General features: G+C 44.8%; 3 protein-coding genes and 3 pseudogenes across 3 annotated transcripts; all 6 read left to right on the top strand.

Annotated features, from left to right (window-relative positions):
- Nucleotides 1-20,154: 20,154 nt before the first annotated feature.
- LOC148047525 (uncharacterized) lies at nucleotides 20,155-39,570 on the top strand. Its single transcript, XM_087708361.1, has 2 exons — nucleotides 20,155-23,891; nucleotides 37,934-39,570. The coding sequence occupies exon 1, from the start codon at nucleotides 20,794-20,796 to the stop codon at nucleotides 23,335-23,337; it is 2,544 nt and encodes an 847-aa protein (XP_087564487.1). The 5' UTR covers nucleotides 20,155-20,793; the 3' UTR covers nucleotides 23,338-23,891; nucleotides 37,934-39,570.
- On the top strand, nucleotides 35,133-37,862 carry LOC148047526 (uncharacterized). The gene has a single exon (XM_087708363.1). It carries the CDS (start codon nucleotides 35,360-35,362, stop codon nucleotides 37,397-37,399), a length of 2,040 nt encoding a protein of 679 aa, XP_087564489.1. The 5' UTR covers nucleotides 35,133-35,359; the 3' UTR covers nucleotides 37,400-37,862.
- A 10,030-nt stretch (nucleotides 39,571-49,600) lies between the features above and the next one.
- Nucleotides 49,601-77,522, top strand: LOC148047524 (uncharacterized; annotated as a pseudogene).
- On the top strand, nucleotides 77,403-82,904 carry LOC148047523 (uncharacterized; annotated as a pseudogene).
- Nucleotides 82,905-88,585: 5,681 nt separating this feature from the next.
- Nucleotides 88,586-103,071, top strand: LOC148047522 (uncharacterized; annotated as a pseudogene).
- A 454-nt stretch (nucleotides 103,072-103,525) lies between these two features.
- Nucleotides 103,526-105,997, top strand: LOC148047521 (uncharacterized). The gene has a single exon (XM_087708075.1). It carries the CDS (start codon nucleotides 104,210-104,212, stop codon nucleotides 105,995-105,997), a length of 1,788 nt encoding a protein of 595 aa, XP_087564201.1. The 5' UTR covers nucleotides 103,526-104,209.
- The last annotated feature ends 19,100 nt before the right edge of the window (nucleotides 105,998-125,097 follow it).

Here is a 125,097-nt window from a genome sequence, read left to right as displayed (position 1 = left end):
CATTAAGCAGCTCACCACAGAAATAAGGCAACTCACTCATGTCCCAGGGCAGGAATGGAAAGGTTTTGATTTAACCTCCACTTCTAACTCCTGGTTCCCGAAATTGCCAGGGTTTCACCCCTCTTGATGGAGAAATGGGCCACTGCAAAGGTTCTGGCCCTGGTGGGACGCTCAGAAGAAGGACACTCGAGCAAATATGTTGGGCTCATGCTTCATGGAGAGGAACCTGCCATTTATGAAACTACACAGTAATCTTAGGATTGGGTGAAGTTTCAATAGGGGGGAATGATACAGCATGGGTTGCACAGGTAAACCCACCAGTGGCTGGCCAGGTTAGGTGGTCTTAATAGAATGGACCTTATAGATTCATTTTAGTTTGGCCTTTTACTCCAGTGCCCTGGAGTCCCAAAGTTGAGTTTTAACTTCCTCATATTACAAATAGGGCTGAACAGTGTGGCAAGACTCTGTAAAGGAGGGGCACAGGAAGCCATACGCGGGGGAGAGATAGAATAGAGAAGTTGCAGAAAACTGTTGGTATGAATATCTGCTTTTGTATTTTTCCAAGATGTACTTCCCTGTTCTGGACAGGGGTTTTTACGTTTTGTATGAATACGCCTCTTTAAACGCCCTCTGATTGACGAAGTTTGATTAAAGGTATAAAATCACTACCCTGGGCGTAGCCAGGCCAGTTCAGATGTTGGTGTGTGAACACACTGAACTCAATGCATCCAATAAACCTGTTTCTCTTCCTTCGTGGTCTCAAGTCCTGATCTTTCGTAAGTAGATTACAAACCACAATCTGCTGCAACAGGATTAGAAAAATATCAGTTGGAAAAGTTACCAGGGGATAGAAAAAGAAAAAGAATGGAGGGGGAATTTGGAAATACGCCTAACAAAATATATTTAAAATTACAACACGAGACCTAAAAAATATTGGTGCTTACTGATGTATAACTATGTAATAGTATTATGGGGATAGCTGGAAACCTGAATCCCTCTCACATTTCGGCCAAAAAAGAGGCTTGGGGGGGCGGGGAAACCAATTGAACTCGTATATAGGTAGACCTTTAAAAGGAGAAGGTATGTAAAATTAGTAATAAGAAAAATAGTTTTTTTGAATATAATTATTAATCCCATTGATATTGAATGGGGTTTGCTGAAATGCTGAAATACACCATGCAAAATAGAGACTGGAAGGGAGAAAAAGAGAGGGAAAGCGAGAGCGAGGAGACAGGAGAGAGGGAAGCAGAAGGGAGGAAGGAGAGAAGGAAGGTCTGGAAAGAGGGCAGAGGAACAGAGCAAGAGGAAGTAGAGAACAGAGAGATAGAGGCAGTTTTTGGCTGTTTTTCAGGCCCATTGGGGGCATTTTCTGGGCTGTTGTCAGGCAGTAATTTGGGCCATTTTTGGCCTGTTATGGATTGTTTTTTGGCCCAGTTCGGGTTGTTTTTAGGCGGTTTCTAGAGTGTTTTGGGGCCATTTACAGGCTGGTTTGGGGCCATTTGGGGGGCTGCTTTTGGGGAAATATTTGGACAATTTGTGGGCCATTTACCAGCCCTTTATGGGCCATTTTCAGACTGTTGTCAGATTGTATTTTGGGGGATATTTGGGGATGTTTTCAGGTGTTTTGTGGCCTTTTTTGAAGTTTTTTGTGGCCATTTTGGGGCTGTTTTTTAGGCTGTTTCCAGGGTGGTTTTTGGCCCATTTTGGGCTGTTCATAGCCATTTTGTGGGCTGTATTTTGGGACTTTTTTGGCCGTTTTCTGGACCATTTCCAGGCTGTTTTCTGGGGTGGGTTTTGGCTCTTTTTCAGCCTGTTTCTCGGAGGTTTTTTGCGCTGTTTTTGGCCATTTGTAGACATTTTCAGGGCTTTTTTTTTGGACCAATTTTTTGGCCATTTCCAGGCCATTTTTCAGGCTGTTTCTGAGAGGGTTTTGGGGGGCATTTTTAGCTGTTTTTCAGGCCCCAAAAATGTGTGGTGGTGGGACCAGCCAATGGTGGAATTAGCCGGTTCACTGAACCGCGGAGAATTTTAACAACTGGCTTGCCGAAACTGATCCGAACTGGCTGAATCCCACCTCTGCCCAGAGGCCACCCTGGAATCAATGGGATCTGATGAGCTCCCCTAGGCACTGGTCACTGCCGTGCCAGAGGTGGGCTGCCCTGCCGAGGGGGCATCCATTGTTTTCTACTATTAAAAAGTCTTGTTGCCTCACCTTGGTTTTGGCCAGAGCTTCTGCCAAACTCTGTCAAGGAGGGGCCTGGTCCCAGGTCCCCTCACCACTTGGGTCTCCTGAGATCTGCCATGGCCATCATCTAGCCGGAGTTTCAGGCTGGCCAAGCAGAACTGGGTGGGTGGACCCACCGGCTTGACTGAACTGCAACAGGGCCCTCGGTGTGGCTGCTGTCTCCCCCCCCCTTCAACTCCCCACGCTGCCAGGACCAACGTCTCAAAAATGGCCTCACCAAACCGCTCCCAAAGCAGCACCATTGTTTGACTGCCAGGCTCAGTGGAAAAACTCCACCCCTCATCATCATCACCTTCAGACAGGCAACTCTCCCGCCACCGCGTCGAATAGCTGCCAGACAGAATTGATGTCAGTAGCAGGGTCCCAAATCACCAGCTGCCAATGAACTCCACCACCATTCTCCGGTGGGTCCCATCTCTTGTCCTCTGTCCTGGACAGATGCCGCATGGACCAGCTGTACATGTCAGCGGGCCTCACACGTCTTGGGGCATATATCTTAACTGGGAAACCCCATCGTCCTGCGCTGGAAGGACTGCCCCTAGGGATAGATCCACCGCCACTCCAGCAGTGGCCTCCATCACTGTTCCCTCAGCATTTCCCATGATACTCCCCTGCCTTCTTATACCCTGCAGGGAACAGGTAGGCAACCAGCTGGAGACAAGGAGGGGAGGAGGAGGGAACACTGACTTAGTCATGTTCCAAGCCTCCCGCACCAGAAAACAGCAAGTGACACAGTTCTTGGCATGAGATGTGTTTTAATGCAGGCTTGAAAACTCAGCACAAAGTAACTGCAAAGTTATCACTAGCTGCTGCTGCTTCACATCTGGTTTTAAGAGCCCTGTATGCCCCTCTCCTCCCCAGCAGCTTCTGGGTGCTGAGAATGGTGGAGAAGCTTTGGACCAGGGGTGGGTTCCGGTAGCCACAGCTCCTCTGTGTTCTCTTCTTTTTGGAAATTGATTGGCAGCTGTGGCGGAGGCTTCCTTTCGGTCGGCCCTCCTCCTCCTCCTCTCGCAAGAGGGTGGCTGGCTGTGGGAAGGGCGGGAGGGTGCACGCACGCGCAGGGAGACGACCCCCCCCCACTTTAAGGGAGCGCCAAAGTGCAGCGAAGGCTCCAGCGGAGTAGCTGTCTGCTCACTTAAGGAGGATCCTAGCAGGACGCAAAAGAACGTGGCTTCTCTCCTGCATTAAGGCCCAGCCTTGCCGTGTCCCCCAGCTCCTCAGCCAAGCGTGAAATAATGTACGGGGCCGTTTCGCTCGTGCACTAAGGCTCCAGCGACCCTCCTCCTCCTCCTCTCGTGGGGGGGGGGGAATAACAGGGCAAGGCGATGGCGGGAGCCTTAGTGCAGGAGAGAAGCCGCGTCCTTTTTTCGTCCTGTTAAGACCCTCCTTAGGCGAGCTTTTGCTGTTTAAGACCCTCCTTAAGCGAGCCTTTGCTGTCCTTTGGCGCATGCTTGAGGGGCGTCTCCCCGCACGCACGCACCGTCCCGGCCAGAAAAAGCAGCTAGATGGGGAGGGTTTGTCTACCTACTTTGTGCGATGTGTGTGTGTGTTGGGGGGGCATAGATTGTTCGGAGCTGAGAGAGAAGCAGCTGCGGCAGCGGGAAAACGAGGCTCCTTTGCCAGCCTTCCAGCTGAGAAAACAGAAATATTCGCCCGTTCTGTGCGGGGGGGGGGGGAGGCAAATCCACCCCGTGACTGTTTCAGAAGAGGAAGTTCCTCTGGGCTTCTCGCCTGCTCCCATCCTTTCTAGCCATGCAGTTCTCGATGGTTTTATCTCCTTTAAACTCAGTCACAGAGGCCGCAATTGTACTGTTGGCTCTTCAGTCACAGATGCTGCCATCTCCTGATAGGAGGCCGAAAAACAGGGTTGAGTCTTGCGGTGTGGTGGTAACGAAGGGGCTTTGGGCAATTCCTATTATGGCTTAATGGCTTGTTTGGATCTGAATGAGGAGGGCTAATCCCATCACCCTGGAGCTGAAGATGGTTTGTGTTGCAGATGAGATGTCTTTTGTCTTTCTGGGGCTATTAAGAAAGGTGGGGGCTGTTTCTCCTTTTCTCATCCAGGGAGGTATAATATTCTGCCTTTTTAATATTTCCTTGAAAATCAAGGGGAAGGCATAAGGTACAGTGTTTCCTTCCTGTTTGGCAGCAACATATTTACCTGTTTGGTGCTAAGGGAAGTTTCAATCAGCTGTTACTTATTTTCATCTCTGTACCTGTTGGCACCTCTATTTGGTTGCTAATTGACACTGAACTGAAGCTCCCTACTGTTTGGAGTCTCACAAAGACAAGTCTTGGGAGAAGCACACAGTCCTCAGGATTTCTGTTGACACCTTGGTGGTAAAATTTTGGAAGTTTACTCCTGCAAAAGTTGGGTTTGGAAAAGCATCTTTGGGACAGCAGCTTGAGTGCTAGAATATCCAGTTTGTTCAAACTTGACTTAGATGAAGAGATTGGAAGAGAACTCATCAAATTTGCAGGTGACATCCAGTTGTGGGGAACAGCACTTTGAATCCTGCATCCAGTTTTGGTCACCAGAATACAAAAGTGTTTAGGCTGCAGAAAGAGTGCAGAGAAGAAGAACAAAGTCATGTAGGGCAGTGGTCCCCAACCTTTTTATCGCCGCGGACCAGTCAGCCTTTGATAATTTTACCGTGGCCCGCTGAGCGCGCGCAGGGATGGAGGAGCATTGTTCGCGATGACACATTGATTGTTCAGTATGGCTAGCGTAGATAGCGTAGCACAAACTGCGCCTACGCAAGGCTACGCTACTAGCGCTGTCTACGCTAGCCCTACGTAGCTGCGCAGGCGCTCTTAGGTTTTTTTCAGAAATCAGCCAGCGCTGAAGCGCTGAAAAGGAATGAGAAGGGCGGCGCTGGACACAGGGGGGCGGTGGGCCGCTGGTGACGTCAGAGTGCCACCAGCGGTCCAGTAACACCCCTTGTGCCAGTTAGCCCTAATTTGCATACAGAAAGAAACTATGGCCCCTGGCCGCTGCAGCGATCATGGCCCCCGGCCGCTGCAGCGATCATGGCCCCCGGCCGCTGCGCGGCCCGGTGCCAGGTACTCCACGGCCCGGCACCGGTCCGCGGACCGGGGGTTGGGGATCACTGATGTAGGGGACTGGAGGGTAAAACATACGATGAACAGTTGTAGGAATTGGGTAACAGAGAGAAGGAGCGGAGTGATGTGATAGCAGTTTTTCAGTACTTATTATATTTCTCTTGACTCAGGTACAAATACAGGTTGCTAGGAGTCTGAACATGACTGATAGCACATAATCAGTGAGAGGATCTGGCCAATGCCATAGTTAGATAGGACAAGCCTGTTTTTCAGCCTCCTATCAGGAGATGGCAGCATCTGTGACTGAAGAGCCAACAGTAAAATTGCGGGCCCTTCCAGTTGACCTTAAAGGAGTTAAAACCATCGAGTACTGAATTGCTAGAAAGGATGGGGGGAAAGGAGCACAGAGGAACTTCTTCCGAAACACTCACGGAAGACGAGAGGGGAGAGTAAGGTGACCAGTTTTTCAGATTGGAAAAGAGGGACACCCTTGACCGGGGGGGGGGGGGGGGGGGGCTTGATTAAAAAAACTTTTTTTGTCAAAAGGTCACCCCAGGACACTGAAACCAGAATAAATACGAATCTGTTGCCAAACAAAATTTTGATCACGTGACCATGAGGAGGCTGCAACGGTCGCTAAGTGTGAAAAATGGTCGCAACGGTCGCTAAGTGTGAAAAATGGTCATCAGTCACTTTTTTCAATGCCATTGTAACTTTGGTCACTAAATGTTTTCCCCCTCCTCGAGACTCCTCACTTCTTCCTTCATTCCTCTTGCTTATCTACCTTCACCTTATCTGTCTTCTGCTCTTTCCCTCTCTTCCTTCCTTCCTCCCTCCTTCCATCCTCTTCTTTCCTCACTCACTCCCTTCCTCCTTTTTTCTCTTCCTTCCTCCTTCCATTCTTTATACGATATAAAATTCAATGAGGGTGAAACACACCAAATCTGGCAAAGCTGCCTTGCACCAACCTGGCCTGCCCATAGAATAGCAGCCACTTTGAGACACATAAACCTGGTCTGAACATATTGCATCACAAAGATTTGCAAAGATCACATTTGCAAAAAGGAACATTTCTTGTAGTAAATACATTTTATAAACAATTTAAAAGTAAAAATCCCCCCCAAAATAATAAAAAAGGTATTCTATAAATAAAAGAAATCCTTAAAAACCATTGTTAAGTATTACACCAGCAATAATTTATACTGTCACCATTTCAAACTATCATCAGAAATACGAATCTGTTGCCAAACATCAACATTTTGATCGTGTAACCATGAGGATGCCACAACGGTCGCTAAGTGTGAAAATGGTCGCTAAGTGTGAAAAATGGTCATCAGTCACTTTTTTCAATGCCATTGTAATTTTGGTCACTAAACAGCCATGTTCCTGACTTAACAACCACCATGATTCACTTAACGTGGCAATAAAAGGTCGCAAAATGAGGCAAAAATCATTTAACAAACGTCTCCCTTAGCAACAGAAATTGGGGGATCAATCCTGGTCGTAAGTCGAGGATTACCGGTAGCCAATTGCAAAAGGCAACTTTACTTGGAACAGGTGAGATTGTGCCCGGATCCCTTTCATGCCAACATATCCATCTTCTGCTCTTTCCCTCTCTTCCTTCCTTTCTCCTTCCATCATCTCCTTTCCTCACTCACTCCCTTCTTCCTTTTTTCTCTTCCTTCCTCCTTCCATTCTTTCAGCTTCATTTCTTTTGCCTATCTACCTTCTCTGTCTTTCTGCTCTTTCCATTTCTCCCTTCCTCTTTGCTTTTGTTCCTTTCTCCTTCAATCCTTTCCTATTTCTTGCTTCTTCCTTCCTTCTGCCTATCTACCTTCACCTTCTCTGTCTTTCTGCTCTTTCCCTGTCTTCCCCTTTCCTCCCTCCTTCCCTTCTTCCCTTTCTAGTTCCATCCTTTCTTCTTTCCTCTCTCCCTCTTTTTTCCCTTCCCCCTTCCTCTTGCCTATCAACTTCATCCTCTTTGTCTTTCTGCTCTTTCCCTCTCTTCCCCTTTTCTTCCTACCTCCTTCCTTCTCCCTCCCTTCTTCTTTTTCTTCCTTTCTTCTTCCATCTTCCTCCTTCTCCTTCCATTCTTTCTCCTTCCATCCATCTTTTCTCCTTCCATCTTCTCCCCCCCTCCCTTCTTCTTTTCCTCCCCCCTCCCTCCTTCCTTCCTCTCCTTCCCTTTCTCACACACAGGAAGGGGAGGGGGGCTATCTAGTCGCTTTCACAGCATAATTTCTTTATCTAACTTTTAAAAAACAGTGTGCAAATCAAACGAGATTTTCGTAACCTGCGAAGCACCAAGTTATATTATGTTGTTACAAATTCGCAGCTACTCCATTCTTTCTGATAGGGAACTACATTTCCCAAGATGCCTCAGGTCCTCAAAGCGCTGAACGCAGTTTTGCAATTGACTCCAGCGAGGCCCGGTAGCCGCCGGCTGGGGTGGTTGTCAGGGCGATGCGGAGCGGACGCGCCGTTTGTTACTGCTTCCAGCAATCAAGACGGACAAGGGAAGCGACTGAAATGGACGCTGGCTGCAGGAGAGCGAGGCTGCTGCCAGCCGTTTCACCTTGCGCAGCGAATTTGACTGGGTCCCGGGGCTTCTGCCGGGTGGCAGAAGCCCGGGACCCAGTCAAATTCGCTGCGCAAAGTGAAACGGCCGGCAGCAGCCTCGCTCTCCTGCTACGGCTTCTGTTTCAGTAGGGAAGAAAACTTCCTTTCGCTTCCCGAATTTGACTGGGTCCCGGGGCTTCTGCCGGGCGGCAGAAGCCCGGGAAGCGAAAGGAAGTTTTCTTCCCTACTGAAACAGAAGCCGCAGCAGGAGAGCGAGGCTGCTGCCAGCCGTTTCACCTTGCGCAGCGAATTTGCACTGGGTCCCGGGGCTTCTGCCGGGCGGCGGGACCCCCGCACGACGTTCTGTGCGGGCGGCAGCCGCTGCACCCATGCTCTCGGAGGCAGCGATCCCATTCACGAAGAGGCAGCTCCTCGTGGGCGCAGCGCCTGCCGCCCGCACAGAGTGAATTTAATTGGGATCGCCTGCGGCCGCGAGGACCCCTGCACAAATGGATTCCTCACGGCCGCAGGCGATCCCAATTCACTCAGCCAGGGCGGGCAATTTCTGCACGAATGGACTACTCCTCGCGGCCGCAGGAGAGGGAGGAGGAGGGGGCAGCCGAGCCGCCCGACTCCTGCACGAACGGAATATTCCTCGTGGCCGCAGGCGATCCCAATTCACTCAGCCAGGGCGGGCAATCTCTGCACGAACGGACTACTACTCGCGGCCGCAGGAGAGGGAGGAGGAGGGGGCAGCCGAGCCGCCCGACTCCTGCACGAACGGAGTATTCCTCGCGGCCGCAGGCGATCCCAATTCACTCAGCCAGGGCGGGCAATTTCTGCACGAACGGACTACTCCTCGCGGCCGCAGGAGGACAGGGAGGAGGAGGGGGCAGCCGCCCGCACGTGGTTCAGGGGCTTCTGCCGGGCGGCGGGAGCCCCTGCACCGCATGGAACTTCTCTGCCGCAGGCGACTGCAGCTGCCCCCACCCTCTCCTCCTGCCGCGGCGAGCGGAAAATTCGATTAGAATTAGATTACTCACCAGTCAGCGCAGCTGCAACCTCTTTCGTCTTTTGTAGAAAGGAAATGGAAACTCGCGCAAGCGTGCTGAAAATTTCCCATCCCAGCCAGCTCACTGATTGGCTGGAGTCCAGGCCAATCCAATCAGTGAGCGGGAGGCTGGGCTGGCTTAAATTTGTAGGTAGTAGGTGAAAGGCTAAAAGCACGCTTTTTTTGGCGCTCGCAGCTCCCGCCCATCAGCTGCTAGCTTGCTGGGCTGGCTCATCTGGTAGGATAGAGAACAGAACGATGAGCCAGCCCAGCAAGCTAGCAGCTGATGGGCGGGAGCTGCGAGCGCCAAAAAAAGCGTGCCTTTTAAAAAGGCGGGCGGGACGCGGGAAAATGCGTTGGAAGGCGGGTGTGTCCCGCCAAAAGCGGGACGTCTGGTCACCTTAGGGGAGAGTGACGCGCAGAGAGACTCTGGCGCCTCTTCCAAGGATCGAAGCAGCAATCTGGTAAACCAACCTCCTCTTTCCTTAACGTCTTGGAATAATTTATATGTAATTCTTGGTTTTATCCCTTGTAATATAAACTCAGAGATCTCCATCTGCAATTGTTTCAATGGAGTATCACTTACAAGTATTTGTAAAGTCTAAAACAGAAAATGTATTTTTGGTAATTAGGGTGCTGGAGGTTAAAACGTACAAAGAATGGTTATAGGAATTGGGCATGCCTAGTCTAATGAGAAGGACTAGAGGAGACATGGTAACAGTGTTCCAATATTTGAGGGGCTCCTATGAAGACAAAGACGTCCATTTATTTTCCAAAGTACCAAAAGAAACGATGGATGGAAACTAACCAAAGAGAGATGCAACCTATAACTAAAAAGAAAATTCCAAGTAGAATGGTGGTCTTATTTACAGATACAACCAAGGTTTGCACAGGATAGGAAGAAGAAAGGTATTACCAAAGATTACACAATATTAGATAAACCTTTGATGCAGACAGAAAACAGGTTGATCAAAGTGTTATATGGATTTTTCTTGGAACATAAGCTAGAGGAGGAACATGTCAAAGAAACTATGGTCGCCTGGGTGAAAAAATTTGATTATAATGGGGAATCGGTTAAGTGGGAAAAACTTTGGATACGTAATCGGAAACTAACATTGGCTACGTCGTATAAAGAAAATTTTTATAAGATGTTCTACAGATGGCATCTCCCCCCAACACGGCTCTCCAAAACGTTTAAAAACTGGCCCCAAATTGTTGGAAGTGTAAAAAAACACCAGGCAGTTTTTATCATATGTTGTGGACATGCAAGTCCTAATGAGGAGGACTAGCGGAGATATGACAACAATGTTCCAATATTTGAGGGGCTCCTATGAAGACAAAGACGACTATTTATTTTCCAAAGTACCAAAAGGATGGAAACTAACCAATGAGAGATGCAACCTGTAACTATAAAGAAAATTCCAAGTGGAATGGTGGTCTTATTTACAGATACAACCAAGGTTTGCACAGGATAGAAAAAAGGAAGGTATTACCAAAGATTACACAATATTAGATAAACCTTTGATACAGACAGAAAAGAGATCGATCAAAGTGTTACATAGATTTTCGTTGGAACGTAAGCTAGAGGAGGAACATGTCACCTGGGTGAAAAAATTTGGTTATTTTTTTTTAATTAAATAAGATTTTATTGGTAAAACGAAAATACAAAATCCATAACTTGTAAAAAACAATACAACTACATTTCGAGATATTCCCATACTATCAAATCATATAAACATCAAAGGTTAGGTATCTTATTCCTTCCCTCCCTCTTCTCTTCCCTCATTTCTTCTTTTCCATACCCTTTTCTTCCCTCACCCCTCACTTCCTTCTCCCCTGCCTTCCCTCCTTTCTTTTCTCCTTTTCTCCTTTCCTTCCCCCTTCTTTCCCTCCCTCGATCCCCCCTCCTTCTCACATACCTTCCCTCCTTCCCTTCCTCTTTCCCTCCTCCTTTCTTTTCTCTTAATCTCCCTCCTTTCCTCCCTCCTTCCTTCCTTTCAACTCTCCTCTCTTTCTTTCCCTCCCTCTTTCCCTCTTTACTACCCTCTCCTCTTCCCTCCCTCCTTCCTCCCCCAGTTTCTTCTCTTTCTTCTCTCCTTCTTTCTTCCCACCTTCTTTCCCTTCTCTTCTTTCTCTTCCTCCTCTTTATCCTTCCCCCCTTCTTCTGCCTTTCCTGTTCCTCTCCTTTCTCCTCTCCATCCTGACTTCCCTACTGTCCTCCTTCCCTCCCCTCTAACCTTTGTTACATTTACATATTTTCCTCTGCTGAGGACAACCTGGTTCTCTTTTCCTTTCCTTGCTTAAAGAGGCAAGGATTATAAGTCCTCTTGCCTCATCTAAAATGAAGTTTAATCGCTAATTCCATGCAGGTAGTTATAGCGGATTTCCTATCAGCTTTTTTAAGTTTTCCCAACTTTGTAGTCTAACAAAATTGCTCGACGGTGGGTTCTCACCCCTAATACATTTCTCCTTTCGCTTATCTCTCAGTTGTTGTATATTGTTCATTTGAGTTATTGGTTTAATCATATTAGGCTAGTCAGCTATCTCTTTTTGTGTCTAAGTCTTCACTGACTCATCCAGCCATTTGTACAGCTTCTCCCAGACTGTATAAAAGTCTGTATCTTCTTTGTCGTTAATTCGCATCGTCAATCTGTTCATTTCTGCCAGTTCTAAAATTTTATTCATCACCATAGTGTTGGTGGGGGCATTTTCACTCTTCCAGCACTGTGCGTAAACAATCCTTGACGCTGTCAGAATATGGACTAGGAGGTATTGGTTAGATTTGCATATTTTTTGATCTATTATCCCTAATAAGAAAGTTTCCAGCTTAAGACATAGTTTAATTGACAAGATTCCATTCAGCCATCCTAGTATTTGCTTCCAATATGCTTTGGCATCCGGACACGTCCACCACATATGGTAGTACGTGCCCAGCACTGTTTTACATTTCCAGCATATGGCCGAAACTTTTGAAGACATTTTCGCCAGTCTTGTCGGTGGAAGATGCCAGCGGTAGAACATTTTATATATATTTTCTTTATAGGCCGTCGATTTTGTCAATTTTAGGTTCCATTCCCAGACTCTTTCCCAGTTGTCTAGGTCTATTGTGTGGCCGATGTTTTGGGCCCAGGTTACCATGACTTCTTTTACTCTTTCTGCTTCCGAATCAGTAAGCAGTTGTATATTTTTGAAATTAGTTTCTCATCTGGTCCAATTAAAATTTTATCTAATTCCTGGTTCTTGTTCTGGAAGCCGGGTTGTGCTAGATCGAATTTGTGTTTGTTTTGAATTTGAAGATATGGCCACCAATCGATGTTTATTCCCTTATCAGCCAAATTTTCCCTGGGGTTTAGTTTGTTTTGGTCGTCTAGCAACTGTTGGTAGGTAACAATTTTATCCAGATTTATCAAATTTGGGTATATCAGGGCTTCCGTCGGAGATATCCATTTAGGTAGTTGCATGTAGTATTTCCTTCTAATTTCCAGCCAGTCCTTAATTAATACCCCCCCCCCCTTAAATGGTGTCTACTAAAATAATTGTGGATTTTATTTCCCTCGCACCATAAGTAGTTGTGCCACCCGTATTGCAGGTCGTGGCCCTCTATTGTTAAGATTCTTTTATTAGCTAACATTACCCATTCTTTTATCCACATAGTTGTTGCTGCTTGATGATATGTTTTCCATTCCGGTAAGCCCATTCCCCCTTGAGTTCTTTTATCCTGCAGATGCATATATTTTATTCTGGGCTTTTTACCATTCCATATAAAGTTTCGAATCATTTTGTCCAAATCATTATAAAATTTTTCCCCTAACTTGACCGGTGCCGTTTGAAATAGGTAGAGGATTTTTGGCAAAACATTCATTTTAATTACTGCGACTCTTCCCATCAGTGATAGTTGTAGTTTTGACCAGGTTTTTAAGTCCTTTTGAGTATTCTGTAACAACTTATCATAGTTGTCTTCTTTTATGGAAGAGCATTTCGCAGACAGCCAGATCTCTAAATACTTAATTTTCTTAGTTACCTTTAATTCCATTGTTTTCTCTAGTTCTCCAATCTGGTTTTTGGGAAAAAATTTTATAATCATTTTTGTTTTTTCCTTGTTTATTTTTAAACCGGCCACACACCCAAAGTTCTCAATGTCCTTCATCAAATTGGGTCCTGAAAGTAAGGGGTCTTCCACTATAAAGACCATGTCATCCGCGAAGGCCTGTACTTTATATTGTTCTTTTTTTATGGTCAAGCCCCTAATTTCCTGATTTGATCTTATCCGATTTAAAAGAACCTCTAGTGACATAATAAATAGTAGTGGGGAGAGCGGACACCCTTGTCTAACACCCTTTCCAATTTGTATCCTCTCCGTTAGTTCCCCGTTGACTATGATATTTGCAGATTGCCGTGAATATATAGATTCTATAATCTTAGTGAATTTGTCGCCAAATTTCATCATTTTTAGTTGAGTGATTAGAAAGTTCCAATCAAGGTTATCAAAGGCTTTCTGGGCGTTGACAAAAATTAATGCGAGTTGTTTCTCGGATCTTGTTTGATAGAATTCCAGGGTATCAATTATTATTCTTGTATTGTTTCTAATATGTCTTTTTGGGAGAAAGCCGTTTTGATCCGAATGGATACTTTGATTTAATATTATTTTTAGTCTTTCCGCCAATATTGATACAAAAATTTTGTAATCTGCATTTAACAGGGATATGGGTCTATAATTTTGGACCTTGCTACTGTCCGCCTCTTCCTTTGGTATTAGGGTGATGTAAGCTTCCCCCCATGATTTTGGGACCCTACCATTTTGTAGTGCCTCATTACATAGTTCTAATAATTTGTCTTCCATGGTATTTTGAAGTTTTTTATATATTTCCGACGGAAGCCCATCCGGCCCAGGTGTTTTATTGTTTTTTTGTTTTTGAATGTTTTTGTTTTTTCAGTTCTTCTTGTGTAATTTCTTTATCGAGCATCTCTCTCATCTCCTCCGACAAGACTGGAAGTTTCTGCTTTATAAGGTATTTTCTAATGTCTTGTTCATTAATTTCGTCTTGTTTATATAGTTTCCTATAATAGTTCTGTACTATCTTTTTCTTTTCTCCTATTTCTTGTTTCAAATTCCCCTCCTCGTCACACAATTGTTTAATAATTCTTTTGACCTTCTCCTTTCTTATTTTGTGGGCCAACCATCTCCCAGTTTTATTTGCATGTTCAAAATAATTCTGCTTCATTCTCTTAATGTTTTGTGCTATTTCCTCTTGAGAGATCAAATTTATTTGGTGTTTAATTAACTCTCCTTTTTCCCTGTGTCTACTGTTTTCTGGGTCTTTCTGGGTCAGCAGTTCCGTCTCTCTTAATTCTTTGTTCAGTGTATTAAGTTTTCCTCTGTATACTTTGTTTCTTCTTATTATATAGGCTATTGATGTTCCCCTCACAACTGCCTTCATCGTGTCCCAAACATTTTGTATTGAGGTCTGCTCTTTACAGTTTTCTTTAAAGAAGTAGCCCAATTCCTTTTCTATTTGTTGTACAAATTGTTTCTCTTGTAGTATGTTCTGGTTTAATGTCCACCTAGCTTTTATCCTTGCCTTCCCTTTCCATTGCCATAAGACTGGGTGATGGTCAGCCCACTTGTTCGTTGTTATTTCAATATTTACAGTATCCATGAGTAGTTCCGGGTTTGACCAAACCATGTAGATACGGGACCATGAATTATGTGGATGGGAGTAAAACGTGTACTGTTGCATCTTGTCATTCATTGTTCGCCAGACATCATAAGGATCTAATTCCTTCACCATATTTACATAGGCAGACGGTAGTTTCCTTCTTGTACTTTTCTTGTGTGTACCCTTATAGTCCATCTTACCGTCTGCTATAGCGTTGAAATCCCCTAGAATACATATATTTTGCCACTCTATTTCATTTATCCTCTTATATAGATTAACATAAAATCTCTCTTGTTTTTGGTTTGGGGCATAGATTCCAACTAGTAAAAAATTTTTCCCACCATTCATTATCTCCACCATTAATATCCTACCGTCTTTGTCTGCGTGTATTAATTTGGGGTTCAACCATTCTTTTATATACATCACAATTCCTCTTTTTCTGGTTTGTGCTGACGAGCAGAATGTTTTACCTAGTTTTGGACAGACCAACAGGTTATTGTACTTTTCTTTAATGTGGGTTTCCTGAAGACAGATTACATCTAACTTTTGTTTCACTAGATCCAACAGTACACGGTTTTTTTTGGAAGTTATGTTAAGACCATTTACATTTGCTGATAGTACATTCGTTTCCCATTCTTCAATTCCATTACACATTATTCGCTTTGAGGGCGCCTTTAGATCTTGTCTCGATGGGTGACCTTGCTTTCGAATCTTCTCTGCCATATCTCTCTCGCTCTCTGGCCTCTCCCACCCCCCGCCCCTCTGGTTGAGTTTCAATTATAGTGTCCTCCTGTCTTAAAAGTCCTTATTTATTAAACCTCTCATCGTCTGCTAGTAAAAGTTCCTGGAATTCTTGAGCTTTCGCCAAGGTATCTATCCGATATTTCTTTTCCCTCCATGTTATTAACATTCCTTCTGGAAGGAGCCATCTGAACTGGATTCTATCTCCGTTTAAACGTGTGGAGAGGAAGTTGTATTTCCTTCTCTTCTCTCTGACTCTCCATGGAGTCTGTTTTAAGATGAGAATTTCTTTACCCTTGTATGTTAGAGAGTCCCCTCTTATTGTACTTAGAATGTCCTCTCTCAGCTGCCTTCTCAACACCCTCACATGGATCTCCCTCGGAAGCCGGTGGCGTCTCGCGAAGCCTGTATTGACTCTATAGGCTTTGTCCAGTTCGTTAATAACCTCTTTTTTCGGCCTGCCGAGGACTAATCCCAGGATTTCTCCAATCAGCTCCCGGAGGTTTTCATCTTTTGCTTCCTCCACGTTTTGTAGTCTTAAATAATATGCTGATCGCTCTAATTCTAGCTGGAGGATGGCCTCCTCCAGGCTTGAGTTTATAGATTCCAGATTGTCCTCTACTTTGTCTATCCTTTTTTCCGCTATTTCCGTTCTCCCCTTAACATTTTGAATTTCCTGCTCATTTTTCAGCAGCGCTGTTTGTATTACTCCTATACGTTCCGCAATCTTTCCCATATTGTTTCTTACTTCATGCATTTCATTTTTTACTCCCTCCAGGCCTTTGGCGACACTTTCACCCATCTTCAATATTGCCTCTTGTAGGGAGTCCATTGTTACCACCTGGTCTTGTAGGGTTGGGGCTGCCTTATCTCCCATTTGCCTGCCCTCAGGGGACTTTTCCCTCACCGGGGTAGATAGGGGAGTTTGCTTTTTACTCCCTTTAATTAAAGTTACTGTTTTTGTTGCCATTTGCTTTGATTCAGCTCTTCCCCTATAAGCTGTAAGTCTAGTACCCTCTGAATGCTGTTTGAGTAATTATACAGAGCCCGGGGTACATACAAGGTAATTAAACTGGGGCAGGGCTGTGTAATATAGGCTCAGTTAATTCTATAGTATCTGGGAGATGTCTACTAGTCAGGAAGAGAGACGTTTCAGCGTGATACAACAGGGTGCAGGAGAGGCCAGGAAGTTTTTAGAACTCACCCATCAATCTCTTCCTGTTGTCAGTATAATGTTATCCTTCTGCTGTCTCTGGCTGTAATATGACACCGCGTACTTAGTGATTTAAAGTTGGTTCAAACCCTTGTGATTAAGCTTTTTCCCTTTTTCCCTGGAAGGCAAATCCAGTTGACTGTCTTTCTCTCCTCCGTCTCGTCCTCCGTTAATCCTCAAATTTAAATAGTCCAAAGTCTCGGTCTTCCTCTATCCACTCCGTCAATGAACTCTCTCAAAATTTTCCTGTTTGTGTTTACTAGCCGCTTCAGATAAATGCGCCCACACACGTATCTGTACTTGTTGCAGTTAAGTTGTTTATCTTTTAGATTTAGGCTTTTAAATCAGATCTTGTGATTACCGTCATTCGATCCGCTACGTTCCCTGCTGCTGTCTCTCCCTTCCTAATTAGTGGCTGGCAGTCACGTCTTCTGGTCGGCCATTAATCAGCCGACCTCTTTTGCACGAACTCTGAGGGAGCCTCTCGCTTGATGGGGGGAGATCGCCCTTCACCCTCCACTGCACAGATGCTTCCCCTCTCCACAGGTCCTCGCACCTCGAAGGGACCTTGCCTATTACGGCCACGCTCGTGCAAAAACCGCCAAAAAAAAAAAATTGGTTATTATGTGGAATTGGCTAAGTGGGAAAAACTTTGGATACTTAATCGGAAACTAACATTGGCTACAGCGTATAAAGAAAAATTTTATAAGATGTTCTACAGGTGGCATCTCCCCCCAACATGGCTCTCCAAAATGTTTAAAAATCTGGCCCCAAATTGTCAGAAGGCACTTTTTATCGTATGTGGTGGACATGCAATGAGGCCAAAAATATATAGGAAAATGATTCAATTGTGGTTAGAACAAATGGTGGGAGACAAAATTCTGTTTAAACCAGAAATTTTTCTCCTAGGTATAATACCGGAAGGGTTTAAGAAAGATACACTTTATCTAATTATATCAGTGACATGCAGTCAGGGGGAGGCAGAGCGTCACCACTGTCATCATGAAAAAAAAGGAAAAAGGCTCAGGTAGTTGCTTCCAGAGTCACAGTGGATGACTCTGCTTAGTGCTTAACTGTTTAAAAAAGCCTCTAAAAAAGTGCCCACTACAGGAGGAGGCGGGAGAACCACGTGCCTCATTTAGTCTGACTTTCTGTTCACTCGAGCAGAGTTAAGCAAGGGTTGAAAGCCGAAAAATTCCTTATGTAGATGAGGTACGTGGTTCTCTTGCCTCCTCCTGTAGAGGGCGTTTTTTTAAGAGGCTTTTTTAAACACTTAAGCAGAGTCATCCATTGGGGACTCTGGCAGCCAGTAACCCAGCCTGACCTCAGCAGCTCTTGCCTTTTTCCTTTTATATTTTTACATTTTCATGATGGCAGGCAAGAGCAGAGTTGAAATCCTCTGTGATTGTGAAACAGCTGGAAAAGGTATGTGGGTCGGAGGGAGGGGGAGGAATTCAAAATTAATGTAATTTTTAAAGTAATATATGTGTTTTTGTGTGTGTGTGTGTGCGTGTGTTTGTTTCTTCACTCAAACAAACTCTCAATTTGAGAGAGAGTTTGTTTGAGAAGAGAGGGAGGGTGGTAGAAGAGGCAGCGAGGGCAGCTGGCCAGCTTTCTTTTACCCGTCTCTGCAGCCGGGCTGGCACTTTCTTTCTTTTGCCCAGAGGCGGGCAAAACAAATTAATCCCAAATGAAGATGAAATAATACGAAAGATTATGGATTGTGGCGAAATGGATAAACTAACTAAAAGAAATCCAGGGAAAGGAAGAATCAGAATTCTACCAGATATGGGATAAATGATATAGGTGGATGGAGGAAAGAAACAAAAATCAATGGAAGAATATAACAAAACTCAAAAATAATAGTTCTGAGTAAAATAAGAGGGTTAAGCATGATGAAATCTAAATGAAATACAATACAAGGGGAAATAATATAAGGTGAGCGGTATCGATTGATGATTGCTATTATAAAAAACAGGAAGTTCCCGTTCGTACTGTATTGTATAAATGTGGTGTACGTCTAATTTTTGTGTTTGTGTATTTTACATGTTTGTTAATAAAAACCTTTTTTTTAAAAAGCGGCTTTTGCCCGACCCGCCGCTATGTCCGACATAGAGTCAGGACACTTCTATGTCGGACGTAGAAAGAAAGCGGCTTTTTCCCACCCCACCTCTATATCAGACATAGTGGTGGGGCGGGCAAAAGCCGCTTTTTTCTTTTGCCGCACTGGAAGCTTTCAAAAAGAGATTTGATGGCCACCTCTGAAATGGTAGAGCAGAGGGATGGACTAGAAGACCTTTAAGGTCCCTTCCCACTCTATTATTCTGTTATATATTGTATTCATCTTAATTACAGTGATTCTAGCCAATAATTGCTATACTAAGAATTTGTATTGACCCAAGTCATGGTTGAATGCAAATGTGAACTTGGATCTCCATAATCTTCAATATGTCAAATAAATCATAATTAATCGAAGGTTATTTTAGCATTGTGGAATATTTCCTTTTTACCTTTAATGTATACAGTGTTTTTTTTTACATATAGGAATTGGGCATGTCTAGTCTAATGAGAAGGACTAGCGGAGACATAACAACAGTGTTCCAATATTTGAGGGGCTCCTATGAAGACAAAGACGTCCATTTATTTTCCAAAGTACCAAAAGAAACGATGGATGGAAACTAACCAAAGAGAGATGCAACCTATAACTAAAAAGAAAATTCCAAGTAGAATGGTGGTCTTATTTACAGATACAACCAAGGTTTGCACAGGATAGGAAGAAGAAAGGTATTACCAAAGATTACACAATTTTAGATAAACCTTTGATGCAGACAGACAACAGGTTGATCAAAGTGTTATATAGATTTTTCTTGGAACATAAGCTAGAGGAGGAACATGTCAAAGAAATTATGGTCTCCTGGGTGAAAAAATTTGATTATAATGGGGAATTGGCTAAGTGGTAAAAACTTTGGATACTTAATCGGAAACTAACATTGGCTACGTCGTATAAAGAAAAATTTTATAAGATGTTCTACAGATGGCATCTCCCCCCCAACACGGCTATATAATGTGAATGTATGTTCACTTTGACTTTGCGGTACTGCATTGTTTTAAATGTAAAAATAATAAAAATATACTCAAAAAAAAAATCCTACCAATTACAGCAATCAACCAATGGAATAGCTTGCCTTCAGAAGTTTTGGGTCCTCCATCACTGGAAACTTTCAAAAAGAGATTTGACGGCCACTTCTGAGGGGTGGACTAGAAGACCGTTAAGGTCCCTTCCCACTCTATTATTCTGTTATATACTGTAGTCATCTTAATTACAGCGATTCTAGCCAATAATTGCTATTCTAAGAATTTGTATTGACCCAAGTCAACCAGAGAATTCCATGGTTGCATACCAATGTGAACTTGTGTCTCTGTAATCTTCAATGTGTCAAATAAATCATAATTAATCTAAGGTTATTTTAGCATTGTGGGATATTTCCTTTTTACCTTTAATGTATATGGTATTATTTTTTAATATGTATGTCTTCTGCAACCATTTTATAAGCAATTTCTTTGAATCTTACAGGCAAAGAGGATGCCAATAAGAGAACTCCGGATACCTGAGAATAACAAGCAACGTTAAAAAGGAAAGTTAATCAAGCCAGAAATCAAAACATTTCCATCTCCTACAGAAATCCACAAAATTCTCCTTCTTCCCCAGCAGGTAATCAAGAAGAGATTTCGAACTGGAAAACGTAGAGTATGCAGAACACAAGGATACATTACACGTAGTTCTCGACTTATAACAGTTCATTTAGTAACTATTCAAAGTGACAGGGCCACTGAAAAACCTGACTGATGACCATTTTTCACACTTATGACTATTGCAGAAGCCTCATGGTAACGTGATCTATATTTGAATCCTTGGCAGCTAACTCACATTTATGACAGTTGCCATGATTTACGGTCACATGATCCCCTTTTGCAGCTCCACAGATGTGGCTATTGTGGGCAAAGTTCGTATTTCAAATCACAACTGAGTGTGCATGAAATGATCCACATTGGAGAAAAGCAATATTAATGTGGCCAAAGCTTTAGTCAGAACTGCTCCTTGTGGTTGGTTCATGGAAGGGCCCACATAGGGGAGGAGCCCTACATGTGCTCCCAAGGAAGTGGGCTTGGCAACTTGGTGATACATTAGAGAACTCCCACCAGGGAGAATCCTGACTATGAGAAAAGTTTCAGTCTGAACTCCAGCCTGGTAATATATTAAAGGATGGATACAAAAAAGAAATCATATGAATGTTCTGATTGCGGGGAATGTTTCAGCAAGAATTCCAACCTGTTGAGACACCAGAGGACTCACAAAGGAGAAAAACCCTTTGAATGTCCTGAGTGTGGGAAAGGTTTCAGGTACAAGTCCATCCTGTTGAGGCACCAGAGGACTCACACAGGAGAGAAACCCTTTGAATGTCCTGTCTGTGGGAAAGGTTTCAGTTACAAGTCCATCCTGTTGGCACACCAGAGGACTCACACAGGGGAGAAACCCTTTAAATGTCCTGACTGTGGGAAAGGTTTCAGTCAGAATTCCCACCTGGTGATGCACCAGAGGACTCACACAGGGGAGAAACCTTTCGAATGTCCTGATTGTGGGAAAAGTTTCAGTAACAGGTCCGTCCTGTTGATACACCAGAGGACTCACACAGGAGAGAAACCCTTTAAATGTCCTGTTTGTGGGAAAGGTTTTAGTGCTAATTCCAGCGTGGTGACACACCAGAGGACTCACACAGGAGAGAAACCTTTCGAATGTCCTGATTGTGGGAAAAGTTTCAGTAAAAGGTCCGTCCTGTTGATACACCAGAGGACTCACACAGGAGAGAAACCCTTTGAATGTTCTGACTGTGGGAAAGGTTTCAGTCAGAATTCCCACCTGGTGATGCACCAGAGGACTCACACAGGGGAGAAACCTTTTGAATGTCCTGACTGTGGGAAAGGTTTCAATCACAATTACCAACTGGTGGTACACCAGAGTACTCACACGGGAGAGAAACCCTTTAAATGTCCTGTTTGTGGGAAAGGTTTTAGTGCTAATTCCAGCGTGGTGACACACCAGAGGACTCACACAGGAGAGAAACCTTTCGAATGTCCTGATTGTGGGAAAAGTTTCAGTAAAAGGTCCGTCCTGTTGATACACCAGAGGACTCACACAGGAGAGAAACCCTTTGAATGTTCTGACTGTGGGAAAGGTTTCAGTCAGAATTCCCACCTGGTGATGCACCAGAGGACTCACACAGGGGAGAAACCTTTTGAATGTCCTGACTGTGGGAAAGGTTTCAATCACAATTACCAACTGGTGGTACACCAGAGTACTCACACGGGAGAGAAACCCTTTGAATGTCCTGACTGTAGGAAATGTTTCAGTCACAAGTCCATTCTGTTGAGACACCAGAGGACTCACACAGGAGAGAAACCCTTTGAATGTCCTGACTGTGGGAAAGCTTTCAGTCAGAATTCCAGCCTAGTAATACACCAGAGGACTCATACAGGAGAGAAACCCTTTAAATGTCCTATTTGTGGGAAAGGTTTCAGTCAGAATTCCGACCTAGTGTCACACCAGAGGACTCACACAGGAGAGAAACCTTTCGAATGTCCTGATTGTGGGAAAAGTTTCAGTAACAGGTCCGTCCTGTTGATACACCAGAGGACTCACACAGGAGAGAAACCGTACGAGTGTCCTGACTGTGGGAAAGGTTTCAGTCAGAATTCCATCCTGATGAGACACCAGAGGACTCACACAGGAGATAAACCCTTTGAATGTCCTGACTGTGGGAAAGCTTTCAGTCAGAATTCCTTCCTAGTGATACACCAGAGGACTCACACAGGAGAGAAACCCTTTGAATGTCCTGACTGTGGGAAAGGTTTCAGTCAGAATTCCCACCTAGTGCAACACCAGAGGACTCACACAGGAGAGAAACCCTTTGAATGTCCTGTTTGTGGGAAATGTTTCAATCAGAGTTCCAGCCTAGTGCAACACCAGAGGACTCATGCAGAAGAGAAACCCTTTGAATGTCCTGTTTGTGGGAAATGTTTCAATCAGAGTTCCAACCTAGTGCACCACCAGAGCACTCACGCAGAAGAGAAACCCTTTGAATGTTCTGACTGTGGGAAAAGTTTCAGTCGGAATTCCTACCTAGTGACACACCAGAGGATTCACACAGCAGAGAAACCCTTTGAATGTCCTGATTGTGGGAAAGGTTTCAGTTGGAATTCCCAATTAGTGAGACACCAGAGGACTCACGCAGAAGAGAAACCCTTTGAATGTCCTGACTGTGGGAAAAGTTTCAGTCAGAATTCCTACCTAGTGACACACCAGAGGATTCACAAAGGAGAGAAACCCTTTGAATGTCCTGATTGTGGGAGAGGTTTCCGTTGGAATTACCAATTAGTGACACATCAGAGGACTCACACAGGAGAGAAACCCTTTGAATGTCCTGACTGTGGGAAAGATTTCAGTGACAAGTATACCCTGTTGAGTCACCAGAGGACTCACACAGGAGAGAAACCCTTTGAATGTCCTCTTTGTGGGAAAAGTTTCATTCGGAATTCCGACCTAGTGACACACCAGAGGACTCACACAGGAGAGAAACCCTTTAAATGTCCTGTTTGTGGGAAAAGTTTCAGTCGCAATTCCCAGCTGGTGGTACACCAGAGGACTCACACAGGAGAGAAACCCTTTGAATGTCCTGACTGTGGGAAAAGTTTCAGTCGGAATTCCCACCTAGTGACACACCAGTGGACTCACACAGGAGAGAAACTGTAGGAGTGTCCGATTTGTGGAACAAGTTTCAGTTCCAATTTCCACCTGGTGCAACACCAGAGGACTCGCACAGGAGAGAAATCATATCCTTGTCCATATTGTGGGGAATGTTTCATTACAAAATTGTACCTCATGAGTCACGAGAAAACCCATATAGGAGCGAAACCGTATGAGTGTACTGTTTGTGGCAAAGAATTCAGAACTCAGAATTTAGCTTAATGAAACATCAGAGGTCTCACACGGGAGAGAACCCCTTTGAATGTCTTGACTGTGGAAAAGGTTTCATTACAAAATTACAGCTCACAAATCACCAGATGATACACACAGGAGAAAATGCTTTTGAATGTGCTGACTGTGGGAAACGTTTCACCAAGAATTCCAGTCTGGTTAAACACCAGAGGACACACAGAGGAGAAACCGTATCATTGTCCTCTTTGTGGCAAAAGTTTCAGTTAGAATTCTAACATGGTGATACACTGGAGGTCACATGAAAAACATGGAATGCCCTATTTAGGAAAAAGTTTTCATTTCAATTCGAACCTAGTGAAACACCAGAGGTCTCATATGGGAGCGCCTTTCAAATGGCCAGTCTGTGGATAGTACTTTTGGCCGAAATGACTCCTTATCACAGGGTTGTCAAACTAGATTTCATTGAGGGCTGCATCATGGTTCTGTTTGACCTGGGTGGAGGGCTCTGGTGGAAGTGGACAGGGGGGCATAGCTATCTTGACGTCACTTCTGTTGGGGGTGCCTGTGGAAGCCCAAGTGCTTTGCCAACAAAAATGGGATTTCGAGCTCCATTTTCAGGTACAGTGGCCTCTTGCAATCCTCTGCCCTTGCAAATGCTGGCAGAGGCACCATGGACCAGTCCGCTGTTTTCACGACAGCCCTGCTGGCTGGATTTAACCACCCTGCGGCCCGCATCTGACCCTGGGCCTTGACTTTGAAACCCCTTCCTCAATGCATACAACTCAATATATATGAGGCAAAAGTTGATGAGTTTGGAGAAGGTTTGAATTTCAGTTCTGAACTCCCGCTGAGAGTGTAGGTGAGAACACTGAATATTGGCCTCATCTGAATACTGGCTTTTCATTTTGCTGAATTACCCTCACCGCTTGCTCTTCCTTATGAAGCCGTTACATGAATGTGCAAATTGTTAAGCTCAACAGTGGCTACTTCAGACTTTGGAGAATCCCACCCTTGGGTCCTCCTAGGCCACTCCCTTCCTCACAGGTCCCAATAGGTCCGTCGTCCCCCTTAGGCTCCCCACATGGTTACATAGCCCCACCACCACCCTCACAAACACAAACAGGATCTCCACTTCTACTGGATCCCTGCAGTCATTAGGCCTGACTCCCACCCTACCAGGCATTACAGCTACCTTAACACTTTGTAGACTGTCTTAAGGAATTGCGGGTGCAATGAAAATGGTGTCTGCCTCTGGGAGATCTCCAAAAGGGCAGGCCATGTATCCCTGGGGTGCCTGATGAGTGGACAAGTACCTCTTGGCCACCATTGTGCTGTAGTTGCCAATAACAGCCAATGTAGTCCTAGGTTGCATCAAGAGAGGAATAATGCAAGACAACAAGAAAATATAGAAATGCTTTACGCAATATCGTACTTAGAATACATAGTTGAGTGCTGGTCACCATGATATAAAAACGTTGAGACACTGGAAAATGTGCACAGAAGAGCAACCAAGGGGGACAAGATAGCTGTTTTCAAGTACTTATGCATCTGACACAAAGAAGAGCAGATTGACTTATCCTCTAGGGCACCAGATGGCAGGATAAGAAGCAATGGGCGGAAGCTAGTTAAAATGAGGCCCAAACTAGAAGATATTTTTTTTTGTCAAAGCAATTAATCAGTGGAATAGTTTGCCTCCCGGTTTTGTGGGTCACTGCAGGTTTTCAAGAGTACACTGGACGACCATTTGAGAGGGATGGTTAAGTGTCCTGTCTTGAAGAGCAGGTTGGACCAGAAGACCTCCGAGGTCTCTTCCAAGCCTATAATTCAATGTTTCCATGAATTTGGAGGCAGTTTAGAAGATAGGTAAAGAGCAGCCACATGAACTTCCTTGTGGATTTTTTTGGGGAAAAAATTATTCAGAAAATTAATATAAATAAAACTCCCAAAAACCCCACAAAGCTTTAAAAGCAAAGCAAAAATAGACACAAGGTTTAAAAAGAATGCAAAAAAATGTGCAAAAACAGATTTACATATACTATCCCCTCCCCTTGAGTATTCATACGTATGTCGGAGCAATATTACTTACCTCCCCTTGTGAAGCAGGCCCAGAATTTATAAAGTTCTACTTCTATTTACAAACAATTTGACTTTCATCAATCTACTACACAGAGAGGCAAAGTGGTTAATAGGTGAATAAACAGCAAAATTAAAATAGCATTAACAATTTAGTTTTGCATTTAATTTGTATAAAGTCCAGAATGGCTTTTTATTTACCATAATCATTGTCTGTTATCTGTCCGGGATGAAATATCTTTGTTTGATTCTTATGAATAAAACTTTTTCTTAATATTTTGGTTGAGAACAATAAAACCAGTATTGTGTTTTATTCCTCAAAATCATAAATCTATGTTGTCGATCCATTTTCACCACAGTCCAGTCCAAATAGTTTTCCAGTTGGATATGGCAACTTCCCTTCAAAGTCCGGTTCATCACACATCGAATCTGTTCACTTCAAATCTGTAGAATCCACATCTCCTTCAGCCTTCTCCAGCCAACCAGCAGTTTCCAAACCATGGCGAGGAATCTTTTAAGAAGAGGCTGTGCTCCCTATGGAAGCTTCTTGGGAAGAGCTCAGGCTCACTAAGGGATTCATTTCTGTGCGCTCATAATCCCAAACGCTTCCATCAGTTTTTCAGGCCATTTCCAGGCTCTTTTTGGAGCCATTTTTGTGCTGTTTTTGTTTATTTTGGGGTTGTTTTTAGGCAGTTCCTGGGGTGTATTTTGGCCCATTTTTCAGGCCATTTACTGGCTGGTTTGGGGCCATTTTGGGGGCTGCTTTTGGGGGAATATTTGGACAATTTCTGGGCCATTTACCAGCCCATTTTGGGCCATTTTCAGACTGTTGTCAGATTGTATTTTGGGCGATATTTGGGGCTGTTTTTCAGGGTATGTCCAGGGTGGTTTTTGGCCCATTTTTGGGCTGTTCACAGCCATTTTGTGTGCTGTATTTTGGGATGTTTGGCCATTTTCTGGGCCATTTCCAGGTTGTTTTCTAGGGTGGGTTTTGGCTCTTTTTCGGCCTGTTTCTGGGATGGTTTTGGGGCTGTTTTTGGCCATTTTTAGACATTTTCAGGGCTGTTTTTTGGACCATTTTTTTGCCATTTCCAGGCCATTTCCAAGCTGTTTCTGAGTGGGTTTTGGGGGGCATTTTTAACTGTTTTTCAGGCCCCAAAAATGTGGGGGGGGGGACCAGCCAATGGTGGGATTAGCCGGTTCACTGAACCGGGCAGAATTTTAACAACTGGCTTGCCCCAACTGATCCGAACTGGCTGAATCCCACCTCTGCCCATAGGCCACCCTGGACTCAATGGGATCTGATGATCTCACCTAGGCACTGGTCACTGCCGTGCCAGAAGTGGGCTGCCCTGCTGAGGGGGCATCCATTGGTGTCTACTATTAAAAAGTCTTGTTGCCTCACCATGGTTTTGGCCAGTGCTTCTGCCAAACTCTGTCAAGGAGGGGCCTGGTCCCAGGTCCCCTCACCACTTGGGTCTCCTGAGATCTGCCATGACCATCATCTAGCCGGAGTTTCAGGCGGGCCAAGCAGAATTGGGTGGGTGGACCCACTGGCTTGACTGAACTTCAACAGGGGCCTCGGTGTGGCTGCTGCCTCCCACCCTTCAATTCCCCATGCTGCCAGGACCAACGTTGCAAAAATAGCCTCACCAAATCACTCCAAAAGCAGTATCATTGTTTGACTGCCAGTCTCGGTGGAAAAACTCCCCCCCTCCCCCCCATCATCATCACCTTCAGACAGGCTCCTCTCCCGCCACTGCGTTAAATAGCTGCCAGACAGATTTGATGTCAGTAGCAGGGTCCCAAACCACCAGCTGCCAATGAACTCCACCACCATTCTCCGGTGGGTCCCATCTCTTGTCCTGCATCCTGGACTGATGCCATGTGGGCCAGCTATACATGCCTGAGGGCTTCACACTCCTTGGGGCATATATCTATCTGGGAAGCCCCATCGTCCTGCGCTGGATGGACTGCCAGTAGGAACAGGTCCACTGCCACTCCGGCAATGGCCTCTATCACTGTTCCCTCAGCATTTCCCATGATACTCCCCTGCCTTTTTATACCATGCAGGGAACAGGTAGGCAAACAGCTTGAGAAAAGGGGGGGGAGGAGGGAACACTGACTTACAGTCACGTTCCAAGCCTCCCGCACCAGAAAACAGCAAGTGACACAGTTCTTGGCATGAGATGTGTTTTAATGCTGGCTTGTAAACTCAACACAAAGTAACTGCAAAGTTATCGGTAGTTGCTGCTGCTTCACATCTGGTTTTAACAGCCCTGTATGCCTAAGTTGACCAGATTTTCAGATTGGTAAAGAGGGACACCATTGACCGGGGGGGGGGGCTTGATTAAAAATTTTATATTTTGTCAAACATGACCCCATCAAAATTTTGATCACGTGACCATGAGGATGCTGCAACGGTAGCTAAATGTGAAAATGGTCGCTAAGTGTGAAAATGGTCATCGGACACTTTTTTCAATGCCATTGTAACTTTGGTCACTAAATGAACTGTTTGAAAGTTAAGGCTAGCTTGCATTATAATGCCTTATTCTAGCTTACATTTTCAAGAGAGAGAAGCTAAACTCCTTGTTAGATTTGAAATAGAAATGAGTAGAGTAGAGTAAAATAGAATAGAATAGTTTATTAACCAAGTGTGATTGAACACACAAGGAATTTGTCTTTGGTGAATATGCTCTCAGTGTACATAAAGAAAAATAAAATAGTAAGATAGTGGGATCCTTGCTGCACCAAGCCTTCACTAATCCTCTCACTTTCATCAAAAACAGTAAAAATCAGTCATGCTTTTTTATTTCTATTTATTATTTTGCTATGGCCACATATGAATATATATATGCACATTCCAAACAGATTTTCTTACTAAACAGCCACCATTCTCATCCACTAAATGCCTCACCAACCTTTTCTGTATTCTTTCGTTTCCATCCATCCATTTTATTTATTTAACACAGAGTAGATTAGGCTGTCAGCCTTAGTCATTCTTCTAACATGACAACAATTCTTACCAACAAGGACGGTATTGGCACATTTTAGCTAATGCAACCTAAACATAACCAAAGCCTATTTCACTTTAAGTATGCTAACTTTATTCTATAGAAGCTGCAATCTCTAATCTAAAGACCACTTTTCATGCCAAAATGCTGTTAACTACAATTTACTAACTGAACTGCTGATAATATTTATTCCCTTTTGAAAAGGGATCCAAATGGTTACCTCTGATCTTCTACTCCCCTCCCTAATAGAGGTCCAGTTCACCTTTTTAAAATCTTCACATAAGGAGCCTTTCTAAAATTTTGCAAGTAAATTTTGCAAGAATCTTGCCAGGGAAATATGGTCCTGTTTTCTTTTTATGTTAGCTCTTGAGCCTCACACTTTCTTCACCAGCCCAACCACACATCTTGGAAATAACCTACTCCCAAATCTCATTCAATTATACCATTAAGATGAAGAACAAAATGGTTTAGTTTTTTAAGGCTCAAATGCAGGCAGTAGTTGTGGCTGGGTGGGCTTTTGCACCGCTTCATGTTTACACCGGTTGCGCCTGTATTGGACCTGTGAGACCCTCCTGCGCATAGTCACTCCTGCCTTGATAGCCTCTCAGTTAGATTGCTGCAATGTGCTCTGCATGAGGCTATGCTTGAAGATTATTCAGAAGCTACAGCCAGTGCAGAATGCAGCGGCGCAGAGTTCTGGGGGCGCCCTAGGGTGGCACATTTAAGATTGCTGTTACATTAGTGCATGTGTGCCAGTTTGCTTCTGGGTCCAATTCAAGGTATTACAATTAAGACCCTATAATGGCATACATCCAAGGTGTCTGTGGAATTATAAGAGCCAAGGTGGCGCAGTGGTTAAATGCAGCACTGCAGGCTACTGCTAGATCAGCAGTTCAGCGGTTCAAATCTCACCGGCTCAGGGTTGACTCAGCCTTCCATCCTTCCGAGGTGGGTAAAATGAGGACCCAGATTGTTGGGGGCAATATGCTGACTCTCTGTAAACCGCTTAGAGAGGCCTGAAAGCCCTATGAAGCGGTATATAAGTCTACTGCTATTGCTATTGCTATTGCTATTGCTATTGCTATTGCTAATGGACCTAGCTTGCCCCACTAGTTCCAGTGGAAGGGGCCATTGGCAGATGCCATCTGCTAAGGAATTCTGATGGGTGGAATCAAGAAGAGCCTTTTCCACTGTGATCCAGAGGTGCAACTACTCCCACCCTTCTGGCTCCCTGCTGGAGGATGGGGTTAGAAGATCTTCGCGCCCTGCGGAGTTTATCGCACACAGGACGGGCGGGGCGCGACTTGGGAGACACAGGGAAAGGCGCCCGCTCGCTAGCCAGCCCACCCTTGGGCTCCGGGGGCAGCACCTTCCCAGCGCCGCCGCTGCCGCGCTCGTTCCTTCGCGCCCTGCGGAGTTTCCCTGTGTCTCCCAGGTCGCGCCTGTCCTGTGTGCGAGAAACTCCGAAGGGCGCGAAGGAACTCTCCTCCCCAGCAGCTTCTGGGTGCTGAGAATGGCGGAGAAGCTTTGGACCAGGGGTGGGTTCCGGCAGTCACAGCTCCTCTGTGCTCTCTTCTTTTTGGAAATTGATTGGCAGCCGTGGCTACAGAAAGCAGCTAGATGGGGAGGGGGTGTCTACCTGCTTTGTGCGATGTGTGTGTTGGGGGGGGGCATGGATCGTTCGGCGCTGAGAGAGAAGCAGCTGCGGCAGCGGGAAAGCGAGGCTCCTTTGCCAGCCTTCCAGCTGAGAAAACAGAAATATTCGCCGGTTCTGTGGGCGTGGCTAGGAGGGGGGGAATACGACTGAGTGCGCGTGAGTGCCCCCATCTAGCCACGCCCACAGACCCTTTAGATTTAAAAAAATTGAAATCCACCCTGGGACTGTTTCAGAAGAGGAAGTTCCTCTGGGCTTCTCGCCTGCTCCCATCCTTTCTAGCCATGCAGTTCTCGATGGTTTTATAGCAATATAGCAATAGCAGTAGACTTATATACCGCTTCATAGGGCTTTCAGGCCTCTCTAAGCGGTTTACAGAGAGTCAGCATATTTCCCCCAACAATCTGGGTCCTCATTTTACCCACCTCGGAAGGATGGAAGGCTGAGTCAACCCTGAGCCGGTGAGATTTGAACCGCTGACCTGCTGATCTAGCAGTAGCCTGCAGTGCTGCATTTAACCACTGCGCCACCTTGGCTCTTATCTCCTTTAAACTCAGCCTCAGACGACGCAATTGTACTGTTGGCTTTCCAGTTACAAATGCTGCCATCTCTTGATAGGAGGCCGAAAAACAGGGTTGAGTCTTGCTGTGTGGGGCTTTGGGCAATTCCTATTATGGCTTAAAGACTTTGTCCTTGTTTGGATCTGAATGAGGAGGGCTAATCCCATCACCCTGGAGCTGAAGGTCGTTTGTGTTGCAGATGAGATGTCTTTTGTCTTTCTGGGGCTATTAACAAAGGTGGGGGCTGCTTTCCAAGAGCATGTTTCTCCTTTTCTCATCCAGGGAGGTATAATATTCTGTCTTTTTAATATTTCCTACATTTCATTTTTCTAGGAGAGGGTGGGTGATATCTTTCTACACCCCCTTTGCATCAACAGAATTACATGTTCCCCAAGTTTAAAATGGAATTAGGCACAGGAGACATGGGACACCACAACAAAGCTCTACATCACAATGCCAACCTAACTGAGGGCATTTCATGTAAGCTTCTTTCCTAACTGCTATCAGCATTTGCAATAATTTTTTCAAAAACAGATTCAAAAGGGAACTTGAAAATCAAGGGGAAGGCATAAGGTACAGTGTTTTCTTCGTGCTTGATTGGCAGCAACATATTTACCTGTTTGGTGCTTAGGGAAGTTTCAATCAGCTGTTACTTATTTTCATCTCTGTACCTGTTGGCACCTCTATTTGGTTGCTAATTGACACTGCACTGAAGCTCCCTACTGTTTGGAGTCTCAGGAAGACAAGTCTTGGGAGAAGCACACAGTCCTCAGGATTTCTGTTGATACCTTGGTGGTAAAAGTTTGGAACTCTACTCCTGCAAAACGTGGGTTTTGAAAAGCATCTTTGGGACAGCAGCTTGAGTGCTAGAATATCCAGTTTGTTCAAACATGACTTAGATGAAGAGATTGGAAGAGAACTCATCATCAAATTTGCAGGTGACATTCAGTTGCAGGGAACAGCCAATGCTTCAAACCAGTGATGGCGAACCTATAGCACATGTGCAAATGCGGAACCATGTCGGCTGGCACATGCAGCATCGCCCATTCCTCTTCTGGATTTCTGGCACACGTGCACTTGTGACAATCAGCTTTTCTTAACGTGTGTGGCAGTTCCGGAAACTGGAAGTGCTGGTCTTCTGGTTTCTATTGTGGCATGTGAAATGGTCAGCTGATTGTTGTGCACGCATGCACGCCAGTAACCGGAAGAAAAGCTGGCTGGTGCACATGGGTGTGTCAGAAACGGGATGTTCATTTCCCAGTGCTTGTATGCCCACTTGGCACCTTCTGTTCCGGGTCACGTCCCTTAAAAGGTCTGCCCTCACTGCTTTAGAGGATAAGCCCAAGATACAGAAGGATCTTGACACATGTGAGCCCTGGGCCCTTTCCAGTAAAATGCAATTCAGTGGTGAGAAACTTACACTTAGGCAAGAAAATCTAAATGCACATCTATAGAAGAGGTTGTACTTGGCTCAAGAGCAGAAATTGTGTCAGGGACCTAGAAACAATCGCAGTGCGCTGTAATTGCCGAAAAAGTCAATTCAGTCCTGCTCTGCAGCATCACAGGGATGGTATCAAGATCATATAAAGTGTTAGTATTGTGTTATACTGTAGTAAGGCTACACTTTGAATCCTGCATCCAGTTTTGGTCACCAGAATACAAAAGTGTTTAGGCTGCAAAAAGAGTGCAGAGAAGAAGAACAAAGTCATGTAGGGAACAGGAGGGTAAAACATACGATGAACAGTTGTAGGAATTGGGTAACAGAGAGAAGGACCTGAGTGATAGCAGTTTTTCAGTACATATTTCTCGTCACTCAGCTGCAAATATAGGTTGCTAGGAGTCTGAACATGACTGATAGCACATAATCAGTGAGAGGATCTGGCCAATGGCATTGTTAGATAGGACAAGCCTGTTTTTCAGCCTCCTGTCAGGAGATGGCAGCATCTGTGACTGAAGAGCCAACAGTGAAATTGCGGCCTCTCCAGTTGACCTTAAAGGAGTTAAAACCATCGAGTACTGAATTGCTAGAAAGGATGGGGAAAAAGGAGCACCGAGGAACTTCTTCCGAAACACGGAAGACGAGAGGGGAGAGTGACATGCAGAGAGACTCTGGCGCCTCTTCCAAGGATCGAAGCAGCAATCTGGTAAACCAACCTCCTCTTTCCTTAACGTCTTGGAATAATTTATACGTAATTCTTGGTTTCATCCCTTGTAATATAAACTCAGATATCTCCATCTGCAATTGTTTAAATGGAGTATCACTTACAAGTATTTGTAAAGTCTAAAACAGAAAATGTATTTTGGGTAATTAGGGTGCTGGAGGTTAAAACCTACATTGGGCATTTCTAGTCTAATGAGAAGGACTAGCGGAGACATAACAACAGTGTTCCAATATTTAAGGGGCTCCTATGAAGACAAAGACGTCCATTTATTTTCCAAAGTACCAAAAGAATCGATGGATGGAAACTAACCAAAGAAAGAAGCAACCTATAACTAAAAAGAAAAGGCTTTTTTAAACACTTAAGCAGAGTCATCCATTGGGGACTCTGGCAGCAGCTAACCCAGCCTGAGCTCAGCAGCACTTGCCTTTTTCCTTTTGTATTTTTACATTTTCATGATGGCAGGCAAGAGCAGAGTTGAAATCCTTGGTGATTGTGAAATAGTTGGAAAAGGTATGTGGGTCGGAGGGAGGGGGAGGAATTCAAAATTAATGTAATTTTTAAAGTAATATGTGTGTTTTTGTGTGTGTTTGTGTGTGTGTTTGTGTGTGTGTGTGTGTGCGTGTGTTTGTTTCTTCACTCAAACAAACTCTCAATTTGAGAGAGAGTTTGTTTGAGAAGAGAGAGAAGGGGGTAGGAGAGGCAGGGAGGGCAGCTGGCCAGCTTTCTTTCTCTGTGTCGGGGCAGCCCGCCAGCAGAAGCGGGTCTTTTACCCGTCTCTGCTGCCGGGCTGGCACTTTCTTTTGCTCAGAGGCTGGGCAAAACAAATTAATCCCAAATGAAGATGAAATAATACGAAAGATTATGGACTGTGGCGAAATGGATAAACTAACTAAAGAAATCCAGGGAAGGGAAGAATCAGAATTCTACCAGATATGGGATAAATGATATAGGTGGATGGAGGAAAGAAACAAAAATCAATGGAAGAATATAACAAAACTCAAAAATAATAGTTATGAGTAAAATAAGAGGTTTAAGAATGGTGAAATCTAAATGAAATACAATAGAAGGGGAAATAATATAAGGTGAGCGGTATCGATTGATGATTGCTATTATAAAAAACAGGAAGTTCCTGTTCGTGCTGTATTGTATAAATGTGGTGTACGTCTAATTTTTGTGTTTGTGTATTTTACATGTTTGTTAATAAAAACATTTTTTTTAAAAAGCAGCTTTGCCCGCTTCGCCGCTACGTCCGACATAGAGTTGGGACGCCTCTATGTCGGACATAGCGGCGGGGCGGGCAAAAGCCTCTTTCTTTTGCCACACTGGAAGCTTTCAAAAAGAGATTTGACGGCCACTTCTGAAATGGTAGAGCAGAGGGATGGACTAGAAGACCTTTAAGGTCCCGTCCCACTCTATTATTCTGTTATATATTGTATTCATCTTAATTACAGTGATTCTAGACAATAATTGCTGTTCTAAGAATTTGTATTGACCCAAGTCAACCAGAGAATTTCATGGTTGCATACAAATGTGAACTTGGATCTCCGTAATCTTCAATATGTCAAATAAATAATAATTAATCTAAGATTATTTTAGCATTGTGGAATAGTTCCTTTTTACCTTTAATGTATATAGTTTTCTTTTTTACATCTTCTGCAACCATTTTATAAACAATTTCTTTGAATTTACAGGCAAAGAGGATGCCAATAAGAGAACTCCGGACAACTGAGAATAACAAGCAACGTTAAAAAGGAAATTCAATCAAGCCAGAAATCAAAACATTTCCATCTCCTACAGAAACCCACAAAATTCTCCTTCTTCCCCAGCAGGTAATCGGGAAGAGATTTCGAACTGGAAAAAGTAGAGTATGCAGAACACAGGGATACATTACAGGTAGTCCTCGACTTATAACAGTTCATTTAGTAACTATTCAAAGTGACAGTGGCACTGAAAAACCTGACTTATGACCATTTTTCACACTTATGACTATTGCAGAAGCCTCATGGTAACGTGATCTATATTTGAATCCTTGGCAGCTAACTCACATTTATGACGGTTCTAGGGTCATGTGATCCCCTTTTCCAGGTCCACATATGTGACTATTGTGGGCAAAGTGTGTATTTCAAATCACAACTGAGTGTGCACGAAATTATCCACATTGGAGAAAACCAATATTAATCTGGCCAAAGCTTTAGTCAAAACTGCTCCTTGTGGTTGGTTCATGGAAGGACCCACATAGGGGAGGAGCCCTACATGTGCTCCCAAGGAAGTAGGCTTTGCCACTTGCTGATACATTAGAGAACTCAAACCAGAGTGAATCCTGATTGTAAGAAAAGTTTCAGTCTGAACTCCAGCCTGGTAATATATTTGACGATGCACACAAAAAAGGAATCATATGAATGTTCTGACTGTGGGAAATGTTTCAGTAACAGATCCAAACTGGTGATACACCAGAGGACTCATACAGGAGAGAAACCGTACGAGTGTCCGGTTTGTGGGAAAGGTTTCAGTAATTATTCCAGCCTGTTGAGACACCAGAGGACACACACAGGAGAGAAACCCTTTGAATGTCCTGACTGTGGGAAAGGTTTCAGTCGTTATTCCAGCCTAGTGATACACCAGAGGACTCACACAGGAGAGAAACCCTTTGAATGTCCTGACTGTGGGAAAGGTTTCAGTCGTTATTCCAGCCTAGTGATACACCAGAGGACTCACACAGGAGAGAAACCTTTCGAATGTCCTGACTGTGGGAAAAGTTTCAATCAGAATTCCGACGTAGTGCAACACCAGAGGACTCACACAGGAGAGAAACCCTTTGAATGTCCTGACTGTGGGAAAGGTTTCAGTCAGAATTCCCACCTAGAGGTACACCAGAGGACACACACAGGAGAGAAACCCTTTGAATGTCCTGACTGTGGGAAAGGTTTCAGTCAGAATTCCAGCCTAGTGATACACCAGAGGACTCACACAGGAGAGAAACCCTTTGAATGTCCTGACTGTGGGAAATGTTTCAGGCAGAATTCCAGCCTAGTGAAACACCAGAGGACTCACACAGGAGAGAAACCCTATGAATGTCCTGTCTGTGGGAAAGGTTTCAGTCAGAATGCCAACCTAGTGATACACCAGAGGGCTCACACAGGAGAGAAACCCTTTGAATGTCCTGACTGTGGGAAAAGTTTTAGTCAGAATTCCAACCTAGTGATACACCAGAGGACTCACACAGGAGAGAAACCCTTTGAATGCCCTGACTGTGGGACAGGTTTCAATCAGAATTCCCACCTAGTGAAACACCAGAGGACTCACACAGGAGAGAAACCCTTTGAATGTCCTGTTTGTGGGAAAAGTTTCAGTTGCAATTCCCAGCTGGTGGTACACCAGAGGACTCACACAGGAGAGAAACCCTTTGAATGTCCTGACTGTGGGAAAAGTTTCAGTCGCAATTCCCAGCTGGTGGTACACCAGAGGACTCACACAGGAGAGAAACCCTTTGAATGTCCTGACTGTGGGAAAAGTTTCAGTCGCAATTCCCAGCTGGTGGTACACCAGAGGACTCACACAGGAGAGAAACCCTTTTTATGTCCTGTTTGTGGGAAAAGTTTCAGTTGCAATTCCCAGCTGGTGGTACACCAGAGGTCTCACACAGGAGAGAAACCCTTTGAATGTCCTGTTTGTGGGAAAAGTTTCAGTTGCAATTCCCAGCTGGTGGTACACCAGAGGACTCACACAGGAGAGAAACCCTTTGAATGTCCTGACTGTGGGAAAAGTTTCAGTCGCAATTCCCAGCTGGTGGTACACCAGAGGTCTCACACAGGAGAGAAACCCTTTGAATGTCCTGTTTGTGGGAAAAGTTTCAGTTGCAATTCCCAGCTGGTGGTACACCAGAGGTCTCACACAGGAGAGAAACCCTTTGAATGTCCTGTTTGTGGGAAAAGTTTCAGTTGCAATTCCCAGCTGGTGGTACACCAGAGGACTCACACAGGAGAGAAACCCTTTGAATGTCCTGACTGTGGGAAAAGTTTCAGTTGCAATTCCCAGCTGGTGGTACACCAGAGGTCTCACACAGGAGAGAAACCCTTTGAATGTCCTGTTTGTGGGAAAAGTTTCAGTTGCAATTCCCAGCTGGTGGTACACCAGAGGACTCACACAGGAGAGAAACCCTTTGAATGTCCTGTTTGTGGGAAAAGTTTCAGTTGCAATTCCCAGCTGGTGGTACACCAGAGGTCTCACACAGGAGAGAAACCCTTTGAATGTCCTGTTTGTGGGAAAAGTTTCAGTTGCAATTCCCAGCTGGTGGTACACCAGAGGACTCACACAGGAGAGAAACCCTTTGAATGTCCTGACTGTGGGAAAAGTTTCAGTCGCAATTCCCAGCTGGTGGTACACCAGAGGACTCACACAGGAGAGAAACCGTAGGAGTGTCCGATTTGTGGGACAAGTTTCAGTTCCAATTTCCACCTGGTGCGACACCAGAGGACTCACACAGGAGAGAAATCATATCCTTGTCCATATTGTGGGGAATATTTCATTACAAAATTGTACCTCATGAGTCACGAGAGAACCCTTATAGGAGCGAAACCGAATGAGTGTACTTTTTGTGGCAAAAGTTTCACTCAGAATTTAGCTTAATGAAACATCAGAGGTCTCACACGGGAGAGAACCCCTTTGAATGTCTTGACTGTGGAAAAGGTTTCATTACAAAATTACAGCTCACAAATCACCAGATGATACACACAGAAGAGAATGCTTTTGAATGTGCTGACTGTGAGAAACGTTTCACCAAGAATTCCAGTTTGGTTAAACACCAGAGGACACGTAGGAGAAACCGTATCAGTGTCCTCTTTGTGGCAAAAGTTTCAGTCAGAATTCCAACATGGTGATACACCGGAGGTCACATGAAAAACACGGAAAAAGTTTTCATTTCAATTCGAACCTAGTGAAACACCAGAGGACTCACATGGGAGGGGCTTTCAAATGGCCAGTCTGTGGATAATACTTTTGGCCAAAATGACTCCTTATCGCAGGGTTGTCAAACTAGATTTCATTGAGGGCTGCATCATGGTTCTGTTTGACCTGGGTGGAGGGCTGTGGTGGAAGTGGACAGGAGGGCATAGCTATCTTGACGTCACTTGTGTTGGCCCCTGTGGAAGCCCGAGTGGAACTACTGGAAGCTTCTTGGGAGGAGCTCAAGCTCACAAAGGGATTCATTTCTGTGTGCTCATAATCCCAAACGCTTCCATTAGTTTTTCACACATTTTTGTGCTGTTTTTGTTTGTTTTGTGGTTGTTTTTAGGCAGTTCCTGGGGTATATTTTACAGGCCATTTATGGGCTGTTTTGGGGCCTTTCTTTTGGCTGTTTTTGGCCATTTTTCAGGCCCTTTTGGGGCATTTTCTGGCCTGTTATGGATTGTTTTTGGCCCAGTTTTGGGGTTCTTTTTAGGCAGTTTCCAGAGTGTTTGGGGGCCATTTTCAGGCCATTTACTGGCTGGTTTGGGGCCATTTGGGGGGCTGCTTTGGGGAAAATATTTGGACAATTTCTGGGCCATTTACCAGCCCATTTTTGGGCCATTTTCAGACTGTTGTCAGATTGTATTTTGGGCAATATTTGGGGCTGTTTTTCAGGGTGTTTCCAGGGTGGTTTTTGGCCAATTTTGGGGCTGTTCATAGCCATTTTGTGTGCTGTATTTTGGGATGTTTGGCTGTTTTCTGGCCATTTCCAGGCTGTTTTCTGGGGTGGGTTTTGGCTCTTTTTCGGCCTGTTTCTGGGACGTTTTGGGGGCCGTTTTGGGCCATTTTTAGACATTTTCAGGGCTGGTTTTTGGACCATTTTTTTGCCACTTCCAGGCCATTTTCAAGCTGTTTCTGAGAGGGTTTTGTGGGGCATTTTTAGCTGTTTTTCAGGCCCCAAAAATGTGTGGTGGTGGGACCAGCCAATTGTGGGATTAGCCGGTTCACTGAACCGCGGAGAATTTTAACAACTGGCTTGCCGAAACTGATCCGAACTGGCTGAATCCCACCTTTGCCCAGAGGCCACCCTGGAATCAATGGGATCTGATGAGCTCCCCTAGGCACTGGTCACTGCCGTGCCAGAGGTGGGCTGCCCTGCCGAGGGGGCATCCATTGTTTTCTACTATTAAAAAGTCTTGTTGCCTCACCTTGGTTTTGGCCAGAGCTTCTGCCAAACTCTGTCAAGGAGGGGCCTGGTCCCAGGTCCCCTCACCACTTGGGTCTCCTGAGATCTGCCATGACTGTCATCTAGCCGGAGTTTCAGGCTGGCCAGGCAGAACTGGGTGGGTGGACCCGCTGGCTTGACTGAACTGCAACAGGGCCCTCAGTGTGGCTGTTGCCTCCGCCCTTCAACTCCCCACGCTGCCAGGACCAACGTCTCAAACATGGCCTCACCAAACCGCTCCCAAAGCAGCACCATTGTTTGACTGCCAGGCTCGGTGGAAAAACTCCATCCCCCATCATCATAACCTTCAGACAGGCAACTCTCCCGCCACCACGTCAAATAGCTGCCAGACAGAATCGATGTCACTAGCAGGGTCCCAAACCACCAGCTGCCAATGAACTCCACCACTATTCTCCGGTGGGTCCCATGTCTTGTCCTGCATCCTGGACTGATGTAATGTGGGCCAGCTGTACATGTCCAAGGGCCTCAGACTCCTTGGGGCATATATCTAACTGGAAAGCCCCATCGTCCTGCGCTGGAAAGACTGCCACTAGGGACAGGTCCCCCCCCCACTTGGATCCAGTCTCCAACCTCCCCTTTGTGGGGAAGGTTGTTGAGAAGGTGGTGGCCTTCCAGCTTCAGCGTACCTTGGAGGAAGCTAACTATCTTGACCCCTTCCAGTCCGGCTTCAGGCCTGGTTACAGCACAGAAACCGCTTTGGTCGCATTGACCGATGATCTCTGGAGAGCCAGAGATGGAGGCCACGCGTCCATCCTGGTTCTCCTTGACCTCTCAGCGGCTTTCGATACCATCGACCATGGTATCCTTCTGCGACAACTGCGGGAGGTGGGGGTGGGCGGCACTGTTTTGCAGTGGTTCTCCTCCTACCTCTCGGACAGGTCGCAGTCGGTGTTGGTGGGGGGGCAGAGATCGTCCCCGAGGCCCCTAACTTATGGGGTGCCGCAGGGTTCGGTCTTATCCCCCCTGCTATGTAACATATACATGAAACCACTGGGCGAGATCATTCGGAGGCACGGGATAAAATACCATCAATACGCGGACGATACACAGTTGTATCTGTCCGCCCCGTGCCAACTCAATGAAGCGGTGGACGTGATGAACCGTGGTCTTGAGGCTGTTAAAGACTGGATGAGAGCTAGCAAACTGGTACTCAACCCGGACAAGACCGAGTGGCTGTTGTGTTTTCCTCCCAATAATTTGGCCGATGTTCCATCACTCAGGCTGGGGGGTCAAAATTTATACCCCTCAGACAGGGTCCGCAACTTGGGAGTCCTCCTGGACCCACAGCTGAGTTTCGACCATCACTTGTCAGCTGTGACCAGGGGGGCATTTGCCCAGGTTCGCCTGGTGCGCCATTTGCGGCCCTACCTGAACCGGGAGGCCCTCACAACAGTCACTCGAGCCCTTGTGATCTCTAGGCTGGAATACTGCAATGTGCTCTACATGGGGCTGCCCTTGAAGAGAATCCGGCGACTTCAGCTGGTCCAGAATGCAGCCGCGCGAGTGATTGTGGGCGCACCACGGTTCGCCCACATAACAACTATCCTCCGTGAGCTGCGCTGGCTACCTGTTGATCTCCGGGTGCACTTCAAGGTCCTACTTACCATTCATAAAGCGCTCCATGGTAGTGGATCTGGCTATTTGAGAGACCGCCTTCTGCCGATTACCTCCCTCCGTCCCATCAGATCGCATAGAGTAGGTCTCCTCCGAATTCCATCCGCCAGTCAGTGCCGACTGGCGACTACGCGGAGGAGAGCCTTCTCAGTTGCAGCCCCAACGCTATGGAACAATCTCCCCGTGGAGATCTGCACCCTCACCACCATCCAGGCCTTCCGCACAGCCCTCAAGATCTGGCTATCCCGTCAGGCCTGGGGATAAGATTTTACTCTCGCCCCTCCCGAATGTTGAATGAATGTTGTGTTTTTACTGCCAATTATTTTTACTCACATTTTCTTTTTGTGTTCTGTCCTGCACTCCCCTCCCCTATTATTGTAAGCCGCCCTGAGTCCCCTCAGGGAAAAGGGCAGCCTATAAATGTTTAATAAAACTAAAACTAAAAACTCTGGCAGTGGCCTACATCACTGTTCCCTCAGTATTTCCCATGATACTCCACTGAGGTAGAGAGGGCTGGAGAGAGGATGGCAGGGAAGGTGAGAAGGAAGGGATGGAGTGGACTGGGAGAGAGGAGTGGTAGAGTGGGAGGGGATGTAGGGTAGAGGGGAAAGATGGAGGGAAGATAGTAAGTTGGAGGGGGGCGGAAGAAAGAGGTGTAGCAGTTAGACTTATATACCGCTTCATAGGGCTTTCAGCCCTCTCTAAGCGGTTTACAGAGTCAGCATATCGCCCCCACAGTCTGGGTCCTCATTTCACCCACCCTGGAAGGATGGAAGGCTGAGTCAATCTTGAGCTGGTGAGATTAGAACCCCTGAACTGCAGATAACAGTCAGCTGAAGTGGCCTGCAGTACTGCACCCTAACCACTGCACCACCTCGGCTCGTGTATGGAGAGTGGAAGAGGTATATTGGGTTTCTATTTGAGTTTGAGTTTCATTTTATTTATATTTCTGGGGGTATTGTTGACAAGAGGAATTGCTGTGATTATTGTTTAATGTTGTATGGCCCCGGTTATGCACAGTATATATGTGACTGTATGAAAATGAAAAATAAAAACATTTTAACAGTCGATACTCCCCTCCCTTCTTATACCCTGCAGGGAACAGGTAGGCAACCAACTGGAGACAAGGAGGGGGAGGAGGATGGAACACTGACTTACAGTCATGTTCCAAGCCTCCCACACCAGAAAACAGCAAGTGACATAGTTCTTGGCATGAGATGTGTTTTAATGCAGGCTTGAAAACTCAGCACAAAGTATCTGAAAAGTTATCGCTAACTGCTGCTGCTTCACATCTGGTTTTAAGAGCCCTGTATGCCCCTCTCCTCCCCAGCAGCTTCTGGATGCTAAGAATGGCGGAGAAGCTTTGGACCAGGGGTGGGTTCCGGCAGTTACAGCTCCTCTGTGCTCTCTTCTTTTTGGAAATTGATTGGCAGCTGTGGCGGAGGCTTCCTTTCGGTTGGCCCTCCTCCCCCTCCTCCTCTCGCAAGGGGGTGGCTGGCTGTGGGAAAGCCGGGAGGGTGCACGCAGGAGCAGGGAGATGACCCCCCCCTTAAGCCAGTGCCAAAGGGCAGCAAAGATGCCAGCGGAGCCACTGGCTGCTTGCTTAAGGAGGATCCTAGCAGGACGCAAAAGAACGTGGCTTCTCTCCTGCATCAAGGCCCCAGCCTTGCCGTGTCCCGCAGCTCCTAAGCCGAGCGCGGAGGGCGCAAGCGGGCAGCTAACGCTGCCTTACACGCAAATGTGGTGTGAAATGATGTACGGGGCCGTTTCTCTCGTGCGCTGAGGCTCCAGAGACCCTCCTCCTCCTCCTCTCGTGGGGGCGGGGGAGGAATAACAGGGCAACGGGATAGCTGGAGCCTTAGTGCAGGATAGAAGCTGCGTCCTTTTGCGAGTCTTTGCTGTGCTTTGACGCATGCTTGAGAGGCGTCCCGGCCACTGTTATCTCTAAGGTGCGCGGCTGCGTGGCCGCGCACCTTGCAAGAAAACCCCGCGCAGCAGTTTCTATCTGCCACGCAGAGATTTATGTAAAGGAAACGTGTGGAAGTCCTTTGCAGGCGGCTACAACTGGATCCGGCAATGCTGTTGCCTGTTGGAGGAGGAGAAGGCGAACCAGCCTGCCACCGCCAGCCCCACCGCTCTTCCCGCCCCCTTCCCAGCCCCACAGTCCAGCAGTCGCAGCAGAAACAGCCCTGGGTCTCTGCTGCCGCTCCCCGCATTTTCTGGACGGGGATCCCTTGGAGAGGGGATTCCTTCCTGCGAGACCCCGTCCAGAAAATGCGGGGAGCGGCAGCGGAGACCCGGGGCTGTTTCTTCTGCGACCACTGGACTGCGGGGCTGGGAAGAGGGCGGGAAGAGCGGCGGGGCTGGCGGTGGCAGGCTGGTTCGCCTCCTCCTCCTCCAACAGCATTGCCGGATTTCTGCCCAACGCTGCGGGGGCGCCAGCGGGAGCTTTAGCGGCTTCATCTCAGCCGCAGCACTGGGCAGCAAATGTGTTGGTGCTGTTGGAGGAGGAGGAGGAGGAGGAGGAGGAGGTGGTGGCAGCAATAGCACCTAAGGACAGGACAAGAAGCAATGGAAACTTGTCAGAAGGAGACTCAAGCTGGAAATAAGGAGAAATCTGACAGTAAGAACAATTAAAATCAATGGAATCTTAATTCATTTGCTACAGGTTTTCAAAAGACTGGACGGCCATTTGTCTCAGATGATATAAAGACTCCTGCCTTGGACAAGGGGCTGGACTAGAAGACCTCCAGTATCCCTTCTGATTCTATGATTTTAAAAACCACAAGCTTTATACAGCTCGCTTGCAACTTTACCAAATTTAATTCAGCCATTTCCTTTTGTTATTAAATGGGTATTGCTAGTTCAATGCACATGCACTCCACTTTTAAGATGCTGAAAAAATCCCCATGACCTGCAACAAAATTCATTCTTCCACTCTTATCTTGCCCTAACTTCTGATAGGTTCCTGAAATATAGATCTATAAAATTTAGTGAAAATATTTCTATCTATTTTAATACAGATTGTAAAACAGATTGGGGAAAATGACATTAGTGCTCTGGGATAATAGCAGGTTTATTTGGATTTTCAGATAAAAGGTATCTTTTGTGCTAAGTTCTAACAATGTAGTTCTCTAATGTAACTATGAAACAGTCCAAATATATAATTCCCCTCAGGGAGGAATTCTGGGAGTTGAAGTCCACAAGTCTTAAAGGTGTCACGTTTGAAGACCCCTGAGTTTTTTCCCCCCTAAAGGGTTAGGGGTGCAAGGTTCTTGTAACAACAGCTTTAAGACTTGCGTGCCTCAAATGCCAGACTTTCTGAGCCAACATTTTGGTTGCTAAGCAGGAGCGTTGTTAAGTGATACTGATATTATATAACACTTTTAATTAAGCGGGTACCTTGAATAAACATAACTTTGAGTTTCAAATAGTACTGATTTTGTTGTTGCCTTAGGTGACATCTGAAAAAAATTCAGGTGCTCAGGCATGAAAATATGCCGCTCAAACACTATACTTTTCTGCTCACACTGAAAAAAAATTAGAGGGAACATTGGTACCGGCTACAGAAAGCAGCTAGATGGGGAGGGTGTGTCTACCTGCTTTGTGCGATGTGTGTGTTAGGGGGGGCATGGATTTTTTGGTGCTGAGAGAGAAGCAGCTGCGGCAGCGGGAAAACGAGGCTTCTTTGCCAGCCTTCCAGCTGAGAAAACAGAAATATTCGCCGGTTCTGTGGGTGTGGCTAGGTGGGGGGGGGCCATACGACTGAGTGCGCGTGAGTGACCCATCTAGCCACGCCCACAGAGCCTTTAGCTTTACAAAAATTGAAATCCACCCCGTGACTGTTTCAGAAGAGGAAGTTCCTCTGGGCTTCTCGCCTGCTCCCATCCTTTCTAGCCATGCAGTACTCGATGGTTTTATCTCCTTTAAATTCAGCCTCAGACGCCGCAATTGTACTGTTGGCTTTCCTGTTACAAATGCTGCCATCTCTTGATAGGAAGCCGAAAAACAGGGTTGAGTCTTGCTGTGTGGTGGTAACGAAGGGGCTTTGGGCAATTCCATCACCCTGGAGCTGAAGATGGTTTGTGTTGCAGATGAGATGTCTTTTGTCTTTCTGGGGCTATTAACAAAGGTGGGGGCTGTTTCTCCTTTTCTTATCCAGGGAGGTATAATATTCTGCCTTTTTAATATTTCCTAGATTTCATTTTTCTAGGAGAGGGTGGGGGCTATCTTTCTACACCCCCTTTGCATCAACAGAGTTACATGTCCCTCAAGTTTAAAATGGAATTAGGCACAGGAGACATAGGACACCACAACAAAGCTCTACATCACAATGCCAACCTAACTGAGGGCATTTCATGTAAGCTTCTTTCCTAACTGCTATCAGCATTTGCAATAATTTTTTCAAAAACAGATTCAAGAGGGATCTTGAAAATCAAGGGAAAGGCATAAGGTACAGTGTTTCCTTCCTGTTTGATTGGCAGCAACATATTTATCTGTTTGGTGCTTAGGGAAGTTTCAATCAGGTGTTACTTATTTTCATCTCTGTACCTGTTGGCACCTCTATTTGGTTGCTAATTGACACTGCACTGAAGATCCTACTGTTTGGAGTCTCAGAAAGACAAGGCTTGGGAGAAGTACGCAGTTCTCAGGATTTCTGTTGACACATTGGTGGTAAAAGTTTGAAACTCTACTCCTGCAAAACGTGGGTTTGGAAAAGCATCTTTGGGACAGCAGCTTGAGTGCTAGAATATCCAGTTTGTTCAAACATGACTTAGATGAAGAGATTGGAAGAGAACTCATCAAATTTGCAGGTGACATCCAGTTGCAGGGAACAGCCAATGCTTTAAACCAGTGATAGCGAACCTATAGCACACGTGCGCGAATGCAGAACCATGTCGGCTGGCACATGCAGCATCGCTCATTCTTCTTCTGGATTTCAGCTTTTCTTAACGTGTGTGGCAGTCCCGGAAACTGGAAAAGCTGGTCTTCTGGTTTCCGTTGTCCGCATGTGCAATGGGCAGCTGATTGTTGTGCACAAATGCACGCCAGTAACTGGAAGACAAGCTGGCTGGTGAACATACGTGTGTCAAAAACAGGAAGTTCATTTCCCGGCGCTTGCATGCACACTTGGCAGCTTCTGCTCCGGGTCATGTCCCTGAAAAGGTCTGCCCTCACTGCTTTAGAGGATAAGCCCAAGATACAGAAGGATCTTGACAGATGTGAGCACTGGGCCCTTTCCAGTAAAATGCAATTCAGTGGTGAGGAACTTATACTTAGGCAAGAAAATCTAAATGCACATCTATAGAAGAGGTTGCACTTGGCTCAAGAGCAGAAATTGTGTCAGGGACCTAGAAACAATCACAGTGCGCTGTAATTGCCGAAAAAGTCAATTCAGTCCTCCTCTGCAGCATCACAGGGATAGTATCAAGATCATATTAAGTGTTAGTATTGTGTTTTACTGAAGTAAGGCTACACTTTGAATCCTGCATCCAGTTTTGGTCACCAGAATACAAAAGTGTTTAGGCTGCAGAAAGAGTGCAGAGAAGAAGAACAAAGTCATGTAGGGAACAGGACGATGAACAGTTGTAGGAATTGGGTAACAGAGAGAAGGACCAGAGTGATGGCAGTTTTTCAGTACTTATTATATTTTACTTGGCTGAGCTGCAAATATAGGTTGCTAGGAGTCTGAACATGACTGATAGCACATAATCAGTGAGAGGATCTGACCAATGCCATTGTTAGATAGGACAAGCCTGTTTTTCAGCCTCTTGTCAGGAGATGGCAGCATCTGTGACTCAAGAGCCAACAGTGAAATTGCGGCCTCTCCAGTTGACCTTAAAGTTAAACCATCGTTAAAACCATCGAGTACTGAATTGCTAGAAAGGATGGGGGAAAAGGAGCACAGAGGAACTTCTTCCGAAACACTCACGGAAGACGAGAGGGGAGAGTGACGCGCAGAGAGACTCTGGCGCCTCTTCCAAGGATCGAAGCAGCAATCTGGTAAACCCACCTCCTCTTTCCTTAGTGTGTTGGAATAATTTATATGTAATTCTTGGTTTCATCCCTTGTAGTATAAACTCAGAGATCTCCATCTGCAATTGTTTCAATGGAGTATCACTTACAAGTATTTGTAAAGTCTAAAACAGAAAATGTATTTTTGCTAATTAGGGTGCTGGAGGTTAAAACGTACAAAGAATGGTTATAGGAATTGGGCATGTCTAGTCTAGTGAGAAGGACTAGGGGAGATATGACAACAGTGTTCCAATATTTGAGGGGCTCCTATGAAGACAAAGACGTCCATTTATTTTCCAAAGTACCAAAAGAAAAGATGGATGGAAACTAACCAAAGAGAGATGCAACCTATAACTAAAAAGAAAATTCCAAGTAGAATGGTGGTCTTATTTACAGATACAACCAAGTTTGCACAGGATAGGAAGAAGGAAGGTATTACCAAAGATTACACAATATTAGATAAACCTTTGATGCAGACAGAAAACAGGTTGATCAAAGTGTTATATAGATTTTTCTTGGAACATAAGCTAGAGGAGGAACATGTCAAAGAAATTATGGTGTCCTGGGTGAAAAAATTTGATTATAATGGGGAATTGGCTAAGTGGTAAAAACTTTGGATACTTAATCGGAAACTAACATTGGCTACGTCGTATAAAGAAAAATTTTATATGTTCTACAGATGGCATCTCCCCCCAACACGGCTATATAATGTGAATGTATGTTCACTTTGACTTTGCGGTACTGCATTGTTTTAAATTTAAAAATAATAAAAATATACTAAAAAAAAATCCTACCGATTGCAGCAATCAACCAATGGAATAGCTTGCCTTCAGAGGTTTTGGGTGTTGTAACTTTCAAAAAGAGATTTGACGGCCACTTCTGAAATGGTAGAGCAGAGGGGTGGACTAGAAGACCTTTAAGGTCCCTTCCCACTCTATTATTCTGTCATATACTGTAGTCATCTTAATTACAGCGATTCTATTCAATAATTGCTATTCTAGGAATTTGTATTGACCCAAGTCAACCAGAGAATTTCATGGTTGCATACAAATGTGAACTTGGGTCTCTGTAATCTTCAATGTGTCAAATAAATCATAATTAAGGTTATTTTAGTGGGCTATTTCCTTTTTACCTTTAATGTATATGGTATTTTTTTAAAATATGTATATCTTCTGCAACCATTTTATAAGCAATTACTTTGAATCTTACAGGCAAAGAGGATGCCAATAAGAGAACTCCGGACAACTGAGAATAACAAGCAACGTTAAAAAGGAAAGTTAATCAAGCCAGAAATCAAAACATTTCCATCTCCTACAGAAACCCACAAAATTCTCCTTCTTCCCCAGCAGGTAATCAAGAAGAGATTTCGAACTGGAAAATGTAGGATATGCAGAACACAAGGATACATTACAGGTAGTCCTCGACTTATAACAGTTCATTTAGTAACTATTCAAAGTGACAGTGCCACTGAAAAACCTGACTGATGAACATTTTTCACACTTATGACTATTGCAGAAGCCCATGGTCACATGATCTGTCTTTGAATCCTTGGCAGCTAACTCACATTTATGACAGTTGCCCTGTTTTACAGTCACATGATCCCCTTTTGCAGGTCCACAGATGTGGCTATTGTGGGCAAAATTCGTATTTCAAATCACAACTGAGTGTGCACGAAATGATCCACATTGGAGAACAGCAATATTAATGTGGCCAAAGCTTTAGTCAGAACTGCTCCTTGTGGTTGGTTCATGGAAGGAGCCACATAGGGGAGGAGCCCTACATGTGCTCCCAAGGAAGTGAGCTTGGCAACTTGGTGATACATTAGAGAAATCCTACCAGGGAGAATCCTTACTGTGAGAAAAGTTTCAGTCTGATCTCCAGCCTGGTAATATATTAGAGGATGCACACAAAAAAGAAATCATATGAATGTTCTGATCGTGGGAAATGTTTCAGCAAGAATTCCAACCTGGTGATGCACCAGAGGACTCACACAGGAGAGAAACCTTTTGAATGTCCTGACTGTGGGAAAGGTTTCAGTCACAATTCCCACCTAGTTATACACCAAAGGATTCACACAGGAGAGAAACCTTTCGAATGTCCTGATTGTGGGAAAAGTTTCAGTAAGAGGTCCAACCTGGTGATGCACCAGAGGACTCACACAGGAGAGAAACCATTTGAATGTCCTTTTTGTGGGAAAAGTTTCAGCAGGAACTCCCCTCTGGTGGTACACCAGAGGATTCACATGGGAGAGAAACCCTTTGAATGTCCTATCTGTGGGAAAAGTTTTAGTTATAATTCCAGCCTGGTGAAACACCAGAGGACTCACACAGGAGAGAAACCTTTCGAATGTCCTGACTGTGGGAAAGCTTTCAGTCAGAATTGCAGCCTAGTGATTCACCAGAGGACTCACACAGGAGAGAAACCCTTTGAATGTCCTGACTGTGGGAAAGGTTTCAGTAACAGGTCCAACCTGGTGACACACCAGAGGACTCACACAGGAGAGAATCCCTTTGAATGTCCTGTTTGTGGGAAAAGTTTCAGTCGCAATTCCCAGCTGGTGGTACACCAGAGGTCTCACACGGGAGAGAAACCCTTTGAATGTCCTGACTGTGGGAAAAGTTTCAATCAGAATTCCGACCTAGTGCAACACCAGAGGACTCACACAGGAGAGAAACCTTTCGAATGTCCTGATTGTGGGAAAAGTTTCAGTAACAGTTCCAGCCTAGTGCAACACCAGAGGACTCACACAGGAGAGAAACCCTTTGAATGTCCTGACTGTGGGAAAGGTTTCAGTCAGAATTTCCGCCTAGTGATGCACCAGACGACTCACACAGGAGAGAAACCCTTTGAATGTCCTGACTGTGGGAAAGGTTTCAGTAACAGGTCCAAACTAGTGATACACCATAGGACACACACAGGAGAGAAACCCTTTGAATGTCCTGACTGTGGGAAAGGTTTTAGTGACAAGTACACGATGTTGAGACACCAGAGGACTCACACAGGAGAGAAACCCTTTGAATGTCCTCTTTGTGGGAAAGGTTTCAGTCAGAATTCCGACCTAGTGTCACACCAGAGGACTCACACAGGAGAGAAACCCTTTGAATGTCCTGACTGTGGGAAAGGTTTCAGTAACAGGTCCAACCTGGTGACACACCAGAGGACTCACACAGGAGAGAAACCCTTTGAATGTCCTGTTTGTGGGAAAAGTTTCAGTCGCAATTCCCATCTGGTGGTACACCAGAGGTCTCACACGGGAGAGAAACCTTTTGAATGTCCTCTTTGTGGGAAAAGTTTCCGTTGGAATTCCGACCTAGTGACACACCAGAGGACTCACACTGGAGAGAAACCCTTTGAATGTCCTGTTTGTGGGAAAAGTTTTAGTTATAATTCCAGCCTGGTGGTACACCAGAGGACTCACACAGGAGAGAAACCGTAGGAGTGTCCGATTTGTGGGACAAGTTTCAGTTCTAATTTCCACCTGGTGCAACACCAGAGGACTCACACAGGATAGAAATCATATCTTTGTCCATATTGTGGGGAATGTTTCATTAAAAAATTCTACCTCATGAGTCACCAGAGAACTCATATAGGAGCGAAACCGTATGAGTGTCCCGCTTGTGGCAAAAGTTTCACTCAGAATTCTAACTTGATGAAACATCAGAGGTCTCAAATGGGAGAGAAACCCTTTGAATATCTTGACTGTGGAAGAGGTTTCATTACAAAATTACAGCTCACAAATCACCAGATGATACACACAGGAGAGAATGCTTTTGAATGTGCTGACTGTGGGAAACGTTTCACCAAGAATTCCAGTCTGGTTAAACACCAGAGGACACACAGAGGAGAAACCGTATCATTGTCCTCTTTGTGGCAAAAGTTTCAGTTAGAATTCTAACATGGTGATACACTGGAGGTCACATGAAAAACATGGAATGCCCTATTTAGGAAAAAGTTTTCATTTTAATTCGAACCTAGTGAAACACCAGAGGACTCACATGGGAGTGCCTTTCAAATGGCCAGTCTGTGGATAGTACTTTTGGCCAAAATGACTCCTTATCGCAGGCTTGTCAAACTAGATTTCATTGAGGACTGCATCATGGTTCTGTTTGACCTGGGTGGAGGGCTGTGGTGGAAGTGGATAGGGGGGCATAGCTATCTTGACGTCACTTCTGTTGGGGGCACCTGTGGTAGCCCGAGTGCTTTGCCAACAAAAATGGGATTTCGAGCGCCATTTTCAGGTGCTGTGGCCTCCTGCAACCCTCTATCAATGAAAACGGAGCTCGGGAGGTTCTCCTGCGTCCCCCGCAACCTCCATTTTTAGTTGCAATGGCCTCCTGCAATCCTCTGCCAGTGCAAATGCTGGCAGAGGCACCACGTACCAGTCCGTGGTTTCACGACAGCCCTGCTGGCCGGATTTAACCACCCTGCGACCCGCATCTGATCCTGGGCCTTGACTTTGACACCCCTTCCTTATTGCATACAACTAAATATATATGAGGCAAAAGTTGATGAGTTTGGAGAAGGTTTGAATTTCATTTCTGAACTCCCGCTGAGGGTGTAGGTGAGAACACTGAATATTGGCCTCATCTGAATACTGGCTGATCATTTTGCTGAATTAACTTCACCGCTTGCTCTTCCTGATGAAGCCGTCACATGAATGTGCAAATTGTTAAGCTCAACAGTGGCTACTTCAGAGTTTGGAGAATCCCACCCTTGGGTCCTCCTAGCCCTTTCCCTTCCTCACAGGTCCTAATAGGTCAGTTGTCCCCCATAGGCTCCCCACATGGTTCCATAGACCTCCCCCCCCCAAACACAAACAGGATCTCCACTTCTACTGGATCCCTGCAGTCCTTAGGCCTGACTCCCACCCTACCAGGCATCACAGCCTCCTGCATACCTTTTGAAGATCTCTGAATCTCATGTGGGGAAAGAGGCCAGGGCATGTATCTCTGGGCTGTGTGACTGCTTTATGGAAACAACCATTATTTTGACCGGGATTCATCCGTAGGCCATGCAGTGAACTTGTGGAAGCAGCTGTCGTTTTGCCATGGCTGCCTGTGTCAATATGGTGCCTGCTTCTTGGTCACTGGGAGTGGGACGAATTGTTCTGTTTTGCTACCTTAACACTTTGTAGACTGTGTTAAGGAATTGCAGGTGCAATGAAAATGGTGTCTGCCTCTGGGAGATCTCCAAAAGGGCAGGCCATGTATCCCTGGGGTGCCTGATAAGTGGACAAGTACCTCTTGGCCAGCCTTGTGCTGCAGTTGCCTATAACAGCCAATTTAGTCCTAGGTTGCATCAAGAGAGGAATAATGTCAAGACAACAAGAAAATATAGAATTGCTTTATACAATACAACACTTAGAATACATAGTTGAGTGCTGGTCACCATGATATAAAAATGTTGAGACACTGGAAAATGTGCACAGAAGAGCAACCAAGGGGGACAAGATAGCTGTTTTCAAGTACTTATGCATCTGACACAAAGAAGAGCAGATTGACTTACTCTCTAGGGCACCAGATGGCAGGATAAGAAGTAATAGGTGGAAGCTAGTTAAAATAAGGCCCAAACTAGAAGATATATTTTTTTTGTCAGAGCAATTAATCAGTGGAATAGAGTGGGCTGGACGACCATTTGAGAGGGATGGTTTAAGTGTCCTGCCTTGAAGAGCAGGTTGGACCAGAAGACCTCTGAGGTCCATTCCAAGCCTATAATGCAACGTTTCCATGAATTTAGTGGCTGTTTAGAAGATAGGTAAAGAGCAGCCACATGAACTTCCTTGTGGATTTTTCGGGGGGAAAATTATTCAGAAAATTAATGTAAATAAAACTCCCAAAACCCCCACAAAGCTTTTAAAGCAAAGCAAAAATAGACACAAGGTTTAAAAAGAAAGCAAAAAAATGTGCAAAAACAGATTTACATATACTATCCCCTCCCCTTGAGTATTCATACATATGTCGGACCAATATTAGTTACCTCCCCTTGTGAAGCAGGCCCAAAATTTATAAAGTTCTGCCTCTATTTACAAACAATTTGACTTTCATCAATCTACTACACAGAGAGGCAAAGTGGTTAACAGGTGAATAAACAGCAAAATTAAAATCGCATTAACAATTTAGTTTTGCATTTAATTTGTATAAAGTCCAGAATGGCTTTTTATTTACCATAATCATTGTCTATGATCTATCCGGGATGAAATATCTTTGTTTGATTCTTACGAATAAAACTTTTTCTTAATATTTTGGCTGAGAACAATAAAACAACTATTGTGTCTTATTCCTCAAAATCATAAACCTCTGTTGTCTCTCCATTTTCACCACAGTCCAGTCCAAATAGTTTTCCAGTTGGATATGGCAAGTCCATTTCCCAGCGACAACCAACTTCCCTTCAAAGTCCGGTTCATCACACATCGAATCTGTTCACTCCAAATCTGTAGAATCCGCAATTCCTTCAGCCTTCTCCAACCAACCAGCAGTTTCAAACCATGGCGAGGAATCTCTTAAGAAGTGGCTGTGCTCCCTATGGAAGCTTCTTGGGAAGAGCTCGGGCTCACAAAGGGATTCATTTCTGTGCGCTCATAATCCCAAACGCTTCCATCAGTTTTTCAGGCCATTTCCAGGCTGTTTTTGGAGACATTTTTGTGCTGTTTTTGTTTGTTTTGGGGTTGTGTTTAGGTGGAATGTGAAATGATTTGCAGGCAGTATTGGACTTGGCTGGGGAGAGGATTGATAAATCTTTGAATATCCTCCCCAGTGCCACTGGCAAACTCTGTACTGCAGTGTACCAAAATCGATTGGCTCTTGATTACCTCCACGCAAGGGAAGGAGGGTCTGTGGGAAGTTCAACTTGTTTAATTGCTGCCTTCACATTGATGAGACTGAACGTGTCATTAAGCAGCTCACCACAGAAATAAGGCAACTCACTCATGTCCCAGGGCAGGAATGGAAAGGTTTTGATTTAACCTCCACTTCTAACTCCTGGTTCCCGAAATTGCCAGGGTTTCACCCCTCTTGATGGAGAAATGGGCCACTGCAAAGGTTCTGGCCCTGGTGGGACGCTCAGAAGAAGGACACTCGAGCAAATATGTTGGGCTCATGCTTCATGGAGAGGAACCTGCCATTTATGAAACTACACAGTAATCTTAGGATTGGGTGAAGTTTCAATAGGGGGGAATGATACAGCATGGGTTGCACAGGTAAACCCACCAGTGGCTGGCCAGGTTAGGTGGTCTTAATAGAATGGACCTTATAGATTCATTTTAGTTTGGCCTTTTACTCCAGTGCCCTGGAGTCCCAAAGTTGAGTTTTAACTTCCTCATATTACAAATAGGGCTGAACAGTGTGGCAAGACTCTGTAAAGGAGGGGCACAGGAAGCCATACGCGGGGGAGAGATAGAATAGAGAAGTTGCAGAAAACTGTTGGTATGAATATCTGCTTTTGTATTTTTCCAAGATGTACTTCCCTGTTCTGGACAGGGGTTTTTACGTTTTGTATGAATACGCCTCTTTAAACGCCCTCTGATTGACGAAGTTTGATTAAAGGTATAAAATCACTACCCTGGGCGTAGCCAGGCCAGTTCAGATGTTGGTGTGTGAACACACTGAACTCAATGCATCCAATAAACCTGTTTCTCTTCCTTCGTGGTCTCAAGTCCTGATCTTTCGTAAGTAGATTACAAACCACAATCTGCTGCAACAGGATTAGAAAAATATCAGTTGGAAAAGTTACCAGGGGATAGAAAAAGAAAAAGAATGGAGGGGGAATTTGGAAATACGCCTAACAAAATATATTTAAAATTACAACACGAGACCTAAAAAATATTGGTGCTTACTGATGTATAACTATGTAATAGTATTATGGGGATAGCTGGAAACCTGAATCCCTCTCACATTTCGGCCAAAAAAGAGGCTTGGGGGGGCGGGGAAACCAATTGAACTCGTATATAGGTAGACCTTTAAAAGGAGAAGGTATGTAAAATTAGTAATAAGAAAAATAGTTTTTTTGAATATAATTATTAATCCCATTGATATTGAATGGGGTTTGCTGAAATGCTGAAATACACCATGCAAAATAGAGACTGGAAGGGAGAAAAAGAGAGGGAAAGCGAGAGCGAGGAGACAGGAGAGAGGGAAGCAGAAGGGAGGAAGGAGAGAAGGAAGGTCTGGAAAGAGGGCAGAGGAACAGAGCAAGAGGAAGTAGAGAACAGAGAGATAGAGGCAGTTTTTGGCTGTTTTTCAGGCCCATTGGGGGCATTTTCTGGGCTGTTGTCAGGCAGTAATTTGGGCCATTTTTGGCCTGTTATGGATTGTTTTTTGGCCCAGTTCGGGTTGTTTTTAGGCGGTTTCTAGAGTGTTTTGGGGCCATTTACAGGCTGGTTTGGGGCCATTTGGGGGGCTGCTTTTGGGGAAATATTTGGACAATTTGTGGGCCATTTACCAGCCCTTTATGGGCCATTTTCAGACTGTTGTCAGATTGTATTTTGGGGGATATTTGGGGATGTTTTCAGGTGTTTTGTGGCCTTTTTTGAAGTTTTTTGTGGCCATTTTGGGGCTGTTTTTTAGGCTGTTTCCAGGGTGGTTTTTGGCCCATTTTGGGCTGTTCATAGCCATTTTGTGGGCTGTATTTTGGGACTTTTTTGGCCGTTTTCTGGACCATTTCCAGGCTGTTTTCTGGGGTGGGTTTTGGCTCTTTTTCAGCCTGTTTCTCGGAGGTTTTTTGCGCTGTTTTTGGCCATTTGTAGACATTTTCAGGGCTTTTTTTTTGGACCAATTTTTTGGCCATTTCCAGGCCATTTTTCAGGCTGTTTCTGAGAGGGTTTTGGGGGGCATTTTTAGCTGTTTTTCAGGCCCCAAAAATGTGTGGTGGTGGGACCAGCCAATGGTGGAATTAGCCGGTTCACTGAACCGCGGAGAATTTTAACAACTGGCTTGCCGAAACTGATCCGAACTGGCTGAATCCCACCTCTGCCCAGAGGCCACCCTGGAATCAATGGGATCTGATGAGCTCCCCTAGGCACTGGTCACTGCCGTGCCAGAGGTGGGCTGCCCTGCCGAGGGGGCATCCATTGTTTTCTACTATTAAAAAGTCTTGTTGCCTCACCTTGGTTTTGGCCAGAGCTTCTGCCAAACTCTGTCAAGGAGGGGCCTGGTCCCAGGTCCCCTCACCACTTGGGTCTCCTGAGATCTGCCATGGCCATCATCTAGCCGGAGTTTCAGGCTGGCCAAGCAGAACTGGGTGGGTGGACCCACCGGCTTGACTGAACTGCAACAGGGCCCTCGGTGTGGCTGCTGTCTCCCCCCCCCTTCAACTCCCCACGCTGCCAGGACCAACGTCTCAAAAATGGCCTCACCAAACCGCTCCCAAAGCAGCACCATTGTTTGACTGCCAGGCTCAGTGGAAAAACTCCACCCCTCATCATCATCACCTTCAGACAGGCAACTCTCCCGCCACCGCGTCGAATAGCTGCCAGACAGAATTGATGTCAGTAGCAGGGTCCCAAATCACCAGCTGCCAATGAACTCCACCACCATTCTCCGGTGGGTCCCATCTCTTGTCCTCTGTCCTGGACAGATGCCGCATGGACCAGCTGTACATGTCAGCGGGCCTCACACGTCTTGGGGCATATATCTTAACTGGGAAACCCCATCGTCCTGCGCTGGAAGGACTGCCCCTAGGGATAGATCCACCGCCACTCCAGCAGTGGCCTCCATCACTGTTCCCTCAGCATTTCCCATGATACTCCCCTGCCTTCTTATACCCTGCAGGGAACAGGTAGGCAACCAGCTGGAGACAAGGAGGGGAGGAGGAGGGAACACTGACTTAGTCATGTTCCAAGCCTCCCGCACCAGAAAACAGCAAGTGACACAGTTCTTGGCATGAGATGTGTTTTAATGCAGGCTTGAAAACTCAGCACAAAGTAACTGCAAAGTTATCACTAGCTGCTGCTGCTTCACATCTGGTTTTAAGAGCCCTGTATGCCCCTCTCCTCCCCAGCAGCTTCTGGGTGCTGAGAATGGTGGAGAAGCTTTGGACCAGGGGTGGGTTCCGGTAGCCACAGCTCCTCTGTGTTCTCTTCTTTTTGGAAATTGATTGGCAGCTGTGGCGGAGGCTTCCTTTCGGTCGGCCCTCCTCCTCCTCCTCTCGCAAGAGGGTGGCTGGCTGTGGGAAGGGCGGGAGGGTGCACGCACGCGCAGGGAGACGACCCCCCCCCCACTTTAAGGGAGCGCCAAAGTGCAGCGAAGGCTCCAGCGGAGTAGCTGTCTGCTCACTTAAGGAGGATCCTAGCAGGACGCAAAAGAACGTGGCTTCTCTCCTGCATTAAGGCCCAGCCTTGCCGTGTCCCCCAGCTCCTCAGCCAAGCGTGAAATAATGTACGGGGCCGTTTCGCTCGTGCACTAAGGCTCCAGCGACCCTCCTCCTCCTCCTCTCGTGGGGGGGGGGGAATAACAGGGCAAGGCGATGGCGGGAGCCTTAGTGCAGGAGAGAAGCCGCGTCCTTTTTTCGTCCTGTTAAGACCCTCCTTAGGCGAGCTTTTGCTGTTTAAGACCCTCCTTAAGCGAGCCTTTGCTGTCCTTTGGCGCATGCTTGAGGGGCGTCTCCCCGCACGCACGCACCGTCCCGGCCAGAAAAAGCAGCTAGATGGGGAGGGTTTGTCTACCTACTTTGTGCGATGTGTGTGTGTGTTGGGGGGGCATAGATTGTTCGGAGCTGAGAGAGAAGCAGCTGCGGCAGCGGGAAAACGAGGCTCCTTTGCCAGCCTTCCAGCTGAGAAAACAGAAATATTCGCCCGTTCTGTGCGGGGGGGGGGAGGCAAATCCACCCCGTGACTGTTTCAGAAGAGGAAGTTCCTCTGGGCTTCTCGCCTGCTCCCATCCTTTCTAGCCATGCAGTTCTCGATGGTTTTATCTCCTTTAAACTCAGTCACAGAGGCCGCAATTGTACTGTTGGCTCTTCAGTCACAGATGCTGCCATCTCCTGATAGGAGGCCGAAAAACAGGGTTGAGTCTTGCGGTGTGGTGGTAACGAAGGGGCTTTGGGCAATTCCTATTATGGCTTAATGGCTTGTTTGGATCTGAATGAGGAGGGCTAATCCCATCACCCTGGAGCTGAAGATGGTTTGTGTTGCAGATGAGATGTCTTTTGTCTTTCTGGGGCTATTAAGAAAGGTGGGGGCTGTTTCTCCTTTTCTCATCCAGGGAGGTATAATATTCTGCCTTTTTAATATTTCCTTGAAAATCAAGGGGAAGGCATAAGGTACAGTGTTTCCTTCCTGTTTGGCAGCAACATATTTACCTGTTTGGTGCTAAGGGAAGTTTCAATCAGCTGTTACTTATTTTCATCTCTGTACCTGTTGGCACCTCTATTTGGTTGCTAATTGACACTGAACTGAAGCTCCCTACTGTTTGGAGTCTCACAAAGACAAGTCTTGGGAGAAGCACACAGTCCTCAGGATTTCTGTTGACACCTTGGTGGTAAAATTTTGGAAGTTTACTCCTGCAAAAGTTGGGTTTGGAAAAGCATCTTTGGGACAGCAGCTTGAGTGCTAGAATATCCAGTTTGTTCAAACTTGACTTAGATGAAGAGATTGGAAGAGAACTCATCAAATTTGCAGGTGACATCCAGTTGTGGGGAACAGCACTTTGAATCCTGCATCCAGTTTTGGTCACCAGAATACAAAAGTGTTTAGGCTGCAGAAAGAGTGCAGAGAAGAAGAACAAAGTCATGTAGGGCAGTGGTCCCCAACCTTTTTATCGCCGCGGACCAGTCAGCCTTTGATAATTTTACCGTGGCCCGCTGAGCGCGCGCAGGGATGGAGGAGCATTGTTCGCGATGACACATTGATTGTTCAGTATGGCTAGCGTAGATAGCGTAGCACAAACTGCGCCTACGCAAGGCTACGCTACTAGCGCTGTCTACGCTAGCCCTACGTAGCTGCGCAGGCGCTCTTAGGTTTTTTTCAGAAATCAGCCAGCGCTGAAGCGCTGAAAAGGAATGAGAAGGGCGGCGCTGGACACAGGGGGGCGGTGGGCCGCTGGTGACGTCAGAGTGCCACCAGCGGTCCAGTAACACCCCTTGTGCCAGTTAGCCCTAATTTGCATACAGAAAGAAACTATGGCCCCTGGCCGCTGCAGCGATCATGGCCCCCGGCCGCTGCAGCGATCATGGCCCCCGGCCGCTGCGCGGCCCGGTGCCAGGTACTCCACGGCCCGGCACCGGTCCGCGGACCGGGGGTTGGGGATCACTGATGTAGGGGACTGGAGGGTAAAACATACGATGAACAGTTGTAGGAATTGGGTAACAGAGAGAAGGAGCGGAGTGATGTGATAGCAGTTTTTCAGTACTTATTATATTTCTCTTGACTCAGGTACAAATACAGGTTGCTAGGAGTCTGAACATGACTGATAGCACATAATCAGTGAGAGGATCTGGCCAATGCCATAGTTAGATAGGACAAGCCTGTTTTTCAGCCTCCTATCAGGAGATGGCAGCATCTGTGACTGAAGAGCCAACAGTAAAATTGCGGGCCCTTCCAGTTGACCTTAAAGGAGTTAAAACCATCGAGTACTGAATTGCTAGAAAGGATGGGGGGAAAGGAGCACAGAGGAACTTCTTCCGAAACACTCACGGAAGACGAGAGGGGAGAGTAAGGTGACCAGTTTTTCAGATTGGAAAAGAGGGACACCCTTGACCGGGGGGGGGGGGGGGGGGGGGCTTGATTAAAAAAACTTTTTTTGTCAAAAGGTCACCCCAGGACACTGAAACCAGAATAAATACGAATCTGTTGCCAAACAAAATTTTGATCACGTGACCATGAGGAGGCTGCAACGGTCGCTAAGTGTGAAAAATGGTCGCAACGGTCGCTAAGTGTGAAAAATGGTCATCAGTCACTTTTTTCAATGCCATTGTAACTTTGGTCACTAAATGTTTTCCCCCTCCTCGAGACTCCTCACTTCTTCCTTCATTCCTCTTGCTTATCTACCTTCACCTTATCTGTCTTCTGCTCTTTCCCTCTCTTCCTTCCTTCCTCCCTCCTTCCATCCTCTTCTTTCCTCACTCACTCCCTTCCTCCTTTTTTCTCTTCCTTCCTCCTTCCATTCTTTATACGATATAAAATTCAATGAGGGTGAAACACACCAAATCTGGCAAAGCTGCCTTGCACCAACCTGGCCTGCCCATAGAATAGCAGCCACTTTGAGACACATAAACCTGGTCTGAACATATTGCATCACAAAGATTTGCAAAGATCACATTTGCAAAAAGGAACATTTCTTGTAGTAAATACATTTTATAAACAATTTAAAAGTAAAAATCCCCCCCAAAATAATAAAAAAGGTATTCTATAAATAAAAGAAATCCTTAAAAACCATTGTTAAGTATTACACCAGCAATAATTTATACTGTCACCATTTCAAACTATCATCAGAAATACGAATCTGTTGCCAAACATCAACATTTTGATCGTGTAACCATGAGGATGCCACAACGGTCGCTAAGTGTGAAAATGGTCGCTAAGTGTGAAAAATGGTCATCAGTCACTTTTTTCAATGCCATTGTAATTTTGGTCACTAAACAGCCATGTTCCTGACTTAACAACCACCATGATTCACTTAACGTGGCAATAAAAGGTCGCAAAATGAGGCAAAAATCATTTAACAAACGTCTCCCTTAGCAACAGAAATTGGGGGATCAATCCTGGTCGTAAGTCGAGGATTACCGGTAGCCAATTGCAAAAGGCAACTTTACTTGGAACAGGTGAGATTGTGCCCGGATCCCTTTCATGCCAACATATCCATCTTCTGCTCTTTCCCTCTCTTCCTTCCTTTCTCCTTCCATCATCTCCTTTCCTCACTCACTCCCTTCTTCCTTTTTTCTCTTCCTTCCTCCTTCCATTCTTTCAGCTTCATTTCTTTTGCCTATCTACCTTCTCTGTCTTTCTGCTCTTTCCATTTCTCCCTTCCTCTTTGCTTTTGTTCCTTTCTCCTTCAATCCTTTCCTATTTCTTGCTTCTTCCTTCCTTCTGCCTATCTACCTTCACCTTCTCTGTCTTTCTGCTCTTTCCCTGTCTTCCCCTTTCCTCCCTCCTTCCCTTCTTCCCTTTCTAGTTCCATCCTTTCTTCTTTCCTCTCTCCCTCTTTTTTCCCTTCCCCCTTCCTCTTACCTATCAACTTCATCCTCTTTGTCTTTCTGCTCTTTCCCTCTCTTCCCCTTTTCTTCCTACCTCCTTCCTTCTCCCTCCCTTCTTCTTTTTCTTCCTTTCTTCTTCCATCTTCCTCCTTCTCCTTCCATTCTTTCTCCTTCCATCCATCTTTTCTCCTTCCATCTTCTCCCCCCCTCCCTTCTTCTTTTCCTCCCCCCTCCCTCCTTCCTTCCTCTCCTTCCCTTTCTCACACACAGGAAGGGGAGGGGGGCTATCTAGTCGCTTTCACAGCATAATTTCTTTATCTAACTTTTAAAAAACAGTGTGCAAATCAAACGAGATTTTCGTAACCTGCGAAGCACCAAGTTATATTATGTTGTTACAAATTCGCAGCTACTCCATTCTTTCTGATAGGGAACTACATTTCCCAAGATGCCTCAGGTCCTCAAAGCGCTGAACGCAGTTTTGCAATTGACTCCAGCGAGGCCCGGTAGCCGCCGGCTGGGGTGGTTGTCAGGGCGATGCGGAGCGGACGCGCCGTTTGTTACTGCTTCCAGCAATCAAGACGGACAAGGGAAGCGACTGAAATGGACGCTGGCTGCAGGAGAGCGAGGCTGCTGCCAGCCGTTTCACCTTGCGCAGCGAATTTGACTGGGTCCCGGGGCTTCTGCCGGGTGGCAGAAGCCCGGGACCCAGTCAAATTCGCTGCGCAAAGTGAAACGGCCGGCAGCAGCCTCGCTCTCCTGCTACGGCTTCTGTTTCAGTAGGGAAGAAAACTTCCTTTCGCTTCCCGAATTTGACTGGGTCCCGGGGCTTCTGCCGGGCGGCAGAAGCCCGGGAAGCGAAAGGAAGTTTTCTTCCCTACTGAAACAGAAGCCGCAGCAGGAGAGCGAGGCTGCTGCCAGCCGTTTCACCTTGCGCAGCGAATTTGCACTGGGTCCCGGGGCTTCTGCCGGGCGGCGGGACCCCCGCACGACGTTCTGTGCGGGCGGCAGCCGCTGCACCCATGCTCTCGGAGGCAGCGATCCCATTCACGAAGAGGCAGCTCCTCGTGGGCGCAGCGCCTGCCGCCCGCACAGAGTGAATTTAATTGGGATCGCCTGCGGCCGCGAGGACCCCTGCACAAATGGATTCCTCACGGCCGCAGGCGATCCCAATTCACTCAGCCAGGGCGGGCAATTTCTGCACGAATGGACTACTCCTCGCGGCCGCAGGAGAGGGAGGAGGAGGGGGCAGCCGAGCCGCCCGACTCCTGCACGAACGGAATATTCCTCGTGGCCGCAGGCGATCCCAATTCACTCAGCCAGGGCGGGCAATCTCTGCACGAACGGACTACTACTTGCGGCCGCAGGAGAGGGAGGAGGAGGGGGCAGCCGAGCCGCCCGACTCCTGCACGAACGGAGTACTCCTCGCGGCCGCAGGCGATCCCAATTCACTCAGCCAGGGCGGGCAATTTCTGCACGAACGGACTACTCCTCGCGGCCGCAGGAGGACAGGGAGGAGGAGGGGGCAGCCGCCCGCACGTGGTTCAGGGGCTTCTGCCGGGCGGCGGGAGCCCCTGCACCGCATGGAACTTCTCTGCCGCAGGCGACTGCAGCTGCCCCCACCCTCTCCTCCTGCCGCGGCAAGCGGAAAATTCGATTAGAATTAGATTACTCACCAGTCAGCGCAGCTGCAACCTCTTTCGTCTTTTGTAGAAAGGAAATGGAAACTCGCGCAAGCGTGCTGAAAATTTCCCATCCCAGCCAGCTCACTGATTGGCTGGAGTCCAGGCCAATCCAATCAGTGAGCGGGAGGCTGGGCTGGCTTAAATTTGTAGGTAGTAGGTGAAAGGCTAAAAGCACGCTTTTTTTGGCGCTCGCAGCTCCCGCCCATCAGCTGCTAGCTTGCTGGGCTGGCTCATCTGGTAGGATAGAGAACAGAACGATGAGCCAGCCCAGCAAGCTAGCAGCTGATGGGCGGGAGCTGCGAGCGCCAAAAAAAGCGTGCCTTTTAAAAAGGCGGGCGGGACGCGGGAAAATGCGTTGGAAGGCGGGTGTGTCCCGCCAAAAGCGGGACGTCTGGTCACCTTAGGGGAGAGTGACGCGCAGAGAGACTCTGGCGCCTCTTCCAAGGATCGAAGCAGCAATCTGGTAAACCAACCTCCTCTTTCCTTAACGTCTTGGAATAATTTATATGTAATTCTTGGTTTTATCCCTTGTAATATAAACTCAGAGATCTCCATCTGCAATTGTTTCAATGGAGTATCACTTACAAGTATTTGTAAAGTCTAAAACAGAAAATGTATTTTTGGTAATTAGGGTGCTGGAGGTTAAAACGTACAAAGAATGGTTATAGGAATTGGGCATGCCTAGTCTAATGAGAAGGACTAGAGGAGACATGGTAACAGTGTTCCAATATTTGAGGGGCTCCTATGAAGACAAAGACGTCCATTTATTTTCCAAAGTACCAAAAGAAACGATGGATGGAAACTAACCAAAGAGAGATGCAACCTATAACTAAAAAGAAAATTCCAAGTAGAATGGTGGTCTTATTTACAGATACAACCAAGGTTTGCACAGGATAGGAAGAAGAAAGGTATTACCAAAGATTACACAATATTAGATAAACCTTTGATGCAGACAGAAAACAGGTTGATCAAAGTGTTATATGGATTTTTCTTGGAACATAAGCTAGAGGAGGAACATGTCAAAGAAACTATGGTCGCCTGGGTGAAAAAATTTGATTATAATGGGGAATCGGTTAAGTGGGAAAAACTTTGGATACGTAATCGGAAACTAACATTGGCTACGTCGTATAAAGAAAATTTTTATAAGATGTTCTACAGATGGCATCTCCCCCCAACACGGCTCTCCAAAACGTTTAAAAACTGGCCCCAAATTGTTGGAAGTGTAAAAAAACACCAGGCAGTTTTTATCATATGTTGTGGACATGCAAGTCCTAATGAGGAGGACTAGCGGAGATATGACAACAATGTTCCAATATTTGAGGGGCTCCTATGAAGACAAAGACGACTATTTATTTTCCAAAGTACCAAAAGGATGGAAACTAACCAATGAGAGATGCAACCTGTAACTATAAAGAAAATTCCAAGTGGAATGGTGGTCTTATTTACAGATACAACCAAGGTTTGCACAGGATAGAAAAAAGGAAGGTATTACCAAAGATTACACAATATTAGATAAACCTTTGATACAGACAGAAAAGAGATCGATCAAAGTGTTACATAGATTTTCGTTGGAACGTAAGCTAGAGGAGGAACATGTCACCTGGGTGAAAAAATTTGGTTATTTTTTTTTAATTAAATAAGATTTTATTGGTAAAACGAAAATACAAAATCCATAACTTGTAAAAAACAATACAACTACATTTCGAGATATTCCCATACTATCAAATCATATAAACATCAAAGGTTAGGTATCTTATTCCTTCCCTCCCTCTTCTCTTCCCTCATTTCTTCTTTTCCATACCCTTTTCTTCCCTCACCCCTCACTTCCTTCTCCCCTGCCTTCCCTCCTTTCTTTTCTCCTTTTCTCCTTTCCTTCCCCCTTCTTTCCCTCCCTCGATCCCCCCTCCTTCTCACATACCTTCCCTCCTTCCCTTCCTCTTTCCCTCCTCCTTTCTTTTCTCTTAATCTCCCTCCTTTCCTCCCTCCTTCCTTCCTTTCAACTCTCCTCTCTTTCTTTCCCTCCCTCTTTCCCTCTTTACTACCCTCTCCTCTTCCCTCCCTCCTTCCTCCCCCAGTTTCTTCTCTTTCTTCTCTCCTTCTTTCTTCCCACCTTCTTTCCCTTCTCTTCTTTCTCTTCCTCCTCTTTATCCTTCCCCCCTTCTTCTGCCTTTCCTGTTCCTCTCCTTTCTCCTCTCCATCCTGACTTCCCTACTGTCCTCCTTCCCTCCCCTCTAACCTTTGTTACATTTACATATTTTCCTCTGCTGAGGACAACCTGGTTCTCTTTTCCTTTCCTTGCTTAAAGAGGCAAGGATTATAAGTCCTCTTGCCTCATCTAAAATGAAGTTTAATCGCTAATTCCATGCAGGTAGTTATAGCGGATTTCCTATCAGCTTTTTTAAGTTTTCCCAACTTTGTAGTCTAACAAAATTGCTCGACGGTGGGTTCTCACCCCTAATACATTTCTCCTTTCGCTTATCTCTCAGTTGTTGTATATTGTTCATTTGAGTTATTGGTTTAATCATATTAGGCTAGTCAGCTATCTCTTTTTGTGTCTAAGTCTTCACTGACTCATCCAGCCATTTGTACAGCTTCTCCCAGACTGTATAAAAGTCTGTATCTTCTTTGTCGTTAATTCGCATCGTCAATCTGTTCATTTCTGCCAGTTCTAAAATTTTATTCATCACCATAGTGTTGGTGGGGGCATTTTCACTCTTCCAGCACTGTGCGTAAACAATCCTTGACGCTGTCAGAATATGGACTAGGAGGTATTGGTTAGATTTGCATATTTTTTGATCTATTATCCCTAATAAGAAAGTTTCCAGCTTAAGACATAGTTTAATTGACAAGATTCCATTCAGCCATCCTAGTATTTGCTTCCAATATGCTTTGGCATCCGGACACGTCCACCACATATGGTAGTACGTGCCCAGCACTGTTTTACATTTCCAGCATATGGCCGAAACTTTTGAAGACATTTTCGCCAGTCTTGTCGGTGGAAGATGCCAGCGGTAGAACATTTTATATATATTTTCTTTATAGGCCGTCGATTTTGTCAATTTTAGGTTCCATTCCCAGACTCTTTCCCAGTTGTCTAGGTCTATTGTGTGGCCGATGTTTTGGGCCCAGGTTACCATGACTTCTTTTACTCTTTCTGCTTCCGAATCAGTAAGCAGTTGTATATTTTTGAAATTAGTTTCTCATCTGGTCCAATTAAAATTTTATCTAATTCCTGGTTCTTGTTCTGGAAGCCGGGTTGTGCTAGATCGAATTTGTGTTTGTTTTGAATTTGAAGATATGGCCACCAATCGATGTTTATTCCCTTATCAGCCAAATTTTCCCTGGGGTTTAGTTTGTTTTGGTCGTCTAGCAACTGTTGGTAGGTAACAATTTTATCCAGATTTATCAAATTTGGGTATATCAGGGCTTCCGTCGGAGATATCCATTTAGGTAGTTGCATGTAGTATTTCCTTCTAATTTCCAGCCAGTCCTTAATTAATACCCCCCCCCCCTTAAATGGTGTCTACTAAAATAATTGTGGATTTTATTTCCCTCGCACCATAAGTAGTTGTGCCACCCGTATTGCAGGTCGTGGCCCTCTATTGTTAAGATTCTTTTATTAGCTAACATTACCCATTCTTTTATCCACATAGTTGTTGCTGCTTGATGATATGTTTTCCATTCCGGTAAGCCCATTCCCCCTTGAGTTCTTTTATCCTGCAGATGCATATATTTTATTCTGGGCTTTTTACCATTCCATATAAAGTTTCGAATCATTTTGTCCAAATCATTATAAAATTTTTCCCCTAACTTGACCGGTGCCGTTTGAAATAGGTAGAGGATTTTTGGCAAAACATTCATTTTAATTACTGCGACTCTTCCCATCAGTGATAGTTGTAGTTTTGACCAGGTTTTTAAGTCCTTTTGAGTATTCTGTAACAACTTATCATAGTTGTCTTCTTTTATGGAAGAGCATTTCGCAGACAGCCAGATCTCTAAATACTTAATTTTCTTAGTTACCTTTAATTCCATTGTTTTCTCTAGTTCTCCAATCTGGTTTTTGGGAAAAAAATTTATAATCATTTTTGTTTTTTCCTTGTTTATTTTTAAACCGGCCACACACCCAAAGTTCTCAATGTCCTTCATCAAATTGGGTCCTGAAAGTAAGGGGTCTTCCACTATAAAGACCATGTCATCCGCGAAGGCCTGTACTTTATATTGTTCTTTTTTTATGGTCAAGCCCCTAATTTCCTGATTTGATCTTATCCGATTTAAAAGAACCTCTAGTGACATAATAAATAGTAGTGGGGAGAGCGGACACCCTTGTCTAACACCCTTTCCAATTTGTATCCTCTCCGTTAGTTCCCCGTTGACTATGATATTTGCAGATTGCCGTGAATATATAGATTCTATAATCTTAGTGAATTTGTCGCCAAATTTCATCATTTTTAGTTGAGTGATTAGAAAGTTCCAATCAAGGTTATCAAAGGCTTTCTGGGCGTTGACAAAAATTAATGCGAGTTGTTTCTCGGATCTTGTTTGATAGAATTCCAGGGTATCAATTATTATTCTTGTATTGTTTCTAATATGTCTTTTTGGGAGAAAGCCGTTTTGATCCGAATGGATACTTTGATTTAATATTATTTTTAGTCTTTCCGCCAATATTGATACAAAAATTTTGTAATCTGCATTTAACAGGGATATGGGTCTATAATTTTGGACCTTGCTACTGTCCGCCTCTTCCTTTGGTATTAGGGTGATGTAAGCTTCCCCCCATGATTTTGGGACCCTACCATTTTGTAGTGCCTCATTACATAGTTCTAATAATTTGTCTTCCATGGTATTTTGAAGTTTTTTATATATTTCCGACGGAAGCCCATCCGGCCCAGGTGTTTTATTGTTTTTTTGTTTTTGAATGTTTTTGTTTTTTCAGTTCTTCTTGTGTAATTTCTTTATCGAGCATCTCTCTCATCTCCTCCGACAAGACTGGAAGTTTCTGCTTTATAAGGTATTTTCTAATGTCTTGTTCATTAATTTCGTCTTGTTTATATAGTTTCCTATAATAGTTCTGTACTATCTTTTTCTTTTCTCCTATTTCTTGTTTCAAATTCCCCTCCTCGTCACACAATTGTTTAATAATTCTTTTGACCTTCTCCTTTCTTATTTTGTGGGCCAACCATCTCCCAGTTTTATTTGCATGTTCAAAATAATTCTGCTTCATTCTCTTAATGTTTTGTGCTATTTCCTCTTGAGAGATCAAATTTATTTGGTGTTTAATTAACTCTCCTTTTTCCCTGTGTCTACTGTTTTCTGGGTCTTTCTGGGTCAGCAGTTCCGTCTCTCTTAATTCTTTGTTCAGTGTATTAAGTTTTCCTCTGTATACTTTGTTTCTTCTTATTATATAGGCTATTGATGTTCCCCTCACAACTGCCTTCATCGTGTCCCAAACATTTTGTATTGAGGTCTGCTCTTTACAGTTTTCTTTAAAGAAGTAGCCCAATTCCTTTTCTATTTGTTGTACAAATTGTTTCTCTTGTAGTATGTTCTGGTTTAATGTCCACCTAGCTTTTATCCTTGCCTTCCCTTTCCATTGCCATAAGACTGGGTGATGGTCAGCCCACTTGTTCGTTGTTATTTCAATATTTACAGTATCCATGAGTAGTTCCGGGTTTGACCAAACCATGTAGATACGGGACCATGAATTATGTGGATGGGAGTAAAACGTGTACTGTTGCATCTTGTCATTCATTGTTCGCCAGACATCATAAGGATCTAATTCCTTCACCATATTTACATAGGCAGACGGTAGTTTCCTTCTTGTACTTTTCTTGTGTGTACCCTTATAGTCCATCTTACCGTCTGCTATAGCGTTGAAATCCCCTAGAATACATATATTTTGCCACTCTATTTCATTTATCCTCTTATATAGATTAACATAAAATCTCTCTTGTTTTTGGTTTGGGGCATAGATTCCAACTAGTAAAAAATTTTTCCCACCATTCATTATCTCCACCATTAATATCCTACCGTCTTTGTCTGCGTGTATTAATTTGGGGTTCAACCATTCTTTTATATACATCACAATTCCTCTTTTTCTGGTTTGTGCTGACGAGCAGAATGTTTTACCTAGTTTTGGACAGACCAACAGGTTATTGTACTTTTCTTTAATGTGGGTTTCCTGAAGACAGATTACATCTAACTTTTGTTTCACTAGATCCAACAGTACACGGTTTTTTTTGGAAGTTATGTTAAGACCATTTACATTTGCTGATAGTACATTCGTTTCCCATTCTTCAATTCCATTACACATTATTCGCTTTGAGGGCGCCTTTAGATCTTGTCTCGATGGGTGACCTTGCTTTCGAATCTTCTCTGCCATATCTCTCTCGCTCTCTGGCCTCTCCCACCCCCCGCCCCTCTGGTTGAGTTTCAATTATAGTGTCCTCCTGTCTTAAAAGTCCTTATTTATTAAACCTCTCATCGTCTGCTAGTAAAAGTTCCTGGAATTCTTGAGCTTTCGCCAAGGTATCTATCCGATATTTCTTTTCCCTCCATGTTATTAACATTCCTTCTGGAAGGAGCCATCTGAACTGGATTCTATCTCCGTTTAAACGTGTGGAGAGGAAGTTGTATTTCCTTCTCTTCTCTCTGACTCTCCATGGAGTCTGTTTTAAGATGAGAATTTCTTTACCCTTGTATGTTAGAGAGTCCCCTCTTATTGTACTTAGAATGTCCTCTCTCAGCTGCCTTCTCAACACCCTCACATGGATCTCCCTCGGAAGCCGGTGGCGTCTCGCGAAGCCTGTATTGACTCTATAGGCTTTGTCCAGTTCGTTAATAACCTCTTTTTTCGGCCTGCCGAGGACTAATCCCAGGATTTCTCCAATCAGCTCCCGGAGGTTTTCATCTTTTGCTTCCTCCACGTTTTGTAGTCTTAAATAATATGCTGATCGCTCTAATTCTAGCTGGAGGATGGCCTCCTCCAGGCTTGAGTTTATAGATTCCAGATTGTCCTCTACTTTGTCTATCCTTTTTTCCGCTATTTCCGTTCTCCCCTTAACATTTTGAATTTCCTGCTCATTTTTCAGCAGCGCTGTTTGTATTACTCCTATACGTTCCGCAATCTTTCCCATATTGTTTCTTACTTCATGCATTTCATTTTTTACTCCCTCCAGGCCTTTGGCGACACTTTCACCCATCTTCAATATTGCCTCTTGTAGGGAGTCCATTGTTACCACCTGGTCTTGTAGGGTTGGGGCTGCCTTATCTCCCATTTGCCTGCCCTCAGGGGACTTTTCCCTCACCGGGGTAGATAGGGGAGTTTGCTTTTTACTCCCTTTAATTAAAGTTACTGTTTTTGTTGCCATTTGCTTTGATTCAGCTCTTCCCCTATAAGCTGTAAGTCTAGTACCCTCTGAATGCTGTTTGAGTAATTATACAGAGCCCGGGGTACATACAAGGTAATTAAACTGGGGCAGGGCTGTGTAATATAGGCTCAGTTAATTCTATAGTATCTGGGAGACGTCTACTAGTTAGGAAGAGAGACGTTTCAGCGTGATACGACAGGGTGCAGGAGAGGCCAGGAAGTTTTTAGAACTCACCCATCAATCTCTTCCTGTTGTCAGTATAATGTTATCCTTCTGCTGTCTCTGGCTGTAATATGACACCGCGTACTTAGTGATTTAAAGTTGGTTCAAACCCTTGTGATTAAGCTTTTTCCCTTTTTCCCTGGAAGGCAAATCCAGTTGACTGTCTTTCTCTCCTCCGTCTCGTCCTCCGTTAATCCTCAAATTTAAATAGTCCAAAGTCTCGGTCTTCCTCTATCCACTCCGTCAATGAACTCTCTCAAAATTTTCCTGTTTGTCTTTACTAGCCGCTTCAGATAAATGCGCCCACACACGTATCTGTACTTGTTGCAGTTAAGTTGTTTATCTTTTAGATTTAGGCTTTTAAATCAGATCTTGTGATTACCGTCATTCGATCCGCTACGTTCCCTGCTGCTGTCTCTCCCTTCCTAATTAGTGGCTGGCAGTCACGTCTTCTGGTCGGCCATTAATCAGCCGACCTCTTTTGCACGAACTCTGAGGGAGCCTCTCGCTTGGTGGGGGGAGATCGCCCTTCACCCTCCACTGCACAGATGCTTCCCCTCTCCACAGGTCCTCGCACCTCGAAGGGACCTTGCCTATTACGGCCACGCTCGTGCAAAAACCGCCAAAAAAAAAATTGGTTATTATGTGGAATTGGCTAAGTGGGAAAAACTTTGGATACTTAATCGGAAACTAACATTGGCTACAGCGTATAAAGAAAAATTTTATAAGATGTTCTACAGGTGGCATCTCCCCCCAACATGGCTCTCCAAAATGTTTAAAAATCTGGCCCCAAATTGTCGGAAGGCACTTTTTATCGTATGTGGTGGACATGCAATGAGGCCAAAAATATATAGGAAAATGATTCAATCATGGTTAGAACAAATGGTGGGAGACAAAATTCTGTTTAAACCAGAAATTTTTCTCCTAGGTATAATACCGGAAGGGTTTAAGAAAGATACACTTTATCTAATTATATCAGTGACATGCAGTCAGGGGGAGGCAGAGCCTCACCACTGTCATCATGAAAAGAAAGGAAAAAGGCTCAGGTAATTGCTTCCAGAGTCACAGTGGATGACTCTGCTTAGTGCTTAACTGTTTAAAAAAGCCTCTAAAAAAGTGCCCAATACAGGAGGAGGCGGGAGAACCACGTGCCTCATTTAGTCTGACTTTATGTTCACTCGAGCAGAGTTAAGCAAGGGTTGAAAGCCGAAAAATTCCTTATGTAGATGAGGTACGTGGTTCTCTTGCCTCCTCCTGTAGAGGGCGTTTTTTTAAGAGGCTTTTTTAAACACTTAAGCAGAGTCATCCATTGGGGACTCTGGCAGCAGCTAACCCAGCCTGACCTCAGCAGCGCTTGCCTTTTTCCTTTTATATTTTTACATTTTCATGATGGCAGGCAAGAGCAGAGTTGAAATCCTCTGTGATTGTGAAACAGCTGGAAAAGGTATGTGGGTCGGAGGGAGGGGGAGGAATTCAAAATTAATGTAATTTTTAAAGTAATATATGTGTTTGTGTGTGTGTGTGTGTGTGCGTGTGTTTGTTTCTTCACTCAAACAAACTCTCAATTTGAGAGAGAGTTTGTTTGAGAAGAGAGGGAGGGTGGTAGAAGAGGCAGCGAGGGCAGCTGGCCAGCTTTCTTTTACCCGTCTCTGCTGCCGGGCTGGCACTTTCTTTCTTTTGCCCAGAAGCGGGCAAAACAAATTAATCCCAAATGAAGATGAAATAATACGAAAGATTATGGATTGTGGCGAAATGGATAAACTAACTAAAAGAAATCCAGGGAAAGGAAGAATCAGAATTCTACCAGATATGGGATAAATGATATAGGTGGATGGAGGAAAGAAACAAAAATCAGTGGAAGAATATAACAAAACTCAAAAATAATAGTTCTGAGTAAAATAAGAGTGTTAAGAATGATGAAATCTAAATGAAATACAATACAAGGGGAAATAATATAAGGTGAGCGGTATCGATTGATGATTGCTATTATAAAAAACAGGAAGTTCCCGTTCGTACTGTATTGTATAAATGTGGTGTACGTCTAATTTTTGTGTTTGTGTATTTTACATGTTTGTTAATAAAAACCTTTTTTTTTAAAAGCGGCTTTTGCCCAACCCGCCGCTATGTCCGACATAGAGTCGGGACACTTCTATGTCGGACGTAGAAAGAAAGCGGCTTTTTCCCACCCCACCTCTATATCAGACATAGTGGTGGGGCGGGCAAAAGCCGCTTTTTTCTTTTGCCGCACTGGCAGCTTTCAAAAAGAGATTTGACGGCCACCTCTGAAATGGAAGAGCAGAGGGATGGACTAGAAGACCTTTAAGGTCCCTTCCCACTCTATTATTCTGTTATATATTGTATTCATCTTAATTACAGTGATTCTAGCCAATAATTGCTATACTAAGAATTTGTATTGACCCAAGTCATGGTTGAATGCAAATGTGAACTTGGATCTCCATAATCTTCAATATGTCAAATAAATCATAATTAATCGAAGGTTATTTTAGCATTGTGGAATATTTCCTTTTTACCTTTAATGTATACAGTGTTTTTTTTACATATAGGAATTGGGCATGTCTAGTCTAATGAGAAGGACTAGCGGAGACATAACAACAGTGTTCCAATATTTGAGGGGCTCCTATGAAGACAAAGACGTCCATTTATTTTCCAAAGTACCAAAAGAAACGATGGATGGAAACTAACCAAAGAGAGATGCAACCTATAACTAAAAAGAAAATTCCAAGTAGAATGGTGGTCTTATTTACAGATACAACCAAGGTTTGCACAGGATAGGAAGAAGAAAGGTATTACCAAAGATTACACAATTTTAGATAAACCTTTGATACAGACAGAAAACAGGTTGATCAAAGTGTTATATAGATTTTTCTTGGAACATAAGCTAGAGGAGGAACATGTCAAAGAAATTATGGTCTCCTGGGTGAAAAAAATTGATTATAATGGGGAATTGGCTAAGTGGTAAAAACTTTGGATACTTAATCGGAAACTAACATTGGCTACGTCGTATAAAGAAAAATTTTATAAGATGTTCTACAGATGGCATCTCCCCCCCAACACGGCTATATAATGTGAATGTATGTTCACTTTGACTTTGCGGTACTGCATTGTTTTAAATGTAAAAATAATAAAAATATACTCAAAAAAAAAATCCTACCAATTACAGCAATCAACCAATGGAATAGCTTGCCTTCAGAAGTTTTGGGTGCTCCATCACTGGAAACTTTCAAAAAGAGATTTGACGGCCACTTCTGAGGGGTGGACTAGAAGACCGTTAAGGTCCCTTCCCACTCTATTATTCTGTCATATACTGTAGTCATCTTAATTACAGCGATTCTAGCCAATAATTGCTATTCTAAGAATTTGTATTGACCCAAGTCAACCAGAGAATTCCATGGTTGCATACAAATGTGAACTTGGGTCTCTGTAATCTTCAATGTGTCAAATAAATCATAATTAATCTAAGGTTATTTTAGCATTTTGGGATATTTCCTTTTTACCTTTAATGTATATGGTATTATTTTTTAATATGTATGTCTTCTGCAACCATTTTATAAGCAATTACTTTGAATCTTACAGGCAAAGAGGATGCCAATAAGAGAACTCCGGACACCTGAGAATAACAAGCAACGTTAAAAAGGAAAGTTAATCAAGCCAGAAATCGAAACATTTCCATCTCCTACAGAAACCCACAAAATTCTCCTTCTTCCCCAGCAGGTAATCAAGAAGAGATTTCGAACTGGAAAACGTAGAATATGCAGAACACAAGGATACATTACACGTAGTTCTCGACTTATAACAGTTCATTTAGTAACTATTCAAAGTGATAGTGCCACTGAAAAACCTGACTGATGAACATTTTTCACACTTATGACTATTGCAGAAGCCCCATGGTAACGTGATCTATATTTGAATCCTTGGCAGCTAACTCACATTTATGACGGTTGCCATGTTTTACGGTGACATGATCCCCTTTTGCGGCTCCACAGATGTGGCTATCATGGGCAAAGTGCGTATTTCAAATCACAACTAAGTGTGCATGAAATGATCCACATTGGAGAAAAGCAATACTAATGTGGCCAAAGCTTTAGTCAGAACTGCTCCTTGTGGTTGGTTCATGGAAGGACCCACATAGGGGAGGAGCCCTACATGTGCTCCCAAGGAAGTGAGCTTGGCAACTTGGTGACACATTAGAGAACTCCCACCAGGGAGAATCCTGACTGTGAGAAAAGTTTCACTCTGAACTCCAGCCTGGTAATATATTAAAGGATGGACACAAAAAAGAAATCATATGAATGTTCTGATTGCGGGGAATGTTTCAGCAAGAATTCCAACCTGTTGAGACACCAGAGGACTCACACAGGAGAGAAACCCTTTGAATGTCCTGAGTGTGGGAAAGGTTTCAGGTACAAGTCCATCCTCTTGAGGCACCAGAGGACTCACACAGGAGAGAAACCCTTTGAATGTCCTGACTGTGGGAAAGGTTTCAGTTACAAGTCCATCCTGTTGACACACCAGAGGAATCACACAGGGGAGAAACCCTTTAAATGTCCTGACTGTGGGAAAGGTTTCAGTCAGAATTCCCACCTGGTGATGCACCAGAGGACTCACACAGGGGAGAAACCTTTCGAATGTCCTGATTGTGGGAAAAGTTTCAGTTACAAGTCCATCCTGTTGACACACCAGAGGACTCACACAGGGGAGAAACCCTTTAAATGTCCTGACTGTGGGAAAGGTTTCAGTCAGAATTCCCACCTGGTGATGCACCAGAGGACTCACACAGGGGAGAAACCTTTCGAATGTCCTGATTGTGGGAAAAGTTTCAGTTACAAGTCCATCCTGTTGACACACCAGAGGACTCACACAGGGGAGAAACCCTTTAAATGTCCTGACTGTGGGAAAGGTTTCAGTCAGAATTCCCACCTGGTGATGCACCAGAGGACTCACACAGGAGAGAAACCTTTCGAATGTCCTGATTGTGGGAAAGGTTTCAGTAACAGGTCCGTCCTGTTGATACACCAGAGGACTCACACAGGAGAGAAACCGTACGAGTGTCTTGACTGTGGGAAAGGTTTCAGTCAGAATTCCCTCCTGATGAGACACCAGAGGACTCACACAGGAGAGAAACCCTTTGAATGTCCTGACTGTGGGAAAGGTTTCAGTCAAAATTACTACCTAGTTATACACCAGAGTACTCACACAGGAGAGAAACCCTTTGAATGTCCTGACTGTAGGAAATGTTTCAGTCACAAGTCCATCCTGGTGATGCACCAGAGGACTCACACAGGGGAGAAACCTTTCGAATGTCCTGATTGTGGGAAAAGTTTCAGTAACAGGTCCGTCCTGTTGATACACCAGAGGACTCACACAGGGGAGAAACCCTTTAAATGTCCTGACTGTGGGAAAGGTTTCAGTCAGAATTCCCACCTGGTGATGCACCAGAGGACTCACACAGGAGAGAAACCTTTCGAATGTCCTGATTGTGGGAAAGGTTTCAGTAACAGGTCCGTCCTGTTGATACACCAGAGGACTCACACAGGAGAGAAACCGTACGAGTGTCTTGACTGTGGGAAAGGTTTCAGTCAGAATTCCCTCCTGATGAGACACCAGAGGACTCACACAGGAGAGAAACCCTTTGAATGTCCTGACTGTGGGAAAGGTTTCAGTCAAAATTACTACCTAGTTATACACCAGAGTACTCACACAGGAGAGAAACCCTTTGAATGTCCTGACTGTAGGAAATGTTTCAGTCACAAGTCCATCCTGGTGATGCACCAGAGGACTCACACAGGGGAGAAACCTTTCGAATGTCCTGATTGTGGGAAAGGTTTCAGTAACAGGTCCGTCCTGTTGATACACCAGAGGACTCACACAGGAGAGAAACCGTACGAGTGTCCTGACTGTGGGAAAGGTTTCAGTCAGAATTCCCTCCTGATGAGACACCAGAGGACTCACACAGGAGAGAAACCCTTTGAATGTCCTGACTGTGGGAAAGGTTTCAGTCAGAATTCCCACCTGGTGATGCACCAGAGGACTCACACAGGAGAGAAACCGTACGAGTGTCCTGACTGTGGGAAAGGTTTCAGTCAGAATTCCCTCCTGATGAGACACCAGAGGACTCACACAGGAGAGAAACCCTTTGAATGTCCTGACTGTGGGAAAGGTTTCAGTCAGAATTCCCACCTGGTGATGCACCAGAGGACTCACACAGGGGAGAAACCTTTTGAATGTCCTGACTGTGGGAAAGGTTTCAGTCAAAATTACTACCTAGTTATACACCAGAGTACTCACACAGGAGAGAAACCCTTTGAATGTCCTGACTGTAGGAAATGTTTCAGTCACAAGTCCATCCTGTTGAGACACCAGAGGACTCACACAGGAGAGAAACCCTTTGAATGTCCTGACTGTGTGTGGGAAACTACCCCTTAATTGGCTGGGTGAAATTAGCTGGGATCAATAGGATAGGATAGAATATCTATCTGGATCAATTCTATCTGGATCAAAAGATCCCAGTGAACATTTGCCAAGAGCCATATGGAAAAAACAGTCCTGGGAAAGCTTTTAGATAAGGAAGCCGAATTCATTTCGAGTGTCTATGTGAATAGCAATACACAGATACACACAGAGATGAGAGGCCTCTATTATCTGAGATATAAACACACAGAATTAGCCTTGCATCCTTTTGCCGCCTCGTGTAACAAATCAGTCATTCCCATATGCCTAATGTAGCTCTCTGTACAATTCCATACCTCCTCATTTTCCCTTATCAAAGAGTACCTTTTGTCCCTCCTCCCTGCCCTTTCTGCCAGAATGTGTAATCAAGAAGTGATTTGTAACATACTGTGAGATCCTTTGTTTGTATTAAATTGCTGACTAGCTTTCTTTGAACTTTCCTAATAAAAAGTGTTCTGGTTTAACCAGAAACCACCATTTTCACCCAGTCTGCAGTGTGTGTGTGTCTCATTGCCAAAGCAGCCTAGGAATTAGAGATTCGTGAAGTGGTCCATCGGATTGTGAGAATGCTTGTATCCTCAATGCAAGCTCACTCTCACAAGTGGTGACCCCGACGTGATCCATTTCACAACGCCAGGAATCAGTCGAGGTGCGACGCAGGGAGGCCCGGACAGGTCGAACGGACTCATCGCATGCCCAACACCCCCATCTCTTACCCAGGCCAATCCGTAAGTATGGGGACAGATTTATCTAAAGAACAGGTGGTTCGCCTTAAGGAAATTGGACATTTGTCTAAAGAGCAGATCGCTCACCTTAAGGAAATTAGACAAATAGTTGGAGCTCACAAAATTATATTAAAGAATAGAGGTAAACTTCCTACAAAAAAAGGGGTTCAGGAATTATTGAAATATATTTGGCAAAACTGTCCATTATATCCCCCATATGGATTATTGGATATTAAAACATGGACAGGTATAGGTTCTTATTTACACGAGGAGCCCAGAGCACCGACACCCATATTAATCAGCTGTAAAGCTGTTTTAACCGCTCTCTGTCTTCATCACGGAGACACATTCACGCTTTCCAAAAAGCAGGCAGATGAATTAGCATCTTTAAACCCCACTGCCCCTCCCAAGTATGAGGAAATAACAACAAAGGCTATAGGGGGAGAGAAAAGGGAAAGCAAAGAGGAGATTTTAAAGCAAACTCCTCAAGAAGAAAAATCCAACACCCCAGAAAAATCTGATATCCCTCCTAAATATGAAAAAGTAACAACAGAAATTGCAGAGGAAATTAAGGAAACAGAGATCAAACAACAGGCTCCTCAGGAAGAAAAATCTAATATTTATCCAGTTTTAAAAAGTACTGAGTGCTCACTCGGTCTCCTCACTGCAGGAATGCAAAAAAAGAGAAGTGGGGAGGACGTGAAACTGGAGGACCTAAAATTAATGGCTGCTTTTCCTGTTGATTTTGCAGGAAAAAATCCTGTGTTCACCCCCTTGTCACATAATATTTTAAAAGATTTAAAATCAGCCATAGTAACTTACGGCTTATTGTCTCCATATGTGCAAGGTTTATTGCAGAGTTTGTCTGAAAATTATGTTTTATTGCCAAATGAATGGTACTCAGCAGCAAAAATACTTTCCACTTGGCAGATCGTCGCGGAATGTTTAAAAACTCATGAACAAGCCGTGATGGGGGGAACAGACACCCCCTGCTATATTTGAAAACCTCTTTGCTAAATTCACACTCTCACTCTGAATCCAAGGCTTTCTTTTCCCTTGTATGCATGCCTTTGTTATCTTTAGCCTTTGAAGTTCCTCAACATTACACTTCGGGAGATTAATTTTGGGGCATTCGGCTAGCCCCACACAAAAGGCTGCTTCTTATTTTCCTTTTTATTTCAATCTCTTGGCAAGTGAATCTGCCTGGCTCTTCCTATTTCTTCCGGTGATTCCGGCTACCTCTATTTCATTTCATGTAGTTCTTGTTACTCCCTTTCTTACTTACTCATCTAATTTTTCTTCTGATTGCTTTAAGCACACTTTTCTGCCTGAGCACCTGAAACTTTTTCACAGATGTTTCATTTCTCAGAAACCTGAACTCTTTGCAGCTCTAATTACAAAAGCCTATGTCAGATCTGAATTGGAATGGAGAAAAATGTTTTTGTGCATGCATGAATGTGTGCCTAAGTTTTTGTGCACCCTCAAGGTAATTGTAGATAAGATGTTTTCAATCCAAAAGACAGGGATTTTAAAGTGTTCAATTTTATAACAAATTTGCTGACTTTCTGGCCACCATCAGATGAAAATTGTTGCAGCTGTAATAGTTGTCTTTTAAAAGAAAAGTAGAGCTCAAGCCCCACTCAGATGCAAATGATGTGTTAATAAAATTTCTATATATCTTGCTCTTTAAAACTATGCCAGCGTTCAGCTGGGAGAGCTAAGAGTTTGGACATAACCCTGGCTAATGCAAACAATGTGGACAAACATCTCTATACATTGTCTCTATAAATCTTGACCTTTAAAAATATGCCAGCGCTGCTGGGAGATCAAGGTAGAAACGGAACATCCCAGGTTCTGTGATTAAGGCACGTATCCGACCGGTCGTTTTAAAATTGCATGTTAACTTGTGGGGGAGAGATTTGTTGTCTCAGTTTGGGGCAACCTTAACTTTGGAGTAAGGTAAAGAAAGAGTGATAAAAGAGTGAGAGAGAGGTAGAGAGAAAAAGAAAGTGAATAGAGGTAAAGAGAAAGAGGAGAATTGAATTAAATTGATGTTTGAAGTTTGTAAATGGGCTTTGGCTTGAAGCCGTGAGGGTGAGAAGAGTAGTTAGGATTTAAACTGCTCTCTGAAATTCCTCGCTGTTTGAAGAATGCATGACAAAGGATTTTGCATGTGAAGTTAATTTACACAAACAGTTTGATTGCAGTGTTAATATATGTTAAATGGTAAAAGCTGGTATGCACGTACTTTGATTTCTTTCATATAAAGAAACAGTAAGTTGCAAAGTTGTTTAATGGGATGTGTGTATACTTTTGTGTTATCATTTCCAAATTTGTTGAGAGAAAGCATGTTTTAAAGAGCAGGATAGCCGTTTGTAGAATTGTTCAGCCCTGAGCTAACTTAAAGTGATTGCGTGCGTGAGTTCCACCCCCCCCTTTTCCCCCTGAGCCTTTCCTTGGAAGGAAACAGGAGAAGGGGGGAGAGAGAGACGTGTGTGTGTAACTGCTTTCAGACCTAGAGGGAGAGAGAACAGTGAGAAAATAGAGCTCATTGGCTTACGTATAGCTTTTTGAACTGATGGTAATGAATGTTTTGTATTAAGAATAAATGAAATGGACCCTTTAATGAAACTTACATTAAAAAACAATGACCCAATTTGGATTGAACAGTGGCCCCTCCCTATTGTTAAATTAGAAGCCTTAAAAGAAATTGTGCAACAGTTGTTATTAGATAAAAAAATAGAATTGTCAAACAGCCCTTATAATACTCCTGTATTTTTAATTAAGAAAAAATCAGGAAAGTGGAGAATGCTTCAAGATTTAAGAAAGATAAATGAAGTGATTTGTCCCATGGGACCCCTGCAATGCGGATTACCAAATCCTAATATCATTCCTCAGAATTATGCTTTAACAGTTATTGATTTAAAAGATGCCTTCTTCTCAATACCTTTACATAAAAAGGACAGAGTATTATTTGCATTTACAATTCCTGTACTAAATTATAGTGAGCCAACAGTAAGGTATCAGTGGAAAGTTTTACCCCAGGGAATGCTAAATAGCATTCGTTTTACCCCAGGGAATGCTAAATAGCAAGCGGCGTTTCTTCCTGCAAAGCCCTTCTGGCGTCAAGCGGAACTCTCGGGTTGCCCGAAGGGCTTTGCGGGAAGAAACGCGGCTTGAGGCGCAAGGACGGTGCTGGCTGTGGGGCGCAGACTCGGTAAAAGCTCTCTTTGGTTCCCTCCTCCTCCCCCTCCTTCCACAGTCTGTGTGACGCTGCCGCCAGGCTGAGAGCTGCCGCTGAAACAAGTTTGGGAAGGTCCTTTGCGGGCGGCCAGTTCTAGCCGCCTGCAAAGGACTTCCCCACGTTTGCTTTGAAAGAAACCTCTGCGCGGGAGTTAGAAACCTCTGCGCGGGGGTTTCTTTCCATGTGCGCGGCCGCGCGGCCGCGCACCTTAGAGGGAACAGTGACAGTATCTTGAGGAATATTTTTCCTATACCAATCCTTCTCACACTGAACTCCGTATTACACCAACAGTATAACTAACTATTGACAATCCCTTTTCTAACGATTATCACCAAAGATCTATTGACCCCTCTTTTGATATCTAGTACTCAAGATGAAAATCCATCCGGAACAGGTCGTTGGCCGGTCATATGTTCCCAGAGTACGTCAGCCCCGATGCCCATTTTTCAGAGGACCTTCGCCTGGACAGGAAATGGGATTTTGGGATTTTGGGGCTTCTCCGATGTCTTGTAAGCATTTTCTGTTGCACCTTTTGCTAATGATGTTGGGAATGGGAATTGTGCTTTTAATCATATGGGGGGCATGTGAATATGAACGCAAAAATAAGAAGGGAATAGTGGAGGATATTCAAGAAATTCCTTTCACACACAACCACTCAAAAAGAGCGATCATTCCATACTCCAATGGGGAAAACTGCAATTCTCAAGGGATATGCATCTACCCTCACAATACATACGGAGAAGCCAATACACAAGTTACCTTAACTTGTTATTTGAAAAATCCAGCTGCAGCGTGTTTAATTACATGGCAATTTTTGCCTGCAAAATTCAAAAAGGCAATCCAAAATGTGAGAGGTATTTCACACCCGAAAGAGAACGGCTGTTTATCACACATTAAAGTAAAAATTACAGAGAATTCTATAGGTTGGTATCAATGCACACAATACCAAAAAGGGTTACCTAATAAAATGGTAAAAACAGAAGTAACCTCAAGAGCAAGTATAAAATTTCCCCCAGTTAGTGAGTGGTTCTTAACACTATTGAGTTATCAACAAGAGATAGGAGGAGACAGCTTTCGCCACCTAACAGTTTCAGTAACAGGTCCGTCCTGTTGATACACCAGAGGACTCACACAGGAGAGAAACCGTACGAGTGTCCTGACTGTGGGAAAGGTTTCAGTCAGAATTCCATCCTGATGAGACACCAGAGGACTCACACAGGAGAGAAACCCTTTGAATGTCCTGACTGTGGGAAAGCTTTCAGCAGAAATACCCACTTAGTGATACACCAGAGGACTCACACAGGAGAGAAACCCTTTGAATGTCCTGATTGTGGGAAAGGTTTCAATCGGAATTCCCACCTAGTGACACACCAGAGGACTCACACAGGAGAGAAACCGTAGGAGTGTCCGGTTTGTGGGACAAGTTTCAGTTCCAGTTTCCGCCTGGTGCAACACCAGAGGATAGAAATCATGTCAGTGTCCATATTGTGGGGAATGTTTCATTAGAAAATTCTACCTCATGAGTCACCAGAGAACTCATATAGGAGCAAAACCGAATGAGTGTCCCGTTTGTGGCAAAGGTTTCACTCAGAATTCTAACTTGATGAAACATCAGAGGTCTCACACGGGAGAGAAACCCTTTGAATGTCTTGACTGTGGAAAATTATAGCTCACAAATCACCAGATGATACACACAGGAGAGAATGCTTTTGAATGTGCTGACTGTGGGAAAAGTTTCACCAAGAATTCCAGTTTGGTTAAACACCAGAGGACACACAGAGGAGAAACCGTATCAGTGTCCTCTTTGTGGCAAAAGTTTCAGTCAGAATTCCAACATGGTGATACATCAGAGGTCACATGAAAAACACGGAATGCCCTATTTAGGAAAAAGTTTTCAATGCAATTCCAACCTAGTGAAACACGAGAGGACTCACATGGGAGCGCCTTTCAAATGGCCAGTGTGGATAGTACTTTTGGCCAAAATGTCTCCTTATCGCAGGGTTGTCAAACTAGATTTCATTGAGGGCTGCATCATGGTTCTGTTTGACCTGGGTGGAGGGCTGTGGTGGAAGTGGACAGGGGGGCATAGCTATCTTGACGTCACTTGTGTTGGGGGTGCCTGTGGAAGCCCGAGTGCTTTACCAACAAAAATGGGATTTCAAGCTCCATTTTCGGCTGCAGTGGTCTCCTGCAACCCTCTATCAATAAAAACGGAGCTCAGGAGGGTCTCCTGCGTCCCCCGCAACCTCCATTTTTAGTTGCAATGGCCTCCTGCAATCCTTTGCCAGTGCAAATGCTGACAGAGGCACCATGGGCCAGTCCGATGTTTTCACGACAGCCCTGCGGCATGGATTTAACCCCCCTGCGGCCCGCATCTGACCCTGGGCCTTGGGTTTGACACCCCTTCCTTATTGCATACAACTAAACATATAAGAGGCAAAAGTTGATGAGTTTGGAGAAGGTTTGAATTTCATTTTGAACTGCCGTTGAGAGTGTAGGTGAGAACACTGAATATTGGCCTCATCTGAATACTGGCTGATCATTTTGCTTCTCTTCCTGATGAAGCCGTCAAATGAATGGGCAAATTGTTAAGCTCAACAGTGGCTACTTCAGAGTTTGGAGAATCCCACCCTTGGGTCCTCCTAGCCCTTTCCCTTCCTCACAGGTCCCAATAGGTCAGTCGTCCCCCATAGGCTCCCCACATGGTTCCTTAGTCCTCCCACCCCCCCACAAACACAAACAGGATCTCCACTTCTACTGGATCCCTGCAGTCCTTAGGCCTGACTCCCACCCTACCAGGCATCACAGCCTCCTCCATACCTTTTGAAGATCTCTGAATCTCATGTGGGGAAAGAGAACAGGGCATGTATCTCTGGGCTGTGTGACTGCCTAATAGAAGGAGACATTCCTTTGACTGTGCCCGGGATTCATCCGTAGGCCATGCAGTGAACTTGTGGAAGCAGCTGTCATTTTGCCATGGCTGCCTGTGTCAATAAGGCGGCTGCTTCTTGGTCACTGGGAGTGGGACCAATTGTTCTGTTTTGCTACCTTAACACTTTGTAGAGCGTGTTAAGGAATTGCGGGTGCAATGAAAATGGTGTCTGCCTCTGGGAGATCTCCAAAAGGGCAGGCCATGTATCCCTGGGGTGCATGATGAGTGGACAAGTACCTCTTGGCCAGCATTGTGCTGCAGTTGCCAATAACAGCCAATGTAGTCCTAGGTTGCATCAAGAGAGGAATAATGTCAAGACAACAAGAAAATATAGAAATGCTTTATGCAATACAACACTTAGAATACATAGTTGAGTGCTGGTCACCATGATATAAAAACGTTGAGACACTGGAAAATGTGCACAGAAGAGCAACCAAGGGGGACAAGATAGCTGTTTTCAAGTACTTATGCATCTGACACAAAGAAGAGCAGATTGACTTACTCTCTAGGGCACCAGATGGCAGGATAAGAAGTAATGGGCAGAAGCTAGTTAAAATGAGGCCCAGCCTAGAAGATATACATATACATGTATATGTATATGTGTATATGGTATATATTTAAAGTCACAACGCCTGGTATGCCCCAATTATGGGAGGAAGCTAACTGCTTCCATTCTCAGTCCATCGGCTCGTCACAAGAGACCATCCAGACAGAAAGCCCAATATTTTAAGGTTGCCTTTGTTACATTTATACATACATACATACATACATGCATGCATGCATGCATGCATGCATATATTTTGTCAGAGCAATTAATCAGTGGAATAGTTTGCCTCCTGGTTTTGTGGGTCACTGGAGGTTTTCAAGAGTAGACTGGACGACCATTTGAGATGGATGGTTTAAGTGTCCTGCCTTGAAGAGCAGGTTGGACCAGAAGACCTCTGAGGTCCCTTCCAAGCCTATAATGCAATGTTTCCATGAATTTGGAGGCAGTTTAGAAGATAGGTAAAGAGCAACCACATGAACTTGCTTCTTGTGTCATTTTTTTTGGGGGGGGGGGGGAAATTATTCAGAAAATTAATATCAATAAAACTCGAAAAAACCCCACAAAGCTTTAAAAGCAAAGCAAAAATAGAAACAAGGTTTAAAAAGAATGCAAAAAAATGTGCAAAAACAGATTTACATACACTATCCCCTCCCCTTGAGTATTCATACGTATGTTGGAGCAATATGAGTTACCTCCCCTTGTGAAGCTGGCCGAAAATTTATAAAGTTCTACATCTATTTACAAACAATTTGATTTTCATCAATCTACTACACAGAGAGGCAAAGTGGTTAACAGGTGAATAAACAGCAAAATTAAAATCACATTAACAATTTAGTTTTGCATTTAATTTGTATAAAGTCCAGAATGGCTTTTTATTTACCATAATCATTGTCTGTGATCTGTCTGGGATGAAATATCTTTGTTTGATTCTTACGAATAAAACTTTTTCTTAATATTTTGGTGGACTACAATAAAACAAGTATTGTGTTTTATTCCTCAAAATCATAAATCTATGTTGTTGATCCATTTTCACCACAGTCCAGTCCAAATAGTTTTCCAGTTGGATATGGCAAGTCCATTTCCCAGCGACAACCAACTTCCCTTAAAAGTCCCTTCATCACACATCTAATCTGTTCACTCCAATCTGTAGAATCCACATCTCCTTCAGTCTTCTCCAACCAACCAGCAGTTTCCAAACCATGGTGAGGAATCTCTTAAGAAGTGGCTGTGCTCTCTATGGAAGCTTCTTGGAAGGAGCTCAGGCTCACCAAGGGATTCATTTCTGTGCGCTCATAATCCCAAACGCTTCCATCAGTTTTTCAGGCCATTTCCAGGCTCTTTTTGGAGCCATTTTTGTGCTGTTTTTGTTTATTTTGGGGTTGTTTTTAGGGAGTTCCTGGGGTGTATTTTGGCCCATTTTTCAGGCCATTTACGGGCTGTTTTGGGGCCTTTCTTTTGGCTATTTTTGGCCATTTTTCAGGCCCTTTTGGGGCATTTCTGGCCTGTTTTCAGGCTGTTGTCAGGCAGTAATTTGGGCTGTATTTTGGGATGTTTTGGGCCATTTTTGGCCTGTTATGGATTGCTTTTGGCCCAGTTATGGGGTTGTTCTTAGGCAGTTTCTAGAGTGTTTTGGGGCCATTTTCAGGCCATTTACTGGCTGGTTTTGGGCCATTTTGGGGGCTGCTTTTTGGGCAACATTTGGACAATTTGTGGGCCATTTACCAGCCCATTTTTGGGCCATTTTCAGACTGTTGTCAGATTGTATTCTGGGCGATATTTGGTGCTGTTTTTCAGGGTGTTTCCAGGGTGGTTTTTGGCCCATTTTTGGGCTGTTCATAGCCATTTTGTGTGCTGTATTTTGGGATGTTTGGCCGTTTTCTGGGGTGGGTTTTGACTCTTTTTCAGCCTGTTTCTGGGATGTTTTTGGGGCCGTTTTTTGGCCATTTTTAGACATTTTCAGGGCTGTTTTTTGGACCATTTGTTTTGCCATTTCCAGGCCATTTTCAATGTGTTTCTGAGAGGGTTTTGGGAGGCATTTTTAGCTGTTTTTCAGGGCCCAAAATGTGTGGTGGTGGGACCAGCCAATGGTGGGATTAGCCAGTTCACTGAACCGGGCCGAATTTTAACAACTGGCTTGCCCGAACCGATCCGAACTGGCTGAATCCCACCTCTGCCCAGAGGCCACCCTGAACTCAATGGGATCTGATGAGCTCACCTAGTCACTGGTCACTGCCGTGCCAGAGGTGGGCTGCCCTGCCGAGGGGGCATCCATTGTTTTCTACTATTAAAAAGTCTTGTTGCCTCATCTTGGTTTTGGCCAGAGCTTCTGCCAAATTCTGTCAAGGAGGGGCATGGTCCCAGGTCCCCTCACCACTTGGGTCTCCTGAGATCTGCCATGACCATCATCTAGCCGGAGTTTCAGGCTGGCCAGGCAGAACTGGGTGGGTGGACCCACTGGCTTGACTGAACTGCAACAGGGCCCTCAGTGAGGCTGCTGCCTCCCCCCATTCAACTCCCCACGCTGCCAGGACCAACGTTGCAAAAATGGCCTCACCAAACCGCTCCCAAAGCAGCACCATTGTTTGACTGCCAGGCTCGGTGGAAAAACTCCACCCCCCATCATCATCACCTTCAGACAGGCAACTCTCCCGCCACCGCGTCAAATAGCTGCCAGACAGAATCGATGTCAGTAGCAGGGTCCCAAACCACCAGCTGCCAATGAACTCCACCACCATTCTCCGGTGGGTCCCATGTCTTGTCCCACGTCCTGGACTGATGTAATGTGGGCCAGCTGTACATGTCCAAGGGCCTCAGAGTCCTTGGGGCATATATCTAACTGGGAAGCCCAATCGTCCTGCGCTGGAATGACTGCCACTAGGGACAAGTCCCCCCCCCCCCCCACTCTGGCTGTGGCCTAGATTTAAAAAAATTGAAATCTACCCCGTGACTGTTTCAGAAGAGGAAGTTCCTCTGTGCTTCTCGCCTGCTCCCATCCTTTCTAGCAAAGCAGTTCTCGATGGTTTTAAATCCTTTAAACTCAGCCACAGAGGCCGCAATTGTACTGTTGGCTCTTCAGTCACAGATGCTGCCATCTCCTGATAGGAGGCCGAAAAACAGGGTTGAGTCTTGCGGTGTGGTGGTAATGAAGGGGCTTTGGGCAATTCCTATTATGGCTTAAAGACTTTGTCCTTGTTTGGATCTGAATGAGGAGGGCTAATCCCATCACCCTGGAGCTGAAGATGGTTTGTGTTGCAGATGAGATGTCTTTTGTCTTTCTGGGGCTATTAACAAAGGTGGGGGCTGCTTTCCAAGAGCATGTTTCTCCTTTTCTCATCCAGGGAGGTATAATATTCTGCCTTTTTAATATTTCCTACATTTCATTTTTCTAGGAGAGGGTGGGTGCTATCTTTCTACACCCCCTTTGCATCAACAGAATTACGTGTTCCCCAAGTTTAAAATTGAATTAGGCACAGGAAACAAGGGACACCACAACAAAGCTCTACATCACAATGCCAACCTAACTGAGGGCATTTCATGTAAGCTTCTTTCCTAACTGCTATCAGCATTTGCAATAATTTTTTCAAAAACAGATTCAAGAGGGAACTTGAAAATCAAGGGGAAGGCATAAGGTACAGTGTTTCCTTCCTGTTTGATTGGCAGCAACATATTTACCTGTTTGGTGCTTAGGGAAGTTTCAATCAGCTGTTACTTATTTTCATCTCTGTACCTGTTGGCACCTCTATTTGGTTGCTAATTGACACTGCACTGAAGCTCCCTACTGTTTGGAGTCTCAGAAAGACAAGGCTTGGGAGAAGCACACAGTCCTCAGGATTTCTGTTGATACCTTGGTGGTAAAAGTTTGGAACTCTACTCCTGCAAAACGTGGGTTTTGAAAAGCATCTTTGGGACAGCAGCTTGAGTGCTAGAATATCCAGTTTGTTCAAACATGACTTAGATGAAGAGATTGGAAGAGAACTCATCAAATTTGCAGGTGACATTCAGTTGCAGGGAACAGCCAATGCTTCAAACCAGTGATGGCGAACCTATAGCACATGTGCAAATGCAGAACCATGTCAGCTGGCACATACAGCATCCCCCATTCCTCTTCTGGATTTCTGGCACACGTGCACTTGTGTCAATAAGCTTTTCTTAACGTGTGTGGCAGTTCCGGAAACTGGAAGTGCTGGTCTTCTGGTTTCTATTGTGGCATGTGCAATGGCCAGATGATTGGCGCAGTGGTTAAATGCAGCACTGCAGGCTACTGCTAGATCAGCAGTTCAGCGGTTCAAATCTCACCGGCTCAGGGTTGACTCAGCCTTCCATCCTTCCGAGGTGGGTAAAATGAGGGCCCAGATTGTTGGGGGCAATATGCTGACTCTCTGTAAACCGCTTAGAGAGGGCTGAAAGCCCTATGAAGCGGTATATAAGTCTACTGCTATTGCTATTGCTATTGCTATTGTTGTGCATGAATGCACGCCAGTAACCAGAAGAAAAGCTGGCTGGTGCACATGCGTGTGTCAGAAACAGGAAGTTCATTTCCCAGTGCTTGTATGCCCACTTGGCACCTTCTGTTCCGGGTCACGTCCCTGAAAAGGTCTGCCCTCACTGCTTTAGAGGATAAGCCCAAGATACAGAAGGATCTTGACACATGTGAGCACTGGGCCCTTTCCAGTAAAATGCAATTCAGTGGTGAGAAACTAACACTTAGGCAAGAAAATCTAAATGCACATCTATGGAAGAGGTTGTACTTGGCTCAAGAGCAGAAATTGTGTCTGGGACCTAGAAACAATCACAGTGCGCTGTAATTGCCGAAAAAGTCAATTCAGTCCTCCTCTGCAACATCACAGGGATAGTATCAAGATCATATAAAGGGTTAGTACTGTGTTATACTGTAGTAAGGCTACACTTTGAATCCTGCATCCAGTTTTGGTCACCAGAATACAAAAGTGTTTAGGCTGCAGAAAGAGTGCAGAGAAGAAGAACAAAGTCATGTAGGGGACTGGAGGGTAAAACATACGATGAACAGTTGTAGGATTTGGGTAACAGAGACAAGGAGCGGAGTGATGTGATAGCAGTTTTTCAGTACTTATTATATTTCTCTTGACTCAGGTACAAATACAGGTTGCTAGGAGTCTGAACATGACTGATAGCACATAATCAGTGAGAGGATCTGGCCAATGCCATAGTTAGATAGGACAAGCCTATTTTTCAGCCTCCTGTCAGGAGATGGCAGCATCTGTGACTGAAGAGCCAACAGTAAAATTGCGGCCCCTCCAGTTGACCTTAAAGGAGTTAAAACCATCGAGTACTGAATTGCTAGAAAGAATGGGAAAAAAGAAGCACAGAGGAACTTCTCCCGAAACACTCACGGAAGACGAGAGGGGAGAGTGACGCGCAGAGATCCAAGGATTCCAAGGATCGAAGCAGCAATCTGGTAAACCAACCTCCTCTTTCCTTAGCGTCTTGGAATAATTTATATGTAATAATTCAACACCTTGTAATATAAACTCAGAGATCTCCATCTGCAATTGTTTAAATGGAGTATCACTTAAAAGTATTTGTAAAGTCTAAAACAGAAAATGTATTTTTGGTAATTAGGGTGCTGGAAGTTGAAACGTACAAAGAATGGTTATAGGAATTGGGCATGTCTAGTCTAATGAGAAGGACTAAGGGAGACATGACAACAATGTTCCAATATTTGAGGGGCTCCTATGAAGACAAAGGCGACTATTTATTTTCCAAAGTACCAAAAGGATGTAAACTAACCAAAGAGAGATACAACCTGTAACTAAATAGAAAATTCCAAGTAGAATGGTGGTCTTATTTACAGGTACAACCAAGGTTTGCACAGGATAGAAAAAAGGAACGTATTACCAAAGATTACACAATGTTAGATAAACCTTTGATACAGACAGAAAAGAGATCGATCAAAGTGTTACATAGATTTTGGTTGGAATATAAGCTAGAGGAGGAACATGTCCCCTGGGTGAAAATATTTGGTTATTATGTGGAATTGGCTAAGTGGGAAAAACTTTGGATACGTAATTGGAAACTAAAGGGAAACTAACTGACTGTGGGAAATGTTTCAGTCAGAATTCCCACCTAGTGCAACACCAGAGGACTCACACAGGAGAGAAACCCTTTGAATGTCCTGTTTGTGGGAAATGTTTCAATCAGAGTTCCTACCTAGTGCACCATCAGAGGACTCACGCAGAAGAGAAACCCTTTGAATGTTCTGACTGTGGGAAAAGTTTCAGTCGGAATTCCTACCTAGTGACACACCAGAGGATTCACACAGGAGAGAAACCCTTTGAATGTCCTGATTGTGGGAAAGGTTTCAGTTGGAATTCCCAATTAGTGATACACGAGAGGACTCACGCAGAAGAGAAACCCTTTGAATGTCCTGACTGTGGGAAAAGTTTCAGTCAGAATTCCTACCTAGTGACACACCAGAGGATTCACAAAGGAGAGAAACCCTTTGAATGTCCTGATTGTGGGAGAGGTTTCCCTTGGAATTCCCAATTAGTGACACATCAGAGGACTCACACAGGAGAGAAACCCTTTGAATGTCCTGACTGTGGGAAAGATTTCAGTGACAAGTACACCCTGTTGAGTCACCAGAGGACTCACACAGGAGAGAAATCCTTTGAATGTCCTCTTTGTGGGAAAAGTTTCAGTCGGAATTCCCACCTAGTGACACACCAGAGGACTCACACAGGAGAGAAACTGTAGGAGTGTCCGATTTGTGGAACAAGTTTCAGTTCCAATTTCCACCTGGTGCAACACCAGAGGACTCGCACAGGAGAGAAATCATATCCTTGTCCATATTGTGGGGAATGTTTCATTACAAAATTGTACCTCATGAGTCACGAGAAAACCCATATAGGAGCGAAACCGTATGAGTGTACTGTTTGTGGCAAAGAATTCAGAACTCAGAATTTAGCTTAATGAAACATCAGAGGTCTCACACGGGAGAGAAACCCTTTGAATGTCTTGACTGTGGAAAAGGTTTCATTACAAAATTACAGCTCACAAATCACCAGATGATACACACAGGAGAAAATGCTTTTGAATGTGCTGACTGTGGGAAACGTTTCACCAAGAATTCCAGTCTGATTAAACACCAGAGGACACACAGAGGAGAAACCGTATCATTGTCCTCTTTGTGGCAAAAGTTTCAGTTAGAATTCTAACATGGTGATACACTGGAGGTCACATGAAAAACACGGAATGCCCTATTTAGGAAAAAGTTTTCATTTCAATTCGAACCTAGTAAAACACCAGAGGACTCACATGGGAGTGCCTTTCAAATGGCCAGTCTGTGGATAGTACTTTTGGCCAAAATGACTCCTTATCGCAGGGTTGTCAAACTAGATTCATTGAGGCCTGCATTATGGTTCTGTTTGACCTGGGTGGAGGGCTCTGGTGGAAGTGGACAGGGGGGCATAGCTATCTTGACGTCACTTCTGTTGGGGGTGCCTGTGGAAGCCCAAGTGCTTTGCCAACAAAAATGGGATTTCAAGCTCCATTTTCAGGTACAGTGGCCTCTTGAAATCCTCTGCCCTTGCAAATGCTGGCAGAGGCACCATGGACCAGTCCGCTGTTTTCACGACAGCCCTGCTGGCTGGATTTAACCACCCTGTGGCCCGCATCTGACCCTGGGCTTTGACTTTGAAACCCCTTCCTTAATGCATACAACTCAATATATATGAGGCAAAAGTTGATGAGTTTGGAGAAGGTTTGAATTTCAGTTCTGAACTCCCGCTGAGAGTGTAGGTGAGAACACTGAATATTAGCCTCATCTGAATACTGGCTGATCATTTTGCTGAATTACCCTCACCGCTTGCTCTTCCTTATGAAGCCATCACATGAATGTGCAAATTGTTAAGCTCAACAGTGGCTACTTCAGAGTTTGGAGAATCCCACCCTTGGGTCCTCCTAGCCCTTTCACTTCCTCACAGGTCCCAATAGGTCCGTCATCACCCTTAGGCTCCCCACATGGTTACATAGTCCCACCCCCCCACACCCTACCAGGCATCACAGCTACCTTAACACTTTGTAGACTGTCTTAAGGAATTGTGAGTGCAATGAAAATGGTGTCTGCCTCTGGGGGATCTCCAAAAGGGCAGACTGTGTATCCTTGGGGTGCCTGATAAGTGGACAAGTACCTCTTGGCCACCATTGTGCTGTAGTTGCCAATAACAGCCAATGTAGTCCTAGGTTGCATCAAGAGAGGAATAATGCAAGACAACAAGAAAATATAGAAATGCTTTACGCAATATCGTACTTAGAATACATAGTTGAGTGCTGGTCACCATGATATAAAAACGTTGAGACACTGGAAAATGCGCACAGAAGAGCAACCAAGGGGGACAAGATAGCTGTCTTCAAGTACTTATGCATCTGACACAAAGAAGAGCAGATTGACTTATCCTCTAGGGCACCAGATGGCAGGATAAGAAGTAATGGGCGGAAGCTAGTTAAAATGAGGCCCAAACTAGAAGATTTTTTTTTTGTCGAAGCAATTAATCAGTGGAATAGTTTGCCTCCCGGTTTTGTGGGTCACTGGAGGTTTTCAAGAGTACACTGGACGACCATTTGAGAGGGATGGTTAAGTGCCCTGCCTTGAAGAGCAGGTTGGACCAGAAGACCTCCAAGGTCTCTTCCAAGCCTATAATGCAACGTTTCCATGAATTTGGAGGCAGTTTAGAAGATAGGTAAAGAGCAGCCACATGAACTTCCTTGTGGATTTTTTTTGGGGGGAAATTATTCAGAAAATTAATATCAATAAAACTCCCAAAAACCCCACAAAGCTTTAAAAGCAAAGCAAAAATAGACACAAGGTTTAAAAAATGCAAAAAAATGTGCAAAAACCGATTTACACATACCGTATTTTCACGACTATAAGCCGCACTAAAAATCCTAAATTTTGATCCAAAATCGGCAGTGCGGCTTATAACCCGGTGCGCTTTATATGTGGAAAAAGATCTCCCAGCTGCTTTGCTCCTCGCGACTGCAATAGATGTCCAGAGGCGGCTTTTGGGGCTGGTGGGGATTGGATTTCCGGCTCGGTGGCCCCTGTCGCTTCTGGACGTCTGTTGCGGTTGTGGGGAGCCGAGGAGAGTGGGGGGGGGAGCGCGCGGTGGTTCTTGGCGCTCCGGGAGGCGGGAGAGGCGCGCGGTTTGGTTTCTCCTCCCTGGGCGTCGCGACGGCGGCCCCGGGCGCGCCAATCCCTGTGTTTTTCGCATTGGGGTGTGCTGCAAGAGCATGCCCCGATGCGAGGGGCACGGGGATCGGTGCGCTTGGGGCTGCTGCTGCGGCGTCCAGGGAGGAGAGACCGGGCCGCGCGCCTCTCCCGCTTCCCGGAGCGCCGGGGGCCGCCGCGCGCTCTTCTCCGCACTCTCCTCGGCTCCTCACAACTGCGGTGGACGTCCAGGGGCGACAGGGGCTGTCGAGCTGGAGGTCCAGTCCCCATTGGCCCCAGGAGCCGCTTCTGGACATCTGTTGCAGTCGCGAGGAGCGGCGCGGGGGTTCTTGGCGCTCCGGGGGGCCCCGGGGGCAGTTGGGAGAGGCGCGCGGTTTGGTTTCTCCTCCCTGGATGTCGCAGTGGCGGCCCCGGGCTGACCGATCTCGGTGTTTTTCGCATCGGGGTGTGCTGCAAGAGCATGCCCCGATGCGAAAAACGCGGAGATCGGTGCGCTTGAGGCTGCTGCTGCGGCGTCCAGGGAGGGGGGGCCGGGCCGTGCGCCTCTCCCAGCCGCCCCCGGGGCCCCCTTGAGCGCCAAGAACCCTCGCGCCGCTCCTCGCGACTGCAACAGATGTCCAGAAGCGTCGGGAAACGTGCGGCTTATATATGTGGAAAAAGTTTGAAAAATTAACGTTAATTGATACTGCGGCTTATAATCCGGTGCGGCTTTTGGTCGTGAAAATACGGTACTATCCCCTCCCCTTGAGTATTCATACGTATGTCGGAGCAATATTACTTACCTCCCCTTGTGAAGCAGGCCCAGAATTTATAAAGTTCTACTTCTATTTACAAACAATTTGACTTTCATCAATCTACTACACAGAGAGGCAAAATGGTTAACAGGTGAATAAACAGCAAAATTAAAATAGCATTAACAATTTAGTTTTGCATTTAATTTGTATAAAGTCCAGAATGGCTTTTTATTTACCATAATCATTGTCTGTTATCTGTCCGGGATGAAATATCTTTGTTTGATTCTTACGAATAAAACTTTTTCTTAATATTTTGGTTGAGAACAATAAAACAAGTATTGTGTTTTATTCCTCAAAATCATAAATCTATGTTGTTGATCCATTTTCACCACAGTCCAGTCCAAATAGTTTTCCAGTTGGATATGGCAAGTCCATTTCCCAGCGACAACCAACTTCACTTCAAAGTCTGGTTCATCACACATCGAATCTGTTCACTCCAAATCTGTAGAATCCACATGTCCTTCAGCCTTCTCCAGCCAACCAGCAGTTTCCAAACCATGGCGAGGAATCTTTTAAGAAGTGACTGTGCTCCCTATGGAAGCTTCTTGGGAAGAGCTCAGGCTCACCAAGGGATTCGTTTCTGTGTGCTCATAATCCCAAACGCTTCCATCAGTTTTTCAGGCCATTTCCAGGCTCTTTTTGGAGCCATTTTTGTGCTGTTTTTGTTTATTTTGGGGTTGTTTTTAGGCAGTTCCTGGGGTGTATTTTGGCCCATTTTTCAGGCCATTTACGGGCTGGTTTGGGGCCATTTTGGGGGCTGCTTTTTGGGCAATATTTGGACAATTTCTGGGCCATTTACTAGCCCATTTTGGCCCATTTTCAGACTGTTGTCAGATTGTATTTTGGGCGATATTTTGGGCTGTTTTTCAGGGTGTTTCCAGGGTGGTTTTTGGCCCATTTTGGGGCTGTTCACAGCCATTTTGTGTGCTGTATTTTGGGATGTTTGGCCATTTTCTGGGCCATTTCCAGGTTGTTTTCTGGGGTGGGTTTTGGCTCTTTTTCGGCCTGTTTCTGGGATGGACTGCCAGTAGGAACAGGTCCACTGCCACTCCGGCAGTGGCCTCTATCACTGTTCCCTCAGCATTTCCCAGGATACTCCCCTGCCTTCTTATACCATGCAGGGAACAGGTAGGCAAACAGCTGGAGAAAAGGAGGGGGAGGAGGGAACACTGACGTACAGTCACGTTCCAAGCCTCCCGCACCAGAAAACAGCAAGACATAGTTCTTGGCATGAGATGTGTTTTAATGCAGGCTTGAAAACTCAGCACAAAGTATCTGCAAAGTTATCGCTAGCTGCTGCTGCTTCACATCTGGTTTTAAGAGTCCTGTATGCCCCTCTCCTCCCCAGCAGCTTCTGGATGCTGAGAATGGCGGAAAAGCTTTGGACCAGGGGTGGGTTCCGGCAGTTACAGGTCCTCTGTGCTCTCTTTTTTTGGAAATTGATTGGCAGCCGTGGCGGAGACTTCCTTTCAGTCGGCCCTCCTCCCCCTCCTCCTCTCGCAAGGGGGTGGCTCGCTGTGGGAAAGCCGGGAGGGTGCACGCAGGTGCAGGGAGACGACCCCCCCCCTTAAGCCAGTGCCAAAGGGCAGCAAAGGCGCCAGCGGGGCCACTGGCTGCTTGCTTAAGGAGGATCCTAGCAGGACGCAAAAGAATGTGGCTTCTCTCCTGCATTAAGGCCCCAGCCTTGCCGTGTCCCGCAGCTCCTAAGCCGAGCGCGGAGGGCGCAAGCGGGCAGCTAAGGCTGCCTTACACGCAGATGTGGTGTGAAATGATGTACGGGGCTGTTTCGCTCGTGCGCTAAGGCTCCAGAGACCCTCCTCCTCCTCCTCCTCTCGTGGGGGTGGGGAGGAATAACAGGGCAAGGGGATGGCTGGAGCCGTAGTGCAGCAGAGAAGCCGTGTCCTTTTGCGAGTCTTTGCTGTGCTTTGGCGCATGCTTGAGAGGCGTCTCGGCCACTGTTCCCTCTAAGGTGCGCGGCTGTATCTTGTAAAACAGATTGGGACAAATGACCTTAGTGGTCTGGGATAATAGCAGGTTTATAGATAAAAGGTATCTTTTGTGCTAAGTTCTAACAATGTAGTTCTCTAATGTAACTATGAAACAGTCCAAATATATAATTCCTCTCAGGGAGGAATTCTGGGAGTTGAAGTCCACAAGTCTTAAAGCTGTCACGTTTGAAGACCCCTGGGGTTGTTTTCCCCTAAAGGGTTAGAGGTGCAAGGGTCTTGTAACAACAGCTTTAAGACTTGCGTGCTTCAAATGCCAGACTTTCTGAGCCAACATTTTGGTTGCTAAGCAGGAGCGTTGTTAAGTGATACTGATATTATATAACACTTTTAATTAAGCGGGTACCTTGAATAAACATAACTTTGAGTTTCAAATAATACTGATTTTGTTGTTGTCTTAGGTGACATCTGTGAAAAAAATTCAGGTGCTCAGGCATGAAAATATGTCGCTCAAACACTATACTTTTCTGCTCACACTGAAAAAAAATTAGAGGGAACATTGGTCCCGGCTACAGAAAGCAGCTAGATGGGGAGGGAGTGTCTACCTGCTTTGTGCGATGTGTGTGTGTATTAGGGGGGGGGCATGGATTTTTCGGCGCTGAGAGAGAAGCAGCTGCGGCAGCGGGAAAACGAGGCTTCTTTGCCAGCCTTCCAGCTGAGAAAACAGAAATATTCGCCGGTTCTGTGGGTGTGGCTAGGTGGGGGGGGGCATATGACTGAGTGCGCGTGAGTGACCCATCTAGCCACGCCCACAGAGCCTTTAGCTTTACAAAAATTGAAATCCACCCCGTGACTGTTTCAGAAGAGGAAGTTCCTCTGGGCTTCTCGCCTGCTCCCATCCTTTCTAGCCATGCAGTACTCGATGGTTTTATCTCCTTTAAATTCAGCCTCAGACGCCGCAATTGTACTGTTGGCTTTCCTGTTACAAATGCTGCCATCTCTTGATAGGAGACCGAAAAACAGGGTCGAGTTGCTGTGTGGTGGTAACGAAGGGGCTTTGGGCAATTCCATCACCCTGGAGCTGAAGATCGTTTGTGTTGCAGATGAGATGTCTTTTGTCTTTCTGGGGCTATTAACAAAGGTGGAGGGCTGTTTCTCCTTTTCTCATCCAGGGAGGTATCATATTCTGCCTTTTTAATATTTCCTAGATTTCATTTTTCTAAGAGAGGGTGGGGGCTATCTTTCTACACCCCCTTTGCATCAACAGAGTTACATGTCCCCCAAGTTTAAAATGGAATTAGGCACAGGAGACATGGGACACCACAACGAAGCTCTACATCACAATGCCAACCTAACTGAGGGCATTTCATGTAAGCTTCTTTCCTAACTGCTATCAGCATTTGCAATAATTTTTTCAAAAACAGATTCAGGAGGGATCTTGAAAATCAAGGGAACGGCATAAGGTACAGTGTTTCCTTCCTGTTTGATTGGCAGCAACATATTTATCTGTTTGGTGCTAAGGGAAGTTTCAATCAGCTGTTACTTATTTTCATCTCTGTACCTGTTGGCACCTCTATTTGGTTGCTAATTTACACTGCACTGAAGCTCCTAATGTTTGGAGTCTCAGAAAGACAAGGCTTGGGAGAAGCACACAGTCCTCAGGATTTCTGTTGACACCTTGGTGGTAAAAGTTTGGAACTCTACTCCTGCAAAACATGGGTTTGGAAAAGCATCTTTGGGACAGCAGCTTGAGTGCTAGAATATCCAGTTTGTTCAAACATGACTTAGATGAAGAGATTGGAAGAGAACTCATCAAATTTGCAGGTGACATCCAGTTGCAGGGAACAGCCAATGCTTTAAACCAGTGATAGCGAACCTATAGCACACGTGCGCGAATGCAGAACCATGTCGGCTGGCACATGCAGCATCGCTCATTCTTCTTCTGGATTTCTGGTACACGTGCACTTGTGACAATCAGCTTTTCTTAACGTGTGTGGCAGTCCCGGAAACTGGAAAAGCTGGTCTTCTGGTTTCCGTTGTCCGCATGTGCAATGGGCAGCTGATTGTTGTGCACAAATGCACGCCAGTAACTGGAAGACAAGCTGGCTGGTGAACATACGTGTGTCAAAAACAAGAAGTTCATTTCCCGGCGCTTGCATGCACACTTGGCAGCTTCTGCTCCGGGTCACGTCCCTGAAAAGGTCTGCCCTCACTGCTTTAGAGGATAAGCCCAAGATACAGAAGGATCTTGACAGATGTGAGCACTGGGCCCTTTCCAGTAAAATGCAATTCAGTGGTGAGGAACTTATACTTAGGCAAGAAAATCTAAATGCACATCTATAGAAGAGGTTGTACTTGGCTCAAGAGCAGAAATTGTGTCAGGGACCTAGAAACAACCACAGTGCCCTGTAATTGCCGAAAAAGTCAATTCAGTCCTCCTCTGCAGCATCACAGGGATAGTATCAAGATCATATTAAGTGTTAGTATTGTGTTTTACTGAAGTAAGGCTACACTTTGAATCCTGCATCCAGTTTTGGTCACCAGAATACAAAAGTGTTTAGGATGCAGAAAGAGTGCAGAGAAGAAGAACAAAGTCATGTAGGGAACAGGACGATGAACAGTTGTAGGAATTGGGTAACAGAGAGAAGGACTAGAGTGATGGCAGTTTTTCAGTACTTATTATATTTTACTTGGCTGAGCTGCAAATATAGGTTGCTAGGAGTCTGAACATGACTGATAGCACAAAATCAGTGAGAGGATCTGGCCAATGGCATTGTTAGATAGGACAAACCTGTTTTTCAGCCTCCTGTCAGGAGATGGCAGCATCTGTGACTCAAGAGCCAACAGTGAAATTGCGGCCTCTCCAGTTGATCTTAAAGGAGTTAAAACCATCGAGTACTGAATTGCTAGAAAGGATGGGGGAAAAGGAGCACAGAGGAACTTCTTGCGAAACACTCACGGAAGACGAGAGGGGAGAGTGACGCGCAGAGAGACTCTGGCGCCTCTTCCAAGGATCGAAGCAGCAATCTGGTAAACCCACCTCCTCTTTCCTTAGTGTCTTGGAATAATTTATATGTAATTCTTGGTTTCATCCCTTGTGGTATAAACTCAGAGATCTCCATCTGCAATTGTTTAAATGGAGTATCACTTACAAGTATTTGTAAAGTCTAAAACAGAAAATGTATTTTTGCTAATTAGGGTGCTGGAGGTTAAAACGTACAAAGAATGGTTATAGGAATTGGGCATGCCTAGTCTAATAAGAAGGACTAGAGGAGACATGGTAACAGTGTTCCAATATTTGAGGGGCTCCTATGAAGACAAAGACGTCCATTTATTTTCCAAAGTACCAAAAGAAACGATGGATGGAAACTAACCAAAGAGAGATGCAACCTATAACTAAAAAGAAAATTCCAAGTAGAATGGTGGTCTTATTTACAGATACAACCAAGGTTTGCACAGGATAGGAAGAAGAAAGGTATTACCAAAGATTACACAATATTAGATAAAGCTTTGATGCAGACAGAAAACAGGTTGATCAAAGTGTTATATAGATTTTTCTTGGAACATAAGCTAGAGGAGGAACATGTCAAAGAAACTATGGTCGCCTGGGTGAAAAAATTTGATTATAATGGGGAATTGGCTAAGTGGTAAAAACTTTGGATACTTAATCGGAAACTAACATTGGCTACGTCATATAAAGAAAAATTTTATAAGATGTTCTACAGATGGCATCTCCCCCCAACACGGCTTTATAATGTGAATGTATGTTCACTTTGACTTTGCGGTACTGCATTGTTTTAAATTTAAAAATAATAAAAATATACTTTAAAAAAATCCTACCGATTGCAGCAATCAACCAATGGAATAGCTTGCCTTCAGAGGTTTTGGGTGTTGTAACTTTCAAAAAGAGATTTGACGGCCACTTCTGAAATGGTAGAGCAGAGGGGTGGACTAGAAGACCTTTAAGGTACTTTCCCACTCTATTATTCTGTCATATACTGTAGTCATCTTAATTACAGCGATTCTATTCAATAATTGCTATTCTAAGAATTTGTATTGACCCAAGTCAACCAGAGAATTTCATGGTTGCATACAAATGTGAACTTGGGTCTCTGTAATCTTCAATGTGTCAAATAAATCATAATTAATCTAAGGTTATTTTAGTGGGCTATTTCCTTTTTACCTTTAATGTATATGGTATTTTTTTAAAATATGTATATCTTCTGCAACCATTTTATAAGCAATTTCTTTGAATCTTACAGGCAAAGAGGATGCCAATAAGAGAACTCCCGACAACTGAGAATAACAAGCGTTAAAAAGGAAAGTTAATCAAGCCAGAAATCAAAACATTTCCATCTCCTAGAGAAACCCACAAAATTCTCCTACTTCCCGAGCAGGTAATCAAGAAGAGATTTCGAACTGGAAAACGTAGAATATGCAGAACACAAGGATACATTACAGGTAGTCCTCGACTTATAACAGTTCATTTAGTAACTATTCAAAGTGACAGTGCCACTGAAAAACCTGACTGATGAACATTTTGCACACTTATGACTATTGCAGAAGCCCCATGGTCACATGATCTGTCTTTGAATCCTTGGCAGCTAACTCACATTTATGACAGTTGCCCTGTTTTACAGTCACATGATCCCCTTTTGCAGGTCCACAGATGTGGCTATTGTGGGCAAAGTTCGTATTTCAAATCACAACTGAGTGTACACGAAATGATCCACATTGGAGAACAGCAATATTAATGTGGCCAAAGCTTTAGTCAGAACTGCTCCTTGTGGTTGGTTCATGGAGAGACCCACATAAGGGAGGACCCCCACATGTGCTCCCAAGGAAGTGAGCTTGGCAACTTGGTGATACATTGGAGAACTCCCACCAGCCTGGTAATATATTAGAGGATGCACACAAAAAAGAAATCATATGAATGTTCTGATTCCTTGAAGTGTTTTAGCAAGAATTCCAACTGTTGAGACACCAGAGAACTCACACTTGAGAGAAACCCTTTGAATGTCCTGACGGTGGGAAAGGTTTCAGTCAGAATTTCGACCTTTTGCAACACCAGAGGACTCATACAGGAGAAAAACCCTTTGAATGTCCTGACTGTGGGAAAGGTTTCAGTCACAAGTCCATCCTGTTGAGACACCAAAGAACTTACACAGGAGAGAAACCCTTTGAATGTCCTGACTGGGGGAACGGTTTCAGTCAGAATTTCAACCTGTTGCGACACCAGAGGACTCATACAGGAGAGAAACCTTTTGAATGTCCCGACTGTAGGAAATGTTTCAGTCACAACTCCAGCCTGTTGAGACACCAGAGGACTCACACAGGAGAGAAACCCACATGATTCCATAGTCCTCCCCCCCACCACAAACACAAAGAGGATCTCCACTTCTACTGGATCCCTGCAGTCCTTAGACCTGACTCCCACCCTACCAGGCATCACAGTTACCTTAACACTTTATAGATTGTTTTAAGATATTGCGGGTGCAATGAAAATGGTGTCTGCCTCTGGGAGATCTCCAAAAGGGCAGGCCATGTATCCCTGGGGTGCCTGATAAGTGGACAAGTTCCTCTTGGCCAGCATTGTGCTGCAGTTGCCAATAACATCCAATGTAGTCCTAGGTTGCATGAAGAGAGGAATAATGTCAAGACAACAAGAAAATATAGAATTGCTTTACACAATACAACACTTAGAATACATAGTTGAGTCCTGGTCACCATGATATAAAAACATTGAGACACTGGAAAATGTGCACAGAAGAGCAACCAAGAGGGACAAGATAGCTATCTTCAAGTACTTATGCATCTGACACAAAGAAGAGCAGATTGACTTATCCTCTAGGGCACCAGATGGCAGGATAAGAAGTAATGGGTGGAAGCTAATAAAATGAGGCCCAACCTAGAAGATATATACACATATGTACGTACGTACGTACATACGTACGTACATATATTGTCAGAGCAATTAATCAGTGGAATAGTTTGCCTCCCTGTTTTGTGGGTCACTGGAAGTTTTCAAGAGTAGACTGGACGACCATTGAGAGGGATGGTTTAAGTGTCCTGCCTTGAAGGGCAGGTTGGACTAGAAGACCTCCGATGTCCCTCCCAAGCCTATAATGCAATGTTTCCATGAATTTGGAGGCAGTTTAGAAGATAGGTAAAGAGCAACCACATGAACTTGCTTCTTGTGGCTTTTGGGGGGAAATTAATATAAATAAAACTCCCCAAAAACCCCACAAAGCTTTAAAAGCAAAGCAAAACTAGACAAGGTTTAAAAAGAATGCAAAAAAATGTGCAAAAACAGATTTACATATACTATCCCCTCCCCTTGAGTATTCATACGTATGTCGGAGCAATATTAGTTACCTCCCCTTGTGAAGCAGGCCCAAGATTTATAAAGTTCTACTTCTATTTACAAACAATTTGACTTTCATCAATCTACTACACAGAGAGGCAAAGTGGTTAACAGGTGAATAAACAGCAAAATTAAAATCGCATTAACAATTTAGTTTTGCATTTAATTTATAAAGTCAAGAATGGCTTTTTATTTACCATAACCATTGTTTGTTATCTGTCCGGGATGAAATATATTTGTTTGATTCTTACGAATAAAACTTTTTCTTAATATTTCGGTTGAGAACAATAAAACAACTATTGTGTTTTATTCCGCAAAATCATAAAGCTCTGTTGTTGATCCATTTCCAGCTTTAAGACTTGCGTGCTTCAAATGCCAGACTTTCTGAGCCAAAATTTTGGTTGCTAAGCAGGAGCGTTGTTAAGTGATACTGATATTATATAACACTTTTAATTAAGCGGGTACCTTGAATAAACATAACTTTGAGTTTCAAATAATACTGATTTTGTTGTTGTCTTAGGTGACATCTGTGAAAAAAATTCAGGTGCTCAGGCATGAAAATATGCCACTCAAACACTATACTTTTCTGCTCACACTGAAAAAAAATTAGAGGAAACATTGGTCCTGGCTACAGAAAGCAGCTAGATGGGGAGGGTGTGTCTACCTGCATTGGGCGATGTGTGTGTGTTGGGGGGGCATAGATTCTTTGGAGGTGAGAGAGAAGCAGCTGCGGCAGTGGGAAAACGAGGTTCCTTTGCCAGCCTTCCAAGTGAGAAAACAGAAATATTCGCCCGTTCTGTGGGTGGGGGGCGGCAAATCCATCCCATGACTGTTTCAGAAGAGGAAGTTCCTCTGGGCTTCTCGCCTGCTCCCATCCTTTCTAGCAAAGCAGTTCTCGATGGTTTTATCTCCTTTAAACTCAGCCACAGAGGCCGCAATTGTACTGTTGGCTCTTCAATGTGTCAAATAAAGCATAATTAATCTAAGGTTATTTTAGTGGGCTATTTCCTTTTTACCTTTAATGTATATGGTATTTTTTTTAATATGTATATCTTCTGCAACCATTTTATAAGCAATTTCTTTGACTCTTACAGGCAAAGAGGATGCCAATAAGAGATCTCCGGACTACTGAGAATAAAAACCAACGTTAAAAAGGAAAATCAAGCAAGACAGAGATCAAAACATTTCCATCTCCTACAGAAACCCACAAAATTCTCCTTCTTCCCCAGCAGGTAATCAAAAAGAGATTTCGAACTGGAAAACGTAGAATATGCAGAAAACAAGGATACATTAAAGGTAGTCCTCGACTTATAACAGTTCATTTAGTAACTATTCAAAGTGACAGTGCCACTGAAAAACCTGACTGATGAACATTTTGCACACTTATGACTATTGCAGAAGCCCCATGGTCACATGATCTGTCTTTGAATCCTTGGCAGCTAACTCACATTTATGACAGTTGCCCTGTTCTAGGGTCACATGATCCCCTTTTGCAGGTCCACAGATGTGGCTATTGTGGGCAAAGTTCGTATTTCAAATCACAACTGAGTGTGCACGAAATGGTCCACATTGGAGAAAACCAATATTAATGTGGCCAAAGCTTTAGTCAGAACTGCTCCTTGTGGTTGGTTCATGGAAGGACCCACATAGGGGAGGAGCCCTACATGTGCTCCCAAGGAAGTGAGCTTGGCAATTTAGTGATACATTGGAGAACTCCCACGAGGGAGAATCCTGACTGTGAGAAAAGTTTCAGTCTGACCTCCAGCCTGGTAATATATTAGAGGATGCACACAAAAAAGAAATCATATGAATGTTGTGATCGTGGGAAATGTTTCAGCAAGAATTCCAACCTGGTGATGCACCAGAGGACTCACACAGGAGAGAAACCTTTTGAATGTCCTGACTGTGGGAAAGGTTTCAGTCACAATTCCTACCTAGTTATACACCAAAGGACTCACACAGGAGAGAAACTTTTCGAATGTCCTGATTGTGGGGAAAGTTTCAGTAAGAGGTCCAACCTAGTGAAACACCAGAGGACTCACACAGGAGAGAAACCCTTTGAATGTCCTCTTTGTGGGAAAAGTTTTAGTAATAATTCCAGCCTGGTGACACACCAGAGGACTCACACAGGAGAGAAACCTTTCGAATGTCCTGATTGTGGGAAAAGTTTCAGTAAGAGGTCCAACCTGGTGATGCACCAGAGGACTCACACAGGAGAGAAACCATTTGAATGTCCTTTTTGTGGGAAAAGTTTCAGCAGGAACTCCCCTCTGGTGGTACACCAGAGGATTCACATGGGAGAGAAACCCTTTGAATGTCCTATATGTGGGAAAAGTTTTAGTTATAATTCCAGCCTGGTGACACACCAGAGGACTCACACAGGAGAGAAACCTTTCGAATGTCCTGACTGTGGGAAAGCTTTCAGTCAGAATTGCAGCCTAGTGAGACACCAGAGGACTCACACAGGAGAGAAACCTTTCAAATGTCCTGATTGTGGGAAAAGTTTCAGTAACAGTTCCAGCCTGGTGATGCACCAGAGGATTCACACAGGAGAGAAACCTTTCGAATGTCCTGGCTGTGGGAAAAGTTTCAATCAGAATTCCGACCTAGTGCAACACCAGAGGACTCACACAGGAGAGAAACCTTTCAAATGTCCTGATTGTGGGAAAAGTTTCAGTAACAGTTCCAGCCTAGTGCAACACCAGAGGACTCACACAGGGGAGAAACCCTTTGAATGTCCTGACTGTGGGAAAGGTTTCAGTCAGAATTCCCGCCTAGTGATACACCAGAGGACTCACACAGGAGAGAAGCCTTTTGAATGTCCTGACTGTGGGAAAGATTTCAGTAACAGGTCCAACCTGGTGATGCACCAGAGGACTCACACAGGAGAGAAACCCTTTGAATGTCCTGACTGTGGGAAAGGTTTCCGTAACAGGTCCCACCTAGTGATACACCAGAGGACACACACAGGAGAGAAACCCTTTGAATGTCCTGACTGTGGGAAAGGTTTTAGTGACAAGTACACCCTGTTGAGACACCAGAGGACTCACACAGGAGAGAAACCCTTTGAATGTCCTGACTGTGGGAAAGGTTTCAGTCAGAATTCCGAATTAGTGTCACACCAGAGGACTCACACAGGAGAGAAACCCTTTGAATGTCCTGACTGTGGGAAAGGTTTCAGTAACAGGTCCAACCTGGTGAGACACCAGAGGACTCACACAGGAGAGAAACCCTTTGAATGTTCTCTTTGTGGGAAAGGTTTCAGTGGGAATTCCCACCTAGTGACACACCAGAGGACTCACACAGGAGAGAAACCCTTTGAATGTCCTGTTTGTGGGAAAAGTTTCAGTCGCAATTTCCAGCTGGTGGTACACCAGAGGTCACACACGGGAGAGAAACCCTTTGAATGTTCTCTTTGTGGGAAAAGTTTCCGTTGGAATTCCGACCTAGTGACACACCAGAGGACTCACACTGGAGAGAAACCCTTTGAATGTCCTGTTTGTGGGAAAAGTTTCAGTCGTAATTCCCGGCTGGTGGTACACCAGAGGACTCACACAGGAGAGAAACCGTAAAGATAGGTAAAGAGCACCCACATGAACTTGCTTCTTGTGGCTTTTGGGGGGAAATTAATATAAATAAAACTCCCCAAACCCCCACAAAGCTTTTAAAGCAAAGCAAAAATAGACACAAGGTTTAAAAAGAAAGCAAAAAAATGTGCAAAAACAGATTTACATATACTATCCCCTCCCCTTGAGTATTCATACATATGTCGGACCAATATTACTTACCTCCCCTTGTGAAGCAGGCCCAAAATTTATAAAGTTCTGCCTCTATTTACAAACAATTTGACTTTCATCAATCTACTACACAGAGAGGCAAAGTGGTTAACAGGTGAATAAACAGCAAAATTAAAATCGCATTAACAATTTAGTTTTGCATTTAATTTGTATAAAGTCCAGAATGGCTTTTTATTTACCATAATCATTGTCTATGATCTATCCGGGATGAAATATCTTTGTTTGATTCTTACGAATAAAACTTTTTCTTAATATTTTGGCTGAGAACAATAAAACAACTATTGTGTCTTATTCCTCAAAATCATAAACCTCTGTTGTCTCTCCATTTTCACCACAGTCCAGTCCAAATAGTTTTCCAGTTGGATATGGCAAGTCCATTTCCCAGCGACAACCAACTTCCCTTCAAAGTCCGGTTCATCACACATCGAATCTGTTCACTCCAAATCTGTAGAATCCGCAATTCCTTCAGCCTTCTCCAACCAACCAGCAGTTTCAAACCATGGCGAGGAATCTCTTAAGAAGTGACTGTGCTCCCTATGGAAGCTTCTTGGGAAGAGCTCGGGCTCACAAAGGGATTCATTTCTGTGCGCTCATAATCCCAAACGCTTCCATCAGTTTTTCAGGCCATTTCCAGGCTGTTTTTGGAGACATTTTTGTGCTGTTTTTGTTTGTTTTGGGGTTGTGTTTAGGTGGAATGTGAAATGATTTGCAGGCAGTATTGGACTTGGCTGGGGAGAGGATTGATAAATCTTTGAATATCCTCCCCAGTGCCACTGGCAAACTCTGTACTGCAGTGTACCAAAATCGATTGGCTCTTGATTACCTCCACGCAAGGGAAGGAGGGTCTGTGGGAAGTTCAACTTGTTTAATTGCTGCCTTCACATTGATGAGACTGAACGTGTCATTAAGCAGCTCACCACAGAAATAAGGCAACTCACTCATGTCCCAGGGCAGGAATGGAAAGGTTTTGATTTAACCTCCACTTCTAACTCCTGGTTCCCGAAATTGCCAGGGTTTCACCCCTCTTGATGGAGAAATGGGCCACTGCAAAGGTTCTGGCCCTGGTGGGACGCTCAGAAGAAGGACGCTCGAGCAAATATGTTGGGCTCATGCTTCATGGAGAGGAACCTGCCATTTATGAAACTACACAATAATCTTAGGATTGGGTGAAGTTTCAATAGGGGGGAATGATACAGCATGGGTTGCACAGGTAAACCCACCAGTGGCTGGCCAGGTTAGGTGGTCTTAATAGAATGGACCTTATAGATTCATTTTAGTTTGGCCTTTTACTCCAGTGCCCTGGAGTCCCAAAGTTGACTTTTAACTTCCTCATATTACAAATAGGGCTGAACAGTGTGGCAAGACTCTGTAAAGGAGGGGCACAGGAAGCCATACGCGGGGGAGAGATAGAATAGAGAAGTTGCAGAAAACTGTTGGTATGAATATCTGCTTTTGTATTTTTCCAAGATGTACTTCCCTGTTCTGGACAGGGGTTTTTACGTTTTGTATGAATACGCCTCTTTAAACGCCCTCTGATTGACGAAGTTTGATTAAAGGTATAAAATCACTGCCCTGGGCGTAGCCAGGCCAGTTCAGATGTTGGTGTGTGAACACGCTGAACTCGATGCATCCAATAAACCTGTTTCTCTTCCTTCGTGGTCTCAAGTCCTGATCTTTCGTAAGTAGATTACAAACCACAATCTGCTGCAACAGGATTAGAAAAATATCAGTTGGAAAAGTTACCAGGGGATAGAAAAAGAAAAAGAATGGAGGGGGAATTTGGAAATACGCCTAACAAAATATATTTAAAATTACAACACGAGACCTAAAAAATATTGGTGCTTACTGATGTATAACTATGTAATAGTATTATGGGGATAGCTGGAAACCTGAATCCCTCTCACATTTCGGCCAAAAAAGAGGCTTGGGGGGGGGGGGGAAACCAATTGAACTCGTATATAGGTAGACCTTGAAAAGGAGAAGGTATGTAAAATTAGTAATAAGAAAAATAGTTTTTTTGAATATAATTATTAATCCCATTGATATTGAATGGGGTTTGCTGAAATGCTGAAATACACCATGCAAAATAGAGACTGGAAGGGAGAAAAAGAGAGGGAAAGCGAGAGAGAGGAGACAGGAGAGAGGGAAGCAGAAGGGAGGAAGGAGAGAAGGAAGGTCTGGAAAGAGGGCAGAGGAACAGAGCAAGGGGAAGTAGAGAACAGAGAGATAGAGGCAGTTTTTGGCTGTTTTTCAGGCCCATTGGGGGCATTTTCTGGGCTGTTGTCAGGTAGTAATTTGGGCCATTTTTGGCCTGTTATGGATTGTTTTTTGGCCCAGTTTTTGGGTTGTTTTTAGGCGGTTTCTAGAGTGTTTGGGGGCTATTTACAGGCTGGTTTGGGGCCATTTTGAGGGCTGCTTTTGGGGAAATATTTGGACAATTTGTGGGCCATTTACCAGCCCTTTATGGGCCATTTTCAGACTGTTGTCAGATTGTATTTTGGGGGATATTTGGGGATGTTTTCAGGTGTTTTGTGGCCTTTTTTGAAGTTTTTTGTGGCCATTTTGGGGCTGTTTTTTAGGCTGTTTCCAGGGTGGTTTTTGGCCCATTTTGGGCTGTTCATAGCCATTTTGTGGGCTGTATTTTGGGACTTTTTTGGCCGTTTTCTGGACCATTTCCAGGCTGTTTTCTGGGGTGGGTTTTGGCTCTTTTTTAGCCTGTTTCTCGGAGGTTTTTTGCGCTGTTTTTGGCCATTTGTAGACATTTTCAGGGCTTTTTTTTTTGGACCAATTTTTGGGCCATTTGCAGGCCATTTTTCAGGCTGTTTCTGAGAGGGTTTTGGGGGGCATTTTTAGCTGTTTTTCAGGCCCCAAAAATGTGTGGTGGTGGGACCAGCCAATGATGGAATTAGCCGGTTCACTGAATCGCGGAGAATTTTAACAACTGGCTTGCCGAAACTGATCCGAACTGGCTGAATTCCACCTTTGCCCAGAGGCCACCCTGGAATCAATGGGATCTGATGAGCTCCCCTAGGCACTGGTCACTGCCGTGCCAGAGGTGGGCTGCCCTGCCGAGGGGGCATCCATTGTTTTCTACTATTAAAAAGTCTTGTTGCCTCACCTTGGTTTTGGCCAGAGCTTCTGCCAAACTCTGTCAAGGAGGGGCCTGGTCCCAGGTCCCCTCACCACTTGGGTCTCCTGAGATCTGCCATGGCCATCATCTAGCCGGAGTTTCAGGCTGGCCAAGCAGAACTGGGTGGGTGGACCCACTGGCTTGACTGAACTGCAACAGGGCCCTCGGTGTGGCTACTGCCTCCCACCCTTCAACTCCCCACGCTGCCAGGACCAATGTCTCAAAAATGGCCTCACCAAACCGCTCCCAAAGCAGCACCATTGTTTGACTGCCAGGCTCAGTGGAAAAACTCCACCCCTCATCATCATCACCTTCAGACAGGCAACTCTCCCGCCACCGCGTCAAATATCTGCCAGACAGATTCGATGTCAGTAGCATGGTCCCAAATCACCAGCTGCCAATGAACTCCACCACCATTCTCCGGTGGGTCCCATCTCTTGTCCTCTGTCCTGGACAGATGCCGCATGGACCAGCTGTACATGTCAGCGGGCCTCACACGTCTTGGGGCATATATCTTAACTGGGAAACCCCATCGTCCTGCGCTGGAAGGACTGCCACTAGGGATAGATCCACCGCCACTCCGGCAGTGGCCTCCATCACTGTTCCCTCAGCATTTCCCATGATACTCCCCTGCCTTCTTATACCCTGCAGGGAACAGGTAGGCAACCAGCTGGAGACAAGGAGGGGAGGAGGAGGGAACACTGACTTAGTCATGTTCCAAGCCTCCCGCACCAGAAAACAGCAAGTGACATAGTTCTTGGCATGTGTTTTAATGCAGGCTTGAAAACTCAGCACAAAGTAACTGCAAAGTTATCGCTAGCTGCTGCTGCTTCACATCTGGTTTTAAGAGCCCTGTATGCCCCTCTCCTCCCCAGCAGCTTCTGGATGCTGAGAATGGCGGAGAAGCTTTGGACCAGGGGTGGGTTCCGGTAGCCACAGCTCCTCTGTGCTCTCTTCTTTTTGGAAATTGATTGGCAGCTGTGGCGGAGGCTTCCTTTCGGTCGGCCCTCCTCCTCCTCCTCTCGCAAGGGGGTGGCTGGCTGTGGGAAGGGCGGGAGGGTGCACGCATGCGCAGGGAGACGACCCCCCCCTTTAAGGGAGCGCCAAAGTGCAGCGAAGGCTCCAGCAGAGTAGCTGTCTGCTCGCTTAAGGAGGATCCTAGCAGGACGCAAAAGAACGTGGCTTCTCTCCTGCATTAAGGCCCAGCCTTGCCATGTCCCCCAGCTCCTCAGCCAAGCGTGAAATAATGTACGGGGCCGTTTCGCTCGTGCACTAAGGCTCCAGCGACCCTCCTCCTCCTCCTCTCGTGGGGGGGGGGGAATAACAGGGCAAGGCGATGGCGGGAGCCTTAGTGCAGGAGAGAAGCCGCGTCCTTTTTTCGTCCTGTTAAGACCCTCCTTAGGCGAGCTTTTGCTGTTTAAGACCCTCCTTAAGCGAGCCTTTGCTGTCCTTTGGCGCATGCTTGAGGGGCGTCTCCCCGCACGCACGCACCGTCCCGGCCAGAAAAAGCAGCTAGATGGGGAGGGTTTGTCTACCTACTTTGTGCGATGTGTGTGTGTGTTGGGGGGGCATAGATTGTTCGGAGCTGAGAGAGAAGCAGCTGCGGCAGCGGGAAAACGAGGCTCCTTTGCCAGCCTTCCAGCTGAGAAAACAGAAATATTCGCCCGTTCTGTGCGGGGGGGGGGAGGCAAATCCACCCCGTGACTGTTTCAGAAGAGGAAGTTCCTCTGGGCTTCTCGCCTGCTCCCATCCTTTCTAGCCATGCAGTTCTCGATGGTTTTATCTCCTTTAAACTCAGTCACAGAGGCCGCAATTGTACTGTTGGCTCTTCAGTCACAGATGCTGCCATCTCCTGATAGGAGGCCGAAAAACAGGGTTGAGTCTTGCGGTGTGGTGGTAACGAAGGGGCTTTGGGCAATTCCTATTATGGCTTAATGGCTTGTTTGGATCTGAATGAGGAGGGCTAATCCCATCACCCTGGAGCTGAAGATGGTTTGTGTTGCAGATGAGATGTCTTTTGTCTTTCTGGGGCTATTAAGAAAGGTGGGGGCTGTTTCTCCTTTTCTCATCCAGGGAGGTATAATATTCTGCCTTTTTAATATTTCCTTGAAAATCAAGGGGAAGGCATAAGGTACAGTGTTTCCTTCCTGTTTGGCAGCAACATATTTACCTGTTTGGTGCTAAGGGAAGTTTCAATCAGCTGTTACTTATTTTCATCTCTGTACCTGTTGGCACCTCTATTTGGTTGCTAATTGACACTGAACTGAAGCTCCCTACTGTTTGGAGTCTCACAAAGACAAGTCTTGGGAGAAGCACACAGTCCTCAGGATTTCTGTTGACACCTTGGTGGTAAAATTTTGGAAGTTTACTCCTGCAAAAGTTGGGTTTGGAAAAGCATCTTTGGGACAGCAGCTTGAGTGCTAGAATATCCAGTTTGTTCAAACTTGACTTAGATGAAGAGATTGGAAGAGAACTCATCAAATTTGCAGGTGACATCCAGTTGTGGGGAACAGCACTTTGAATCCTGCATCCAGTTTTGGTCACCAGAATACAAAAGTGTTTAGGCTGCAGAAAGAGTGCAGAGAAGAAGAACAAAGTCATGTAGGGCAGTGGTCCCCAACCTTTTTATCGCCGCGGACCAGTCAGCCTTTGATAATTTTACCGTGGCCCGCTGAGCGCGCGCAGGGATGGAGGAGCATTGTTCGCGATGACACATTGATTGTTCAGTATGGCTAGCGTAGATAGCGTAGCACAAACTGCGCCTACGCAAGGCTACGCTACTAGCGCTGTCTACGCTAGCCCTACGTAGCTGCGCAGGCGCTCTTAGGTTTTTTTCAGAAATCAGCCAGCGCTGAAGCGCTGAAAAGGAATGAGAAGGGCGGCGCTGGACACAGGGGGGCGGTGGGCCGCTGGTGACGTCAGAGTGCCACCAGCGGTCCAGTAACACCCCTTGTGCCAGTTAGCCCTAATTTGCATACAGAAAGAAACTATGGCCCCTGGCCGCTGCAGCGATCATGGCCCCCGGCCGCTGCAGCGATCATGGCCCCCGGCCGCTGCGCGGCCCGGTGCCAGGTACTCCACGGCCCGGCACCGGTCCGCGGACCGGGGGTTGGGGATCACTGATGTAGGGGACTGGAGGGTAAAACATACGATGAACAGTTGTAGGAATTGGGTAACAGAGAGAAGGAGCGGAGTGATGTGATAGCAGTTTTTCAGTACTTATTATATTTCTCTTGACTCAGGTACAAATACAGGTTGCTAGGAGTCTGAACATGACTGATAGCACATAATCAGTGAGAGGATCTGGCCAATGCCATAGTTAGATAGGACAAGCCTGTTTTTCAGCCTCCTATCAGGAGATGGCAGCATCTGTGACTGAAGAGCCAACAGTAAAATTGCGGGCCCTTCCAGTTGACCTTAAAGGAGTTAAAACCATCGAGTACTGAATTGCTAGAAAGGATGGGGGGAAAGGAGCACAGAGGAACTTCTTCCGAAACACTCACGGAAGACGAGAGGGGAGAGTAAGGTGACCAGTTTTTCAGATTGGAAAAGAGGGACACCCTTGACCGGGGGGGGGGGGGGGGGACTTGATTAAAAAAACTTTTTTTGTCAAAAGGTCACCCCAGGACACTGAAACCAGAATAAATACGAATCTGTTGCCAAACAAAATTTTGATCACGTGACCATGAGGAGGCTGCAACGGTCGCTAAGTGTGAAAAATGGTCGCAACGGTCGCTAAGTGTGAAAAATGGTCATCAGTCACTTTTTTCAATGCCATTGTAACTTTGGTCACTAAATGTTTTCCCCCTCCTCGAGACTCCTCACTTCTTCCTTCATTCCTCTTGCTTATCTACCTTCACCTTATCTGTCTTCTGCTCTTTCCCTCTCTTCCTTCCTTCCTCCCTCCTTCCATCCTCTTCTTTCCTCACTCACTCCCTTCCTCCTTTTTTCTCTTCCTTCCTCCTTCCATTCTTTATACGATATAAAATTCAATGAGGGTGAAACACACCAAATCTGGCAAAGCTGCCTTGCACCAACCTGGCCTGCCCATAGAATAGCAGCCACTTTGAGACACATAAACCTGGTCTGAACATATTGCATCACAAAGATTTGCAAAGATCACATTTGCAAAAAGGAACATTTCTTGTAGTAAATACATTTTATAAACAATTTAAAAGTAAAAATCCCCCCCAAAATAATAAAAAAGGTATTCTATAAATAAAAGAAATCCTTAAAAACCATTGTTAAGTATTACACCAGCAATAATTTATACTGTCACCATTTCAAACTATCATCAGAAATACGAATCTGTTGCCAAACATCAACATTTTGATCGTGTAACCATGAGGATGCCACAACGGTCGCTAAGTGTGAAAATGGTCGCTAAGTGTGAAAAATGGTCATCAGTCACTTTTTTCAATGCCATTGTAATTTTGGTCACTAAACAGCCATGTTCCTGACTTAACAACCACCATGATTCACTTAACGTGGCAATAAAAGGTCGCAAAATGAGGCAAAAATCATTTAACAAACGTCTCCCTTAGCAACAGAAATTGGGGGATCAATCCTGGTCGTAAGTCGAGGATTACCGGTAGCCAATTGCAAAAGGCAACTTTACTTGGAACAGGTGAGATTGTGCCCGGATCCCTTTCATGCCAACATATCCATCTTCTGCTCTTTCCCTCTCTTCCTTCCTTTCTCCTTCCATCATCTCCTTTCCTCACTCACTCCCTTCTTCCTTTTTTCTCTTCCTTCCTCCTTCCATTCTTTCAGCTTCATTTCTTTTGCCTATCTACCTTCTCTGTCTTTCTGCTCTTTCCATTTCTCCCTTCCTCTTTGCTTTTGTTCCTTTCTCCTTCAATCCTTTCCTATTTCTTGCTTCTTCCTTCCTTCTGCCTATCTACCTTCACCTTCTCTGTCTTTCTGCTCTTTCCCTGTCTTCCCCTTTCCTCCCTCCTTCCCTTCTTCCCTTTCTAGTTCCATCCTTTCTTCTTTCCTCTCTCCCTCTTTTTTCCCTTCCCCCTTCCTCTTGCCTATCAACTTCATCCTCTTTGTCTTTCTGCTCTTTCCCTCTCTTCCCCTTTTCTTCCTACCTCCTTCCTTCTCCCTCCCTTCTTCTTTTTCTTCCTTTCTTCTTCCATCTTCCTCCTTCTCCTTCCATTCTTTCTCCTTCCATCCATCTTTTCTCCTTCCATCTTCTCCCCCCCTCCCTTCTTCTTTTCCTCCCCCCTCCCTCCTTCCTTCCTCTCCTTCCCTTTCTCACACACAGGAAGGGGAGGGGGGCTATCTAGTCGCTTTCACAGCATAATTTCTTTATCTAACTTTTAAAAAACAGTGTGCAAATCAAACGAGATTTTCGTAACCTGCGAAGCACCAAGTTATATTATGTTGTTACAAATTCGCAGCTACTCCATTCTTTCTGATAGGGAACTACATTTCCCAAGATGCCTCAGGTCCTCAAAGCGCTGAACGCAGTTTTGCAATTGACTCCAGCGAGGCCCGGTAGCCGCCGGCTGGGGTGGTTGTCAGGGCGATGCGGAGCGGACGCGCCGTTTGTTACTGCTTCCAGCAATCAAGACGGACAAGGGAAGCGACTGAAATGGACGCTGGCTGCAGGAGAGCGAGGCTGCTGCCAGCCGTTTCACCTTGCGCAGCGAATTTGACTGGGTCCCGGGGCTTCTGCCGGGTGGCAGAAGCCCGGGACCCAGTCAAATTCGCTGCGCAAAGTGAAACGGCCGGCAGCAGCCTCGCTCTCCTGCTACGGCTTCTGTTTCAGTAGGGAAGAAAACTTCCTTTCGCTTCCCGAATTTGACTGGGTCCCGGGGCTTCTGCCGGGCGGCAGAAGCCCGGGAAGCGAAAGGAAGTTTTCTTCCCTACTGAAACAGAAGCCGCAGCAGGAGAGCGAGGCTGCTGCCAGCCGTTTCACCTTGCGCAGCGAATTTGCACTGGGTCCCGGGGCTTCTGCCGGGCGGCGGGACCCCCGCACGACGTTCTGTGCGGGCGGCAGCCGCTGCACCCATGCTCTCGGAGGCAGCGATCCCATTCACGAAGAGGCAGCTCCTCGTGGGCGCAGCGCCTGCCGCCCGCACAGAGTGAATTTAATTGGGATCGCCTGCGGCCGCGAGGACCCCTGCACAAATGGATTCCTCACGGCCGCAGGCGATCCCAATTCACTCAGCCAGGGCGGGCAATTTCTGCACGAATGGACTACTCCTCGCGGCCGCAGGAGAGGGAGGAGGAGGGGGCAGCCGAGCCGCCCGACTCCTGCACGAACGGAATATTCCTCGTGGCCGCAGGCGATCCCAATTCACTCAGCCAGGGCGGGCAATCTCTGCACGAACGGACTACTACTCGCGGCCGCAGGAGAGGGAGGAGGAGGGGGCAGCCGAGCCGCCCGACTCCTGCACGAACGGAGTATTCCTCGCGGCCGCAGGCGATCCCAATTCACTCAGCCAGGGCGGGCAATTTCTGCACGAACGGACTACTCCTCGCGGCCGCAGGAGGACAGGGAGGAGGAGGGGGCAGCCGCCCGCACGTGGTTCAGGGGCTTCTGCCGGGCGGCGGGAGCCCCTGCACCGCATGGAACTTCTCTGCCGCAGGCGACTGCAGCTGCCCCCACCCTCTCCTCCTGCCGCGGCGAGCGGAAAATTCGATTAGAATTAGATTACTCACCAGTCAGCGCAGCTGCAACCTCTTTCGTCTTTTGTAGAAAGGAAATGGAAACTCGCGCAAGCGTGCTGAAAATTTCCCATCCCAGCCAGCTCACTGATTGGCTGGAGTCCAGGCCAATCCAATCAGTGAGCGGGAGGCTGGGCTGGCTTAAATTTGTAGGTAGTAGGTGAAAGGCTAAAAGCACGCTTTTTTTGGCGCTCGCAGCTCCCGCCCATCAGCTGCTAGCTTGCTGGGCTGGCTCATCTGGTAGGATAGAGAACAGAACGATGAGCCAGCCCAGCAAGCTAGCAGCTGATGGGCGGGAGCTGCGAGCGCCAAAAAAAGCGTGCCTTTTAAAAAGGCGGGCGGGACGCGGGAAAATGCGTTGGAAGGCGGGTGTGTCCCACCAAAAGCGGGACGTCTGGTCACCTTAGGGGAGAGTGACGCGCAGAGAGACTCTGGCGCCTCTTCCAAGGATCGAAGCAGCAATCTGGTAAACCAACCTCCTCTTTCCTTAACGTCTTGGAATAATTTATATGTAATTCTTGGTTTTATCCCTTGTAATATAAACTCAGAGATCTCCATCTGCAATTGTTTCAATGGAGTATCACTTACAAGTATTTGTAAAGTCTAAAACAGAAAATGTATTTTTGGTAATTAGGGTGCTGGAGGTTAAAACGTACAAAGAATGGTTATAGGAATTGGGCATGCCTAGTCTAATGAGAAGGACTAGAGGAGACATGGTAACAGTGTTCCAATATTTGAGGGGCTCCTATGAAGACAAAGACGTCCATTTATTTTCCAAAGTACCAAAAGAAACGATGGATGGAAACTAACCAAAGAGAGATGCAACCTATAACTAAAAAGAAAATTCCAAGTAGAATGGTGGTCTTATTTACAGATACAACCAAGGTTTGCACAGGATAGGAAGAAGAAAGGTATTACCAAAGATTACACAATATTAGATAAACCTTTGATGCAGACAGAAAACAGGTTGATCAAAGTGTTATATGGATTTTTCTTGGAACATAAGCTAGAGGAGGAACATGTCAAAGAAACTATGGTCGCCTGGGTGAAAAAATTTGATTATAATGGGGAATCGGTTAAGTGGGAAAAACTTTGGATACGTAATCGGAAACTAACATTGGCTACGTCGTATAAAGAAAATTTTTATAAGATGTTCTACAGATGGCATCTCCCCCCAACACGGCTCTCCAAAACGTTTAAAAACTGGCCCCAAATTGTTGGAAGTGTAAAAAAACACCAGGCAGTTTTTATCATATGTTGTGGACATGCAAGTCCTAATGAGGAGGACTAGCGGAGATATGACAACAATGTTCCAATATTTGAGGGGCTCCTATGAAGACAAAGACGACTATTTATTTTCCAAAGTACCAAAAGGATGGAAACTAACCAATGAGAGATGCAACCTGTAACTATAAAGAAAATTCCAAGTGGAATGGTGGTCTTATTTACAGATACAACCAAGGTTTGCACAGGATAGAAAAAAGGAAGGTATTACCAAAGATTACACAATATTAGATAAACCTTTGATACAGACAGAAAAGAGATCGATCAAAGTGTTACATAGATTTTCGTTGGAACGTAAGCTAGAGGAGGAACATGTCACCTGGGTGAAAAAATTTGGTTATTTTTTTTAATTAAATAAGATTTTATTGGTAAAACGAAAATACAAAATCCATAACTTGTAAAAAACAATACAACTACATTTCGAGATATTCCCATACTATCAAATCATATAAACATCAAAGGTTAGGTATCTTATTCCTTCCCTCCCTCTTCTCTTCCCTCATTTCTTCTTTTCCATACCCTTTTCTTCCCTCACCCCTCACTTCCTTCTCCCCTGCCTTCCCTCCTTTCTTTTCTCCTTTTCTCCTTTCCTTCCCCCTTCTTTCCCTCCCTCGATCCCCCCTCCTTCTCACATACCTTCCCTCCTTCCCTTCCTCTTTCCCTCCTCCTTTCTTTTCTCTTAATCTCCCTCCTTTCCTCCCTCCTTCCTTCCTTTCAACTCTCCTCTCTTTCTTTCCCTCCCTCTTTCCCTCTTTACTACCCTCTCCTCTTCCCTCCCTCCTTCCTCCCCCAGTTTCTTCTCTTTCTTCTCTCCTTCTTTCTTCCCACCTTCTTTCCCTTCTCTTCTTTCTCTTCCTCCTCTTTATCCTTCCCCCCTTCTTCTGCCTTTCCTGTTCCTCTCCTTTCTCCTCTCCATCCTGACTTCCCTACTGTCCTCCTTCCCTCCCCTCTAACCTTTGTTACATTTACATATTTTCCTCTGCTGAGGACAACCTGGTTCTCTTTTCCTTTCCTTGCTTAAAGAGGCAAGGATTATAAGTCCTCTTGCCTCATCTAAAATGAAGTTTAATCGCTAATTCCATGCAGGTAGTTATAGCGGATTTCCTATCAGCTTTTTTAAGTTTTCCCAACTTTGTAGTCTAACAAAATTGCTCGACGGTGGGTTCTCACCCCTAATACATTTCTCCTTTCGCTTATCTCTCAGTTGTTGTATATTGTTCATTTGAGTTATTGGTTTAATCATATTAGGCTAGTCAGCTATCTCTTTTTGTGTCTAAGTCTTCACTGACTCATCCAGCCATTTGTACAGCTTCTCCCAGACTGTATAAAAGTCTGTATCTTCTTTGTCGTTAATTCGCATCGTCAATCTGTTCATTTCTGCCAGTTCTAAAATTTTATTCATCACCATAGTGTTGGTGGGGGCATTTTCACTCTTCCAGCACTGTGCGTAAACAATCCTTGACGCTGTCAGAATATGGACTAGGAGGTATTGGTTAGATTTGCATATTTTTTGATCTATTATCCCTAATAAGAAAGTTTCCAGCTTAAGACATAGTTTAATTGACAAGATTCCATTCAGCCATCCTAGTATTTGCTTCCAATATGCTTTGGCATCCGGACACGTCCACCACATATGGTAGTACGTGCCCAGCACTGTTTTACATTTCCAGCATATGGCCGAAACTTTTGAAGACATTTTCGCCAGTCTTGTCGGTGGAAGATGCCAGCGGTAGAACATTTTATATATATTTTCTTTATAGGCCGTCGATTTTGTCAATTTTAGGTTCCATTCCCAGACTCTTTCCCAGTTGTCTAGGTCTATTGTGTGGCCGATGTTTTGGGCCCAGGTTACCATGACTTCTTTTACTCTTTCTGCTTCCGTTTTTCGAATCAGTAAGCAGTTGTATATTTTTGAAATTAGTTTCTCATCTGGTCCAATTAAAATTTTATCTAATTCCTGGTTCTTGTTCTGGAAGCCGGGTTGTGCTAGATCGAATTTGTGTTTGTTTTGAATTTGAAGATATGGCCACCAATCGATGTTTATTCCCTTATCAGCCAAATTTTCCCTGGGGTTTAGTTTGTTTTGGTCGTCTAGCAACTGTTGGTAGGTAACAATTTTATCCAGATTTATCAAATTTGGGTATATCAGGGCTTCCGTCGGAGATATCCATTTAGGTAGTTGCATGTAGTATTTCCTTCTAATTTCCAGCCAGTCCTTAATTAATACCCCCCCCCCCCTTAAATGGTGTCTACTAAAATAATTGTGGATTTTATTTCCCTCGCACCATAAGTAGTTGTGCCACCCGTATTGCAGGTCGTGGCCCTCTATTGTTAAGATTCTTTTATTAGCTAACATTACCCATTCTTTTATCCACATAGTTGTTGCTGCTTGATGATATGTTTTCCATTCCGGTAAGCCCATTCCCCCTTGAGTTCTTTTATCCTGCAGATGCATATATTTTATTCTGGGCTTTTTACCATTCCATATAAAGTTTCGAATCATTTTGTCCAAATCATTATAAAATTTTTCCCCTAACTTGACCGGTGCCGTTTGAAATAGGTAGAGGATTTTTGGCAAAACATTCATTTTAATTACTGCGACTCTTCCCATCAGTGATAGTTGTAGTTTTGACCAGGTTTTTAAGTCCTTTTGAGTATTCTGTAACAACTTATCATAGTTGTCTTCTTTTATGGAAGAGCATTTCGCAGACAGCCAGATCTCTAAATACTTAATTTTCTTAGTTACCTTTAATTCCATTGTTTTCTCTAGTTCTCCAATCTGGTTTTTGGGAAAAAATTTTATAATCATTTTTGTTTTTTCCTTGTTTATTTTTAAACCGGCCACACACCCAAAGTTCTCAATGTCCTTCATCAAATTGGGTCCTGAAAGTAAGGGGTCTTCCACTATAAAGACCATGTCATCCGCGAAGGCCTGTACTTTATATTGTTCTTTTTTTATGGTCAAGCCCCTAATTTCCTGATTTGATCTTATCCGATTTAAAAGAACCTCTAGTGACATAATAAATAGTAGTGGGGAGAGCGGACACCCTTGTCTAACACCCTTTCCAATTTGTATCCTCTCCGTTAGTTCCCCGTTGACTATGATATTTGCAGATTGCCGTGAATATATAGATTCTATAATCTTAGTGAATTTGTCGCCAAATTTCATCATTTTTAGTTGAGTGATTAGAAAGTTCCAATCAAGGTTATCAAAGGCTTTCTGGGCGTTGACAAAAATTAATGGGAGTTGTTTCTCGGATCTTGTTTGATAGAATTCCAGGGTATCAATTATTATTCTTGTATTGTTTCTAATATGTCTTTTTGGGAGAAAGCCGTTTTGATCCGAATGGATACTTTGATTTAATATTATTTTTAGTCTTTCCGCCAATATTGATACAAAAATTTTGTAATCTGCATTTAACAGGGATATGGGTCTATAATTTTGGACCTTGCTACTGTCCGCCTCTTCCTTTGGTATTAGGGTGATGTAAGCTTCCCCCCATGATTTTGGGACCCTACCATTTTGTAGTGCCTCATTACATAGTTCTAATAATTTGTCTTCCATGGTATTTTGAAGTTTTTTATATATTTCCGACGGAAGCCCATCCGGCCCAGGTGTTTTATTGTTTTTTTGTTTTTGAATGTTTTTGTTTTTTCAGTTCTTCTTGTGTAATTTCTTTATCGAGCATCTCTCTCATCTCCTCCGACAAGACTGGAAGTTTCTGCTTTATAAGGTATTTTCTAATGTCTTGTTCATTAATTTCGTCTTGTTTATATAGTTTCCTATAATAGTTCTGTACTATCTTTTTCTTTTCTCCTATTTCTTGTTTCAAATTCCCCTCCTCGTCACACAATTGTTTAATAATTCTTTTGACCTTCTCCTTTCTTATTTTGTGGGCCAACCATCTCCCAGTTTTATTTGCATGTTCAAAATAATTCTGCTTCATTCTCTTAATGTTTTGTGCTATTTCCTCTTGAGAGATCAAATTTATTTGGTGTTTAATTAACTCTCCTTTTTCCCTGTGTCTACTGTTTTCTGGGTCTTTCTGGGTCAGCAGTTCCGTCTCTCTTAATTCTTTGTTCAGTGTATTAAGTTTTCCTCTGTATACTTTGTTTCTTCTTATTATATAGGCTATTGATGTTCCCCTCACAACTGCCTTCATCGTGTCCCAAACATTTTGTATTGAGGTCTGCTCTTTACAGTTTTCTTTAAAGAAGTAGCCCAATTCCTTTTCTATTTGTTGTACAAATTGTTTCTCTTGTAGTATGTTCTGGTTTAATGTCCACCTAGCTTTTATCCTTGCCTTCCCTTTCCATTGCCATAAGACTGGGTGATGGTCAGCCCACTTGTTCGTTGTTATTTCAATATTTACAGTATCCATGAGTAGTTCCGGGTTTGACCAAACCATGTAGATACGGGACCATGAATTATGTGGATGGGAGTAAAACGTGTACTGTTGCATCTTGTCATTCATTGTTCGCCAGACATCATAAGGATCTAATTCCTTCACCATATTTACATAGGCAGACGGTAGTTTCCTTCTTGTACTTTTCTTGTGTGTACCCTTATAGTCCATCTTACCGTCTGCTATAGCGTTGAAATCCCCTAGAATACATATATTTTGCCACTCTATTTCATTTATCCTCTTATATAGATTAACATAAAATCTCTCTTGTTTTTGGTTTGGGGCATAGATTCCAACTAGTAAAAAATTTTTCCCACCATTCATTATCTCCACCATTAATATCCTACCGTCTTTGTCTGCGTGTATTAATTTGGGGTTCAACCATTCTTTTATATACATCACAATTCCTCTTTTTCTGGTTTGTGCTGACGAGCAGAATGTTTTACCTAGTTTTGGACAGACCAACAGGTTATTGTACTTTTCTTTAATGTGGGTTTCCTGAAGACAGATTACATCTAACTTTTGTTTCACTAGATCCAACAGTACACGGTTTTTTTTGGAAGTTATGTTAAGACCATTTACATTTGCTGATAGTACATTCGTTTCCCATTCTTCAATTCCATTACACATTATTCGCTTTGAGGGCGCCTTTAGATCTTGTCTCGATGGGTGACCTTGCTTTCGAATCTTCTCTGCCATATCTCTCTCGCTCTCTGGCCTCTCCCACCCCCCGCCCCTCTGGTTGAGTTTCAATTATAGTGTCCTCCTGTCTTAAAAGTCCTTCTTTATTAAACCTCTCATCGTCTGCTAGTAAAAGTTCCTGGAATTCTTGAGCTTTCGCCAAGGTATCTATCCGATATTTCTTTTCCCTCCATGTTATTAACATTCCTTCTGGAAGGAGCCATCTGAACTGGATTCTATCTCCGTTTAAACGTGTGGAGAGGAAGTTGTATTTCCTTCTCTTCTCTCTGACTCTCCATGGAGTCTGTTTTAAGATGAGAATTTCTTTACCCTTGTATGTTAGAGAGTCCCCTCTTATTGTACTTAGAATGTCCTCTCTCAGCTGCCTTCTCAACACCCTCACATGGATCTCCCTCGGAAGCCGGTGGCGTCTCGCGAAGCCTGTATTGACTCTATAGGCTTTGTCCAGTTCGTTAATAACCTCTTTTTTCGGCCTGCCGAGGACTAATCCCAGGATTTCTCCAATCAGCTCCCGGAGGTTTTCATCTTTTGCTTCCTCCACGTTTTGTAGTCTTAAATAATATGCTGATCGCTCTAATTCTAGCTGGAGGATGGCCTCCTCCAGGCTTGAGTTTATAGATTCCAGATTGTCCTCTACTTTGTCTATCCTTTTTTCCGCTATTTCCGTTCTCCCCTTAACATTTTGAATTTCCTGCTCATTTTTCAGCAGCGCTGTTTGTATTACTCCTATACGTTCCGCAATCTTTCCCATATTGTTTCTTACTTCATGCATTTCATTTTTTACTCCCTCCAGGCCTTTGGCGACACTTTCACCCATCTTCAATATTGCCTCTTGTAGGGAGTCCATTGTTACCACCTGGTCTTGTAGGGTTGGGGCTGCCTTATCTCCCATTTGCCTGCCCTCAGGGGACTTTTCCCTCACCGGGGTAGATAGGGGAGTTTGCTTTTTACTCCCTTTAATTAAAGTTACTGTTTTTGTTGCCATTTGCTTTGATTCAGCTCTTCCCCTATAAGCTGTAAGTCTAGTACCCTCTGAATGCTGTTTGAGTAATTATACAGAGCCCGGGGTACATACAAGGTAATTAAACTGGGGCAGGGCTGTGTAATATAGGCTCAGTTAATTCTATAGTATCTGGGAGACGTCTACTAGTTAGGAAGAGAGACGTTTCAGCGTGATACGACAGGGTGCAGGAGAGGCCAGGAAGTTTTTAGAACTCACCCATCAATCTCTTCCTGTTGTCAGTATAATGTTATCCTTCTGCTGTCTCTGGCTGTAATATGACACCGCGTACTTAGTGATTTAAAGTTGGTTCAAACCCTTGTGATTAAGCTTTTTCCCTTTTTCCCTGGAAGGCAAATCCAGTTGACTGTCTTTCTCTCCTCCGTCTCGTCCTCCGTTAATCCTCAAATTTAAATAGTCCAAAGTCTCGGTCTTCCTCTATCCACTCCGTCAATGAACTCTCTCAAAATTTTCCTGTTTGTCTTTACTAGCCGCTTCAGATAAATGCGCCCACACACGTATCTGTACTTGTTGCAGTTAAGTTGTTTATCTTTTAGATTTAGGCTTTTAAATCAGATCTTGTGATTACCGTCATTCGATCCGCTACGTTCCCTGCTGCTGTCTCTCCCTTCCTAATTAGTGGCTGGCAGTCACGTCTTCTGGTCGGCCATTAATCAGCCGACCTCTTTTGCACGAACTCTGAGGGAGCCTCTCGCTTGGTGGGGGGAGATCGCCCTTCACCCTCCACTGCACAGATGCTTCCCCTCTCCACAGGTCCTCGCACCTCGAAGGGACCTTGCCTATTACGGCCACGCTCGTGCAAAAACCGCCAAAAAAAAAAAATTGGTTATTATGTGGAATTGGCTAAGTGGGAAAAACTTTGGATACTTAATCGGAAACTAACATTGGCTACAGCGTATAAAGAAAAATTTTATAAGATGTTCTACAGGTGGCATCTCCCCCCAACATGGCTCTCCAAAATGTTTAAAAATCTGGCCCCAAATTGTCGGAAGGCACTTTTTATCGTATGTGGTGGACATGCAATGAGGCCAAAAATATATAGGAAAATGATTCAATCATGGTTAGAACAAATGGTGGGAGACAAAATTCTGTTTAAACCAGAAATTTTTCTCCTAGGTATAATACCGGAAGGGTTTAAGAAAGATACACTTTATCTAATTATATCAGTGACATGCAGTCAGGGGGAGGCAGAGCGTCACCACTGTCATCATGAAAAAAAAGGAAAAAGGCTCAGGTAGTTGCTTCCAGAGTCACAGTGGATGACTCTGCTTAGTGCTTAACTGTTTTAAAAAGCCTCTAAAAAAGTGCCCACTACAGGAGGAGGCGGGAGAACCACGTGCCTCATTTAGTCTGACTTTATGTTCACTCGAGCAGAGTTAAGCAAGGGTTGAAAGCCGAAAAATTCCTTATGTAGATGAGGTACGTGGTTCTCTTGCCTCCTCCTGTAGAGGGCGTTTTTTTAAGAGGCTTTTTTAAACACTTAAGCAGAGTCATCCATTGGGGACTCTGGCAGCCACTAACCCAGCCTGACCTCAGCAGCTCTTGCCTTTTTCCTTTTATATTTTTACATTTTCATGATGGCAGGCAAGAGCAGAGTTGAAATCCTCTGTGATTGTGAAACAGCTGGAAAAGGTATGTGGGTCGGAGGGAGGGG

This window comes from Thamnophis sirtalis, unplaced genomic scaffold (assembly GCF_051295495.1).
Source record: "Thamnophis sirtalis isolate CommonGarterSnake01/CBP01778 unplaced genomic scaffold, rThaSir2_p1.2 scaffold_3, whole genome shotgun sequence".
Classification (NCBI taxonomy): Eukaryota; Metazoa; Chordata; class Lepidosauria; order Squamata; family Natricidae; genus Thamnophis; species Thamnophis sirtalis.
Note: the sequence above shows the minus strand (reverse complement) of the source record. Positions and strands in the feature narration are given on the sequence as shown.

Excerpts from the sequence above, each read along its gene's own strand:
- LOC148047525 (XM_087708361.1), top strand. The coding sequence starts at position 20,794 with ATGGATACAAAAAAGAAATCATATGAATGTTCTGATTGCGGGGAATGT.
- LOC148047526 (XM_087708363.1), top strand. The coding sequence starts at position 35,360 with ATGCACACAAAAAAGGAATCATATGAATGTTCTGACTGTGGGAAATGT.
- LOC148047521 (XM_087708075.1), top strand. The coding sequence starts at position 104,210 with ATGCACACAAAAAAGAAATCATATGAATGTTGTGATCGTGGGAAATGT.